The sequence below is a fragment of the Schistocerca americana genome, chromosome 2, assembly GCF_021461395.2.
Source record: "Schistocerca americana isolate TAMUIC-IGC-003095 chromosome 2, iqSchAmer2.1, whole genome shotgun sequence".
NCBI classification, from domain to species: Eukaryota; Metazoa; Arthropoda; class Insecta; order Orthoptera; family Acrididae; genus Schistocerca; species Schistocerca americana.
The window spans coordinates 283,264,383-283,408,561 of NC_060120.1; positions in this window are offsets into that span (position 1 = coordinate 283,264,383).

The window sequence follows — 144,179 nt, forward strand, 5'->3', positions numbered from 1 at the left end:
TGGCTCTGAGCACTATGGGACTCAACTGCTGAGGTCATTAGTCCCCTAGAACTTAGAACTAGTTAAACCTAACTAACCTAAGGACATCACACACATCCATGCCCGAGGCAGGATTCGAACCTGCGACCGTAGCGGTCTCGTGGTTCCAGACGGCAGCGCCAGACCCGCGCGGCCACTTCGGCCGGCAGCAGGACAAGGCAACCGAGAACAGAGCGTAATTAACGATGGATATCTTCAACTATTTGACGACGGTTACCACCCATTTTGGTATCTAAGGAAATGAATACCTAGCCTGTGGGAAGCATCTAGAGACGTCACGGAAGCTTCTGTAATGGTTACCTGGCGAGTGTAATCCGACTACATGAAAAAAATTGCTCACCACGCAAAGGGATTTTAGTGATCAATTTAGTTAATTAGTTAGTTTGATATCAACGACGTGGTGCCGGGAAGGTGGAAGCGAGGGGGAGTGTACCACGGACATAATAAACGTGAACATGGTCCGTAGTAGGCCGTAATGCGATGTCTATTTTTAAAAAAATGGCTCTGAGCACTATGGGACTTAACATTTGAGGTCATCAATCCCCTAGAACTTAGAACTACTTAAACCTAACTAACCTAAGGACATCACACACATCCATGCCGGAGGCAGGATTCGAACCTGCGACCGTAGCTGTCGCGCGGTTCCGGATTTAAGCGCCTAGAACCGTTTGCCCACGGCGGCAGGCTGTTTTAATCAGTTGATTAGCTAATTTCCACTAAGGGTCCTTGTCAAGGACATTTACAACTACTGTATTTCATGTCATTTTCAAATCACTCTTAAATAATAGTAAAAAGTAGCCATATTCTGTAATTTTACGAAAAGATGCACACTATTTACCATGTTGTTGTACATAGAGAGAAGTTCAAAATACGATCTTAAAAGGTGTTACTGTAGTGTGGATCCTTTCAAAATCACGGAAAATGACTATTCTTTATTTGCAGTTTCAAAGTGATTTGAAAATGACATGGAATACAGATGATAAAAATGTACTTGGCAATGGTGCTTAGCCGAAATTAGCTAATCGCACGATTAAACAAACAACGCATTACACCCTACTGTGGACCATGTTTGTGTTTATTAAGCATATGGAGGCTGTGGATCCCCACAAATACAAAATTTTACCACCGTTATGATTCTTGAGTTAGAGTGCTAATCAGGCGTGTTTTCGTTGTGGCTTGACCTTTTAATGGAATATCAATCTCCCACTTACACAGGGAGAGGTGACCATCGAAATAAAACTAGCTACGCGCACAGCTACAGCGACAGTTTGCTGACCTATTATTACCCATCGTTCTCACATAGGGCTATCGGCTTGCCTAGCTGGAGCAAGTTTGAATTTTCGCACTGCTTTTTCGGTGTCCAGCCAATTTTTGAATTTCCCACCAATAGGAGGAGGGAAATTGGACGGACTGTACCAGTATTCTGAGTCAGCCATCCTGGATTGTTTATCACTTCATAAACTGAATCAGTATTCCAAAGATGATGAAATCAAGAGAGAACCCTACATACTTCCACATCTGCAGTATGCAAAGTGAATTTCTATAAATAGAGGATGTATTATTATTATTAATTGTTATCATTGTTATTCTGCAACTCGATGTAATTAGCATTTAAATTTACCGTGAAAATTGGAATTTACCAGGAAAAATCGGCTACATGGTTTCCACTACTTTTTCAGGTCACCTAACTACCCATTGCTTCCCCAGAATACCTTTCCCTTGCCAAAAAGCTGTACATAAGTCTCCTATTGCATTGTTATAGTGCGAAGCAGCAAAAAGTGGGTAGTTGGATGACCTGGAAAAGCAGCTAAAACTAGGTATCAGAATCTAAAGCGCCAACCTTTTCTCACCTATATGATCGACAAACACTGAAATTTTGAAATTTTCTACAGAATAGTGATTCTTTGCGGCAAAAGTACCTAAACTTTAAACACCCGTTCGGTCAAATAGGTAAGAAACTAGGGTTAATATACTGATGGCTACCTACTTTTCCAGGTTCACCTACTTTGCAATTTTTTTTTTTGGTCATCAATCTACTGACTTGTTTGATGCGGCCCGCCACGAATTCCTTTCCTGTGCTAACCTCTTCATCTCAGAGTAGCACTTGCAACCTACGTCCTCAATTATTTGCTTGACGTATTCCAATCTCTGTCTTCCTCTACAGTTTTTGCCCTCTACCGCTCCCTCTAGTACCATGGAAGTCATTCCCTCATGTCTTAGCAGATGTCCTATCATCCTGTCCCTTCTCCTTATCAGTGTTTTCCACATATTCCTTTCCTCTCCGATTCTGCGTAGAACCTCCTCATTCCTTACCTTATCAGTCCACCTAATTTTCAACATTCGTCTATAGCACCACACCTCAAATGCTTCGATTCTGTTCTGTTCCGGTTTTCCCACAGCCCACGTTTCACTACCATACAATGCTGTACTCCAGACGTACATCCTCAGAAATTTCTTCCTCAAATTATGGCCGGTATTGATATTAGTAGACTTCTCTTGGCCAGAAATGCCTTTTTTGCCATAGCGAGTCTGCTTTTGATGTCCTCCCTGCTCCGTCCGTCATTGGTTATTTTACTGCCTAGGTAGCAGAATTCCTTAACTTCATTGACTTCGTGACCATCAATCCTGATGTTAAGTTTCTCGCTGTTCTCATTTCTACTACTCCTCATTACCTTCGTCTTTCTCCGACTTACTCTCAAACCATACTGTGTACTCATTAGACTGTTCATTCCGTTCAGCAGATCATTTAATTCTTCTTCACTTTCACTCAGGATAGCAATGTCATCAGCGAATCGTATCATTGGTATCCTTTCACCTTGTATTTTAATTCCACTCCTGAACCTTTCTTTTATTTCCATCATTGCTTCCTCGATGTACAGATTGAAGAGTAGGGGCGAAAGGCTACAGCCTTGTCTTACACCCTTCTTAGTACGAGCACTTCGTTCTTGATCGTCCACTCTTATTATTCCCTCTTGGTTGTTGTATATATCGTATATGACCCGTCTCTCCCTATAGCTTACCCCTACTTTTTTCAGAATCTCGAACAGCTTGCACCATTTTATATTGTCGAACACTTTTTCCAGGTCGACAAATCCTATGAAAGTGTCTTGATTTTTCTTTAGCCTTGCTTCCGTTATTAGCCGTAACATCAGAATTGCCTCTCTCGTCCCTTTACTTTTCCTAAAGCCAAACTGATCGTCACCTAGCGCATTCTCAATTTTCTTTTCCATTCTTCTGTATATTATTCTTGTAAGCAGCTTCGATGCATGAGCTGTTAAGCTGATTGTGCGATAATTCTCGCACTTTTCAGCTCTTGCCGTCTTCGGAATTGTGTGGATGATGCTTTTCCGAACGTCAGATGGTATGTCGCCAGACTCATATATTCTACACACCAACGTGAATAGTCGTTTTGTTGCCACTTCCCCCAATGATTTAAAAATTCTGATGGAATGTTATCTATCCCTTCTGCCTTATTTGACCGTAAGTCCTCCAAAGCTCTTTTACATTCCGATTCTAATACTGGATCCCCTATCTCTTCTAAATCGACTCTTGTTTCTTCTTTTATCACATCAGACAAATATTCACCCTCATAGAGGCTTTCAATGTATTCTTTCCACCTATCTGCTCTCTCTTCTGCATTTAACAGTGGAATTCCCGTTGCACTCTTAATGTTACCACCGTTGCTTTTAATGTCACCAAAGGTTGTTTTGACTTTTCTGTATGCTGAGTCTGTCCTTCCGACAATCATATCTTTTTCGATGTCTGCACATTTTTCCTGCAGCCATTTCGTCTTAGCTTCCCTGCGCTTCCTATTTATTTCATTCCTCAGCGACTTGTATTTCTGTATTCCTGATTCTCCCGGAACATATTTGTACTTCCTCCTTTCACCAATCAACTGAAGTATTTCTTCTGTTACCCATGGTTTCTTCGCAGCTACCTTCTTTGTACCTATGTTTTCCTTCCCAACTTCTGTGATGGCCCTGTTTAGAGATGTCCATTCCTCTTCAACTGTACTGCCTACTGCGCTATTCCATATTGCTGTATCTATAGCGTTAGAGAACTTCAAACGTATCTCGTCATTCCTTAGTACTTCCGTATCCCACTTCTTTGCGTATTGATTCTTCCTGACTAATGTCTTGAACTTCAGCCTACTCTTCATCACTACCATATTGTGATCTGAGTCTATATCTGCTCCTGGGTACGCCTTACAATCCAGTATCTGATTTCGGAATCTCTGTCTGACCATGATGTAATCTAATTGAAATCTTCCCGTATCTCCCTGCCTTTTCCAAGTATACCTCCTCCTCTTGTGATTCTTGAACAGGGTATTCGCTATTACTAGCTGAAACTTGTTACAGAACTCAATTAGTCTTTCTCGTCTTTCATTCCTTGTCCCAAGCCCATGTTCTCCTGTAACCTTTTCTTCTACTCCTTCACCTACAACTGCATTCCAGTCGCCCATGACTATTAGATTTTCGTCCCCCTTTACATACTGCGTTACCCTTTCAATATCCTCATACACTTTCTCTATCTGTTCATCTTCAGCTTGCGACGTCGGCATGTATACCTGAACTATCGTTGTCGGTGTTGGTCTGCTGTCGATTCTGATTAGAACAACCCGGTCACTGAACTGTTCACAGTAACACACCCTCTGCCCTACCTTCCTATTCATAACGAATCCTACACCTGTTATACCATTTTCTGCTGCTGTTGATATTACCCGATACTCATCTGACCAGAAGTCCTTGTCTTCCTTCCACTTGACTTCACTGACCCCTACTATATCTAGATTGAGCCTTTGCATTTCCCTTTTCAGATTTTCTAGTTTCCCTACCACTTTCAAGCTTCTGACATTCTACGCCCCGACTCGAACGTTATCCTTTCGTTGATTATTCAATCTTTTTCTCATGGTAACCTCCCCATTGGCACTCCCCTCCCGGAGATCCGAATGGGGGACTATTCCGGAATCTTTTGCCAATAGAGAGATCATCATGATACTTCTTCAATTACAGGCCACATGTCCTGTGGATACACGTTACGTGTCTTTAATGCAGTGGTTTCCATTGCCTTCTGCATCCTCATGTCGTTGATCATTGCTGATTCTTCCGCCTTTAGGGGCAATTTCCCACCCCTAGGACAAGAGAGTGCCCTGAACCTCTATCCGCTCCTCCGCCCTCTTTGACAAGGCCGGTGGCAGAATGAGGCTGACTTCTTATGCCGGAAGTCTTCGGCCGCCTATGCTGATTATTTATCAAAATTTAGGCAATGGCGGGGACCGAACACGGAACCGAAGACGTTTTGATTATGAATCAAAGACGCTACCCCTAGACCACGGGTCTTCCGTCTTTGGACTGTAACTATGCAAAAGATGCATATGGATTATGATAAATGTGAGACGCCGGCCGATGTGGCCGAGCGGTTCTAGGCGCTTCAGTCCGGAACCGCGCTGATGCTACGGGCGGAGGTTCGAATTCTGCCTTGGGCATGGATGTGTGTGATGTCCTTAGGTTAGTTAGGTTTAAGTAGTTCTAAGTTCTAGGGGACTGATGACCTCAGATGTCAAGTCCCATAGTGCTTAGAGCCATCTGAACCATTTTAAATTGAGACTGTTAATGTATTTTTGGCAGGGCAAGGTGTCCTTGGATTTTCCGTTGTTGACGATCATTTTAGGACTGATGAAAGCATGCAGAATTTTCTGACCGTAATCAGACGTGAACAATGGACGCTATACACCCCTGGAAAACTATGTAGTGCATGTATCACGTAGAATCTGTGTTTTCTTTCCTTTGGTGTAGAAAGTAGTAGTTTTATCATCTTAAAAAATTTCTCAGCATAGTGAGTGGGATAGGAAACTCGTAAGGTGAATGTAAGTTAGATGTTCGAAAAATATTTCCTGCATTGGAGTATAAACAGCGTTGCATTCCACGTGAATAATATGTCGGAAACCACACTGCTTTAACGTTATAGCACATGTAAGTGCAGAAATGTGTATCCTTAGGAGTGTGTGTTTGTGTTCTATGATCATTTCTCTCAAATACTTTTTTGGTATGGAATCCAAACACTACAACAATACCACAGAATTGATAGCACAAGTGATTTACGTAAAATGTTTCAAACTCCTTCCGTCTGGAGCTCTGTCATGCATCAACCATATTTTTCTTCTTCTTCTTCTTCTTCTTAACCGCCTGTTATATCACCACAGTACTCTCAAAGGTATCAGGTTCATACATGTTATAAAGCAATAAAAAATGCTAACCTCCTCAGCATGCATGCATCTAGGGAGGTAGTGTGTAATTGGATGGGTGACATGAGTAAGATTGGAACAGAATAGTCTTTGCGAAACGGTTGTTACGGTATTAAAGCGAGAATACTGGTCTGCATCACCAGCATCGGTCAGTTGTGCAAGTTTGGAACATTTGTTATACTCTTTGCAAAAGCTAAATATCGTAGTATATTGAATACATGGAACTCAGCTTGATCTGTTCCTTCACGAGACTCCAAATATAGTGGGTATAATGCCCTCCTAGTTCTCATCCGTCCAAAATTAAATCGGAGACAGTGTTGCTGGGAGCGGTGGTTGAATAAAGACAGAGGAACAGTTACAGATGCATAAAGAGACAATCTAGAGATTTGCACAGGATCCTTAGCCGATAGATTCAATGAAGGGTAGCTCGTTTCTAAATAAAGGGCACAGTGCTGCTATGGATATGATTCTTTTGTTGGGGTGGTGGTCATCAAAGCTGTTGGTGAGATTTTTCAATCTCCCTATGTTATCCTACAAATGTGAGACTACTTTGTGACTCGCACCCACATAGGGAGAGATGGCCACTTGTAATGAAATCTTACCGATTTTATGAAGTGTTTCAGATAAAGGAGGTACTTATGCACATCCTCTCTTCTGATGGCCATTTTCTACTCTAAGAAACAGTATTTGCGTCATCTGATGTAGACAATTTAACAGCGTTCATGATATTTCTGCTTGTATAGAGCACTCGCAAAGTAACGGAGGGGGTGGTTTAGCAATGATACAGAAATTGAGAACCATGCTACAACACGAGATTGATGCGATGGAACGTTTTGTTGATGTGACAAGTCGTCAAGAGTGGTGGTCTGGAATCCGAGTAAATGGGTAAAATGCTTTGAAATTACAGAAAACTGGTAAAATTACGAACGTCATGGAAAATACGTAAAACTGAGGAAAATACCACAAAATGTGGAAGAATAAGGGTGCTTACATGCTCATTTGGATGTATGAAAATCGTTCCATTCCTCCATCAGTGGGACTGACAACTGATGGTGCATCCTATCTGTGCTGCTCTGGTTTAAGCCCTTCAGAATACTCCCTTGTTCCACATGTGGTTATGCATTGTAAGCCACGAAAATGAATGGCACAGTGGTCAAAGATTTGGAGATCAGAATGAACACTATGTATCACACTGAAACTGTGACCACATACCTGGTTGTAATATACGCTACCGATATGAGGAATCAATGCTCTTGGTCTCTTTTAAAATGCATCACCGAGACATCTGCTACCTCGCGTTGTGGAAGATGAGGTTAAAAGTAGAGGTCATCACGTCTGGACAGCTGTTGAAAACGCTCCACAACGCTGCAAACTCTATGTTGTGATGTCTTCCGCATTTTTGTTAATAAGAGACATAACGCCTCTCTTGTATTTCAACCATCCTGTTTGTTATGGTAGCAGCTTACCTTACACCATGTGATGTACAGCTCTCCGTGAGATCCGATGGATAGAAACGTGTTAATGTCAGTTTAGCACTTGACGCAGACCTCGGATTCATGGTAGAAAAACAAAATGTCTGGCGATTAGATTAGATTAGATTAGTTTTCGTTCCACAGATCCGTGCTGAGGAGATCCTCATGGATGTGGAACATATCAATTTTTTTAAAGCTGAAATAACAATACAAATAGTATGAATATATACAATACATCATTTGTTTATATTAAAAAATTCGTCAATGGAGTAGAAGGAGTGGGCCACTAGTAAGTCTTTCAGGCTCCTTTTAAACTGATCTTTATTTGTAACTAAATTTTTTATGTTTGCTGGCAGATTATTGAAGATGTGTGTTCCTGAGTAGTGGACCCCTTTTTGAACTAAAGATCATTTTTGTTCCTGGTATTGTATGTATGAACTGAGCTGTTTGTTGGAAAAAGTGATATATTATTTAGGACAAATTTCATTAAGGAGTAAATACACTCCTGGAAATGGAAAAAAGAACACATTGACACCGGTGTGTCAGACCCACCATACTTGCTCCGGACACTGCGAGAGGGCTGTACAAGCAATGATCACACGCACGGCACAGCGGACACACCAGGAACCGCGGTGTTGGCCGTCGAATGGTGCTAGCTGCGCAGCATTTGTGCACCGCCGCCGTCAGTGTCAGCCAGTTTGCCGTGGCATACGGAGCTCCATCGCAGTCTTTAACACTGGTAGCATGCCGCGACAGCGTGGACGTGAACCGTATGTGCAGTTGACGGACTTTGAGCGAGGGCGTATAGTGGGCATGCGGGAGGCCGGGTGGACGTACCGCCGAATTGCTCAAGACGTGGGGCGTGAGGTCTCCACAGTACATCGATGTTGTCGCCAGTGGTCGGCGGAAGGTGCACGTGCCCGTCGACCTGGGACCGGACCGCAGCGACGCACGGATGCACGCCAAGCCCGTAGGATCCTACGCAGTGCCGTAGGGGACCGCACCGCCACTTCCCAGCAAAGTAGGGACACTGTTGCTCCTGGGGTATCGGCGAGGACCATTCGCAACCGTCTCCATGAAGCTGGGCTACGGTCCCGCACACCGTTAGGCCGTCTTCCGCTCACGCCCCCACATCGTGCAGCCCGCCTCCAGTGGTGTCGCGACAGGCGTGAATGGAGGGACGAATGGAGACGTGTCGTCTTCAGCGATGAGAGTCGCTTCTGCCTTGGTGCCAATGATGGTCGTATGCGTGTTTGGCGCCGTGCAGGTGAGCGCCACAATCAGGACTGCATACGACCGAGGCACACAGGGCCAACACCAGGCATCATGGTGTGGGGAGCGATCTCCTACACTGGCCGTACGCCACTGGTGATCGTCGAGGGGACACTGAATAGTGCACGGTACATCCAAACCGTCATCGAACCCATCGTTCTACCATTCCTAGACCGGCAAGGGAACTTGCTGTTCCAACAGGACAATGCACGTCCGCATGTATCCCGTGCCACCCAACGTGCTCTAGAAGGTGTAAGTCAACTACCCTGGCCAGCAAGATCTCCGGATCTGTCCCCCATTGAGCATGTTTGGGACTGGATGAAGCGTCGTCTCACGCGGTCTGCACGTCCAGCACGAACGCTGGTCCAACTGAGGCGCCAGGTGGAAATGGCATGGCAAGCCGTTCCACAGGACTACATCCAGCATCTCTACGATCGTCTCCATGGGAGAATAGCAGCCTGCATTGCTGCGAAAGGTGGATATACACTGTACTAGTGCCGACATTGTGCATGCTCTATTGCCTGTGTCTATGTGCCTGTGGTTCTGTCAGTGTGATCATGTGATGTATCTGACCCCAGGAATGTGTCAATAAAGTTTCCCCTTCCTGGGACAATGAATTCACGGTGTTCTTATTTCAATTTCCAGGAGTGTATACTGAGAGGCAGTAGTTAGTACACCCAGTTCTTTGAAGAGGTTTCTACAGGACGTCCGTGAATTTACTCCACAAATAATATGTATTACACGCTTTTGGACTCTGAAAACTTTTGTTTGATTTGAAGAGTTACCCCAAAATATTATACTATATGACATTATGGAATGAAAGTAGGCAAAGTACGCAAGCTTTATCATTTTCATGTCGCCTATGTCTGCTAACACTCGAATTGCAAATACAAATTTGTTAAGGCGTTTCTGCAGTTCTGTGGTATGCTCCTCCCAACTGAATTTATTATCAAGTTGTAATCCCAGGAATTTAAGACTGTCAACCTCTTCTATCTCCCCTTCTTCATGATTTATGCATATGCTGGGTGGAAACCTCTTACACGTTCTGAATTGCATATAGTGAGTCTTTTCGAAGTTTAATGTCAGTGAGTTGTCTTTAAACCATTTATTAATATCCATGAAAATATCATTAGCAGATCTTTGTAGAACTACACTCGACATACTATTTATTGCAATGCTTGTGTCATCTGCAAACAAAACGAACTCCGCTTCTGGCAGTGTAACTGTTGAGAGATCATTAATGTACACAAGAAAAAGCAATGGCCCTAAGATGGATCCTTGTGGGACACCACATGTTCCCATTCTGATGACGACTGATGACTTAATTCACTAGTCCCTTGCACTGACACTCTTTGTTTCCTGTTAGCGAGGTATGACTTGAACCATTTTGCAGCACTGCCCGTGACGCCATAGAATTCTAATTTATTTAAAAGGATGTTGTGGTTCACACAATCGAATGCCTTTGACAAATCACAGAAAATATCTGCTGCTTGTAACTTGTTATTTAATGAATTAAGTACATTTTCACTATAGGTGTAAATAGCCTTCTCGATATCAGAACCCTTCAAAAATCCAAACTGTGTTCTTGATAATATGTTATTTGTTTTCAGATGGTTGAGCAGCTGCCTGTACATTACTTTTTCTAAAATTTTTGAGAATGCTGGCAAAAGTGAAATCGGTCTGTAGTTTGATGGTATCTCTTCATCCCCTTTCTTGAATAGGGGCTTAATATCTGCATATTTTAGCCAGACAGGAAATGTCCTAGTTATAATTGACTGGTTACACAAGTAACTTAGAATTGTACTAAACTCACAAGAACATGCCTTAATTAACTTTGTTGATATTTCATTGCAACCACTAGAATGCTTTGTTTTTAAAGATTTTATTATGGAAGATATTTCTTTTGGTGAAGTGAGTGACATATTCATGTACCTGAAGCTATTTGTAAAGGCTAGTTTCAGATATTCAGGGGCATTATTTACTGATCCTGACAGTCCCATTCTATCAGTAACGAATATAAAGCACTTGTTAAATAGATTTGCCACACTATGGCTATCGGTTAGTAATGTGTCATCTACCCTAAGTGCTATTTGCTCCTGTTCCTTTCTGTTTGTACCAGTCTCCTCTTTCACTATATCCCATATTGTTTTTATTTTGTTCCCTGACATTGCTATCTTCTTCTCGTAGTGCATTTGTTTAGATGTCTGAATTACCTTTTTTAATATTTTATAGTATTCCTTGTATTTAGCTAAATCATCAGCGTTGGAGCTATTCTTGGTCGACAGGTACATTTTCCTGTTTGTTTTACAGGCAATCTTTATTCCTTGTGTAATCCATGGTTTTATTATAGACTTCTGTTTAATTTGAGTAACTTTTAGAGGAAAACAGTTTTCAAACATGGTACTGACATTGTTCATGAATGTGTTATATTTTTCATTCATGTCATGAGCACTATAAACATCTTTCCAGTTTATATCTTTGAGCAGTTTTCTAAAACACTCAATTTTTTGTTGATTGACTACTCTCCTGTACTCAGATTTAGCAGTCTTCATAACCTGCTTAGAATTTACATCTAAAACAAGGAGCTGCATGTCATGATCTGATAGTCCATTTATAACAGGTTTTATGATATGATCTTGTTCCTTTGGTTTGTCTATAAAAATGTTATCAATGGCTGTCCTTGAGGATTTAGTGATGCTAGTTGGACAGTTTACAGTGTGAGTTAGATTGAAAGACAACATTACAAACTGCAGTAAATGTTTACTGGAAGATTGCATTAGAAAATCTATATTAAAGTCACCAGAAATCAAAATTTCTTTTTTTCTTCCTGTTAAATAACGCAATAGAGCTTCTAGATGATTTATGAAGAGATTATAATTTCCTGCAGGTGCTCGGTAAGTAGTTACTATTATATAGGATCTGTTATGGAACTCTGCTTCTGTTGCACATGGTTCTAGATGCTGCTCTAAACAGAATTTATTAATGTCAATGTTCTTGAATTTATGGCAGTTTTTAATCAATGTGGCAACTCCTCCTCCATCCATATCTACTCTGCAGAAGTAGGAAGCTAGCTTAAATCCTGAAATGTCTAACATATCTATACCAGTGGTCACTTGATGTTCAGAGAGGCAGATAATGTCAATTTGGTTAGATGAATTCATTTCATCGATACAAATGAGTAGTTCATCAACTTTATTTCTGAGTCCCAGAATGTACTGGTGTAATAAAGATAACTGATACTGCATACTAATGGGATTATAACTGCTTTGGCGAAGTTGAACTGGCAGTTTCTGATTACTTTCTGTTAAACATTGTTTAAATGGAGGCTGTATGCTAAAATCTGACTCCTGTTCATCTGTTTCCTCAAACAGAGTGTGTCTGCCAATCTCTCTTAAAACTCATTTTCTTTCCCCCTTCCCTATCCTAAAAAAGGCATCCCTCTGACACCTGTGACCACTGGTATTATACCACTTGTGACAATGTCCCCCCTTAAGTTTTCTGCAATCAACCCTGACAGTTTTCCCTTCCCTTTCCTATTGAGGTGAAGGCCATCCCTAGTGTAGTCCCACCTATCGATAGCATCCACAGGAATCAAACCAATATGGAACCCTATATCCGTCCTAAGCAGCCACTCCAACTCCAAGTTCACCCTCCCTACGGAAGAGTTCAAATGAGGCCGATCATGGCGTCTCAACACAGACACAAATACCACACTCGTATGCTTCGTTGCTGATGCTATCTTCACCAGATCACTCTCTGTGGAATATTCAGAGTCTCTGTCAATGCTATTTCCCGGACCACCCACTATAACCACGGCATCCTCCTTCGTGAAATCCTTGCATAAAGAACCTACATCCTCTGGTACCTGACCCAGATCTGCACTAGGCTTGAAAAAGTTTGTGACCTGGTACTCTCTGGACCTAGATTTTCCTGCAGTAGTTGCCCAACACCTATACCATGGGAACTACCTAACAACAGAACTTTCTTTCTCTTCACAAATTTCCCTACCTTTTTCAAGTCCTTGAAAGCTTGTTGTGCCCTTTATACAGCTTCAGCTACATGAGGCTCATCCGATTCTGACTGAGGAAACAGGTCAAATCTATTTTCAAGATTTATGACAAAGCTGTCTGATGCTCTCCTTTGTCTGTTCCCCCTATTACCTGTTGCCACTTCCCGCCTCTGTTCACCCTTTTCCCTCTTTATCCTGTCCAGATCCTCCCTTGCCTTGTCTAGGTCAGCTTGAAGAGCTGCAACTTTCCGTTCCTGTTCCGGTAGTTTCCTATCTCTTATGCAGATCCTACAATACCACTGGCGAGCCTCACTTATATCCCCATTTCCCACGCCACTACATTCGCCCCAATGAAAGAAACTACAGCACCAATCACACCATACCCCGGAACTAACGATCCTACGGCATGTCACACACTTCTCACTCATGGTAAAAACAGAAATCGTATAAACCGATTTAAGTACTGACTAAAATGTAAACAAAGGACCCTAAAACTATTCAGGCAGATATAAATAAATTGAAAGAGTACTGAATAAAAAAACTGGTGATTACATATAAGTTTAAGTCACTGTTTGTTTACTTACGATACGCGCGCGTTGAATTGAGCCTAAAATCCGTGCTATAGGCGCGAGAAGGAAAATAAACTTCTTACCCCGTTTAATCTTCTTTAACACTTCACTAACACTTTCACTAATGTAACAACACTTATATTATATTTATACCAACTGTAAACGTTGACCTATAAGTTTAATTCACTGCTTATTCAAGATTCGGGCGCGTGAAATTAGGCCTAGGATTCGTGCTACAGGCACGAGAAGAAAAATACGCTTCTTACCCCGTTTAATCTTATTTTATACTTCACTAATACTTCCACTAATTTAAAAACACTTATATTATATTTATAACACCCGAACATGTTTAAAAATAGCTTAATAACAACGCTTTTTATAATTATTTAATGCAGCAAATACTCGAAGAGTTCGCGTCGGCGCAGTGTTGCCACCTTTCTCATGTACAAGTCTGTAGCCATACACTACTCAGATGTGTTACAGCAAAAAACCAATGTATCATACTGCTTACGAAACAACAACACAAGAACCCTGTCTTGTGATCGATTGTTTGTAAGACATGGACTTCCTCCAGTACAGGCGACAAAATTTTATATATGTCTGTGGAAGCGACTTCCATCACTGGCCATCTTATCCATTGGACCAATGCATGTGTATGTAATGGGGTCACTATATATGCTCGATTTCAACGCACAGACGGAATTTGTTTTTGATGTATCGGAAGAGAGAGATGCAGTGATCATAGCGAAGTTTTTATAGTTCGCAGTTTTACTCCGTTGGATGTTATAAAAATAACCAGAAGAGAGATAGATAGATAGAGAGAGAGAGAGAGAGAGAGAGAGAGAGAGAGAGAGACTGTGTTGTCAATGAAGACTCTGACACCACAACACTGTCATATTTCTAGTGTAGGAATCACAGCAATACGGTAAAGGAGATGAGTAAATTTACAGGGGGATGTTTATACACAGTCATTCGACATCGATGAATTGTAGGCATTATACTTCTGAATTTCTTTGTGCATTCGACATATACTCTGCATGGTTGTGAATTTCCTCCTGTATGCTACTGCGCTATTTTTCTCATTGCGATAGCTCTCTACCTAGTCAGTGACAGGTGGAGGACTAGACAGCCTTCTAACCGATGAAACAGTGCTGTGGGAATGTCATGGGATTTCGAGACAATTAGCAGAGGTCTGTGACTTTGCGGGAGACATCTCTTACTCGTCGAAATAAGATGGATTTAAGTGCTGTGCATCGAAGACCTGAAATTCGTCTGAATACGGCACGTAAGTGATACTCTGATCAGGGACGAGTTGAGAAGTGAGCTTTGTACCATTTATTATAATTATTGTGAGCAAACATATTACAACTTCTGACATGGGTCTTACGAAGTGACTGCATTCGAAAAATTAAGGCCTAAGACGAAGGTTTCTGCCGAAAGGCAATCAACAATAGAAGTTCCATCTTTTGTTTTCTCGATAAGTAAGAGCCGCGCGGGATTGGCACAGCGGTCTCAGGCGCTGAAGTCTTGGACTGTGTGGCTGATCCCGGCGGGGTTCGAATCCTCCCTCGGGCATGGATGTGTGTGTTTGTCCTTAGGTTGAGTAGTGTGTATGCTTAGGGACTGATGACCTTAGCAGTTAAGTCCCTTAAGATTTCACACACATTTTAACATTTCGGTAAGTAAGAGGGAACATTCTTCCATAAGTTTTGTGGACCTACAAATGTATGGACAGAGGTCTTGATAGGTAGACGTAATTTACCTCTATATGCATACCCTGCAAGCCATCGTATGGTGCGTTGCGGAGGGTGCCATGTACCACTACGAGTCATTTCCTTTTCTGTTCTTCTCGCAAATAGAGTGAGGGAGAAGAAGACAGTCTGTATGCAACCATATGAGCTCTAATTTCTCTTAACTTATCTTCGTGGGCCTTAGGCAAAATGTTTGTTTGCGGCAGTAGAATACGTCTACAGTCAGCTTCAAATGTTGGTTCTCAATAGTGTTCCTCTAAAAGAATATCGCCTTCCCTCCAGGGATTCCCATTTGAGTTTCGAAGCATCCTCCCACTGATTAGGTGGAAGCCAATAGGCACGACTGTACAGGGCTGTAACCTGAGGGAAACCCAGATCTTCTGGCTCCTACACGTTGTGGGATGAGGTGGTCAGCAGACAGGTATTTTGCTATTCCTCACTGGGTCAACATATCCTGGATATTTCGAAAAGACGTCTCAGAACGTTTCGTTTTTTAGAAAAGATAAGAGGAAGCAACATCCTGGTATTTACCTCAGCGACATTTAAGCGCCCAGTGTTTCTGAGAAGGATAGGACAACTTTTGCGAGTCTGGAATCATTAACAACTGTCCGGCATGGCGAGCGGAGCCTTGTCGGTCGGCAGCAGTGTAGCTTTGATGTTCGGGGGGAGGTTAGAGACTCTGTGGTGGCGGTGACAACTGTACACATGCGACCTGCTGGTGGAGGCGGTGATGGGCGCGGAGGCGTCACAGGGGTGGAGATGAGAGGCTGCCCCATAGTCCGACAGGTCTCAGCAGGATTAGTGTGGTAGCAGTATATCCAAATTCTAAGTGATCTACTTCCACCAGCATGACAAGGCAATTGAGAACAGAACGTAATTAGGGTTGGATGTCTTCGGCTATTTGACAACGGTTACCACCCTTTTTGGTATCCGAGGAAGTGACTACATAACCTGTGGGGAGCCCTCACAGACTGTCACTGTTACCTGGCGAATGTAATTTGACTGCAAGAAAAAATTACTCATCATGGAAAGGGACTCTTATGATCAATTTAATTAATGAGTCAATCAATTTGATATCAATGAACATACCAGCAGACGGGTGGAAGCGATGGCGAGAGTACCACGTATATGATTCACGTGTTGCAGTGCCAATCAGGCGTTTTTTCGTAGCAGCTTGATCTTTTAAGAGAATATCAATCTCCCATATACACAGGGAGAGATGGCCATCGTAATAAAATCAGCTATATTACCGAATTTATAAAGTGATACTTAATGTTAACCTGATATTTACATACGTCTCAGTGCTGCTGTTTGGCTTCGTAGGTGAGGGAGCATCTGATTAGCATCAGAGATCGAAAGTGAGGAGGCGCGCTGTAGACTGATCTTGCTGCTAGTACTCCATAATGAGCCAAAAATGAGTTTAATATTCTAGTCCTGTGATGCAGGACATGGCAGACATGAATTGACAAAACGGATTTTTCTACCTAATGAGAGAATAAGTGGAAATACAGCCTGTGCTACAACAAGTAACGACGCTTTAGCGATGTGAAAAGCGTGTATGGTCAGATTTCTTCTGTCTTCGAAAACAACTCGTATAAAAAGGAGGGCTCTACATTTTACATTAGAAATTTGAGGTGTATGGACAAAACAACATCTCCATTTCGGATTTGGTGCAGTGAGTTTTTTAAACTGAGTAGTCTATGGCTCAAATGGCTCTGAGCACTATGGGACTCAACATCTGAGGTCACCAGTCCCCTAGAACTTAGAAATACTTAAACCTAACTAACCTAAGGACACCACACACATCCATGCCCGAGGCAGGATTCGAACCTGCGACCGTAGTGGTCGCGCGGTTCCAGACTGAAGCGCCTAGAACCGCTCGGCCACACAGGCCGGCCAGTAGTCTATGTCAGCGGTGGAACTGTAGTTAGTCCAAATCACACCTGCTTGTCTCGCAATTTGCCATGGCCAGCGGCGGGAGTGGTCACAAGGAGTCGGTGACCTGAAGCCACAGGTTAAGCCAGTCGCGAGTGGCACTTATAAGGAACAGTTCATGCTGACTGGATCTTCAGGTTCACAATACACTCAGCTGACGGTGCTGTAGTAGACTGGGGATGACTGGTCAGCTTTACTCATGCGATGCCGTGTTCAACTAAGATAATGAGCGTAGGCTCGTAAAAATATCGTACAATGTACGCTATGTGATCAAAAGTACCCGGACACCTGACTAAAATGACATTCAAGTTCGGGGCGCCCTCCATCGGTAATGCTGGAATTCAGTATGGTGTTGGCCCACCCTTAGCCTTGCTGACAGCTTCGACTCTTGCAGGTATACGTTCAATCAGGTGCTGGAAGGTTTCTTGGGAAATGGGAGCCCATTCTTCACGGAGTGCTGCACTGAAGTGAGGTATCGATGTCAGTCGGCACACCTGGCACAAAGTCGGCTTTCCAAATCATCCCAAAGGTGTTCCATAGGATTCAGGTCAGGACTCTGTGCAGGCCAGTCCATTACGGGGATGTTATTGTCGTGTAAGCACTCCGCCACAGGCCGTGCATTATGTACAGGTGCTCGATCGTGTTGAAAGATGCAGTCGCCATTCCCGAATTGTTCTTTCACAGTGGGAAGCAAGAAAGTGCTTAAAACATTAGAGTAGGCCTGTGCTGTGATAGTGCCATTCAAAACAACAAGGGGTGCAAGCCCCCTCCATGAGAAACACGACCGCAACATAACACCACCGCCTGCGAATTTTACTGTTGACACTACACACACTGGCAGAAGACGTTCATGGGCATTCGCCATACCTACAACCTGCTATCGGATTGCCACATTGTGTACCGTGACTCGTCACTCCACACAATGTTTTTCCACTGGTCACTCGTCCAATGTTTACGCTCCTTAGACCAAGCGAGGCGTCGTTTGGCATTTGCCGTCGTGATGTGTGGCTTATGAGCAGCCGCTCGACCATGAAATCCACGTTTTCTCACCTCCCGCGTAACTGTCATAGTACTTGTAGTGTATCCTGATGCAGTTTGGAATTCGTGTGTGATGGTCTGGATAGATGTCTGTCTATTCCACATTACGACCCTCTTCAACTGACGGCGGTCTCTGTCAGTCAACAGACAAGGTCAGCCTGTACGCTTTTGTGCTGTACGTGTCCCTTCACGTTTCCACTTCACTATCGCATCGGATACAGTGGACCTAGGGATGTTTAAGATGTGGAAATCTCGCGTACAGGCGTGTGACACAATCACCTGACCAAATTCGAAGTCCGTGAGTACCGCGGAGCGCCCCATTCTGCTTTCGTACGATGTCTAATGACTACTGAGGTCGCCGATGTGGAGTATCTGGCAGTAGGTGGAAGCACAATGTACCTAATATGCAAAACGTATGTTTCTGGGAGTGTCCGGATACTTTTGATCACATAGTGTATTTCCCATGTTTTTGCTGGCTAGGATGCGACTTGTGACTTGTAAATAGGTGTAAGTGTGGTTCATGCTTCAGTGCTGTTGCTACAGAAATTATGTATAAACGGGCAGGGATTTAAAGCCACACTGGGACAGTGGGTTGCGGTATTATTTCCCATCCTTATGTTCCTCCCAGGAGCTATTCACCTGTAGTCTGGCGGGAGGGTACTCCTCTGCATTTCGGTGATAGTTTAATGTTCTGTTATTGTAACCATCCTTCCAGTATAGGGCTATTGTCTAGACTTTTGCAGGAACTCTCTAGTGCTACGCTAATAGAGAAAATACTGACAAGACGGCAGAGTTACACTGTAGTGCTCGATCAACGACAGTTACCCTTCTGCAGCTCCTACTCTTTATAGCAGAGGAGAAAATTTGAAGTTTTCCGCTGATCTTTTAGTGTCCCGTCAATTTTTGAATTTCACGCCAACAGGAGGAGGGGAATAGAATGTGGCAGTACTCTCGGTCGGCCATCTCGCATTGTGACGTCGTAGTTAGACAGTGCCTGTATTCCAAAGACGATGAAGTAAAGAGAGTTCCCTACATACTTTCACACCAGCATATGCAAATTGAATTTTTATAAGTAAACACACCAATATATGCAAATTGAATATATATAAATAAAGAATATATTATATTATTATTGTTAGTATTATGTCCTCTGGAATGTAATGTGATTAGCTTTTGAATTTACCGCAGAAATTCTAATTTACCACGAAAATTTGAATTCCCACTGATTTTTGCATTGCCGGCCAATTAGGGCGTGGGGAGGGACCGTCCAATGGATGGTGATTTCCCAGAGAGGGAGGGGTAAGTAATTGATCAGTTTAATTATTAGTCAATTAATCTGGTGTCAGTTTGATATCAAAAGTGACGTCTTATCAGCTTTGCCCCACTATTTGATATTACTGAATGTTTCGTGTTTTCATTTACACATATTGTACACACAGGATGTCACATATGTATTATGCATTGCCACATGCTTCGTCATACCTGCAGTAATGTAAACTGTCCACTGTCAAGTAGAGCAGTCGCAATGAAGTACTTGTAGACAATACCTGCGCACACATCACACATTGATCTGAAACTGATGACAGTGCTTAGCCTGAACTGAACCATGAGGATTTTAATCCATTCACAGATATGTGAGTGAGTGCGTCTATACAATCAAGTGGAAGACGTCCTGACCATTTCGTGCGATTTTCTGAATCGAGAACTTTGTGGAGCAGTTGTAACACGACTGTCACTTATCGTTTTGTGATTTTTTCTCATCTCTCTTAAAGTTACGTGATAATTAATTAACTGTGTGAGCTTGGCACATTTGACTGGGAGTAGAAAGTATACAAGTTTTTCAGAGAGTGTCAAAAGCAGGAAGCGAGCGCCCCTTGGGTGGCAATAAGTTTTAGCCGTCTGTTTCCCAAACTGACTGGCGCCCTTTCACTGTTCTTGAAGAATGTTAGTTTCACTCAACATAGTGTAATCCGTTTTCTGACTAGCCCACATTAGCAGTGGGGCAACGGGGCTACGAGCACATTTTGTTAGTGTGGTTTGCATACATTATGGGGCACGCCTCCACCTCACTGATGATGTCATCGGTTTTCCCCAGTCAGCATGTGGGCCCCTTCCCCCACCACCCCTCCCTCCCCTCCTATCCACCTCCATCCCTCCCCTCCTATTGAAAAGGCGCAAAATAGAAATTTTGGCGGGAAAGTCAAAATAGTGGGAAATTCAGATTTATTGGTGGGAATAGCAAGTTTTGTTTGTTCATCTTGAGGTCCAGAGACCAACTGACTGTTCACAGCACCACCACCAGAGGGCACAGTTGGCACCCAGGCCCCTCTCCTCTCCCCACTGCTCCCCCATCTGGAAATCTGCAGGAAAAAAAGTCAGTCGGTGCTTAGCAGGTCAGACAGAACTGAAGTAAGTCTGTACTGTGTGTTCAATGGACAAGATTTCTATATCGTTCAAGAAGGAAGTTATCAGTTATATTAACTGTAATCACTTAGTTGTAAATAACGAAGATACAGCAGGATTGGTTTAAGTTACACTTCACAACCCATAGGCACAAATGTCTGTGCTGGACCTGTAGATCATTTGAGAAAGGCACGGACACTCATCTAACACGCTAGAGGCAAGACATTCACCCATTCTGGCGCAAGCACCCATCGGTGAGCAATGTGTGCAATTGAGGAGATGTTGGTTATGAGCAGAGAGGAAAGGTAGAGGCACTAGAGAGGCAATTTTGACTTCGTAGTTGATAATGGAAGCAACAGTGAAGAAAAATCAAGACACGTTCATGGGATTTGACGGCTTGGAAAACCGTTCGACAATGTAAAGTGTTCCACATTCTCAGAAAAATAGGGGTAAGCTATAGGCAATGACGGGTAATATACAGTATGTGAAAGAACCACACAGTAATAATAAGAGTGGGAGGCCAAGAACGAAGTACTCAGATTAAAAAGGTGTAAGACAGGGATGTAGTCTTTTGCCACTACAGTTCAATTTACACATCAAAGAATCAATTACGAAAATAAAAGAAAGGTTCAAGAGTCGAATTAAAATGCAAGGTGAAAGGAAATCTATGATAAGATTTGCTGATGACATTGCTCTCCTCAGTGGAAGAGAGGAAGAATTACAGGATTTGCTGAATGGAATGAACAGTCTCATGAGTACAGAATATGGATTCAGAGTACATTGAAGAAAGACAAAAAGAATTAGCAGTAACAGAAACGAGAACAGAGAGAAACTTAATATCAGGATTGGTGATCATGGAGTAGATGAACTTAAAGAATTCTCCTACCTAAGCAGCAAAATAATCCATGATGGTTGGAGCAAGGAAGACATCAAAAGCAGACAAGCACTGGCAAAAATGCCATTCCTGGACCAGAGGTCTGTTGCTGTCAAACACAGGACCTAATCTGAGTAAAAAAATTTTGAGAATGTACTTCTGGAGCACGGTAGTATAGTAGTGAAACATATCTTGTGGGGAAACTGGAGCTGAAGACAATCGCAGCATTTGGCGTGTGGTGCGACGGACAAATGTTGAAAAGTAGAAGCACTGATAAGGCAAGGAATGAGGAGGTTCTCTGGAAAATTAGTGAGGAAAGGAATATATGGAAAACACTAACAAGAAGAAGGGATAGGATGGAAGGACTTAAGACATCGGGGAATAACTTCATGGTACTGGAGGAAGCTGTAGAAGTTAAAATGTCTGGAGGGAAGCAGAGACTGGAATATGTTCAGGAAATAATTGGGGATATGGACTGCAACTGCTACTCTGAGATGAAAAGGTTGACACAGGAGAGGAACTGGTGGTGGGTCACACTGAACCAGTCAGAAGACTGATGACTCAAAAAACAAGAAGTTCGCTTTTGATATCCTTCTTGCTCAGTCTTTCATGGTTATTTTGCTCCCTAGGTAGCAGAATTCCTTAACTTCATCTAATTTGTGATCACCAATCCTGATATTAAGTTTCTCGCTGTTTTAATTTCTTCTCATTACTTTCGTCTTTCTTCGATTTACTCTCATTCGGTATTCTATACTCATTAGACTCTTCATGCCATTCAGCAGATCCTGTAACTCTTCCTCACTTCACTGAGGATAGCAATGTTATTAGCGAATCTTGACGTTAATGTCCTCTCATCTTGAATTTTAATTCCACTCTTGGACCTTTCTTTTATTTCCTTAATTGCTTCTTCGATGTATAGATTGAGCAATAGGGAGGAAAGACTACATCCCTGTCTTATCCCGTTTTTAACCCGAGCACTTCGTTCTTGGTCATCCACTCTCATTATTCTCTCTTGGCCCTTGTGCACATTATATTTTACCTGCCATTCCCAACAGCTTACCCCTACTTTTCTGAGAATTTCCAATATTTTGTACCATTTGACATTATCGAACGCTTTTTCCTAGTTGACAAAATCTATGAATGTGTCTAGATTTTTCTTTAGTCTTGCTTCCATTATCAATCGCAACGTCAGAACTGCCTTTCTGGTGCCTATACCTTTCCCAAAGCCAAACTGATCGTCATCTAACACATCCCCAATTTTCTTTTCCATTCTTCTGTATGTTATTCTTGTCAGAAACTTGGATGCATGAGCTGTTAAGCTGATTGTGCGACAATTCTCGCACTTTTCGGCTCTTGAAATCTTCGGAACTGTGCGGATGATGTTTTCCCGAAAGTCAGATGGTATCGCCAAACTCATACATACTACACACTGCGAAATAACATCCCAAAGATGTTGGGGCTCACATGCGTTTCCTCTTCGTCGAAATGTCTTGACTCAAACTCGTCTAGGTGTTGGACCGCACGTGTCGCATTACACTCCCTAAGTTAGACACTTGTGACCTTTTGGTTAAATCCTCTGGCTGATGGCAAGCTTGCGAAATTGTATAAACATACAGCGTTAATATAACATATAAGAACATTAATAATAATATCGGGAGCTACATTAACGACCCATAAATGAAGTAGGCCACACAGTTGCGATTTGGTTAGAATAATGTTTAATCAGAAAGCAAACTAACAGCGAAAGTTGTCCTATTTAGAATTAGTATTACACTCGAGCGCATATCCACTTGCCACAGTTCGATCATTAACAATCTCATCGCGAATTTCAAGTCCAATACTCTACCTCGTTAACTAACACGAAAAGTTAATGGTTCACACCAAGCACGCGGCTGCTCACCGCTCATAGACTAAGTCCAGCGATATCACATAACGCGAAATTTTCTACGTCGTTTTTACTTCCTAGCTACCTAAAGACCGACCGTCCGCTTTCGCTTCTCCACCAGCACTGTTCCTCTGCCCGTCCCCGGCCGCGTTTCCTGAGAGCCGAACATCCTCGCTCAACTGACTAGTGCAGTTCCCTTTCCTGAAGCCGTCCATATGATTGGCTACAGCTCATTCTACATTATTTTACGTTTTAACATATTTAAATAATCAAAGCTTGGCCATTTTCACGTTTTAAATAAAGTAACAGTAATATCCATTACATAATAAACGTTAAATTTTTTTACATAAAACCAATACAATTTCCTTCTTAACATTGAATGTCACAGCCAGTAGCCTTGCACCAATGTGCTATCCGATAAATAAATAAAGAACAAAAGTAACTATTATGCACTAAACTGTACAACAAATATTCTGTTATCTAATGATTCAATACAGTGTCATGCTGTCATCAAATGGTTTGTAAGCAGGCTGTTTAGGTTTTTATGTTGGTAACGCCACGTAGCGCTCTATATGAAAATCACTGACTGTGCTGTGTGCAGTCTGTGGCTGGTTTGCATTGTTGGAATATTTGCTATTGTAGCGTTGGGCAGTTGGAGGTGAACAGCATGCAGCGTTGCACAGGTGGAGGTGAGCCGCCAGCAGTGGTGGATGTGGGGAGAGAGATGGCAGAATTTTGAGAGCAGACGATCTGGATGTGTGTCCATCAGAAAGAGTAAATTTGTAATACTGGATATCATTAACTGATATATATATGACGACTTTTGAACATTATTAAGGTAAATACATTGTTTGTTCTCTATCAAAATCTTTCATTTTGCTAAGTATGCCTATCAGTAGTTAGTGCCTTCAGTAGTTAGAATCTTTTATTTAGCTGGCAGTATTGGCGCTCGCTCGTTGTATTGCAGTAGTTCAAGTAACGAAGATTTTTGTGAGGTAAGTGATTCATGAAAGGTATAGGTTATTATTAGTCAGGGCCATTCTTTTGTAGGAATTATTCAAAGTCTAATTGCGTTGCGCTAAAAATATTGTGTGTCAGTTTAGTGTTGATCAGAATAAGTAAAGAGAGAAACGTCTTAGTACGTTCAGTTCTACTCAGCTGTTTGAAAATCAAATAACGTAGGAAGTTTACCAGCACAGTAATTCATAAATTTTTCTTAGGGGAGGTTTCTTGTAGTTTGTGTAATTCGTGTAGCTATTGTTTATTGCTAGCGCGTAATTGCAGAGAGAATCTTCTTTGCAGTTGTAGTTTTTCATTGTTGTACAGTAAAACGGATGTGGCATGCATGTAGATTTGCACCAAGTATTTCGCAGCTGTGCTTGCAATTAATTAGATATTATTTTCAGAGCTATTGTAATGTGTTTTCTTAATTTACTCTTCAAATTGTTCTTTTCTGTGTTACGGTGTGAAATACGTGATACTTATGGCGTGTGAAAAACGTAACACTAGGCTCCAAAGTAAACTGAGAAATGATAGTGACGACGAGCGTAGCTTATCAGAACCACCATGCAATGAATTAACGGGCATTCAAAGTAGTAATTTGGTAATTGTGCATAGGGAAATGGAGCGGGTGGCAAATAATGTTGTAGACAGTGAAACAATTAGTGAACAGGGAAGCATTATCGATAGATCGGTCGGCAACAGCTCGCAGCAGGATTCCGAAATGACAGGACACAATCTTGCAAATATTGAAGATTCAGGTTTTGCGTCCTCACCGTTTTCTCAAATAAGTCAAGACACATTTTCTGCTCTTCAAAATGCGAGTATTGCCGGTTCAAATGCACTGCCGAATAGCACTGAGGAACATGTTTCAGACACCAGTGCATTGTTATTACAATTAATGCAACAAATGGGACAAAAGCTTCAAAAGCTAGACACAATGGAACAACACCAGAGACAAACACAGCAACAGCTTCAAAAGTTGGACACCACGCTTGAACAAACACGTGAAGGTTTAACTGCTGAGTTACTTGAAATCCAATCGAAATTTCAAAAAGTCTGTAATGACGTAAAAATACAAATTTGTGAGCATTTCCAACCTATTTTTTCGCGTCATGAAAATGCATTATAGAATCACGAAGCAGTCATAAAGGAACTGCAAACTATTGTTCATGAAAATCACGACACCTTGCAAGCTAAAACTGACTTAGTTGCATCTACCGATTCGGTTACGCAACTTGCAAAAACTCAGGAAAACTTAAAGGACTTGGTAGATACGTTTTCAACACAAATGGACACTCTGAAACTTGGTTCAGAAGAACACACTGAGCAAATCAGTTCATTATCGGAGAAAGTAGCCGAACTTTCGGATCAGTTCACTAACTTATCTACAAAGGTAGATGATGATCTGAATGACACAAGACCCGTAGCTTTTACTGACACAGAAGAGTATGAACAAATTAAGAAATTTAAACAGAATCAAAATCAAATCAATATGCAACACTAAAGAGAAATCCAGGAAGTACAAGATCAGTTGGCACAAGTAATACAAGAATCACATATTTCAGAGGACACACGCGCACCAACACGGGAAGAGGGACTTAGAAATTCGGAAAAGCCACAAAATAATAACGCAGGGCATTTCGGAAATTATGAAAGAAATTGGCAAGGAGCACCGAATTTTGAGATGGAACCGCCGACACGACGTAACAATGACCGATATGCGACTCGCCGACACGATGACTTTGACTATAAGCTGTTCATTACTACACGTAAATTCAAAACATTTAAGAACTCTGGCAACGACGTTCATCCACAAGCGTGGCTCCATCAATTCTCTCATTGTTTTCCTCCCAACTGGTCATTGGAGCACAGGTTAGAATTTGTGTGTGGCTACTTAGAGGATGAACCAGCTTTAGGAATGCAATCGGTCATTCACGATTGTCACAGTGAAGGAGACTTTTATCATGCCTTCCTCTCAGCATATTGGTCTCAAGCTACACAAGTCCGAGCAAAACATAGCATCATAATGATGATACATTTCGAACAATCTGAATTTTCCAGTCTTGTGAAATCTTTTGAAGATATGTTGCATAAGAATCTGTACCTGTCAAACCCATACAGCCCCTCAGAACTCATCCGCATTTGCTTAATCAAATTGCCTGAACATTTACGACATACTATTTTGGCAGGACGTTGCAAAGACGACATTGAAGCTTGTCAGTGACTGTTACAAGAATTGTAAATTGACACTGACAATCGCGGAACGCGAAAACAGAAACACAACAACTACAGGTCACATCCGTCACAATTCCACGATGAAAGAAATAATAACTGGACACGACAAGGCTATTCTTACAACGCAAATCGTGACCAAAACAGACACCACCCGTGTGACAACCGTTGTCACAATAATTGGTACAGAGAAATATCGCATTTCTGTAGTAATGAATATGACAGAGATAACCATAGAAACAGACAATATGGGATCCAAAACAATTATTATCAAGGGAGACAGAATAACTTCAGACGCAACAGTTCCGCTCAGTTACGATTCAGGGAGAAATTCTCCACTACGTAACCGACAAGAAAGAAACTATGGAATCTACCGTCATGACGACAGACGATATAATCGTCGGAAGGACGACGGTTCAATCCCACGTCCGGCCATCCTGATTTAGGTTTTCCGTGATTTCCCTATATCACTTCAGGCAAATGCCGGGATGGTTCCTTTGAAAGGGCACGGCCGATTTCCTTCCCCATCCTTCCCTAACCCGAGCTTGTGCTCCGTCTCTAATGACCTCGTTGTCGATGGGACGTTAAACACTAATCTCCTCCTCCTCCTCCGATATAATCGTAACGACAGACCTGAATTTCATCAGAACTGGCGGGATTCGAACAGTGCAGGGCCCTCTCCACAAGGTGAATTTGTGGAAGTTAGACCTCCTAATCCTAATAACGACGCGCGCCAGCAAAGAGACAATAGGCAATGACTCGCAACGCAGGCAGCCAATTGCGTCGGCTGGCTCAGAGAAAAATAACATAGACGCTAACCTTGAGAAAAATTTTAGCATTCCTTACCGACGTATACAACATGATAATTGCTTTGAACCTGAAACTCTGCGTACTAGGAAGAGTAAAGGATTGCACCACATTTCACATATAAAACCGGTTATTGAGAGATCATCTGCTTTTTAACTTAGTCTTTGCTATAACATTTTTCACTTCACATTACTAGTACGCTTTGTCACACTTAGAAACTGTTAACGTGCAACAATTTTTTGAAGTTAACTATACAGTCTAGAACCTAGGGAACATATTTAGACAGTAACTACGAATGCATGGTGAACAGACGACACAGTGTTATTGTGTGTGTACATTCTTGCTTGTTAGTTGCACGATTACATAATGACTATAAGGCTCACATACTTAGAACATATACCAGTACTGCTAATGAGATTTTAATGCAACATTTTGGTTTACTTGAAAATACATTCTGGATTTAAAGTACTTTCTGAGAGATACCAGATGACACAGTGGTTAGTTTATTTGACAGCTACATCATTATATCACGACGCTATTAATGTGTGACACAATTTATATTATTGCTTTTGCGCCGTATCTGTTTCATATCTGCACAGTTTTTCTGAATACTTCTGGAAAGTAAAACATGTTTTAGTAGTAACTTTTGTGGTATAGTTACAGTGAGACAGCCTTTTTCGTAGCACAACAATACATTACAGTAAAGTAATTTCTTGATCACGGTTATGTACATAATAACCACGATATCTATACGCATAGCATTCCTCGTTTATTTGTTACGAGGTAAGTACATTGACGTCTACAGAACTTTGCTTATGGACGACGATAATTACGACACTTGGCACATTTTTTACCCTTGAGTAATGACAGAGATTATCTTAAAACAAGACGCACAGTTTAGTGCTACAGTACACGAATTTGAGTGATTAATATTGTACTTAAACATTTATTTTTAAAGATTTTTAAATTACAAAGATACAAAGGTTTTCCGTGATACATTTCATTCCATTGCTGTAATCTGTAACACTTGAGGGTATACTTACATTAATGCTCAGGGGGTACACACCTACTTGGTGCACTAAGCGTGGCAAGCGCTAGGAGCCCTAGCCAATATGGTATTTGCTTATACAACTTTACACATCAGTACCATATTTCTGTAACACAGAATTACACAGCTATCTGATCATTTAACTGAAAGAGATAAACATTTTTTTACTACATCAGTGACACATGTTTATGCAATTACACAGCTGGATAACTTCACACTTATGAAATTGTGTTTTGTCTGTACTTTTTGAACTGTTCATTCTTTTTCGGAACCATTGTGATACTATGAGAGCTTTGAATGCTGTATTTGGTATGGGATCATGAGTTTTTAAAGAACATTTGAGGTAGATAAAACTATTGAAATGAGCAGAGAATTTTTTTAGGTTTTGAAATTATTGCTGAAAGCTACGACGTTTTTGAGATTTGACTGAGGTGTTATTATGTTATTATTACGACGACGATGTGTATTATGCTGTTGAGGTATGTTTATTATCAATAAGCTGTTGCTATATGAGGAATTTGATTATGCTACGTATTTATTATGATGAAATATTGATGAAGTGTCGACGAATATGTATATGTGTAATAAGGTAAGGAATGATGAGTAGTGGTTAGGGACTCTGATTTGTGGAAAAGGATGTTGGAAACCAAGAATCGTACTATAAGAGTTATGACATGTGTGTCCATGCGTGAATGTATCACAACACTGTTATTCATAAGATTTCGTTTCTAAGCATTTCTACTGTAATTTTTCGACCTGTGAAATTTTGTATATGAGACTGTCACTGTAACGGAACCTGCTGTCGTAAATATTTCGGTAAGAAAGCTAAGTGACCTTGATGTAATGCATTGTGGGTGCCCAGCTGCTCCAGCCGCCTGGAGAATAAGCCATTAGGTGGAGAAAAAAAGAGGCCATTAACCTCGCTATTGACATTCCTTTGTAGAAAGCATCGCAAATAGGACACGCTCATTACTTGGAAACATATGATTACACTTTGCAGCTCGTACCTTGTGCTACTTACTGAAATGCTTATGAATTGATGGGAAATATTCTTACACCTGCACACCTGATTATGACAAGTGTCTTTCTACGAGAGTTGAGAGAATTTCTACTGACTTATGAAATGCCACATTGCTATTGAATGATGTTTTTATACTTTGCTTTGTACATAGTTACTTATTTCATTTAATATCTGGTTTCCAGCTGTGTTGCAGCATTGGTTTTATAAAATAAAATTAAATGTATTTGCTATTGTGAACACTTTCTGTCAACAGATCTATTAAATAATAATTTTATGATCCACATTCTTCGAAAAAGGAGCACTTGGAAAGGAAAGAACAATAAGAAGGCACTAATAACAGTAACTGCATACATAACTTTCTTTTCAAGTACTTGGTACTTTTTTTGTAGAATAAGTTGTTGTGGAGCACCACTTTAATGACATAGACATTAAGATGTGAATAGACATTTCCCTTACCTGCATTGTTGTCTTTAGTGTACTATTTTTTCTGCTTATGGATTTGTCATGTTTAAATATAAATTATCACATTTGCTGCTGCTGTTTATCAGGCATAGTGCTACTGAATTTCACTTTGTGTTACTCTGTTAAGCCAGTTTCACTTCTGATTCATTTTTCTTGATGGCTGCACATTACCTTATATTAGTTGTAACATTGGATTTCCTTTGCTAATTTAGATATACTGCTGCTTGCTTTGCCAATTTGCATTTCTTTGTCATTGCTGTTTGTGTTAATTTTTTTTGCTGCTGCATTGCGTTGTCCCTTAGTATATATATCTGAGCTCAGTAGATTTAAGTTAAGTTAAGATGGGGTAGGCTATATAAGAGAATGAGTTATGAAGAATAGGAAAAGAATGCATTGAGAAGTTATGTGAAAAAGATTTGGGCCAAAATGAGTACTGTACAATGAGAAATAATTATTTTGAAGGAGGGTATGTACAAAAAAGTAGGGTTTAGGGACAACAGGTTTAGGTAGAATTTTCTTGGAAACAAATGATGGGGTAAGATAATGGAAAATAAATAATGAGGTAAGAAATGTGTGAACATATAAATACGGACAGCATGCTTGGACAGGATTTTTTTCTGGGAATGAATGTTGAAATAAGAGGAAAGATCTATGGAATTAAGTTTTGTGTTGGATTGTAATACCAAATGTTACACTGAAAACAAACCCTGTCCTTTCCTTTTGTGTTATTCTGCTATGTGTCCGTGTACCCTTGTGTATTTGTGTTCTTCCTGTTTTTATGTGTTTATCTGATAAGAGTTATGTTGTGCAATTTTTCTAATAATATGTTATTTACTTTGAAAAGATGTTTAGAGATTATTGATTCTGTTTTGTTTTTATGCTCATGTGTGAAATTAATGTTTCGAAAACTATTCTCATTATTTTATTTATTTACTTATGTCATAATTCCTGTAACACTGATTTATATGTTTATTTCTATTCTTTTGTAAAACCTGTATTACTACAAATGTTATCTGTATTATTATGTTTTTAATGATGTTTTCTGTACCTTTGTAATTGTATTTTCATGTTATAACATTGTAATTGACACCAGTTCATCAAATTAAGTAACTTGCAAGCATTCATTTCATTGCACAAATTTCTGTTGGTCGTAGTATATGCACGATATGTGAGAAGTTGGAACTGTTACTGATTGCACGTGTGTTAATAATTCAGCAAGGGACTGGTTAACAGCATTGCTGGTTCTAAGGACAATTCCAAAAACTTTGTGAGTGCACAAGTGCTGGTTTATGGACTTGCTATATTGTCCGCAAGACTCTTTGATGGTGATTGTGCACCTGCACAGTCGCAAAAGATGGCTGCTGGCCGTCTCTACAAGGACTGTGGTGGGTCTGCACCTTTGATGGCCCACCAATACCATACACTCTACCAGGATTACAGTGGGTCTGCTCAGTGATGACCTACCTATTCTTCAAAACTTCGACTGACTCTGTTGTGGGTTTGCTCTGTTGTGGGTTTGCTCTGTTGTGGCCCATTACCTGTCTGCATGTCAAGAGACAGCACTGTCTTTCCGTTGGAAAGACAACACTATTTCTTCAAGACTGCATGGAAATCCACTACTTCCGTGTGCATTTTCTTTTACTACTCAGATTTTGAGAAAAAAAAAGAAAACTGTAATTACTATTGTGATGAATGATCAGGACTGTCTTTATGACAACAATTTTTGCTTTTGACCAACATTGCATAAATAAGTGTGTGCATTTGATATCTTTGTTATTATAATTATGAAAACTTTTATCAAATCGTTATTGGCCACTGCCTGAAACAATTTGTAAAATTTTTTGTGGGGGTGCATGGGGGATATATAAGTAGGTTTTTATGTTGTTAACGCCATATAGCGCTCTATATGAAAATCACTGACTGTGCTGTGTGCAGTCTGTGGCTGGTTTGCATTGTTGGAATATTTGCTATTGTAGTGTTGGGCAGTTGGAGGTGAACAGCACGTAGCGTTGCACAGGTGGAGGTGAGCCGCCAGCAGTGGTGGATGTGGGGAGAGACATGGCAGAATTTTGAGAGCAGACGATCTGGACGTGTGTCCATCAGAAAGAGTAAATTTGTAATACTGGATATCATTAACTGATATATATATGATGACTTTTGAGCATTATTAACGTAAATACATTGTTTGTTCTCTATCAAAATCTTTCATTTTGCTAAGTATGCCTATCAGTAGTTAGCGCCTTCAGTAGTTAGAATCTTTTATTTAGCTGGCAGTATTGGCGCTCGCTGTATTGCAGTAGTTCAAGTAACGAAGATTTTTGTGAGGTAAGTGATTCATGAAAGGTATAGGTTATTATTAGTCAGGGCCATTCTTTTGTAGGGATTATTGAAAGTCAGATTGCTTTGCGCTAAAAATATTGTGTGTCAGTTTAGTGTTGATCAGAATAAGTAAAGAGAGAAACGTCTTAGTACGTTCAGTTCTACTCAGCTGTTTGAAAATCAAATAACGTAGGAAGTTTACCAGCACAGTAATTCACAAATTTTTCTAAGGGGAGGTTTCAGGTTGAAATGGCTCTAAGCGCTATGGGACTTAACATCTGAGGTCATCAGTCCCCTAGAACTTAGAACTGCTTAAACCTAACTAACCTAAGGACATCACACATGCCCGAGGCAGGGTTGGAACCTCCGCCTGTAGCAGCAACGCGGTTCCGGACTAAAGCGCCTAGAACCGCTCGGCCACAGCGGCCAGCCATGCTGTCATCGTTCAATGTGTTTTGTGTGGAGGAAATAATGATCTGATGCTTAACTGAAAATACTGATAATTTAAATTGCCGGCCGTTGTGGTCGAGCGGTTCTAGGTGCTTCAGTCTGGAACCGCGCTGCTGCTACGATCGCAGGTTCGAATCCTGCCTCGAGCATGGATGTGTGTGATGTCCTTAGGTTAGTTAGGTTTAAGTAGTTCTAAGTCTAGGGGACTGATGACCTCAGATGTTACGTCCCATAGTGCTCAGAGCCATTAATTTAAATTCACCATATCTTTTAAACAAATAATGTTACACAGTTGATATTTACAACACTTGTCATTTTAATGATGCCCTTCTATATGAAATGTCGATCGTTAAGATGGACCAAAGTGTTCAGGTTTTAGCATTCAGGTTTTGTTACAAAACTTGTTAATTTCCCCTTTAACAGTAAATCCTAAACTATTATAAATATGATCTATATTCAAGTTTTATTGGAATACCCATGAATATTTATGAAGGTTGATACATTAAAATTACCATGTCTTCATTCCCTGAATTACTACAGAATTAAATAGTTTTCAGAAATGTTTCCCTTTATGGCCAGTCTTTGGTTCAAATGGCTCTGAGCACTATGGGACTCAACATCTTAGGTCATTAGTCCCCTAGAACTTAGAACTAATTAAACCTAACTAACCTAAGGACATCACACACACCCATGCCCGAGGCAGGATTCGAACCTGCGACCGTAGCAGTTCCGCGGTTCCGGACTGCAGCGCCAGAACCGCACCCAGTCTTTTGTCCTCCATATGTTAAATATGGAGGACCAAAGACTGGGTGCGGTTCTGGCGCTGCAGTCCGGAACCGCGGGACTGCTACGGTCGCAGGTTCGAATCCTGCCTCGGGCATGGGTGTGTGTGATGTCCTTAGGTTAGTTAGGTTTAGCGCTTAGGCATCATACTGTGAATTTCCCCATCTCTTGGCGAATCTACGTTCTTTGTGGCACACGGTCCTGGACGACAGGGATCGTTTCACAGTTCCTGAAGGCTGATTCTTTCGAAATCCCCATCTCTTGGCGAATCTACGTTCTTTGTGGCACACGGGCCTGGACGACAGGGATCGTTTCACAGTTCCTGAAGGCTGATTCTTTCGACCATATATTTAAATGAGAGCGAAATGCTCGTTAACTCACAATACCAACATGAATCGTCGTTTTGTTGGCACTTTTAGAAATTCTGATGGAATGCTAACCGTCCCTTCTGCCTTTTTCGATCCGAAGTATTTCAAAGCTGATCATGTTTCCAAGTTACTGGTACGTTTGTGAAAATTTGTGAACAGTGAGCCGCAGAAATGGAAACTCCTCAGCTCATCAAAACGAGACAGTCACGCCATAAGAGCAAAGTGAATGACCGTTACAAAACATTTTCATGCAGAGATCAGTCCAGCTTACAAAGTGACATCTCCTCCCACTAGGTTTTCTCTTCTTCCACAGGATAACCACAGCATTTAAGAAAAGTCTGTTTATTTTCTGTGTGATCTGATTGTGAAATTGTTTTTGTAATGCCATATAGCCGGATTATGAGGTATTCCCTCGAAACATGTCGCAGAATAAATAAATAATACATTAGTTAACAAATTTTGTGATTGGTAGTGGTAGTTAAAACGTTTACATACTTCTTGAAACAGTCACGGTCGAAAAATAGTCAAAATGGCTTCACATCCCTTTGAAACAGAGCCGTGCATAGCCCAGTTACCTAGGTATATCCATTCGGTGGTTAAGTCGTAACCCTTTCCCTTATTTTCTTAATTACTTCTTCAAAATACAGGTCACTCTTTCGGAGCACTTATCTGTTGCTCTTCCTTTCTCATTGTTCCCTCCTGGTGATTGTATATACCGTGTACTACTCGTCTTCTTCAGTTCAAATGGCTCAAATGGCTCTGAGCACTATGGGACTTAACTTCTGAGGTCATTAGTCCCCTAGAACTTAGAACTACTTAAACCTAACTAACCTAAGGACATCACACACATCCATGCCCGAGGCAGAATTCGAACCTGCGACCGCGCGGTTCCAGACTGTAGCGCCTAGAACCGCTTGGCCACCCCGGCCGGCTCTTCTTCATTAGTGTGTACCTATTAATCTGAGGGTTTCAAACATCTTGGGCAACTTTACAGTGTCTAACATTTTTTCTAGTTCGATCATTCATATGAATGTGTTCTGGAGCTTGTTAAGTCTCGCATTAATTATCATCAGATCTGCCCCTCTGACACCTTTACCTTTCCCAAAGCCAAAGCGAACGAAGTGTAACAGACCTTCATGTTCCCCCTCTTTTGTATACTAGTATTATTCTGGCCAGTAATTTTCGAAGCTGACTGTTCGATAATCTCGCATTAACCTGCCGTTACTGTCTTCGGGATTCTGTGAATGAAGTTCTTAAGGAACATAGCAGTAAAGAAAGCAAATTTGTATCTGACAATAAAATGGTTTTATGTTAGTCGAGGCACCGTATGTGGTTCAGTGAAATCTCTATGTCACACACCGACTGGACCACTGTTCAGTTCTAATGATCACATGGAATGCAGGAAAATTCCAACACACATGCGTTGCCTCGTGGAAGGACGCTGTCCGTCGTACGCTGCCCTTGTGCCTGACAAGTTCTATTTGCGTTACCCGCGGCAGCGAATGTGTCAGCGCCGCCGTGGTACGGTATGCAAGGTCCGATGGTCTACCAGGGAGTTACCACTCTTCTCGCGTGTGAGCGTAGTTCATATTCTCAGTGCAGCACTCATGTTAATGCCGTCCCAGTGGCGTGACGTGGCCAGCACAGTGCTTTGAGCTAGCTACCTGTCGTGGCAGGCGCGCCTCATGAGCACTAGGTAGACTGTCAAAACTGACAGTTCTGGCTCTTGGCAAACTCTGCGTAGAAAACCCAATCCTTTTCATTCTGTCGAGCGCTGTTTTACTCTTCCTGATTACCGGTTTCAGGCACTGTCACCCATCTTCAGAGTATATCCATAGTTAAAAAGTTAACTGCCTTACACTGAGGTGACAAAGTCATTGGATACGATAGCATGTATACAGATAGCGATAGTATCGCGTGCACAAGATACAAGATGGCAGTGTGTTGACGAAGCTGTCACTTGTACTCATATGATTCACGTCAAAAGATTTCCGACGTGGTTAAGGCCGCTCGACGGAAAATACCTGACTAAGAATGCGAAATCGTAGTTGAAACTAGCCACATGCCATTTCGCAAGTCGTTAGGGAATTCAGTATTTCGAGCACCACAATATCAGGAGTATGTTGAGAATACAGAAATTCAGGCGTTACTGTAACCACGAATAACGCAGTGGCCGACGGTCTTCCCTTCACGACCGAGACCAACAACGTTTGCGTCTAGTTGTCAATGCTAACAGACAAGCAACTTTGAGTCAAATGACCGCAGCAATCAGTTGGGACTTAGACACTCTTTCGGTGTGAGCTCATTTTTTTTCTTAGTTCAGTACAACGAACATTTCTCCCTGTGTAGGTGGGTGCCAAGAAAATACGTTCGCGTTCGAAGTAGATCGTTGACCATTGAAATTTCGTAAAAAAAATCTCACGGCAATGAACAGCGTCTTATTTTAATGATTGCCACCCAACTCTGGTATCACCCCCGTGACACTCTCTATCCCATTTCGCGATAATGCAAAACCAGCTGCACTTCAAACTTTTTTGATGTCCTCCGTCATTCCTAAATTCCTTTGTTCTATAAAGAGCTTCTTCCCCTAATGGCAGAGAAAATGAGGGCCTTGTTGGATATGTGTAATCTCGATGTACAATTCAGGGAACTTTGTGTGAACTTACCTTCTGACTGAACAGTTTTTTATTTTTCCTGTGTTTAACTTTTTCTTTGTTATTATCCCTTGTCCCGGAGAGAACCAGTTTTCTTTTTAGTTTCGAGGTTAATTATATAAATACATTGTATTATTTCAGTATGTCAGACAGTATGTTCTGTTAAAAATTTCCATTATTTTTGCTACTGTAAGAGAAAATCTTAATTTTTCACATACAACTCTGTTCCACAACGTACTCTTACAAGATATGCAACGTTCTTTCATGGAAAGCTACATAAAAATTAAGATAACATTCTGAATAAATATTGCAAAATATTCTAAATAAATTTTGTTATTCTGTAATACATTCTGTATCACTTGATCATCCACAATAAAAAGTATAAGTAAATAGTAACAAAGGAAAACAACAATATTAGTTGGCCAAACTGTTTAGGTACAAATTGTGTTCTCTAGAAATGTAGGAACGCTGTTCCTGCTTCCTCACAATGAGAAACCTAAGTCTTTCCCCTTTTAGAAATCGGGAGTATATAGAATTAAGTGCCTTGGTTGTGACACACACCATGTCGGTCAAACGGGGAGATTCTTCATACCCCGTTTCAATGAACATCTTTTAAGAAAAAAGGGCAACTTAAAAAATACTCTCCCTTCGTGCAACATTTGAAAACTTCTCGTAGTCTCCCACCATCCATACCTGATCTCGATGTTCTGCATTTTGTACAAAAAAGACGAGAAGATGAACATCGTTGAAGAATTTGAAATTTCGAAAAGGGTCTGTTTTAAGAGCCCATGCCTGCTCAACGAACAACTGATCTTCGATAACCAGGGCTACTTCGAGGCTATGATGTTACTTTTTAAATAAATGTCTATGCGCACGTGACTTTGTTTTATACACTGATATTTATTACTTGTGCGTCCTTGTTTTGATCTTATATACTGGATCTACGTTTATCATTTCTCTGGAAATACATTCTCTGTTTTCCCGTCTGGCGGCGCGCCCTAGTACGAGTCTGTCACTTTGATTCATAGCTCTGTATTAGGAGCCGTAAAAGTGTACCATATAGACGTTTTATACACCTGGACTATGTTGTAAACATAGGGATGCGTTGTGTTACGAGCGATTACGCGTAACCACAGGTAACGTGTGACTCTTTTATTCCTTAGATTACTCTGTGGGCCGAGGTCTCTCAGTCCTCAATATTTGTTCCTCTATCTCCGTCCTTATTTATGTGGTTTCTTAGCTTTCTTCGCCTGGAATCATATTCTTATTTATTTCCGTAAGTGGATGTGACCTGTACATTTTATTGGCTGAAGTGCCATTTTTGGTGACGCCGGGTCGCAGTGGTCTTCGAGTGTTTTATCTAGTGAGTTTGTCATTGATTACACTCTTTTCACAATTCGGGTCATGATTTCCCAGATGCTTTATTTAACTGACAATGTAGCTTTGTAGTTGATTCCTGTCTCATAAATTTGTACTGACGAAATTTTTCCCGCAGATGTCTGACGACGGTCCTCTGAGAGTAAAACGCATCACAAATAAAATACACAAAAAACCGTTTTGCAGCCGAGACTGCCTATTCTGTCTTGAAAATCTCAAGAGGTTGCTGTACCTGTAGCCGGAAGATGGACTGGTGTGATAATGAACATTTCGCATGAGTTTCTGAAACGAGAACTTTCTGGAATGATTGTAACGTGACTGTCACTTATCGCTTTGCGATTTTGTCTCATCTCTCTTACAATTACGTGACGATTAACTGTGTGAGTTTGGTACAGTTTACTGGGAGTAGCAAGTATTCAATTCCTCTGCAGGAGGGAGTGGGTGTGGAGGGCTCCCCAGTCCCGTAGGGTCGGCAGGAGTCTTTCCACAGTGTCAAAAATGGGCACTGAGTACCCCGTGGGAGGCATCCAGTTTTCGCGAAAAGCTTGCTGAGGACAGTTCCTGGTGCCAGTGTACTTGATACAGCCATCGCCTCACCGGTCACCATAGACAGCTTTTCCTTGGCGGCGTTTGAGGGTGAAATTTGCCGTTCTGCCCCGCACATCAAAGAGGAGCCGCCCCCTGGCGCTGCCTTGGCATAGGAAGATCGTTGCTTCTCTGCAGAATTACGGACTGTTCTATCCAAAGTAACACACTAGCCACCAGAGGCGGTGCAGTCGGTGCTGACCGCTGGTGACGGACTGTTTGAAACCAGTACCAACCTCACAAATCATAAAATATTTTTGCAATGTCTTAGTGAGACGATTCTGCTGGTCTCCCCTATTTTTACCTAGAAAAGGAAACATTTTCTTTCTTCAGATTGTCAGCAGCATCCAGTATCGCCCCCAAATGGAGATTACGAATTGAAATAATTCAGGAGAGAACTTGGATTGGAGAGGATTCGTTTCCCAGCTCATCTGCTGCTGACTGGCGCCCTCTCGCTGTTCTTGAAGAATGTCAGTTTCTCTCAGGCAGTAGCTAATCCGTCATCTGTGCAGCTCACATTTAACTCACTTGGTTAAGAATCTCGAATGCTCAGATGTCTGTATTAAGTATTTGTCACATTTGTCTTGCTTTTGCGAACTGCCAACATGTGGAAGTCTTTTTCATTTTTATTTCCTGCTGTCTTCCAATTGAACCTGAGTACCATGGAGTTTACAGCCATTTTGTTTTAGTTTGCTCTGTATCATTCATTGTCAGTTGTTCACCTGATCAAATTAATTAAAAGTTTTATATTCTTGATCTGACTTTCATTTCGAGATCCTTAATATCCTATAACTTTCGTACAGTCAGGTGACCCTTAAATTATAAATAGAACCAGCTGCATTTCTAGGATGTCTGCTTCATACTGACGAGTTCCGTTGCGTGGATCGGCCAAGGACAATTATATAGATATAAGAGATGCAGAGATGATAACGAATGTCAAACGCTGACATTTTGCTGCGGCTGGATTAGCTGGTTACTGAGCCTTATTTCCACCCTTTACAGGTCTGTCAGTTGTGTCTCTATTCATATTAATTGTTTCATATGTGCCATGTAGTAACATTCTGCAGATTTGACATTTTATTTCCGGAGGTACTAAACCGGAACATCGCGGTAATCTGCAGCGCACCCGGAAGATATACGATCACCTAAAATTTGCCAAGAATACTCGCAAACCTCCGAAAAAATTTGAAGGATTCCGCGTAGTTGTGTGGATGTGTCCGTGGGTTCTGCAAAATGAACGGTCGAAAAACGACTAGAAGAGCACAAGGGAAATTGCATAAGAGGGGAGATCGACAGATCAGCTGTGCGGAACACGTTTTGCAGCCAGGAGACCACCACATCCATTCTGGTACGACTCAAGTAATGGCAGCCACAAGCGGATACATGAGACTCTATGCGCAGAGGCCATAGAGATTGTTAGACACCCCAGGAATTTCAGCAGGAAGGAGGAGGGCGTGGAATTGAATGGCATTTGGATCCAGTCGCTGAATAAAATGTGTATCAGTCTTCCACCATGGGGTGAGAGCAAAAACGGAGGCGGCAATCGACAACGGTCACTTGCGCTGGGGTATTCAAAGCAAGTGACGTCACGCCACTGCGCGAAGGCACGCGTAAAAGGAATTTTGCTGCAGTCAGTAGCGAGCCAGGGCGTGAATCGGACACTCAGAAAAGCTGCGATTCCTCTTGAAAATGTCCTTCGCAGATGGGGACGACACGTTCGGTTTAAATGTCAAATACACCAAGGCATAATAGCCCGGAACATTTTATTAACCGTGTTATTTCAGGCCGTGAATGTTTACATTTTACAATCAGCTAATTACATGCCGAAATGTGTCTTCCTAACATGAGGCAGGTAATTTTCATAATGTTTCATTAATAGCTCAAAGATTTCAGGACTTATTCATATGCGCTTTTTTTTGTTTTCGCATGAAGAATCGATCCCCAATATCTGTTAAGATATTTCTAATAACCATTATCCACCGCCTGCGTAAGAGGATGCAGTTTAGCAGTATTGAATGAGAATATTTTGACAACTCCCTTATTTGGTTAATTCATTGTTGCCGGCCGGAGTGGCCGAGCGGTTCTAGGCACTACAGTCTGCAACCGCGCGACCGCTACGGTCGCAGGTTCGAATCCTGCCTCGGGCATGGATGTGTGTGGTGTCCTTAGGTTAGTTATGTTTAAGTAGTTCTAAGTTCTAGGGGACTGATGACCTCAGAAGTTAAGTCCCATAGTGCTCAGAGCTATTTCAACCATTTTTTTTAAAATTCATTGTTCCTTATGTCGGATGTGACAAAACAGGAACCTCTATAATATTACTTATACCAGAAATGACGATAATTGTATAAAAAATTGGTGATAAAGCAATTGATCTTTAAAATTGTAGCGGGATTTAACCGAAACAAAATACTGAAAATAGAGAAAATATGTTACGTCTCTAACGAAGTGTGTTCATAAACTAAAACCATCAAACTGTAACTATTTTCAGAATTCACTGAATAACACCGATACTGACTGAACTGTTTACTAATATGCATGAAACAAGCAAGCAAGTCCCCACAATAGCTCTGGAAATGCGTAGTACGACGAATACTAATATGTAATCAAATGCCAGACAAGAAGCATCTATCAGATTCGAAGTTTTCACACGGTCTAAGTACTTCACCGATGACTTAATGGCGGACACTAAACGAAGTGCACATTTGACTGGGACATTGCGTTGAACAACGTATAAGTCAAGATATAATTACTATGAACATGTAAATTGCAAGAGTAACAAATGGCTCAAATGGCTCTGAGCACGATGGGACTAAACATCTGAGGTCATCAGTCCCCTAGAACTTAGAACTACTTAAACCTAACTAACCTAAGGACATCACACACATTCAAGCCCGAGGCAGGATTCGAACCTGCTACCGTAGCGGTCGCGCGGTTCCAGACTGAATCGCCTAGAACCGCTCGGTCACAACGGCCGGCTCAAGAGTAACACGCAGAAACACAGCAGATATACATTTGTATGTAGTAAAAGCGGCGTAAAACATAAAGATTGCACGAGGGTCGGAACTTCAGTAGTGCCAATATTTATTCACAGCTCGTACAAAACAGATACGTGTTTCAAAGTTTTACTGAACTTAAAAATAGTCACCAGCATTGTGTATAACCCGTTTCCAGCGTTGTGGAAGTCGCAGGACACTCTTAGCACTGCCAGTTGTGTTGACAGTCCGAGCGGCGCGGTATATTGCCCGACGAATTTGTAGCAGTTCTGAAGCTAATGCCGTGAAGTGTTTCCTTCAGTTTAGAAATGTAGTTGAGCACACGAGGGCTTAAGTCATGGGAGTGCAGTAGGTGGTACAGCACTTAGCAGCCCCATGACTCAAACAACTCAGCAATAGCTTGCACTGTACGTGCTTGAGCATTGTCCTACAAAATGATGGTCAAGTCCTGCAGAAAGTGTCACCACTTCTGTCTCTATGCTGTTCATTTTTGGAACACAACCTACGAGCAGCTTAGAGACATCGCTGGCAACGGGTTATACACAGCTGGTGGCTACTTTAAAGGTCAGTAAAACTTTGAAACAATTATCTATTTTGTACTAGCTGTAAGTAAGTAGTTGCCACTATTAATGTTCCAACCCTCGTATCACTGTAAATGGAACAATGTAGGCGATGAGAAAAGAGAAAACATTCGAAAAGCAAAGAAATGAGCGTTTAATGAGACAAATTAAAATCAGTTTAACCCTTCTAAACTAGTGAAAGCGTGATCTAGAGTGCCTGGGATTTAGAACAAGTGAGTATGTAGCAATCATAAGATGTCATAAACAACTTCAGCACAAGTGAAATCTTTAATGCAAAATTATTTCTGATATTTCTCCGCGAGACGAGAGCTTTCTGCCTTTTATATAGTCCGGTGAATAATTTGAAGCACTGTATTATGTTCAGTTTATAGCTTCATCGTCCGCGGTTCGTTATCGAAAGCGCACGCGTTACACCAGCAAGACTCCAGTCGGTGGCCAGAAACTCACAATTCCTGCGCTAGCGCGCCACACGGCTGTCAGTCACACACTGCCTTCCAGACATCGTTGCTACAGTTTCGTTACATTTTTAAAGCTCGATTCTCTCGCAGAATGTTTTACATTTTAGACAAAATCACGATTTTACACTTACGAGGCCAGCTGAAAAGTAATGCCTCCGAATTTTTTATGTGAAAACTTTTAAGGCTTTTTCAATAAAACAAACGTTATTAACATTATACTTTCTTATTCTTTATGCTTGCACATTTGCAGCCCTCTGCCGCTAGACAGCTCCAAGTTGTACCATGGCGTTGTGTAACGCGACTGTGCCCGTGTGAGGGAAACACCGTTTTGTAATCGAGTTGCCAATTCGAAGAGTTCATCCACGTGTGGAGCACCCTCTTCTTTGGCAGACCACACAGAAGCGCTGCGACATCTGCAACAATCGGACGCCTTGGGTTCTGTCATCGACCATCCTGCGTACAGTCCGACTTGGCTCCATCCGATTTCCATTTGTTTCCAATACGTAAGGAACTCCTTCAAGACCTTCACTTTGATAGCAATGAACCATTGTGAATGAGGATGAGGTTGAGGCTCCATATGCAAAGTCGAATTTTCTACAGCGACGTTATCAACAAACCAGTCTTTCATTGGGAGAAATGTGTCCGTCGCCAGGGTGACTATGTTGAGAAATAAGTATGTAGACGTGAGGAATGAAGACGTAGACTGTTAATAAAGTTTACTTCATTTAAAATGCTTTAAGAGTTTTCACATAAAAAATTCGGAGGCATTACTTTCCAGCACGCCCTCGTATATACAGTTTTATGTATACAGGAACGTTTTGAGTGGATTTAACATGGCGATGCTGTGCTGGTACTGCGAACGACTGAAATCGATGCACGCAGTTGTACCGTACGCTTCAATGATGTCGGAATCCTCTTGGGTAAAAAACTATGGAGGTAAAATAGTCCTCCATTCGGATCTCCGGGCAAGAACTACGCAGTATCATGTCGTCATCAGAAAAAATAGAACAGGCACTCTACGGGTCGGAGCATGGAATGCTAAATCCCTTATTCGACCAGGTAGGCTGGAAAATTTAAAAAAAGTAAATGGATAGGTTGAAGTTGTAAGTAGGCTGTTTAGGTTTTCATATTGGTAACGCCACGTAGCCCTCTTTATGAAAATCACTGACTGTGATGTGTGCAGTCTGTGGCTGGTTTACATTGTTGGAATTTGCTATTGTAGTGTTGCGCAGTTGGCTGTTAACAGCGCGTAGCGTTGCGCAGTTGAAGGTGAGCCGCCAGCAGTGGTGGATGTGGGGAGAGAGATGGCAGAATTTTAAGAGCAGACGATCTGGACGTGTGTCCGCCAGAAAGAGTAAATTTGTAATACTGGATGTCATGAACTGATATATATATTATAACCTATCAGGTTAGTGCATTCAGTAGTTTGAATCTTTTATTTAGCTGGCGTCAGTGGCGCTCGATGTATTGCAGTGGTTCGAGTAACGAAGATTTTTGTGAGGTAAGTGATTTGTGAAAGGTATAGGTTAATGTTAGTCAGCGACATTCTTTTGTAGGGATTATTGAAAGTCAGATTGCGTTGCGCTAAAAATATTGTGTGTCAGTTTAGTGTTGATCAGAATAGGTAAAGATCGAAATGCCTGAGTACGTTCAGTTTTGCTCAGCTGTTTGAAAATCAAGTAGCGTAAGAGTTTTATCAACACAGTAATTCATAAATTCTAAGGGGACGTTTCATATCTTGGGTAAAAAACTATGAAGGTAAAATAGTCCTCCATTCGGATCTCCAGGCGAGAACTACACAGTATCATGTCGTCATCAGAAAAAATAGAACAGGCACTCTTCGGGTCGGAACGTGGAATGCTAAATCTCTTATTCCACCAGGTAGGCTGGAAAAATTAAAAAAGTAAATGGATAGGTTGAAGTGAGACACAGTGGGAATTAGTGAAGTTTGGTGGCAGGAGGAACATGACTTCTGCTCATGTGAGTGCAGGACTATGAATACAAAATGCAGTAGGGGTAATGCAGGAGTATATCCAATAATGAATAAGAAAATAGGAATGCGAGTAAGCTACTATGAAAAGGATAATGATCTCATTATCATAGTCGAGATAGAAAAGAAGCCAACAAGCACTACAGTACTGCAAGTTTATATTCCAACTAGCTGCACAGATGATGAAGAGACTGAAATAGTGTTTGATGAGATAAAAGAAATTATTCAGAGAATTAAGGGAAAGGACAGTTTAATCGTGATGGGGGCTGGAATTCGATAGTAGGAAAAGAAAGAGAAGGAAAAATAGTAGGTGAGTATGAACTGGGAGAAAGGAAAGAAAGAGGAAGCTGCCTGGTACAATTTTGCTCAGAGTATAATTTAATCGTCACCAACACTTGGTTTAAAACCATGAAAGGAGGATGTATAAATGGAAGGGACCTGAACACACCGCATGGTTTCAGATTGATTATACAGGGTGGTCCATTGATCGTGACCGGGCCAAATATCTCACGAAATAAGCGTCAAACGAAAAAACTACAACGAACGAAACTTGTATAGCTTGAAGGGGGAAACCAGATGGCGCTATGGTTGGCCCGTTAGATAGCGCTACCATACGTCAAACGGATATCAATTGCGTTTTTTTAAAAATACGAACACCCATTTTTTATTACATATTCGTGTAGTACGTAAAGAAATATGAATGCTTTAGGTTGGACCACATTTTTCGCTTTGTAATAGGTGGCGCTGTAATAGTCACAAACATATGGCTCACAGTTTTAGACGAACATTTGGTAACAGGTAGGTTTTTTAAATTAAAATACAGAACGTAGGTACGTCTGAACATTTTATTTCGGTTGTTCCAATGTGATACATGATACATGTACTTGTGTGAACCTATCATTTCTGAGAACGCATGCTGTTACAGTGTGATTACCTGTAAATACCACATTAATGCAATAAATGCTCAAAATGATGTCCGTCAACCTCAATGCATTTGGCAATACGTGCAACGACATTCCTCTCAACAGCGAGTAGTTCGCCTTCCGTAATGTTCGCACATGCATTGACAATGCACTAACGCATGTTGTCAGGCTTTGTCGGTGGATCACGATAGCAAATATCCTTCAACTTTCCCCACAGAAAGAAACCCGGGGACGTCAGATCCGGTGAACGTGTGGGCCATAGTATGGTGCTTCGACGACCAATCCACCTGTCATGAAATATGCTATTCCATACCGCTTCAACCGCACACGAACTATGTGCCGGACATCCATCATGTTGGAAGTACATCGCCATTCAGTCATGCAGTGAAACATCTTGTAGTAACATCGGTAGAATATTACGTAGGAAATCAGCATACAATGCACCATTTAGATTGCCATCGATAAAATGGGGGCTAATTATTCTTCCTCCCATAATGCTGCACCATACATTAACCCGCCAAAGTCGCTGATGTTCCACTTGTCGCATCCATCGTGGATTTTCCGTTGCCCAATAGTGCATATTATGTCGGTTTACGTTACCGCTGTTGGTGAATGACGCTTCGTCGCTAAATAGAACACGTGAAAAAAATCTGTCATCGTCCCGTAATTTCTCTTGTGCCCAGTGACAGAACTGTACACGACGTTCAAAGTCGTCGCCATGCAATTCCTGGTGCATAGGCCAACGTTTATGAGATTCCCAGTTCTCGCGTGGTTTGTCTGCTACTGATGTGCGGATTAGCCGCGACAGCAGCTAAAACACCTACTTGGGCATTATCATTTGTTGCAGGTCGCGGTTGACATTTCACATGTGGCTGAAGACTTCCTGTTTCCTTAAACAACTTAACTATCCGGCGAACGGTCCGGACACTTGGATGATGTCGTCCAGGATACCGAGCAGCATACATAGCACAAGCCCGTTGGGCATTTTGATCACAATAGCCATACATCAACACGATATCGACCTTTTCCGCAATTGGTAAACGGTCCATTTTAACACGGGTAATGTATCACGAAGCAAATACCGTCCGCGTTGGCGGAATGTTACGTGATACCACGCACTTATACGTTTGCGACTATTACAGCGCCACCTATCACAAAGCTGAAAAAGTGGTTCAACTAAAACATTCATATTTCTTTACGTACTACACGAATATGTAATAAAAATGGGGGTTCCTATTTTAAAAAACGCAGTTGATATCCGTTTGACCTATGGCAGCGCCATCTAGCGGGCAAACCATAGCACCATATTGTTTCCTCCTTCAAGCTAGACGAGTTTCGTTCTTTGTAGTTTTTTCGTTTGATGCTTATTTCGTGAGATATTTGGCCCGGTCACTATCAATGGACCACCCTGTATAATGGTAAGAGAGAGATTTCGGAACCAGATTTTAAACTATAAGAGATTTCTAGGGGCACATATACACTGAAGGACCCAAGAAACTAGTATTAAGCATTCTCATTCGAATACAGAGATACATAAATCAGCAAAAAACGCCGCTGCTGTTAGCAACACCTATAAAGGAGTTGTTAGATCGGTTACTGCTGCTACAATGGCAGGTTATCAAAATTTAAGTGAGTTTGAACGTGATGTTATAGTCGGTGCACGAACGATGAGACACAGCATAAATAAAATGGTTCAAATGGCTCAGAGCACTATGGGACTGGATTCGAACCTGCGACCGTAGCGGTCTTGCGGTTCCAGACTGCAGCGCCTAGAACTGCTCGATCACCCCGGCCGGCGACACAGCATCTTCGACGTCGCGATGAAGTGGCGGTTTTCCCGTACGATCATTTCGCGAGTGTACCGTGAATATCAGTTATCCGGGAAAACATAAAATATCCGAAATCGCTGCGACCTGAAAAATATCGTACACGAGTAGTACCAACGACGGCTGAAGAGAATCGTTCAAGGTGACAGAAGTGCAAGTCTTCCTCAGATTGCCGGGGATTTCAGTGCTGGGCCATAACCAAGCGTCAACGACACATCATCGATATGTGCTTTCGGAGTCGAACGCCCAGTCGTGTACCCTTGATGACTGCACGATACAAAGCCTTACGCCTTGCCTGGGCCCGTCAACACAGACATTGGACTGTTGAGGCCGGCCACTGTGACCGAGCGGTTCTAGGCACTTCAGTCCGGAACCGTGATGCTGCTACGGTCGCAGGTTCGAATCCTGCCTCGGGCATGGATGTGTGTGATGTTCTTAGGTTAGTTAGGTTTAAGTAGTTCTAAGTCTAGGGGACTGATGACCTCAGATGTTAAGTCCCATAGTGTTTAGAGCCATTTTTGATTTGGACTGTTGATGACTGGAAACATGTTGCGTGGTCGGAGGAGTCTCGTTTCATATTATACCGAGTGGATGGACGTGTTCTGGTATGGAGACTACCTCATGAATGTATGGACCTTTTGTGCCAGCAAGGGACTGTTCAAACTGGTGCAGGTTCTGTAATGGTGTGGGTCGTGTGCAGTTGGAGTGATATGAGACTCCTGATACGTTTAGATACGATTCTGACAGGTGACACGTATGTAAGCATCCTGTCTCATTACATGTGTCCATTCATGTCCATTGTGCATTGGGAAATTCCAGCAGGAAAATGCGATACCCCAGACGTTCAAAACTGCTACAGAGTGGCTCCAGGAACACTCTTCTGAGTTGAAAACATCCACTGGCCACCAAACTCCCCAGACATGAACATTATTGAGCATATCTGGGATGCCTTGCAACGCGCTGTTCGGAAGAAATCTCCACCCCCTCGTACTCTTACGGATTTATGGACAGCCCTGCAGGATTCGTGGTGTCAATTCCCTCCAGCAGTGCTTCAGACATTAGTCGATTCCACGAGGGCCCTATACGACATTGGCAGCTGTACCAGTTTCTTTGGCTCTTCAGTCTAGTGTCTGACGACAATTTATTGGTTATGAATTACAGATTAAAACAGAAGAAGCTGCAAAAAGATACGAGGTTAAGGAGATGAGACCTGGGTAATTTAGAAGTACCAGAGGGTTTTCAAAATTTCAGGGGGAGCATTAGTAACGGTTAACTGAAACAAGGGAAAGGAAAACAATAAAAAACTAATGGCTAGCTTTGAGATAAGAAGCAATGAAAACAGCGCCGGACCAAATAGGTAAAAAGACTAACAAGGGGAGGCCGCCAATTGTGAAATTCAGATTCGATTCATACTGCGCATAATAAGAGCTCATGGCCAGAGGTGTAATGTGGCAAAGCACCAAGATGCACTTCTCAGCCGTTGTCGATAAAATCGACAGTTAAAAGAAACCGTTGCGGTGAAATACTGTCTACGATTAATGATATTCTACAGCGTCGTGGCGCAGCGGTAAGCGCACGGGTTCGTAATCCGAAGGTCGCCGGATCGAATCTCGCGCCATGCAACACTTTTTTATTATTAGCTTTTTGTAATTCAAATATATATATATATATATATATATATATATATATATATATATATATACAATTCCCGGCAATCAGTTGCAACAATTACGCATATAATAAGTTGTTGAAAGTTGTTTGTCGTGGAAAAACTGGCGACTTCGAACATCATTATGTTTTCCGCAAACAAAGTTGTATTTCACGAATGTTATTAATTGTCTTCATAATGTTAACCACGTATAGTTAACGGAAGACGTAGAAACGGTATTCCGAAACGAATACATATAGCGTAAGTCAAACGTTCGCATTAGAATAGAGATCCCACGAACACAAATTTGCTGTGGCAGGTATGAAACATAGACTCCGTTACTCGCTCTTTACAGTTGAAGGACAGATGTTGAATGGGCCGAAACGAGCCGCCGCAGAACAGTGTAGTTGACTGCTAACTTCGAAAGAAGGTAGATGCGGTCCCTAGCGCAACTTATAACATCGTCGAAAGTTAGTGCGGACGGGAGAGCTTTGGTACACCCTGTTAAAAAAAACGGAAAAATGGAGGCGGTACAATTGGAGAGCGATCCGCTTTCACCAACATGCATAAGCAATTCATTAATAGTTTTTATATATATATATATATATATATATATATATATATATATATATATATATATATATATTTGAATTACAAAAAACTAATAATTAAGAAAATTGCAATGCGCGAGATTCGATCCGGCGACCTTCGGATTACAAATCCGAGCGCTTACCGCTGCGCCACGACGCTGTAGAAAATTATTAATCGTAGAGAGTATTTCACCGCAACGGTTTCATTTAATTCGATTTTCTCGACAACGGCTGAGAAGTGCATCTTGGTGCTTTGCCACATTACACCTCTGGCCATGAGTTCTTATTATGCGCAGTATGAATCGAATCTGAATTTCACAATTGGCGGCCTCCCCTTGTAAGTCTAGTAGAAAATCTTGGATATCACAGGAGGTATTGAATTTAATTGATGAAAGGAGAAAATATAAAAATCCAGTAAATAAAGCAGGCGAAAGGGAATACATACGTCTAAAAAACGAGAGTGACGTAAGTGCAAAATGGATACGCAAGAATCGATAGAGGATAAATGTATGGGTATAGAAGCCTGTATCAGTTGGAGGAAGACAGATACCGCCTACTGAAAAATTAAATTAAGAGAACGAGGACCAAGCAAAGAAGGGAAAGCTGAAAGTTGAAAGGTGTATGTGGGAGGCCTATACAAGAGAAATGTATCTGAAGGCAATTTTATAGAAAGGGAGCAGGACGTACAGAGTGGGGCAAATAAAAGTGGCCCACAGAACAGAGTTTCAGGGTACAAAGAAATACAACAAAGGAAAGGAAATTCAGTGCTAACCTGACTATAGCAGATGTTGAAAGTGACCACCATTCATCTCTTGGCTCATATGCGCCCTGGTCAGCAAGCTGCCCAAGGCGGATCTAAGTTGGACTGCTGAAATTGCTGCAGTCTCGTCCGAAATGTTCTGCTGCAGTTCTTGATGACTATGAGGGTTGCTGCGATACATCTAGACCCGGGGGCTCCCCACACAAAATAAGCGCGCTGTGACCTGGGTGGCTAGGCAAGGCAGCGACCAGACTGGCCTCTGCTAACAACTCTGTCAGGAGTGACGGTTTTGTAAGTGTGCTCCAACATTCGGCCAGCTGTATGGGCAGTTGCTACGTCCTGTTGGAAGTACACTGCATGATCAAAAGTATCCGGACACCTGCCTGAAAATGACTTACAAGTTCGGGGCGCCCTCCATCGGTAATGCTGGAATTCAGTATGGTGTTAGCCCACCATTAGCCGTGATTACAGCTTCCACTCCCGCAGGTACATATTCAATCAGGTGCTGGAAGGTTTCTTGGGGAATGGCAGCCCATTCTTCAAGGAATGCTGCATTGATGAGAGGTATCGATGTCGGTCGGTGAGACGACGACGGCGTTCCAAAACATCCCAAAGGTGTTCTATAGGATTCAGGTCAGGACTCTGTGCAGGCCAGTCCATTACAGGGATGTTATTGTCGTGTAACCACTCCGCCACAGGCCGAGCATTATGAACAGGTGCTCGATAGTGTTGAAAGATGCAGTCGCCATCACCGAATTGCTCTACAACAGTGGAAAGCAATAAGGTGCTTAAAACATCGGTTTTGGCCTGTGCTGTGACAGTGCCACGCAAAACAACAAGGGTAGCAAGCCCCTACATGAAAAACACGACCACACCGTAACATCACCCCCTTCGAATTTTACTTTTGCCACTACACCTGCTGGCAGATGACGTTCACCGGGCATTCGCCATAGATACACTCCGCTATCGGATCGCCACATTGTGTACCGTGATTCGTCACTCCACACAACGTTTTCCACTGCGCAATCGTCCAACGCTTACGCTCCTTGCGCCAAGCGAGGCGTCTTTTGACATTTACCGCCTTGATGTGTGGCTTATGAGCAGCCCCTCGACCATGAAATCCAAGTTTTCTCACCCCCCGCCTAACTGTCATGGTATTTGCAGTGGATCCTGATACAATTTGGAATTCGTGTGTGTCTGGATAGATGTCTGCCTATTACACATTACGACCCTCTTCACCTGTCGGCGCTCCCTGTTTGTCGCCGCGCGTTGCAGCCGCATAGTCTGAGGCGCCTTGTCACGGTCCGTGCGGCTCCCCCCGTCGGAGGTTCGCGTCCTACCTCGGACATGCGTGTGTGTGTTATCCATAGCGTAAGTTAGTTTAAGTTAGATTAAGTAGTATGTAGGCTTAGGGACAGATGATCTCAACAATTTGGTCCGATAAGACCTTGCCACAAATTTCCAATTTTTCTCTGTTAGTCAACAGATGAGGTCGGCCTATACGCTTTTGTGCTGTACGTGTCCCTTCACGTTTCCACTTCACTGTCACTTCGGAAACAGTGGACCTAGGAATGTTTAGGAGTGCGGAAATCTCGCGTACAGACGTATAACGCAAGTGATACCCAATCACCTGACCACGTTCGAAGTCCGTGAGTTCCGTGGAGCGCCCCATTCTGCTCCCTCACGATGTCTAATGACTACTGAGGCTGCTGGCAGTAGGTCGCAGCACAATGCACCTCAAATTAAAAATGTATGTCTTTGGGGGTGTCCGGATACTTTTGATCACATTGTGTAACTGTACGTTTATTCCTCCTCCGTTAATGCTGCCACAAATGGTTTCAAATTGTTGCCAATGTAACGCGCCGAAGTCAGCGTCCAATGAAAGAAGATGGGACCCATAATGCTGCGTGCAGACACTCACACAAACCCTAATCTCCTGATCATGCAATGGTGTTTCGTGGAAGTTATGTGGTTTCTCCCCTTCCCAAAACCTGTTATTCTGTGAGTTGACATAACCACTCAGTTGAAATCAGGCTTCGTCAGACAGATCCATGTCCAAGTCATTCATTGTTATCTCAGTAAACAGTCACTCACAAAACTGGAGGTGGTGAGGAGCATCTGCTGGTTTTAATGCATGAACAACAGACACTCGGTAGCGATGCATGTGCAGGTGCATATCTGGTGAACTGCATCCACATTTTCTGGTGAGCGGGCACGTTTCGGATTGTTTTTGGACTAGTTCCAAACAGTTCCTGTCTGACGTCATTTTCGGACTAAGCGTTGCATGGCACTTCTCAACGAACAACTAAGAACAACGTTTCCACGATTTTGTTGTCACGCAAGTTTCCATAACGAACACTGTGAGTACCATCGTCCCCTTTCCACTGCTCCACTCACACTGACAAACCGCACTATGCTCTGAACCTGTGTGGATCACATGGCGGGCGTACACGTAGTGTGCGAGGCGCGGGTTGTAGTTATACGTTCACGTCCAGTCATAGCCGCTCGTCAAGGCCACTTTTATTTGACCTGTAGATAAAGATGAGATATGATACTGCTTGAAGAATTTGACAGAGTAATGAAAGATCTAAATCGAGACAAGTACCCTGACAACTGCTTATACTCTTGGGGCCGGCCGAAGTGGCCGTGCGGTTAAAGGCGCTGCAGTCTGGAACCGCAAGACCGCTACGGTCGCAGGATCGAATCCTGCCTCGGGCATGGGTGTTTGTGATGTCCTTAGGTTGGTTAGGTTTAACTAGTTCTAAGTTCTAGGGGACTAATGACCTCAGCAGTTGAGTCCCATAGTGCTCAGATCCATTTTTTTTATACTCTTGGGAGAGCCAGCCATTAGCAAAACTATTCCACCTGGTACGCAAGGTTTATAAGACAGGGGAAAATACCCTCAGAATTCAAAAAGAATGTAATAATTCCAATTCCTAAGAAAGAAGGTGCTGACACGTTTTAATATTGTCGAACTCTCAGTATAATAAGCCTTCGTTGCCAAATACTAACTCGAATTACTCACAGAGAATGGAAAAAGTGATGGATGTCGACCTCGGGGAAGATCAGTTTGGATTCCGGAGAAATGTAGGAACACGTGAGGCAGTACTGACCCTACGACTTCTCTTAGAGCATGGGTCAAGGAAGGGCAGACGTACGATTACAGCATTTGTAGAGTTGGAGAAAGCTTTTGACAGTGTTGACTGGAATATTCTGTTTGAAATTCTGAAGGAGCGGAGGTGAAATACAGGGAGCGAAAGGCTATTTACAACTTGTACAGAAACCAGACGGCAATTACAAGAGCCGAGGGGCATGAAAGGGAAGCAGTGGTTGAGAAGGGAGTCAGACACGGTTGTAGCCTATCCCCGATGTTAATCAATCTGTACATTGAACAAGCAGTAAGGGAAACCAAAGAAAAATCTGAAGAAGGAATTAAAGATCAGGGAGAAGAAATAAAAACATGCCGATGACATTGTAATTCTGTGAGAGAGAGCAAAGCACCTGGAAGAGCAGTTGAACAGAATGGACAGTTTCTTGGAAGGGGGATATTAGATGAACATCAACAAATGCAAAACGAGCATAATGAAATGTAATTACAGAAGGCGAGGCTCAGTGAATTAGATTAGGAAACGAGACACTAAAGTAGATGATTTTTGCTGTTTGGGCGGTAAAATAGTTGATGAAGACCAAAGTAAAGAGAATGTAAAAAGTAGAGCGGCAATGGCAAGAAAACCGTTTCTGAAGAAGAGAAATTTGTGAACAATGGCCGCCCGTGGTGGCCGTGCGGTTATAGGCGCTTCAGTCCGGAACCGCGTGACTGCTACGGTCGCAGGTTCGAATCCTGCCTCGGGCATGGATGTGTGTGATGTGCTTAGGTTAGTTAGGTTTAAGTAGTTCTAAGTTCTAGGGGACTGATGACCTAAGATGTTAAGTCCCATAGTGCTCAGAGCCATTTGAACCATTTATTTTGTTAACAATGAATATAGATTTTAGGTTTACGAAGTTTTTTCTGAAGGTATTTGCCTGGAATGTGGCCGTGTATGGAAGTAAAAAATGGACAATAAACAGTTGAGGTAAGAAGGGAATAGAAGCTTTTGAAATGTGGTGTTACAGAAGAATGCTGAAGATTAGATGGGCAGTTCTTGTAACCAGTGAGGAGGTACTGAATAGTATTGGTGAGAACGAAATTTGTGGCACAACCTGACTGAAAGAAGGGATCGGTTGATAGGATATATTCTGAGACAACAAGGAATCACCAAGTTAGTATTAGGGGAAGTGTGGGGGTAAAATTTCTCGGGGAGCTCTAGGGATGAATACAGTAAGTACGTTCAAAAGTATGTAGGTTGCAATACTTAAAAGGAGATTAAGAGCCTTGCACAGGATAGAGTAGAGTTGGGAGCTGGATCAGACCGTCTTCGGAGTGAAGACACAACAAGAAGAACAACAAGAGCAAAAGAGAAAACGACTAACAGCAATCCACCTGTGCTACTGCAACTCACTACAGTGTAAAAGTGAAAGAAAACAAAACAAAGACCAAGAAAAAGAAGAGAGAATATTTATGGAGTACCATAGTAGTATCTTCACACGTCAGAATGCTGTATTCTTTTCGTTTCTATCTCCTGTGTTGTAATTCCTTGATTTCTCTGTTTCTTTCATCGCTGCATAAAACAGAAATAATGTAGCGTAGCTGAATATTGTCACTGACCTCATTTTAGTTAAACAATTTATAAAAAGTCCTCCACCCGCCGCAGTATGTAAAGCCGTCATTAGAACGCCTAGGTGGGCATTACTCCTGTAGTCCCTTCCCTGTCTATTTCCGCCCTCCTATTTGAGATGGACCCGCAACTGCTTCCTGTTGTGCGGTACAAATTAGGGTGGTAACCCTTTAATCAAAAACCGAAAAGGGTGACACGGTGTTGGAATTGGTGCGGGAGGGGAGGACTTAATATACATGTCTCGGGAGCTATCAGGTGCAGCTGAAGCAATTTCTGAGCCCTGAAGCAATTTCTGAGCCCTTTATCTCACGGAACCTTATCGAGGAATTTAAATGGCAGTTCATTTCCAGTCTGGATGGCGACAGTTACGGCGAGGCAGCAGATGTGATGACAGAAGGTGCCTCGAAGGAACTGATTAGCATCTCCACTAATTTACTTGCGCAGCTGGAATGTTTCCCCCAACATATCACTCCCCACATGCATAATGAGAGTGGCAGTTTCCAGCTGAAAGGAGAAGCATGGCTACAAGATTTTTGAAGTCGTAATGAAAAGCGCATTTTGTCAGTAAGTAGCGTTCGCGTGCCGCATACCGCGTGGTAGTGGTGTCAGGGCCGTGCACACACGTCAGCCCTAGCCACGCTATGTTCCTGCCTAGTAACTCGCGAGGGCCAGCTAGTTATGAACTGGGAAGCCAGTGCATGTTGGTTTGTAACTGAGAAAGTGTTCACGTAGCGGTGCATTTACAGTAAGTCATGGTGGCAGAAGCAACAGCAGAAAATCGGAAATACTTTAGTAAGAGCGACTGAATTTGACTATTCGAAACTCGATTTTCATATGTACTGTCGCGGTGATGACGTCGACTGCTCAACTGTGTTGAAATCTTATGGGACTTAACTGCTAAGGCCATCAGTCCCTAAGCTTACACACTACTTAACCTAAATTATCCTAAGGACAAACACACACATCCATGCCCTAGGGAGGACTCGAACCTCCGCCGGGATCAACCGCACAGTCCATGACTGCAGCGCCTAGACCGCTCGGCTAATCCCGCACGGCGATGACGTCGTGTAGGAGTGTATCAGAAGTGACGTAACATCCTCGTGTCATTGTTGACTGTCATGACTACCTTGTTCTGATGCTAGACATAATAAACAGGAAGAACTGTCAATGTGTTGTTGACAAAGAGTCGTAAATTAAATACGTCCCATTAAATTATCTGCAGAAGTAAAACAACGCCATCCTCATACTGCACCGTGCTGTTCCTTTGAATACCTTATGCACACAGGAGGCGCACCGCAACGGTATCCCCGGATCGACAGTAGAATAGAACGCGTGAAAACCATTGGTGCAACAAAACTGTAATGATAGGCGGGAAACTAAAAAAAAAAAAAATACCTTTTGATTTATGTCCACTTTTCTGTATGGACATCTCAGATAAAAATATAAAAACTACACTAAGCTTGAGAATTGTGAGTGATATTGTGTGTGATGTTCTACCGCAGTTTTACTACTCATGACTGATAAACATGTCCGAGTTACGTGAATAACTTCGTGATGGGTGAAATAAAGTTGCATTCTTACTGATCACATTTGTTTGAACACATTGGTTAGCGCACTATACCAACATATTACCTTCATGCTCGCCAAGTAATTTGTTCTGCCGGTGCCTTCCACCAGACACACTGCGTGACGTCACATCCACCTACTTAAAATCTATCTATTGAATGGACATTTAACTACTTGTTATGTTTAAATGGAGGATATGACTCGTCTTAATATGCTTGCTGACTACGAATTACAAAACAGATTCGGGAGGAATGCTGAAACTATCGTTTCACTTTGTTAATAACCATGTGAACTAGATCTGCCCCAGAGGACATGGAGCTCACTCAACAGGATCCGGACCAACCATGGGAGATACGGTGACGTTCTACACAGATGGTGAAAGACTACCACTGCCGAATGCACCTGTGGCTTCCCAGGACAGCCGGTCAGTCATATTAATGAAGAGTGCTCTCAGAATTCGTATCCTGGAAAAGCCTCTGACTTCTTGGACGCTACAGCAGATGTGATATATTATAAAAGTTATGTGTGTCTAAATTGGTAAATTGTGTACATATTTTATTTGTATTTCGAAAGTGATGTGTAACTGCCATACAATTAGTATAATATATACTTTGTTAATACAGGCAGCAACATGACAACGCTATTCTGTACCGCAGAGGACAGAATCCTGACTTGCAGAAGGTGTACGGAACGAAAATCAACGCAAAGGAAGCTAACGTAATTGAGTACGTGGCTAAGAAGATATGAAAGTGAAAACAACACAAGGCCATATTGAATAGGTTGCACACTACAGATCTGAGGAATACGCTAAATGATAACTGGGTGAGTGAAGAGGAAAGAAGATTAAGAATTGCAGTGGACATTCCAGAACTAGCAACTCTTTTTATGCAGCAAAATTTGGGTTGAAGTTAGAAAAAATTTTGGTTAAATGTTTCTTTTTTATTCGGCTGTGAACGCAGCCTATTAAAAAGCGGGAAAGCGGCAAAATTGAAGCACTCCAGATGTGGGTTTGGAGAGGACTGGAGAAAATAAAATGAATTGATAAAGTGAAGAACAGTGAAAGAATGGAAAGGATAAAGGAACAAAGAATTCTCCTACCAGTGTTTGAAAAAAGGAAAGCAAAGTGGGTGGGGAATATACTATAAAGAAAAGGAATTCTACCAGCAACTGCATCTACACCTACATGGATAATCTGCAAATCACATTTAAGTGCCTGCCAGAGGGTTCATCGAACCACTTTCACAATTCTCTATTATTCCAATCTCGTACAGCGCGCGGAAAAAACGAACATCGATATCTTTCCGCGCGAGCTCTGATTTCCCTTATTTTATATTATTTGATCGTTTCTCCCCAAGTATGTTGGCGTTATTTCGTCGCATTCGGAGGAGACAGTTGGTGACTGAAATTTCGTGAGAAGATTCCGCCGCAATGAAAAACGCTCTTGTTTTAATGATGTCCACCCCAAATCCTGTATAATTTCAGTGACACTCTCTCCCCTATTTCGCAATAATACAAAACGTGCTGCCCTTCTTTGAACTTTCTCGATGTAATCTGTCAATCCTATCTAGTAAGGATCCCACACGACGTAGCAGTATTCCAAAAGAGGACGGGCAAGCCTGGCGTAGGCAGTCTCCGTAGTAGATTTGTTACATTTTCTAAATGACCTGTCAATAAAACGCAGTCTTCGGTTAGCCTTCCCTAGAACATTTTCTATGTGTTCTTTCCAACTGAAATTGTTCGTAATTGTAATTACTAGCTATTTAGGTCTAGCGGTTCTAGGCGCTCAGCCCGGAACCGCGTGACTGCTACGGTCGCAGGTTCGAATCCTGCCTCGGGCATGGATGTGTGTGATGTCCTTAGGTTAGTTAGGTTTAAGTAGTTGTAAGTTCTAGGGGACTGATGACCACAGATGTTAAGTCCCATAGTGCTCAGAGCCATTTGAACTAGCTATTTAGCTGAATTTACGGCCTTTAGATTTGGCCGATTTATCGTGTAACCGAAGTTCAACGGAATCCTTTTAGCACCCATGTGGATGACCTCACACTTTTCGTTATTTAGGGTCAATTGTCGATTTTCGCACCATTCAGATATCTTTTCCACATCGTTTTGCAATTTTTTTGATTTCTGATGACTTTGCTTGTCGATAAACGACAGTGTCATCTGCAAACGACTTAAGACGGCTGCTCAGATTGTCTCCCAAATCGTTTATATAGATAAGGAACAGCAAAGGACCTGTAATACTATCTTGGGGAACGCCAGAAGTAATTTCTGTTTTACTCGATAACTTCAGTTACTGTGAGCCACTTGTGTGGTACAGTGTCAAAAGCCTTCTGGAGACTCATAAATACGGAATCAATTTGAAATCCCTTGTCAATAGCACTCAACACTTCGTGCGAATATAGAGCTATCGAAGTTACAGGAGAAGGACACAAGAAAATAGGAAGGAGAACAATAAAAAAAGCTGGATGAAGAGAAAAGCGAAAGATACCAGACAACGAAGTGGTTGGCCTGGAACAGCTTCAGGTGCAGACAGCATTTGTGTTAGGGATCTGCCAATGGGCACAACAAGTGATGATGACGATGACTATGATGTTGACTGTATCGAAAAAGAGGAATTTCAGTTTCTGAACCGGTTGTGGCACATCAATATACGGTTAGAATGGGACTTGGAATTCAGTTATCTTGCGCACCTGGGTGCGACAACACTAAGGAGACACCAGCGTTGAATGCACGTTTGTGATGCGGGTCTCATTTTATTGTGGAACCTTCTTGTTTCACCTTACCCAGTTGTCCCTCTGCTCCACGCAGATCTGCTTAGTCGGATGCTCTTGTATGTAAGATATACGCCATCGACTAACAACCTGTTTAAGACCTACTGAGAGGTAGAAACCACTCGTACAGAAACCGGGAGGGAGTAGCTGAGACTCCCATGCAAGATGGAGCCTTGCGGAATAGTAGCTGCAACCAAGTGCAAAACCTTGTCTGCTCACTGTCACAGTGAATGGAAGATTAATATTCACCGATAGTCAGCAGGCGGCCTTTGCTTATCCGCATGCGCTTTCGTTTTATCGCGGCGGCGTTCAAAGGAGACGTCGTACAAAAGAAACCGTTTACGGTCGGCCAGACGGCAGCGCTGGTCGCGGTGCCCTGCCTGGACACCAAATTCGTTAGCGGCTCTTAATGAACTTCTGCTAGAAGGGCGGCGGAGCTGTGCACAAGGATACACCGGCTGTTCTCTCGCTGTCGCTGCGAAATCACTCCAGAGAGCTGCCTGACAAGCGCATTTTGTAAAACTCATTCTGGAAATAATTTTCGCGTTAGCAAAATGCTGCAAAGTGAGTATTTCGTTTAGATTTAGACATAAAATACCTGTAGCATAGAACGGATAAAATACTTAACACAGAATGTGGCTTTAACGCAAACAAAACAAAGATGAAAGTGAAAAGAATTGCAGAAACGAGAATAACGGTTTGGTAAAAAACAATGCTGTGAGCGATATGATACGGGAATAAGTGAAAGAACTATTTTGAAAGCGAGATGGTACAGGATAGACGAAGAAAAGAAGGTATCAGAATTAGATTAGCGTGGGTGAAGAGAGTTTCCTTCAGTGAAAGGGCTCTGCTGATTTCAGTTATTAACATGGGAATGAAAAGTTTCTGAAAGTGTGTGTCTGAAACGATGACCATAGGAAATTCTGGCCGAGCGGTTCTAGGCCCTCAGTCCGGAACCGTGCGACTGCTACGGTCGCAGGTTCGAATCCTGCTTCGGGTATGGATGTGTGTGGTGTCCTTAGGTTAGTTAGGTTTATGTAGTTCTAAGTTCTAGGGCACTGATGACCACAGAAGTCAAGTCCCATAGTGCTCAGAGCCATTTGAACCATAGGAAATTCGGAGAGGAGGATGTTGAAGAAGCTGGAAGTATGTAACATGTGGTGTTGTTGAAGAAAATTGGTTGGACAACTTCGATACGCAGAACTAAAACAAACAGACGAGGAGATAAGTGTATGGAAAATAGAAGAAGGGAGAAGTTAGTGAGGCATCTGCTACGGTATCCAAAAGTAGTTGGAGCAAACGAGACATAGAAAATGCAAGCCAGATTGTCGGGTGTAATACAACGTAGAGATGAAAAACAGCACGAGAGAAAAAGGAAAATGGAGAAAGGTATCGAACTACTTGCAAGACATATGGCTTAGGATAAGTAAATAAAAATTTCACATACGGCGCATTTGTACCGAAAGATTAATCTTTTAATGTATACTGACTGGCGAATATCTTTCAGAAGTAATGGAGGTGAAAGCTCCATCCGGCAATCTTATTTTGGAATTTTCAGCTTGCTGCAGTTACTTGAGTGTGCAACTTCTGTTAATCAACAGAACGAAAAACCGGTACAGGCTGTAAATATTTTATTTTTCATTCGATGTCTAGTTTAGATTCGACACCCATTTTCAAATAAACATAACGAAGTCGAAAATGACGTTTCCAGAGGTATTATCTGTATGCAGTGTGAATGTACAGTACACATTTTGTTGACATCTCCGGAAATGCCATTTTCGACTTTGTTATGTTGATTTGAAACTGCATCTCAGCCCGAAACTAGTCATCGGATAAAAAAGAAAATATTTGAAAGTTGGACTGGTTTTCCGTTCTGTTAATCTTATTTCGGCTTTTCAGTGGTTTCCCAGATCATAGTAGGCGCATGTCACGATAAAGAGGGGGACGGTTCTAGTTGTAGAAGTGGTAATGGGAAACGATGAACACACTTCGCGCGCCGTGAGCGCAGTGTATACACTTTTATTATTCCAACAATAAAACTACGAAGTGTGTTCTTCATTGCCATCCACACAGATCGCCCCACAGCACAGCATGTGTACCTTACAAAGAAGTAGCAGTAGTAGTAGAGACAGCAGTAATTTTGTTCATCCTGTCTTTTTAAAACAGTGCACCGTCATTCAGTTTACCTCTAATATACAATACTGTTTTGCAGACAAGTTATCTGAGAACATAGAAAGCTAGTGTTACAGTGTCGATTCATTTCTCACTAGCGTTTTACTGGCGGATCCAGATTCATTCTCCACACTGCTACTGTATTGAAACCAGTCTTAAGTGAAGATCGGCAGCCTCGCTTGGACGCTCAAGACTGATTCCAAGCCAGTGATGAATGTCCTGTAGCTGTCTTACCGCGTTCAGAAATATTCAGAGATTTAACTACTGTCAGGACTTCATCTCCAACTGCTGTCTTGCAAGTCCCGTCAGTAACCTCCACAAAGACAAAACAATAACCAGTTCCAAGTCATTGTGTCATGTAAGACATAAACATCGCACCTTATGTTTCCACGAAAGCAAAAGTAATTTATTGGCTTCATACAGAACTCGCTAAATACCTCTCTGTCTTTACCCACCACCTTAACGCTTCTATGTTTGCTACGAAACTCAGTCCTTTCTTCAACAACACCACATGTTACGTACTAAGTCACAATAGACGAATATAAACTCGTAAATAACTAACCGGTATTTTACGGCCCCAAAACAGGACCAGATCTATGAATTAGTTAAGGCTTTTCCTGTTGAAGAAATTCTTTTGTGAATCACCAAGTTTTAGCTGGACGTTGACTGATTTGTACAACGCTCTTAAAACGTCACCTCCACTGCGCAGGACCCGCGTCATGGCTGAAACACCAAGGGATGCCCACCGATTCCATTATCTTGCAGTCTGATTTAAAATTTCAGACTATCGCCCAGTCAGCCACAGGTACAGACAGCAGGCATTTCCATTGGTCAGTTCCTGCGCCACAAAACAACTAACTCTTTTCCAGTGCAAATCGATTCTGTATTAAAACATTGGCATTCCTACCAAGTTGCGCTGCCATACGATAATTACAGCCCACACTGGGTGTCTGTGAGCAGCTGTATTTTAATCGTAACCATGTGGTACCTGACGGAAACAAAAATCTGAAAAACCGGAATGGAGATAGTGGACAGACCTTTATTCGCCAAATCTGAAAGTTATGATCTCACAAGGAGACCACATGGGATTCGGATTTTTGTGTTTCTTAAAATATATATTTATACTACGTGAAGTTCAGAATTCAAATGTCAGTCATCCCCGAAGGAGTTAGGTGCAAGCCACAAAAATTCGCGAGATAGTCGATTCTGAAATTTTGCGAGTGTCGTTAATTTAGCAGCTGACGGGTAGTTTTTGATCACAGGCTACGTGGCGCTTTGGCAGAATGCTTGTCTGCGCCGTGGGCGGCCCGTGTTTGATTCTCAACTAATCCAAACATTTTAACAATGATGCATGTTCTAAGAGCATTTTTATAAGGGGTAAAAAGGTAAAGATGAAAATAAAAAAAAAAGTTTGAAGCGCTCAACTTTGGAAATCACTGTTCGAGTCTTATTTCGGTCGATATTTTTGCGTGTTTTCCGATCGGATCTAATACCTACCCCGCCCGAACAGGCCATGAATGCCCGACGGTACCGACCGGCCGCCTTGTCATCCTCAGTCCTTAGGTGTCACCGGATGCGGATACGGAGAGGCATGTTGTCAGCACACCGCTCTCCAAGCCGTTGTCAGTTTTCGTGACCGGAGCCGCTACTTCTCAATGAAGTAGCTCCTCAATTGGCCTCACAAGGGCTGAGTGCACCCCGCTTGCTCGACAGACCGTATGGTCACCATCCAAGTGACAGGCAAGCCCAACGTCACGTAGCTTCGACGATCTGACGGGACCCGTTGTTACCACTGAGGCAAGGCCGTTGGCACATATCTAATAGCTACGTCAATCAAATATAAAATTCACTAAGTATCTACTGATTAATACATATTTGCCTTTTTGTAAGAATAATGCGCATTTTCTTATTGATAATTACATATCGCACACAAAATACAAATTCTTAATTACCAATCTTTCGTAAAAAATTGTTAACTGAGATTGTTTAAATAAAAGAGTACAAATTATTTTTTTCATCTTCAAGTGTGTTACGCTTCACGGATACGCTAGTAGAATATGCACTATTCTTAAAAATTTGTATGGGCTCGGAATCGAACCTGCACGCACCCATGTGCAGGTGAGCGTTCTGCCAAAGAGCCGCGGGGCCGGTGGACAAAAACCGGCCGTGAGTTACTTAACTATAGACACTCGAAAAATTTCAAAGTGGATTTTCTCCAGAAATTTTGAGAGTTGCACCGAACAGCTTTGCTGATTAATACATCAATTCTGTACTTCACGTACCACAAATATTTAAAAAATTGAGAATTGGGACTGCTGTGAGGTATCCTCGTCATCCTTAGAATTTGTTAGCCGTAGTATCACGAGAAACCACAAAGCTAGGTTATAAATCAAAAGAAAATCGAAACCACTCTTGCTAGTCAATAATATGGAAGAGTGCACAGAGGAAACTTAATAGTATTCCTCATCTGGGCAGTTGGCAAATTCAAAGTTAACGGGGCAAAAGGAGCCGACAAGTTACAACCAACCAAGCAACGGAAGTTGCGTGGCAAAGTAAGCGAGTAGCGAGCTGCTCAGAATATGGATCCCACTACGACAGTTGCAGCACTTAACATTTCCCCAAAAATCAGTTAGCGTGCCCCGATCTGCAGCAGACGGCGACCGGGAGTGAATCCCCCAGAATCTTAGATCAAGACCCTCAACTGCTCACTTTGAAAACAACTATCCGCGGAGAGGACGGCTCAGTTTTTTCGCCCATGTGGCGAATGAGAATATCGCTTATTTTGCGAAAAACAAAAACTGAGGAAATGCGGTAGAAACTTCCCACTTTTGGCCTACAAAGTGCACATTAACAAACACGAGATTGGTACTTCTCTGGAGAAGTGTTCCCTCGGTTGGTCAGCCTCTTTGTGCCCAGAGGAGTCTCTTTCGACTGGATACACCAAAAGTCTGGAGTGAAAGCAACCGGCTGTCCCGCACTGGTGCAGTGGTGCCACCGTATCCCGTCCTTTGATGTACGTACAGAAAAGGCAAAAGTGTCGTGCTCAGTTATTCTGTGGGGATGGCAGCAGTGGCACAGGGATCTCCTCCCTGAGTGACGGCAGCTGTTGTCTTTGCCAAGAAAAGCACACTTCAGGCTGCAGCCGTATTTCCGCGGAAACTGCCCAGCTGCTCTGGGATGGTCGCCCTCCTACTGAGACTCACTGGTTGCCTCCTACCGACAGACCGGAAACTTAGACCACGCTGGGCGTGCACCCTTCTAACAAGAAAAAGCATAACTTTCCCTCACAGCACACATATCCAGTACACTCAGTACAGTAAGCTCGAAATAGTGGCAGAAAATGAAACAATATTCCATAGCGCTACCTGACAGTCATGTCACAATGTTACCATGGAAGTAGAAAAAGACAAGAAACTGCCATTTCTAGATGTGCCGGTCACAAGGGACGGCGAAAACCTGGGACACAGCGTGTATCGAAAACCGACACACACGGACCGATACCTGCACAAACTGTCAAACCACCACCCGAGCCAGAAAAGAGGCATGATTAGTACGCTCGTAACGAGAGCAGGACGAATATGTGAGCCGCAACACCTCAAACGAGAAATGCAGCACCTGGAAACTGTTCTGAGGAGCAATGGGTACTCCACAAATTACATTAGAAGTGTAACAGAGCCAAACACTCGGCGAAGTAAGGAACCAGAAAAAGAAATGTCGGCCTTTCTGCCATACATTCCCAGAGTGACGGACAGAATCGGCCGTATATTGCGCAAACATGGCGTAAAGACGATTTTCAAACCGACAAGGAAGATCAAAGAGTGTCTTAGATCGGCGAAGGAGAAAAGAGACCCACTTGCAATGTCGGGAATATACCGTATACCATGCACATGCGGAAAAGTTTATGTCGGAATGACTGGATGATCAGTTAACACCAGGATCAAAGAGCATAAGCGACATTGCAGGTTGGGGCAGGTGGAGAAATCGGGCCGTGGCAGAGCACGCACTGAATGAGACCGACCACGAAATAAAATTCGCCGACACGGAAGTTCTGGCTGTAGAGAAGCACTATCACACGCGCTTGTTTAGAGAACCTGTAGAAATACAAAAACACGCGAAAAGTTTCAACAAGAAAGAGGAAAGCCTTAAGGTAAACGGATCCTGGCTTCCCGTACTGCAGCGAACGACCGTCGCGGGTAGCAAGAGGAGAACCGCACCGGAAATGACCGCGGAGAGGCCCTCGGACGTTGGCGCGCCAGGTACATATACTCGTAGTCTGCGGCCGCGAGTTCGGCTCCAGTTCACCACCGGCAATGGAGGGTGAAGCTTTGACAATGCCAGCCACTCGTGCTGGCGAAACGTCAGAAAAATCATTAGATGAACGTCGGCCGAAGAACCCGAGACAGAAGCCAATAGGCAGTTTGTCAAAATACTGAAATGTGATGGGGTATTTCGTATTTGACTATTTCGTAGAAACAATCTTAAACTGTGAATTACGTGTTTTATGCCCACAATAAGATCTTTCCCTGCTAACTGCACGTATTAACATTAAAAATCGAAAATGAAATTAAAATAATTTGAAAGCCTGCAAAAAAGCTTCCCTCGAGTCACATGATGCCTGTGACTCTCTGTTAAGTACTAAGCTGTGTTACTGCAAAGGTGCAATATATTATCACGCACGGAACTGGGTGCTTATGTTTACATTTGCGAAGTAGCACTTTCTGACGTGCAGCGCCAACGATTTTTGTGAAAGAAATGGCTTTTTCGACTGCACTTAATGAATATAAAAGCTCATATTGTGTTAGTTCCACGCGGGTGTAATGAGGTGAGACGGCGCTACGGACCTTCGATGTGCTTCGCCTTGAATGCGGTGTGCCCGTATTAGATACTCCACAGCATTAGCACACTACACTTCACGGTAGCTTTTCTTCTTACTTACTGTTGTTTGGACGCAGCAGTTGCTTTAAATAATGTTTTTATGGTGCTTACGTGAATATCACCGCGTCACTAAAGCAATTTCTGATTTTAAATGTGTTCCCTGAGCCCAGTAGTTAAACGTTATTGAAAATGAAAAAAAATCGTACTTGCTCTTAAGCGTCTGTTTATATAAATGAATAAACGCCTCGCACAACAGAAAGTGTTATTACCACATATTTTTGATTATAATAAATTTTTTTTACGTAAAACAGTATAACGCCACCCGGGAGAATAGATAACCTAAAATTTCTTTCTGCCTATCCAACCATCATAGGTAGCCTACTAGAAACAAACGTATCCAAATCCAACACACATACCACACAGGTTGTTTTACACTTAACTAAAATGATCTTACTGGGTCGAAAAAAATTGTCAATCGGAGAAGTCAGCTTTTAATTATTTCTTCTTCCTCCAGTTTTCTTTTTTTATTTTAAGCATCTGATAGTTTCTTTATACCATCAGATAATTCGGACATCTACCAATCACAAGCACACACAGCACGATAAAGTATCTCATACAGACAACAAATAAAATGCACAGTTATTATCATGGGTTATCATATTGCACGGTGCCACTGACTGAGCAATATAATAGAATAAAATATGTTTTATTTCTACATCTAATTGATACCGTAACACTTAATCTTTAAAATTATGACCGACTTACCTTGACAATCCAGAGTGAATTTGCACGAAAAAGCAATTTTACACAAACTCCTTGCACGAAACTACACGAATTCAATAACTTTCTTTGAATATAAAGTAACTAGATACAATCAAACTATACAGAAAGTAAATTTCAATAAGTGATGTACAATGTGCCAACAGTCTTTCCACAGTGATAACACTAGTTCCTGTCAGATCACTGAAGTTAAGCACTGTCGGGCTTGGCTAACACTTGGATGGCAGACCATCCAAATGTCTGCTGAGCGCTGCCAGCAAGCGGGGTGCGCTCAGCCTTTGTGAGGCAATCTGAGGAGCTACGTGACTAAGAAACAGCGACACCCGTGACGAACATTGACAACGACCAGCTTAAGCTGTCGCCAGCACTCCGATCGGCAAAGGAGCTGAGAGGAGAGCCACCGCAGCAAGCGAGTCTATCAGGAGAGAGGTCAGAGACAAACTCGCAATAAACGCGCTGCCAACGCCCTCTCGACCACTAGTATTTAGATCCCCACCGCGGACAAGAGGTCCCAGTCAGTCATCCAGTGAGTCACCGAGTCGAGACTTCAGTCGCAGCCCAGTCACTTGCAGTCGCAGACTGAGCCGCAGTCCCGGGCAGCACATAGCGACCAGAGTAGTGCACATAGCGGGACTTGTACTTCAACAGCTGTGAGGCTAACGTGGACTATTACAGAAGAACTTGTACCACAACGGTACAAGTTAAGTAGCCCTCTGTTTATGTTAATAAAGTACCCTGTTAATATATGCGTACAGTTATGTTACAGAAAGATGATACCAGTCACCAAACAACATCCTCTCCTTGCTTCCCATGGTGCAGGCCTACAGTGACAACAAGACGACACAAAAACTGGCGACGAGTATAATTCAGTGCAGACTCTACTTGCTCCTCTAGTGTTTTAGCTTGCAGCTGTGCTCATTTCTCATTGCTAATTTTTGTTGTGCTTTTACATATATTCCAGGGCGGGAGCCCCAGAACTAATCAAATATCTCTTTTCAGAGGATTTGCGTGCTCTTTTGCTATAAAGCATTTGTGTAAACCATGGCTACCCGCCCCCTCCACCCCTTGCCCCCGCGCCTCACTCACAGACGGCCAGTGTGATTGATCTAACACAAGCTTTTCAATTTCAGAACCAACAAATTGTTGCCCTGCTAACGACAGTACAACTGCTGGCTGCACAAGCTGCGTCTGCCGCCCAGCAGACAAACCGAGCCGCCCAACAAGTGTCACTCACCAGCATATCAACGTTCCGGCAGTTTAACGACACCGAAGAGGAATTGCTCGAACACCTGACACAGTTACAAGCACATTGTGAAGTTCATCGAGTTCAAGTTACTGTAAAGCTACAATACTTTCTTTCGATTGTGGAGTCCCCAATGTTCAGGTTAATACAAAAATTATTCCCAACCGCGTCTCCCGACGAACTCAGTTACGACGAAGTAATCGTTGCATTAACTCAGTACTGTGACCAGCAAGTCGAAGTAGCCGCAGCCATATATCAGTTCTTTTGCTTGCAGGAAACGCCGGAACAGACATACCATCAGTGGTACACAGAATCACCGGGAATGACTAGGAAGTGCAAATTTAAGTCTAGTGTGGCAACTTTTATTGTGATTTAATGCCTAGGGATGCAATAACTTTGAATGTCCCAGATTTTAGAATATGGGAACAGATTTTAAAGTACTCTGATCCATCACTTCCTCAAGTGTTGCAAATCTTAGAGCAATATGATTCGGGTGCCAGACCCTAGCCAGCCGGCGTGGCCGAGCGGTTCTAGGCGCTTCAGTCTGGAACCGCGCTACCGCTACGGTCGCAGGTTCGAATCCTGCCTCGAGCATGGATGTGTGTGATGTCCTTATGTTAGTTAGGTTTAAGTAGTTCTAAGTTCTAGGGGACTGATGACCTCAGATGTAAGTCGCGTAGTGCTCAGAGCCATTTGAACCATTTTGAACCTTTACTTGAAACCTCGGAAAAAATAGATGAAGCTGATACTTCCACTCGCAAATACACATGTCTGTGATATAACAGATCCCAAATCATCCCTATAATTTACAAAGTCAACTAAGGTCTTTCTCATTTCTAGAGAACCGGCAAACGTGTCTTCCATCCGTCTTTCACCTGCTAGATGCACACACCACGATGTTCTCTCAACTAAATAAAGGCACGAAATGTGCAGAAGCAGTCAACCGGACAATTTACATGGGAGAGAATAATGCTCCAGCGCAAACACGCGTCTGTATTGAATCTTCTCAAATTTCCATAGATCACGAAAGCTGTCTAACACATACTAAGTATTAGTTCGCTACTCGGCCGTCTAGAGGACGACACGGTTAAGTCAGCTACATTACTGCACCCCAATATGCCTATCCATTCGGCCGGCTCCTGCGTTATTTGATCACTATACTTATAACTAACTATTACGATCGCGGTCTCAATTTGACGACATTTGACAATGAGCAAAGTATCGGAAATACACACTGCTGACTGCTGTGGCCCTGGAAATAGAAATATCTGTACCATTCTTATGACTTGACATACTCTCCCTTTTGCTATCACAGTATTCCACGTCAAATCCATTCCTTACTTACGACTGGACATAGTCATTTCCTTTGCACATGTCAGAACACAAACACATACTTTATAAGCCTGATGCTCAAGGCGAACCTATCACGCACCCCCTATTATTAAGTATAATACTTCACCAATAAATGATTGCCGGCGATACGAAATAATACTGAGCGAGAATCAACGATTGGTGGATATGTCTAATAAGTTTTCTTGCGAGTGGTACCACTGAGTCTTATAAAGAGAGTCGTAATCGTCTTACAAACCGCCAGATGTTAAAAAACACAACCATATTACCATCACAAGCGGTCTTGGTTCTACAGGTGCATACAAGTATCCATGTTAAAAGTTATAATGGTTTTATAAATCGAGGTATGGCATTACCTCCGAATTAAGTGGTTTTACCAGACAAATAGCGCGACACTGAATATAGACGGTGATCGTCGGAGAGTATATTAACAGACCAACAGTGCAGTTACATGTCGCTGACGATGCAACCTCATGATAAAATCACTGAATTTAGAAAGTGATTTGGCTAAGGAACGTGGTATGAAACCAGTATTTGCAACGCCCTTATGCTGCTGCTAGGTATTTCTCCAGTATTTGTAACACATACTGTCTCGATGCCATGTCAGACGTTCTTTGGTATATCCATAGGTAAAGGTTGATCGAGAAGGATCACAAACAGTAGATGGTGTGCTGATTGAGGTCGTAAGAAATGTACACAGGCTTTTCAGATCTGTCACGCTCTCCGGTAGAAATGTTGTCTTTGATTTGGAACGAAGTCTTTCCAGTCAACCACATACCTGGGTTCTATCCGATGGAGAAGTCTTTTAATGACTACAGCCACTAGTGAATTTCTGGCACTCTCATATCTCGAAACGTGTCACCTTTTTTGAACCTATCTGCTACAGTAAAATTCCAATGTGGCTTTTTAGGCGGTCACTATGCCTCTTGCAACTGCTGCCATTTCTGTAGCTTTGTGCATGTGATAGTTCCAATTTAAGTTGGGACTGAGCATAAGTCGGAGAGAGCTACATCTACCACCTTCTGCAACCCGTGTAGAAACAGAGTGACCTGAGCTAGTGCAACAGGACGTGTTTTGACCATTCGGTGGAAATAGGAATATGTTGTCATAGCTCCGCGAACAGTGTACTAAGTGTAAGGTCAGGGCCAAACGAAGCCTGCTCCTGCCACAAGAGGTAGTATAAAAGTCAGTACGAGAAATGGGGGAAGGACGAGGATTTTGCTACTGCATTGTGGTGTGACCCCAAACTGCTGTCAAAGTAGATCCGTGTCCCTCTGGGCCCATTCATGTCTATCATCTCAACATGCTATCATTGTTAACCTGCACCATCCAATAGAGAAAAATTACGAACTATAAATGCTCCACTAACTTCATCCGATAGAGAACTAGATAAGATTTTTATCGCATCTGTCTCCTTCCATATATTGAAAAGAAATACCGTCTGCATGCTGGCATTGAGCACGTGTGACGATCCAGTTAAATACACAGGTATTGATCCAGTGCACGTACCAGTGTAAAACTGTATCACCTGTGCTGTAGGACGATGACCATATCCCACAAACTATACTACAAGTCGCAAGAGATGCCCCCTGTGACCCTGTGTCATTGTTTGAAATGTAGAGTTCCCATCGCCTAGGTACTTCGTATATCTAACGTTATAAATGGGCACCGATCTCTGAAATATTTGTAGAGTTCCATCACACTCCACCCCTCCACTGTAACCATAATTCTTAGAACACTGATGTTCAAAACGTCCTTCAGTGTTACCATGGCAGGTGTGGCAGTACTTAGGTAAGCACTCAACATCAACAACTTTTCCATTCTCCAGAGAAGTAGAACTTTCAATATCATTCAAGGAACGATGTCCTCGATTTTGCCATGTCCCATTAAGTACAACAGCAGTGTCCCTGGTTCCACTAATATTTACAGTTTCTTCTACAGCACGTTTCACCGATGCTTTAGACACAACCGTCAAGGCATCTAATAGTATTTTTATTTTTTCTGAACTTACTGGGAGGAGGAGAAAGGTCCATCAAGCGGCAAAATGTTTGAGCAGCGTTTTTCCTTTTCCTGTTGCATGCATTGCACACACTAACTTCAAATTCACATCATATGAATTATGCACAGTGTTCGGAGTCATTTTCGAGGTAGATTTATTGCAGGATCTACACAGAACGTCTGATTTTGATGCTAAACCCTTCCTGCTTCTTTGTTGTTCAACTATTTCCAGATAGCCTACACCATCACATTGTTTACATTTCGCCATTTCCTTTATGCACTAGAAACAGCTTCATTGTTAAGCCAAAAATTTGAATCACAGGAGGCGTGCCGTGTGGGAGTTTCTTCTCTGAAGAACTGATACATAAGTAACTTTCAACAATATGGCTTGCTTTGTTTGCGAACTAGTTACCACAGAATTTCCTTTTATTGAATTTCTTGATACATGGCATAGTTCGCATATATTGCACACTAAAGGATATGTACTTCCACAAATATACATAGCACTCAGGCAACAAACATTCAGTAGCACGTGAACAAACTGCATCAGCGAAACAAAAGTAAATAGTACCAAAGATAATCATTTACAGGCACAAGAAACCTGCACTGTTATTAACATATACAATGTATCATACTTATAATCGCTGGAAACAGAACTTTCACAGTTCTTTTAGAAATAATACTGCCTTCTGTAACAGAAATAAAGGAGGCACGGTGACATATATGAAAGTAACTTTAAAATTATATATATATATATATATATATATATATATATATATATATATATATATATATGTCATTTTTCATTTGAAACCCTATAATGTATATATATATGTAATCAGAAAAGACTATAGAATTTAATAAAGTCATAAAAAATTCCGATTTTTCCACCATTTAGAAGTACCCTGCATCCTTAAACAATATTCCATACACTGCAATCAATTTCCTGACAAATTCTTTAACATATAAATAAACTATATTCCATACACTGCTATAAATAATTAAACAATTTTCCATGCATAGTCTAAATTGTTTAAACAATATTCCATACACTGCAATCGAATTCCCGTAAATGACTGATCAACTGAATTTTTTTCCCATCAATTTGCAAGAGTGGGAGTTAGCCAGATGGGGAGGGGATAATTAATTGATCAATTTAATTAAGTAGTCAATCAAACTGATAAGAGAGGGAGGGTGCTATTCCAATAATTCAAACCTGAAAGTATGCCTGCAGCAGTGAGGGGGAGAGGGTGGGTTTGTAGTTTCCTGAGTGGTGGGGAATAGGGGGTGGGGGAACAATAGGTTAAGTACCTGTCAATAAAAAGGAAGGATCCTTTTGCAGAACAATAGGTTAATGACCTGTCAATCAAAGGAGAACAATAGGCTAGGTACCTGTCAATCAAAGGAGAACAACAGGTTTGCCCCTGAATGCATACCTGCCCCCGATGTAGGCAACCTGCACTAACCAAATGTGCTGATGCCCCTGTTGCCCCACTATTATTATGGTGCAGCTGCAGCCTCACTGGCAGCATCTATTACAATGGTTACGAGACCACCAATTCTCCAGAGGTCAATGACAAACCCGCCCGTGGTGATGGATATCGATGCGAGTGCGATGCCTACCTCTGCTTTTCTTCTGATGGTCACGATCTCGCGCATTGAACGTCCACATTTTGACACAGAACAGTACCTCTGAGAGCAGTTGTCACCCCAAAAACAGAAGAAGAAAAGTCAAACGCCATCCAACCACACACTTCTTCATGTGGCAGCGCAGGCTGTGGACTGGATGCAGGACAATGATCTCAGCTTCGAGCGCCCTGACGACAGGACTGGCGCGATTCCCACCTGACTGTCCCTGATTGCAGACGGACCGTTCAGGATGTGTGGGCCCTCTGTCGTCAACATCGCCCAGCTTACACATCCACCTTATTCTGGCGGCTATCCTGCCCGAAACCAGCTCTACGCGGGGCACTTGGGATATGGCAAAGACTTCAAAGCTTGGCAAGCGAGCACCATGGACTTTTATTATGTGGTGCTATGCGACTGCACTTCGATGACCATCAGTGCATCGTGCTGAAGCGCATATCACTTCACTCATGCAATGACACTTGGAAGGGACCTTTGTTAGAGCCTGCACCCGTGACCATATGCCTCACGAAACGCCATCGATGAACCACCTCCTCACAGAACGCCGACGACGTCGTCGAGTTCTCATCCACGACCTCACCGATGCGGAAGGACGACGATACACTACGCAATGAGCTCTGGTCACACTTTCTACTCTCATTTAAGCTGGCTGTACAGTGCTGTCCCACATCCCCCGACCTTAATCGAGGAGGTAGCGGTATTGACTGTCAACACCATGCCACAGGATGTGGCTCAAGAACTTTAGGAAAATGTGACCCCCGATGAAGTCCTAAATATTACCAAGGTGGGAGCTGCCAACAAGTCCCCTGGGCCTGATGGCTTCTCTGTCGAATTTTATAAGTATTTTTGCTATCTTTTGGTATCTACTTGGACGTCCATCTGTCGTGAACTTATGTCATCGACAACGATTATAGCAGCAACCTTCCTTGATGGGGGTCATCATCCTGGTCCCTAAGCTACATGTGCGATCATGGGTCTGTGATTACCAGCCCATCACTCTACTCAACAATGACATGAAAATTTTCACCTATTTGTTGGTCTCACGACTCAAGAAGACAGCAAGATACGTCACCTCTCTTGATCAGACTTCGCTGGGCGGTGACAACAACATCCATACCGACCTTCGCCGTTGCAGGAACATGATCGCACTCGTGAGGTCGCAACATTTGCTTGATGCATTGGCGTCGCTTGTATTCGACCGTGTCGACCATACCTTTCTGAAATCGGCCATCCAACATATGGGTTTTTCGGCTCATGTAGTAACAGTGGTAATCCACCTCCTGAGCGGCGCGACTTCAAGAATACTCTGTAATGGTCACCACACCGCACCTCTAGCGATCGAGCGCTCTGTCCGACGGGATTGCCTACTTTCCACGACACTGTATGCTTTGGCATTAGAGCCCCTACTCCAGGGTCTTCGCCAACGCCTGGTGGGCCTGACATTGCATGGGCACCGCTTCTGTTGTACAGCCTATGCTGACGACCTAGTCCTCTACCTCCGCAGTGCAGACGATGTTCACGCGGTTCTGATTTGGGTGGCGACATACGGCGAGGCAGCGAGCACTTCTCTTAACATTTCCAAATCGAAGGTTCTGCCCATTGGCGGGGGTCTACCTGAGAGATATGTCGCTCCTCTAAGGGTGGCCACCAGCGTCCGCTGTTGAGGATTCATTTTATGAATGACCTCCGACGTTCTGCGGCAACAAATGATAGATGTCTTCTCCAAACGATCAGGGCTGGCCTTGTGGAGGACCGGCTTAGATCCCTCGACATTGTACAAAGTGCACAATACGTGAATATTTACGACACCTCACGCATTCCCCATCTGGTACAAGTATTTCCAGTTTCGATTACCTTTGCACGTCTTACGTTGATGGCAATGGGATCCTTTGTCTGTACTGGAATGTTATTTAAAGTTCAATATTCCTCCCTTGCCCTCCCATGGGAGCGTGATGGAGTGGGCTTATTCCATGTGCCAGACAGAGCTACGGCACTTTCTGTTGGCTCCCAACTGCAAGTCTGGCGCCGCTGTCAGGCAAGCCTGACCAGCCTGCCTTAGCATGAATGTGCGCCAATCTCCATGTCAGCCCCAGTCATGTTATCAGGCATTCCACCCCCCTTTTATCACTTTCGGCACTTCTTTCTTGAATTAAGTTACATCCTCTACTCCTTACCGCTTCCACCCACACTCCAGATAAAGACTGCACGACACACTACAAATATGTCGAACCCCCAACCCCATAACACCAGTTTCCCCAAATCATATGGTGTCGTGTATGGAAAGCGGTTGACGCAGTTTATCTCGACACCAGCGTCCAGTCCACCTGGTATATCACCGTCAATGACAAACAGGTCAACCAGTTCGTTTGCACCGCATCCTCATCGCTGACACACCCCTCTGTGTTCGCTGTGGTGTAGGTGACACAGATGCTCTTCGATTCTCATGTGGTCCGTCGTCCGACGTCTGGAGGCTCGCGCAGCGTATCTCGGCTTTCGTTACCCAACAGACACCTACTCAGATCACTTTCCCGACGCTTTTATTCTCGGATGTGATTCATTATCCCGCAACAAAAACTAACGCTGTGAATTGGATATGCGGTCATACGGTCCGCTACATTTTTGGCCCCGACGAGAAATCATAACTAGGTTTTTGTACGTACCTTAACGATCGACACTGTGCACTTGCTCGCAACCCCAGATACAAGCAGTTCTTTTCCAGTTTTCTATGGAGCACCTTTCATGACCCGCCTTCCAGCTGGAACGTTCAAGCCATGAGATGCTGTTGATTATTTTGCCGACATGATGTTCTGAACGCACTACAAATGGAATCTTCATTAAAATTTCGAGAAGACACGTTTGGATGTTCCACCAATCGGAAGGGGCTAGCGACTCCATGGATTTCTGGTGTACAGAATAATTTAAGAAAATAATAAAATAAGGTAAAATAAAAGAAAATAAAAATATACATACAAAAAGCAAAACACAAAAAATAAACAAAAAACGCCCTTACACAACTACTTCCATTTCCATCGCTACTCTATATTTTCTTCCCCCCTACTTTCTTCCTTTCCTACACTCTCCTACACCCTTGTAGTAATAGATTAGTTGTTTTGGGATAGGCGTAGATAGGCGCCAATCCCTAAAGAGATGCATTTTCTTTTTTTTTAGCACGCATGTGGCGGTGGCAAGTAGATTTTTTTTTTTGTAGTTTCCCTTTCCTGTCCAGGGGTGGAAAAAAAGGGTCCGAGTTCGAGTCTCGGTCCGTCACACAGTTTTAATCTGTAAGGAAGTTTCGTATCAGCGCACACTCCACTGCAGAGTGAAAATCTCATTTTGGAAACATCCACCAGGCTGTGGCTGAGCCATGTCTGCGCAATATCCTTTCTTCCAGGAGTGCTAGTTCTGCAAGGTTCACAGAAGAGCTTCTGTGAAGTTTGGAGGTAGGAGACGAGGTATTGGCAAAACTGAAGCCGTGAGGACGGGGCGTGAGTCGTTCGCGGGTAGCTCAGTGGTAGAGCACTTGCCGACGAAAGGCAACGGTCCCGATTTCGAGTCTCGGTCCGGCACACAGGAAGTTTCACTATGAAACAAGACCAATCTGACCAGACCAATTTTTTTCCTATGCTCCACAGTCCAGGTTTGACGGCTTCGGCAATACGTTTCCTGTTATGGGAATTTTATTCAGTGATGTGTGAATCTGAAATTCCAACTTGCCCTGAGATTCGCTGACAGTGGAACTGCCTTCACGTTGTTTTGTTGTTAACAGGGTTCGCCAGTGCGACATTCAGTTCTGCAGTTAGCTTTGGAGCTGTCGTTCTTTTATTTTTCGTCACAGTCCTCTTGAATGACCGCTTGCCACCATCATTCAACACACACTTTCGTCCTCTTTGTGACTTAGCGCATGATATTTTTCCACTTTCTCTGTATGCGGTATAAATCTGCGATACGATGCTTCTTGACACAGGAAACACTCCGGCTCTGTTCGTAACGGAAGCACCACCATAGAGCACCAGCAATTTGCCCACGTCCGAGTTCCCTTGGCTCCGACATAATGCACTCAGATCTACGAGGAAGACTATTCTGAAACGACTGATACTTCGTAGTGAGAGCATTCCACAGGTACCGTCCGTGGTCAAATACAACCTTGGCTACATCGGAATTTGTATTCAAGCATGCATTTCTGTGGTGTGTTCAAATTTTTATCCTGCCCCTGTATGTCGTAAATGTTCGTCAAGAATAACAATCAATTAAGAATAAGTTATCTGTGATAACTACATGATTTATCAATCATCAGTTGTTAAACACACTACATTTAGTAACAGCTGCGAGTTGTAAAATTTTAAATTATCATCAGTAACACTTTGTCTTTCATACAACACACATCGTCTCCAGAGCAGATGCCCAATGCGACCTCTCTGCTTTTCCAAGCATTTAGTATTACGTTTGATCACGCTTCCCTGAGCTTTGCAGCATAGTTGCATCCCCAGTTACAAGAGCAACATGGAAGCAACTGTCACTTTCTCTGCATTCATCCGTGAAGTAAAGTAAACATGCATTTTCACGTGTCCCCAGAGGAAGAAATCCAGCAGATTCAGGTCAGGCAAACGTGGTAGCCGTAGAAAAAACCTTTCACGACCGATCCGTTTCCTAGGAAGGACTCTGTTTAAATGCCGCCACATATATCTTCCGTGCCACAACCTCCGTCGAGCATGAATTGGAGGATCATCTTGTGCTTTAGCCAAAATGTCTATGACTAGTTGAAAGGAGACTGTTTCATCTCCGTTTCATGTAAATGTCATTTATTATGCTTTGTTTGCTTTGCAATCCAACTAGCAGCTTAGTTTTCTTCTGTCCTATATCATACTCCTATCCTGTGCGTGGAGAAAGACTTTGTAGGGACTGGTTTCTTTTATTTGCGCCTCACATCCCAACCTCTTTCCTTTCTTTAATCCGCATCATGAGTAAGCTCTGTACTGTGTGGATGTGTGAGTAATTAAGTGTGCATATGTACCAATAAAAATCAGAGTAGCCCAGCATCCATCGGCTCTTTTAGAATTTTCCGCATTGTTCCAGCACTCCTCCATCTGGTAGAAAAAAGGCAGGGCCCGGCAGGCAATGACCGGCGGTTAAAAAGTTTTCTAGACTCTCTGCCCGGGTCCACCGCCGTGAGCATTCGTGTTGTTCGGAGCACGCCATATCGTAAGTTTCATGTTGAAGGAAGACATCGAAGCGATAGAGAGGCGGGCTGCTACATTTGTTACCGATCGGTTCGAACAACAAGCAAGTGTTACGGAGATGCTTCGAGAACTCAAATGGGAATCACTGGAGAGAAGGCGACGTTCTTTCTGAAATATACCATTGGGAAAATTCAGAGAACCGGCATTTAAAGCTGACTGCTACACGATTCTACTGCAGCCAACATATACTGCTCGCAAGGACCATAAAGATAAGATACGAGAGAAAAGGGCTCATACGGAGGCATACAGACAGACGTTTTTCCCTCGCTTTATTTGCGAGTCGAACAGAAAAGGAAACGACAAGTAGTGGTACAGGGTATCCTTCGCCACCCACCCAACGGTGCCTTGCGGAGTAACTATGTAGATGTAGATATAGATGCTCAGAATTAGTTACTTGAATTAGTTGCTCACGAATTAATAATCAAAAGACCCGAAAGATCGAATTGTTATTCTGAAAGTTTTTCAGTATAATGGGGACTTTGGTGTTAGCATTTTGTCGATGTCTAACGCTGAAGATATCTCCTCAGCACGTCCACGGTTAAATTCAGAGCTTGAATCCGATTTCGTTAATTAACTGACTCCCATTTGTGTTGTGTGGAGTGAATATTGGGTAAAATTTTCTTGAAACTTCCTGGCAGATTAAAACTGTGTGCCCGACCGAGACTCGAACTCGGGACCTTTGCCTTTCGCGGGCAAGTGCTCTACCATCTGAGCTACCGAAGCACGACTCACGCCCGGTACTCACAACTTTACTTCTGCCAGTATCTCGTCTCCTACCTTCCAAACACTTCGCTGCAGAGTGAAAATCTCATTCTGGAAAATTTTCTTGTTTTCGTGGACCATGATGCAGTCTCCGTATTGACTTATCGTTGTCTGAAACTCTCGAGACTTTCAATTTAGTGATTGCCTTCAGTGAATTATCTGTACTTTGATTTTCAATTTTAACTATTCTAATCTTGATTCAGGTTTATACGTGGGGCTACTCAGGTTAAACTTGTATTTCTGAGGGCTACCGAGCACCACGAGAACTTGAGTAGGGAATTTCCAAAAGACGGTTGGTTAAACGTAGGGTTCCTAACTCAGTGAGCAGAACCAAACCCAAAGGGAGTGTATGTTCAGATTTAAGAGTATTGAACTTTATCGGTTTTACTGCATTTTTTTTTCTTGGCTTGGGGTTTATTGTCTACCAACGATAGACCCACATATTTGCATCACGCTCAACCTCCTGAGCAGAACGAATATCTGTGTCGCTAGGAGTGCCTCGATAAACTATCATTTATTAAAATTATTGAGTTTTGCGAAATGTAGCAGATTACCTTCTTGTCCCGTGAAACTCGCCCCTGTGATCGTAATGTATCCTGATATCAGCGCATGTTGGAGTTCCTTATATATGCGCACTCGTCATTTCTTTCCACAAAGTTCATGTGCTGACATTAAAGCTACACTGTTACTAGTAATCCCCCTTTCCTCTTAAAGAACCATATAATATTTTTTTCTTTTTTGAGGCACGATGTGTGCTTTGATAGTAAAGTGTTTTTCTGGTAACAAATGTCCATTTTATAGAATATGAGCCACTTTTGCTTCCAGCGACACTCATAGTTCCGACGTATTTCTATTTTCCCTGTGAAATCACTAATGGAAAAAGTGCACCGCTTAGGTCATGTGTGGGAAATATATAACGATATATCATCCATGTATCGTTGTACAAAGTCTCTGAATTAATTCCACTGAGCATCTGATTAATCTAAAGAGTCATTAAATAAATTTCAGCATGACTTCACATCACATAGTACACACTGTAACTGAAGCACTAGCATGCCATTTCCTTTAGTTTCCAAGAATCACGTTGCTCTTCAAAGGTCCGAGATATATCGGGAAAGTGTCTGGGAGAGTAATAGTTAAATACGAAAAGGAATCACGAGCACAGATAACTAAATAACGAGTATCGGGACGTCTTTTATAAAGTGCAGGATACCTTCGCTCAGTCAAGCATTCAGGCAACAAGTTGTCAGTAGGCTGTTTAGGTTTTTAGCTCTATATGAAAATCACTGACTGTGCTGTGTGAAGTCTGTGGCTGGTTTGCATTGTTGGAATATTTGCTATTGTAGTGTTGAGCAGTTGGATGCGAACAGCGCGCAGCGTTGCGCAGTAGAGTTGGGCAACACGATTCTTTTTCCCGATTCGATTCCTACGATTCAATCTCACATTGCGAATCGATTCCTACGATTCGTTCACGATTCTTTCTAGTCTGCGATGGCACGATTCTTACGGTATGCAAAAAGTTCTACCTCTTACTCACAGATGGTAGGACATGTCTGAAATTTTCAATAGGGTTAGAATCGAACTGTGTCATGATAAGATATGCCAGAAATAGTTTATTTATGAGTAAACATGCATATAACTTTACAAGTGTGATTCTCGATTTATACGTGCAATGCCTTAATTGATGAAAGGTCATGTTTGATTTGATTGTATCTATAGTTTTATTTCAATATGCCAGGAAAGAGGAGTCGATTTGTGCGAAAGGTGGTGCAAAATTGGTTCCTTTGTTCACACGCATCCTCCACTTGACTGCCATCTGGCGGTCGTAATCATTCGGCACGACTCGGCATGATTCGGAAGTTGCCTTCGAAGCATAGCGTACTAAGAATCGATGAATCGTTGGAACTTGGAAACGTCACGACTCGGAAACACGCAATCGTTCTTACGATTCTTTTGAACGACGATTCGTCCGTATCACGATTCGCTTCTTACGATTCTTTATTTAGAGTCGTTCAAATGAACGACTCATTCACGAATCGCCACAACCCTATTGCGCAGTTGGAGGTGAGCCGCCAGCAGTGGTGGATGTGGGGAGAGAGATGGCAGAATTTTGAGAGCGGACGATCTGGACGTGTGTCCATCAGAAAGAGTAAATTTGTAATACTGGATATCATGAGCTAATATACATATGATGACTTTTGAACATTATTAAGGTAAATATGTTGTTTGTTCTCTATCAAAATCTTTCATTTGCTAACTATGCCTATCAGTAGTTAGTGCCTTCAGTAGTCAGCATTTTTTATTTAGCTGGCAGTATTGGCGCTCGCTGTATTGCAGTAGTTCGAGTAACGAAGATTTTTGTGAGGTAAGTGATTTGTGAAAGGTATAGGTTATTGTTAGTCAGGTCCATTCTTTTGTAGGGATTGTTGAACGTCAGATTGCGTTGCGCTAAAAATATTGTGTGTCAGTTTAGTGTTGATCAGAATAAGTAAAGTGAGAAATGTCTGAGTACGTTCAGTTCTGCTCAGCTGTTAGAAAATCAAATAACGTAAGAGGTTTATCAGCACAGTAATTCATTAATTTTGCTAAGGGGACGTTTCAAAGTTGAAACCCAAGACAGCATTACATGTGAACGCAGCTCCATCATATGTCTTTAAAATTCAAACTATAGCGGTGACTGTACTCTAAGTTCTGTGTTAGCATTAAATAATTGCGCGTTTTTTGTATAAGGCATCGTGTAATTGCTGTTCAACGATTAAGAAGCCAGTTTCTGTGTCACGCAGTTTAACATTAGAAAATTAAAAAAAATTACATCTAGACCAGCCATCGAACTCTCGAACACAAGTACTCTAACCCCACTGCACTAAAGGGGCCACACGCCTGAAGAGTATAGAATGAAGATGCTTCTCACACATATGATTGCATTGTTGGCAAACTGCCTACATTTGATGTCAATTTTTCTGCCCAAAATATGCAAGGGAGGAAATTTTGTTACAGACACTTTTGTGCTGCAGTTTGGTTGCCTCTACTAGTTTGTTGTAGATGGTCTCATCGCACATGATGCGTTGGTCGAGAGAGTGCCGGCATCTGCATAGCGACAGAGGTGGACCGGTTCCTTCCTCTGGTAACGCCACATTCTGAATCTCACTAAGTCAGCGTCATTTCGCTACAGGGCAGGCCGACGTTCTCTTTCCTGCAATTTTTTCAAGTCATCAGTCCTTCGACCGGTTTGGTGCTGTCTTCCATCCTTTCCTGTTTTTTGCTAATCTTTTCATCTCATTGTGACAGCTGCCAGTGCCAGTGTTATACACCATCAGTTTTCGTGTTATTTTTTTCTGTCCCTTCCATCGCCAAACTGACTGTGCCTAGATGTCACAGCACTTGCCACACTGACCTAGTGAGGCGCCTAACACAAACTTATTCTCTCTGCTATTCTTTTTCGTACTCCTCCATTTCCTGTCTCAAATGACCATTTCGTTAGTGGCGTTGTTGGACAGCATTACTTATCTGTAACAACAGAGCTCTTTCATTGGAGAAAGCTTCCTTCTGGTGCTCCAGTCTGCTTGTGATACCTGTCTATCTTCGACGCTGCTGCGTAGCCTTGATTCCTAGATACGAGAATCCTTTCACATGTTCCAGTACTCAATAGTTCTCAGTTCTGATGTTAGCAAAGTCGTTATTCTCCTTTTCAGTTGTGAGTGTGTGAGTTTTATTCTGTCAAGTTGCGCAATGGACTGATCCAACAAGTACCCTTTGGCTCCTGTAGGAAACAATTTCCCCCCACACTACTACAGAAGTCAGACAGACGCTCCTAATGTACCAACAAGAACTGCTTGAAAAACATTCAGCAACAAATATCCTCTGGAGTCGTCTGCTGTATGGAAAAGACACAAAAATATTCTATATATTCTTACGTAACTTGTGGGATACTTGGGTATGGGAGTATTGCTAGTTAGTGTAAGAAAAACATTAAACGAAAGAAAAATATTATTTATTACAAAAAATTCTGAGAAATCAAGTGAAACTTTTTCTTATATAGTAATAATAAATTTTCAGGTTCTTTTCGGAACAGTAGATTGCCTGTTATAGATAGGAATGCTATTATTATACAAAGTATGGAAAGGTTCTTTTCTCCCTTTTCTTTAAGAATGTTATTTACTCGGCAGAATGGCAGAGAGCCGCGCCGACACAACTTGAATAACTTTTCTAGGTACGGTCAAGGCTGTCACGTGAGAAATGTAGTGGAGTGTGCTGTTTGGGAGGACAGATGGGGCTCGCATACGCTGTAGCGTACAATACCGTCAGCTGCGACAACTGCTGCCTGCGTCGCTCACTGCTGACAAATAACACAACTATCTCTTTCTATCTGGATTGACCTTCGCCAATCAAACTCTCCCTACGCCTTGACGAAGTCAAGGACTCCTATCCGCCCCTAGTCTAACTATTGGCATGGTACACCGGTCAGATAACCAGTCCACCGCGATGCCACTCAATACTCGCTCGCAGGTGGTTAACTAGTACTCTGTCTGTGTTCACACCGCACAACAAGTGTGACAGCCAACACAGTGAACAACGTTTAATCACGAGTGACTCAATATAGAGTGTCACTCCAATTCGCTAACGACAGAGGTGCTCTCCCAGTGAAGTACTGAGGAGAGACTTTGTTCTTCGCTCTTTGCCTACATGTATGAGCGCACTCACTCTCGTTACGTGTTCCCGCTCCAAGAGCGACAACGGAACGGCCCCTTTTTCTGGAAAAAGTTGCTAGGGTATATCATTCGCTGACTTCCCTCACTCCTCAAACTCTTTGCATCAGAAATATTCCGCCAATCAGCGTTGCTCTTTTAAACGGGAGAATGACGTTTCGTTTAAGTCAGGAAATGCGGAAATCTGTAGCATCTCCATTAGGCATATACTGTCTTCCTGTGAGAACTCCGTAACTACGCAGTTGGTCCTTGAAAAAATGCATCTTCTGGGCGCACCCACACAATGTAGCGGAATTCGTTTTTAAGTCGAACACAGGGGTCATTATACCTTTGCTCTGGAAAAAGCTCTCTTCTCTCTGGGCTGTCGCTTTGGCCGTAGTAGGTATGTTGTTGACCCAGCGCTCTGGAGGGACAGTCTTCCCAGCGGGCTGGCTTCCTCTTGAGAACGAAAATTCCTGTGGCCGTCATGTTGTGTACGCCAGCCTCGACTTCTTTCAACCTCGGTGCGCACTTGCAGTTTATTTATTAGATTTGCATATCGCTTACATGAATTCACACAAAATTGACTCTACCTTATCGAGTTTGGGTTCGAATGAAGCGTCTTGATGTGCAGAGTACGATCGTGAGTACGGAATATGTAAGAAATGAAGGTCAGGAGACCACGCTACCTTACACAGTACACATCACCTTCAACCTTTGCATTGTTTATCTTAGACTCTATCCTATACTACTTATTCTCTCCATTCCTTTCAACAGGTGTGGCACAGATCCCTAATGTCTGGTCATAAGGGCTGGGGATCTCAGCATTGTTTCCAGAACTAATATTTCACTCTGCAGCGGCTTGTATCCTACTCTGCAGCTTCCTGGTGGAAGCATTCATTGCTCTTCCCAGCACGACGAATACAATTGATAGGTCCACTCCGTCAAGACTTTACGTCTGTTAGTGGCCACTGGTCAGTGTCTAGCTGGCTACAGTGGGTTTTTGGAGTCTATGGTGGTTGCAGTTTTGCATATAGTCTGTAACACTTGCGGTACCTTAGGGACGTTCTGACTGAAGCTCCCGACGCCGCGACACCTCGCACTGCAGTTAGGCGGACTGGACTGAGCTATTTTAATAGAATACGGACGAAACACCTCACACGTCCCAGGCGACAGTAACATAGTAACCCACAGAGTGACATTCACTACACCCCTGCCGTACAGGCTTCAAAGCGCCCTGTGAAGCAATTCTAACACTTTTTCACGCCGACCGACGGAGTTCTTGTCACGAGCGGCAACATAAATTACCGGCAATGTCCACAAAGAACGGCGCGGGAAAATCGGAGGGCAGTCTTTGCGTGGGAGGGGGCGGTGCCGCGCTCGGAAATAGCAGCGTCGCTTCCCGGGAACGAACGGAGCTCTGCAATTACTCTGTGGTGAAATCTTTGAGGGAGCTCGTCGCCCTTCGCGCAGAAGAAGGGAAAGGCCACGGGCCTGAATAATGCAGTCCACTTCAAACGGCCGGTGTCGGCGCTGGCGCTCAGCGGCCGACGGCGTCTGCTGGCTGGCCGGCCGTCGCTCAGCGCCGCGCTGCCCGCGGCTTCTCGCCGCCGATCACCTCACGTTGCAGGCCAGGATGTCCCGCTCTTAAAAGTGCTTCTGAGACGCACCTGGCCGAAAACGGAGAACCGTGAAGCATCAGTCCACTACATGACGGGTATTGAATTATCAAACTATGATTCTCTTCGGAAGTGATGTCCATGATCAGCTTCAGAATGAGATGTGAATCAAACGGACACTAGTGCACTTTTGCAGTTGGCACGGCATCAACAGCCTCTGATTGTTGTGTTGAAGAATTTGTTGCCATGTGTAAAACACATGCTATGCAGTTTGGCGAAAACTGCTGGCTGGTATAAAGTGTACCCCTTCCGAGCTCGTCGCAGACTTGCACTGTGGAAGGCAAACCATGAGAATGAGCAGGCCAGTCAAAGACCCGCACATTCCTCTACACGTCCGTGGTGGGAACTGCAGTGTGGGGTTGTAATCTCCCTCCCCCCTTCCTTTCTTCTTCCATCTATTGTCCACATCAAACAATGCCCAGTCCAAATGATTAATAAGCAAAGTCTTTTACGAAGATTTGAGAGGAGCGAAGATTACAATAAACTTTCAAGTTTACTTAACTTGTCATGTTGAGGTGGCTCCAGTTCGTCTTGTCTAGGGGCGCCTCATAAATAAAAATCACTAAGTCTGGGGGACCTTTGAGGCCAGAGACCTCTACTGACAAGTCTTTCTTCAGGGAACACAGTGCTGATGTGGGCCATACTTTGGTACGGTGTCTGAGCAGTTGCTCCATCCTGTTGCAATACTGCATACAACTTCTCCTCACCTATTAATTCTGCATAGAAAGAGTCAAAGATCTATAGATACGTGACAGTATTTAAAATATAATTCAAAAGTATGGGGCCAATAATGCGCATGCCATACAACACACACAAAACTCTGTTTTCTCTGGGTGAAGAAGTCCTTCATGCAGAATATGTGGGTTGTCAGTATCACTGACGGAAAGCCGAAATTAAAGAGCACGTCTTCGTTCTGTTGTTTCAACTTTGTATCTGGTTCATGAGTTCTTTCTTCCATCCATTCACCTTTGACTTCTCTCCGTTTACGAATACTTTCATAACTTTCATAACTTGCTGCCCACTATCAACATTTTTCCATTTTCGTCATTCTCTTGCGAACTCTCGCATTCATTTGTTTCTCTGGCTGTCTCTTTTTCTCCCTTTTTAATCTAGGACGTTTCCTGTTGCTTTTACTACATATGTTTAAGGTTATTTCTTCATATTTTCATACTTCAACTTGCCTAGGTTAGCACGTTACGCGTGTCTTCTCTTTAATTTATTGAAGTTCAACTAGCATTTCATTAGTTTTAAGTTACGGTCATTATCAATGTCAGCGCCCAGATTGCTATTGTAATCCTTAACTTCGCTTCACAATCTCTGTTTTACCTAAATAAAGTAAAGATGATATCGTCTTTGAACACCTGATATCTGCCAGCTGTACTGCCGTGACAATGACGTGAGGTGGTCATGTCATTTTGATTTTTCTGTGTTGGCGAGAGAGAGAGAGCAAGCTGTGTTGCTGTTAAGTAATCTTTGGCCCTGTCGAGGCACACGCTTTGCCTCCGGGCAGTCTGATACATTCCTGTTGAAGCGTGGCAGGTGACAGACGTATTCAGCAGTACTGTGTTGACTTAAGATGGTATCTGTTAGATGAAGAGAGGTTTATTGCAAGGACAGCAAGGATGAATAGGGTGCATGTACTGAAAGGCGAAAGGATATAAATTTTGAATAATGTTATTATTTTTGAAGGGAAGAAGTCTGAGGTAAGACTGCAGCACTGCACAGCTAGGAGTGATTATTGTCAGGTAGTTAACTTGCTCAGAACTGAGAGAAAGACCACCCCACTCCCTGAGTCACGCATTAACTTATCAACAGATGAAGCTGTTTGGTTTTTATACACATTCTCTGTTAACATTGTACCCTTTTAAAATCATTGTTCCCTTTGTTAAGCATAGTATTGTTCAGACCAATGTTATGTGTGAAGCTCGCTCGAAATTTTACCCTGTCTTGAATACTACTTCATTCTAAAATCGTTGTCTTGGAATATTATTTCATAAGAATAGTTACTCTTCCCACCCCACGGTTTATCGTTACGCATTACAAAATGTAACAGTTTGAAGATGTATTTAGAAAAAAAATCTAGTTTAGCCGCTGCCTGCTTGCGGGTTTGCTGTTGTGTTTTCGAGAAATCTGCAACAATGTTGTCAAGATGCTAGGTAAGTGGAAATTTTGGTTAGGGCCAGATAACTGTTTTACTTCGGTTGCACATTTAATATAAAGACAAGTTGCATTCAGATCAGTTGCAGTTCACTTTAGATTAGGTTCTTAGGTCAAGCTTATCCATTACCAATATTTTAGAACCCGTGACTGTTAATTGAATGTAAATATATAAAACTGCAACCAGCTTTGGTAATAAGTAGACTTTTATAGAGTAGGAGGTAAAGTTGGGCTAAATTTCATAAAGAAAGAAGTATAGTGGGGAGGTTAAATGAATTTTGTCTCCATTCTCGTTTCCCACATAATTGCTGACCACATCTATTCCCTGCTTTCAACGACGACTTCGTTTCAGTCCCTCATCGCGATTGAATTCCCATCCCCTTTGATATATTTTACGAGTTCATCAATATCACTGCAGACGTGTTTAGTTTCAGTGCCACCTGCATCACGATTGGCATGTATACTTGTATGATTACAACATTAAACTTTTATGACTACAATATGGTGTCCAATATTTCACAAGTTGAGAGTATTTTTAACAGTCGCTTTCTAAATGGAGTAGGAAAGCTACGATAAATTTTTCAGTTGAAGAAACACGAGGAAAATGTCATTCCATAATATATCGAGTCACTAGAAGAAGCATCAACATACTTCACTGACGTTAGCAGAATTATAAAAATTACGGAAAACAAATGCTCCTACGGCCGAAATTGAGTTTCAGACAGAAACTGAAGAGTTGTTCTAAGTTAATAATTAATGTCTTTAATGATATGTGTGAAGTACCACTGCCACGGTGAACTTTCTGTAAACATATTAAAATATGCAATTTCCTGACTTATGTCTTTTTCTAAAATATCCGAAATAGTAATATACTCAAGATTAGTCTCATATTTAAGTAGAAACAGTTTACTTAGGAATCAGGGTTGGGATTCCAGAAAAGATGGTCAACTGAGAAAGCTGTTTACACGTTCATGCACCAAATATTACAAGCCTTAAATTTAAAAAAAAATCGCCAGTTGGTATTTTTTGTGAATGCGTTTCATTATGTAAATCATATTATTCTCTCAGAAAAACTGAAGTTTTGTGGAACTGATAGCTTTACAAATAACTAGTCTGAAGCATACTTAGCAAACGCAATGCAAAAAGTTGTGCTGCATAATTCTAACAATACTGGAAGGAGATAAAATTTTATTGACTAGGAAGAATTCACGAAGCGAATCCAACTGGGTTAAATTTTGGGTCCATCCCTTTACTTGTATATGTGAATGACATTTAACGTAACACTAATAAAGCAGAATTGGTAGATTTTGCAGCTGGAATTCGTTTTATAGAGAAGCCCATTAAAAATCAACAGAAGAAATTGATAATGAATTTTTGAAAGAATTATTAAAGAATTATTAAGTGGTGCTCTGTAAAGGGACTCACCATAAAGTTTGAGAAAACACATTACATTTAGTCCTGCACAACAAACAGAATCCTACAACAACTGATGTAGCACATGAACAAGAGTCAGTAAACAGGATAGAATTTTCAAATGTTCAAGTGTGTGTAAATTCCTAAGGTACCAAACTGCTGAGGTCATCGGCCCCTAGACCTACACACTACTTAAACTAACTAATGCTAAGAGCAACACACACACCCATGTCCGAGGGAGAACTGGAACCTCCGGCGGCAGGGGCCGCGCGTTCCTTGGCATGGCGCCTTAAACCAGGCGGTCACTCCGCGCAGCAGGAGTTTTGGGAGTACATATTGATGAAAATTTATTCTGGAAGAAGCATATTTCTGAGGTGCTTGAATAATTAAGTTCAGCTGCTTTTGCTTGCCTTGGAAACAAAGTGATCGACATGCTAAAGTACTATGTATGTATCCATTTATTTATTTATTTACATATTTTACGCCCACATAGGAGCACTTTACTCAACCCATATACATTGAAATCTTAATACTAGTTGTAGATTTGGCTTTCCTCTTCTGCTCCCAAAACTTCTTCATCCTTTCCGACCTCGCTGCCCTTTCTTCATCCGTTATGGTGTATTTTTTTGCGTGTAAATGTCTTTAGTTTAAATCTCGTGTCACTGTGTTTCAGGATCTTCTTCTCTTCTCTGTCTTTAATTTGTTGCATTGTCAAGCCTAACTCGTCCAAATCTTCTTGAACTTTTTTGAACCAGTTGTTCTTGGTCTTACTTTTCCAAAAATAGGTGAACAGTTGTTTCAGTAGCCTGGTTTCTGGTAGTCTGGAAATGTGGCACAAAAAAGCAACCCTCCTTTTTCGCGTTGTGTTAATTATTGACTCAGTTTCTTGATATACAACTTCGTTTGGTAATAGTACCCACTGTCCCTCTACTTGGTATATTTTGTTTATAAATGTCCTGTCTTCTGTAGTTTGTATGTGGTTCATTTGGTGTTCGTCCTGAACAGTGTCTCACTAGCACAGGTTGCTTCAGATTTAATAGCAGACTGGTAGTGCCTGAGTTTTGCATTTATCGAGAGACATTTCTTCTTGGATATTGGCCAGGTGATGCGTTGCGGTTGTTTCAGTTTAGTTGTTCTGCTTTCTACTGACATTTTCTCGCTTGAATTCCAACTTATAACATCCCCAAGATATTTGAATTTATTTACAATTTTAATTCATTGTAATGATAACAACCTTGAAGGACGGCATCATTTCTGTCCTTTCAAACGAGATCCGTAGTCCTTCTTTTGCTGCTATTTTTTTCGAGTTCTTCAATTTGGTTTTTAGCCTCTTCCACGCCATTTGCGAGCAGCGCTAGATCATCAGCAAAGGCCAGGCAATTGAGTTTGATATTTCTGTAATCTTGGTGTTTGGTTGGCATTTCTTGTTCCACTCTCACATGATTTCCTCAAGTGCGCAGTTAAATAATAGTGGTGAGAGACCATCCCCCTGCCGAAGTCCCGTCCGGATTTCAAATGTTTCAGATAGTTCCCCCCTGAATTTAACTTTTTATTTAGTATTCTTAAGGGTGAGTCTAGTCAGATTAACGAGTTTCAGGTGCAATACAAATTCCGCGAGGATTTTAAGTGATGACTCACGATGGATACTGTCATATGCTTTCTTGAAGGCAACAAAAGTGGTTCCCAAAAAAAAAAAAAAAAAAAAAAAAAAAAAAAAAAAAAAAAAAAAAAAAAAAATGTGTCAACTCTTATAGGACTTATCTGCTAAGGTCATCAGTACCTAAGGTTACACACTACTTAACCTGACTTATCCTAAGGACAAACACACACCCATGCCCGAGGGAGGACTCGAACCTCCGCCGGGATCAGTCGCACTGTCCATGACTGCAGCGCCTAAGACCGCTCGGCTAATCCCGCGCTGCAACAAACGTGGTGACCAACTTCTTGTTTCTCACTCTTCGATGTTTCATGATCCACTTAAGGCTGATAATCTGATCTGAACAGCTTCTTCCAGGACGAAATCCTCCTTGATATTCTCCAACTTCTTGGTCAAGTTGTTCCTGAATTCTTGTAAAGATAATTCTAGACAACATTTTATATGTGACATCAAGCACCAGGATCCCCCGATAGTTGTTTGGATCACATCTATCACCCTTTCTGTGTATTTGGTGGATTATAGCTGTCTTCCACTCTTCTGGCACTTTTTCGGAACTTCAGATGTCTTCTATGTGCTTAGGAAGTTCTGAAGTGTTTGTTTATTTCCATTCTTCCACAGCTCTGCGACCGGTTCATTCTCCCCAGCTGCTTCGTAGTTCTTGAGCCTCTAGTTGCTTCGATCACTTCACTGAGATCTGATGGTGGAACCTTTTCTGGATGTGTTTTGTTTTATGTCTGTGGTTCGAAATCTAGATATTCCTTTGGTTCCTCGGCATTTAGTAATTCTTTGAAGTGATCAGCTAGAATGTTGGTATTGTCTTGGTTATTGTGCGCTAGTTTCCCATTTTTATTTTTCATCATGGGTGTGGGTGGGGTATGCTCTGATTGACACTTTCTGAATGTTCTATAATGGTCCCGTGTTTTATGTTGTTTGAATGATTCCTCTATGAAGTTTAGGGTTTCTTTTTGGTGGTCTCTTTTGATTCTTCTGATTTCCTATGCCGTATGTCTTCTGGCAATGGTTAGCTCTTCTCAAGATTTTTCAGTTTTCTTTTGCTAGTCATTCAGCCATGCCTTTTTGTATTGCTTTATCACATTTTTCATTCCACAAAGCATGTTTCTTTCGTCTTCTGACAGAGGCAATCTCTTCGGCAATGTTTTTTAATTTATCTGTATTCGTTCCCAGTTCGTCGCTTGGAAGTGTTTTGGATCTCTCTGAATACAACACATTATTTATTAAATAGCTGGGGTCATATTTTCTCCTCTTAGTTGATTTTGATGGTTTGTTTTTCTTTCATGGGGTTAACTTAATTTTTATCTTTGAAATTTAATGATCTGAATCGATGTCGACCCTATGAAGGACTTTGACGTTATAGACTTCCTTATGGTACTTGTTATCCATTGCGACATGATCTATTTGACACTCCACCATTTTAACATTAGGGAATTTCCAGGTCATTAACTTGTGCGGTCTTCTCTTAAATCTTGTAGTTTCGAGAATAAGTCCATGATCTATAAAAGTTCAATTAGTCTTTGACCATTCTTGTTTGTCAGTTTATGAGCTGGCCATTTACCAACAACAGTGCGATATGTTCTTTCTTTCCCAATTTTTCGATTGAAATCTCCAAGCAAGATTTTAATATGGGTGTCAGGCCTGTTTGATATCAGTTGGTCCTTTTCTTCCCAAAATATTTCCGTTCCTTCCTTATCTTTCATGATCTTGTCATTTGTTGGGGCATTGACATTAATCAATGTATATATGATTGTCAAGGTGTCGTTGTTGGGGAGTTCGACGAGAAGTCCTCCACTGAGTCTAATGTGCTGTTGTGAACCAGAAATCCCATTCCAAATAACGGAACACTTTTATTGGTCTTTTTCCTGGAGCTCCTTTGTTGAGACGGTATCTAACAGATTCGGATGGGTCCTGATTTACGTTTCGAAGCTCCTGAAGGGCTGTTATTGCAATTTTGTGCTGATTCATTACGTCTGTTAATTGTTTCTGTTTACCAGTTTTCATTATTGAATTTATATTTAATGTCGCAAAGAAAGAGAATTTTCCGAGCTTGCTGATTTTAAGTCTCTGTCTACCTTTTGTCTGTTGGGCTGCCAGGTGCCCTGACTCACCACAAGCTTCTAAGTGACACCCCACCGTATCCGAGTGGTGTCTTTTCTTGGACCCACAATGCTGTGTATGTAAGACGGTGGATTCTTTCGTTAGGAGACTCTCCATGTTGGGTTGATTGTCTGATCAATGATTAGTGTCCTGACCGTTTACGATTCTAGATGTGATCTGGAAAAGTGATAAATGAAATATGGTGGGATGATGAATGAATAATATTTAATAATAATGGGCTAGTTTTTGAAATAACTCATGACTTAGAAAGAAAGCACTGATTGAACAAAAGGCAGAAGTAACAATAATTGCGGTGTTAACACCCAATCATCTTGCCGGTACCTCTTCAAGGACATTGGCATTTTAACTCCACCTTCACAATGTGAAACGTCCCCTTTTGAAAAAATTGTACATGACTGTGCTTAAACTGACACACAATATTTTTAGCGCAACGCAATCTGACTTTTAATAATCCCTGCAAAAGAGTGGCCCTGACTAACACTAACCTATACCTTTCACAAATCACTTACCTCACAAAAATCTTCGTTACTCGAACTACTGCAATACAGCGAGCGCCACTACTGCCAGCTAAATAAAAGATTCAAACTACGGAAGGTACTAACTACTGATAGGCATAGTTAGCAAATGATAGATTTTGATAGAGAACAAATGATGTATTTACCTTAATAGTCATAATATATATAGCAGTTCATGACATCCAGTCTTACAAATTTCAAAACCCCGCCATCTCTCTCCCCACATCCACCACTGCTGGCGGCTCACCTCCAAGTGCCGAACGCTAAGCGCTGTTGACATCCAGCTGCCCAACACTACAATGGCAGAAAACAATGCAAACTAGCCACAGACTGTACACAGCACAGCCAGTGCTTTTCATACAGAGCGCTACGTGGCGTTACCAATAAGAAAACCTAAGCAGCCTATTTACATAGCCCCCATGCTTCCCACAAAAAATTTTACAATTTTTTTTTGGGCACTGGCCAATACATATTTGTTAAAATTTTTTTTCACAATTACAATAACAAAGAAGTAAAATGCACACACTTATTGATACAATGTTGGTCAAAAGCTAAAATTTTCTCACTGTCCGTAAAGACAGTCCTGATCATCCATCACAGTAAAATTGCAGTGTTTTTTTTTCTCAAAGTCTGAGCAGTAAAAGAAAATGCACACGGAAGTAGTGGATTTCCATGCAATCTTGATGAAGTAGTGTTGTCCTTCCAACGGAAAGACAGTGCTGACTCTTGACATGCAGACAGGTATTGGTCCACAACAGAGCAAACCCACAGCAGAGTCAGTCGAAATTTTGAAGAGTATTGGTAGGTAGGTCATCACAGAGCAGACCCACTGTAGTCCTGGTAGAGATTACGGTATTGGTGGGCCACCAGAGGTGCAGACCCACTGCAGTCCTTGTAGAAATAATGGTACTGGTGAGTCAGCAAAGGTGTAGACCCACTGTAGTCCTTGTAGAAATAATGGTATTGGTGGGTCATCAAAGATGCATACCCACTGTAGTCCTTGTAGAGATGGCCAGCAGCCATCTGTTGTGACTGTGCAGGTGCACAATCACCATTGAAGAGTCTTGCGGATAATATAGCAAGTCTATAAGCACCACTTGTGCACTCACAAAGTTTTTGGAATTGTCCTTAGAACGAGCAATGCTGTTATCCAGTCCCTTGCTGAATTAGTAACACACGTGCAAACACTAACAGTCCCTACTTCTCACATATTGTACATTACTATGACCAACAGAATAGTGTGCAGTGAAATGTAACTTAATTTGAAGAACTGGTGTCTATACAATTACAGCATAAGAATACAATTACAAAGGTACAAAATACATCATTAAAGAACATAACAGTACAGATAACATTTGTGGTAACACAGACTTTACAAAAGAATAGAAATAAACATATACATCAGTGTTACAGGAATTATGACATAAGTAAATAAATAAAATAACGAGAATAGTTTTCGAAACATTAATTTCACACATGATAATTGAAACAGAACAGAATTAATAATGTCTAAACATCTTTACAATGAAAATAACATATTATAAATGCAAATTATATTTGAGGATAACAGTATTCCTCATCAGAGTGAATGTAGCTGAGTATTAGAGAAATGCTACAACATAAATCTTATTAGCTAAACACATAAAGACAGGAAGAACACAAATACACAAGGGTACACAAAAACATAGCGAAATAATACAAAAGGAAAGACAGGGTTCGTTTTCAGTGTGACATTTGGTACTGCAGTCCAACCCAAAATTTCGTTCTGTAGATCTTTCCTCTTATTTCAACATTTGTTTCCACCAAAAAAATCCTATCCAAGCATGCTTTCTATATTCTGCTCACATCCTCTTTCAAAATTCTTTTTTGGCCAAACGATTTTCTTATAGCTTCTCAATGCATTTTTTCCAATTTATCACAACTCGTTCTCACATATAGCCTATCCCATCTTAAGCTAACTTAAATCTACTGAGCTCAGATGCTAAACTAAGGGACGAGGCAATGTAGCAGCACAAAACAATTAACACAAATACCAATGACAATAAAATGCAGAGTGCAAAGCAAGCAGCAGTAAATCTAAATTAACAGATAAAATGCAAAATTACAACTAATATGAGCCAATGTGCAGCAACAAGAAAAATAAATAATTAGTATAACTGGCTTAACAGAGTAATGTAAAAGTGAAATTTAGTAGCACTATGCCTGGAAAACAGCAGCAGCAAATGCAATAACTTATATCTAAACATGACATAGCTCAAGCAAAAAAAAAAAAATTAAAAAATAGTACACTAAAGACAACAATTCAGATAAGGGAAATGTATATTCACATCTTAATGTCTACATAATTAAAGTGGTGCACCACAAAATCTAATTCTACAAAAAAATTACCAAGTACTTGAAAAGAAAATTATATATGCAGTTACTGTTATTAGTCCCTTCTTACTGTTCTTTCCATTCCACGAGCTCCTTTTTTGAAGAATGTGGATCAGAAAATAATCATTTAATAGGTCTGTTGACAGAAAGTGTTCACATTAGCAGATGCATTTAAGTTTATTTTATAAAACCCATGCTGCAACACAGCTGGAGACCAGATATTAAACAAAATGAGCAATCTCTCAACTAGAAAGACAATAGATGTAAAATGTAGCTCATCATTTCATTAGGCATTTTAGTAAATATCATAAATTAAGAGCGCCATGGTGTTATCATGTGTTTTCAAGTTTGAGCGTGTCGTATTTGCGATGCTTTCGACAAAGAAATGTCAATAGCTAGGATAATGGCCTCTTTTTTTTTGCACCTAATGGCTTTCTTTTGTCAGACGACTACCTCTCAGCTGGGCGCCCAAAACGCATTATGTCAAGGTCACTTACCTTTCTTACTGAAATATTTACGACAGCAGTTTCCGCTACAGTGGCAGTCTCATATAAAAAAATTCACAGGTTGAGAATTTGCATTACAAATGTGTAGAAACAAAATCCTATAAATATAACAGTGTCCAAAAAATATTCATCGGCATTGTGAGACATTCACGCATTTAGACACATTTCATAACTCTCAAAGTACGATTCTTGGTTTCCAACAACCTTTTCCACAAATCAGAGTCCCTAACCACTACTCATTATTCCTTACCTTATTATACATATACATATCATCGACACTTCTACAATATTTCATCATAACCGATATGTAGCATAATCAAATTCCTCATATAGCATGAGCTTATTGATCATAAACATACCTCAACAGCGTAATACGCATCGTCGTCGTAATAATGTCATAACACCCCAGTCAAATCTCAAAAACGTCGTAGCTTTCTGCAATAATTTCAAAACTTAAAAAAAATTCCCTGCTCATTTCAATAGTGTCATCTACCTCAAAAGTACTTTAAATCATGCTCCCTTACCAAATACATCATTCAAAGCTCTCATAGTATCACAATGGTTCCGAAAAAATATGAACAGTTCACAAAGTACAGACAAAATACAATTTCATAATTGTGAAGTTACCCAACTGTGTAACTGCGTAAACATGTGTCACTGATGTAGTAAAAAAATGTTTATCTCTCAGTTAAATGATCAGATAGCTGTGTAATTTGTGTGTTAGAGAAATATGGTGCTGATGTGTAAAGTTGTATAAGCAAATACCATATTAACTAGGGCTCCTTGTGCTTGCCAAACACATGGTACACAAAGTAAGCTTATACCCCCCTGAGGATTAATGTAATTATACCCTCAGGTGTTACAGATTACAGCAATGGAATGAAATGTATCATGGAAAACTTTCTTTGTAATTCAAAAATCTTTAAAAATAAATGTTTTAAGTACAAATTTAGTCACTCAAATACGTGTACTGTAGCGCTGGTAAAAAATGTGCTTAGTGTCGTAATTATCGTCGTCCGTAAGCAAAGTTCTGTGGAAGTCAATGTACTTACCTTGTAATAAACAAAAGCGAAATGCTATGAGCATAGATATCGTAGTTATCACGTACATTACCGTGATCAAGAAAGTACTATACTGTAACGTATTGTTGTGCTATGAAAAAGGCTGTCTCATTGTAGCTACACCGCAAAAGGTACTACTAAAACATGTTTTACTTTCCAGAAGAATTCAGAAAAACTGTGCAGATATAAAACAGATACACCGCAAAAACAACATTGTAAATTGTCACTCATTAGTCACGTTGTGATATAATTGTGTAGCTGTCAAAGAAACCAAGTGCTAAGTCATCTTTAATCCCACAGAAAGTACTTCAAATAAAGAATGTCTTTTCAAGTAAACCAAAATGTTGCATGAAAATCTCAGTACCAGTGCCGGTATATGTTCTAAGTATGTGAGCCTTATAGTTGTTACATGATCGTGCAACTAACAAGCAAGAATGTACACACACAATAACACTGTGTCGTCTGTTCACAATAACAATGCATTCGTAATTTCTGTTTAAATAAGGTCTCTTGGTTCTTGACTGGATATTTAACTTCAAACATTGTCGCATGTTAACAGATTCTAAGTCTGACAAAGCATACTAGAAATGTGAAGTGAGAAATTTTATGGCAAAGACTAAGTTATAAAGCAGATTATCTTTCAATAAACGGTTTTACATGTGAAATGTGGTGCAATTCTTTACTCTTCCTAGTACACAGAGGATCAACTTGAACGGAATTATCATGCGGTATAATGCTAAAATTTTTCTCAAGGTTAGCGTCTATGTTATTTTTCTCTGAGCCAGCCGGCGCACGCGGCTGCCTGCGGTGCGAGTCATTGTCTGTTCCTTTGTTGGCGCGCGTCGTTATTGGAATTAGGAGACCTAACTTCTACGAATTCACCTTGTCGAGAGTGCCCTGCCCTGTTTGAAGCTCGCCAGTTCTGATGGAATTCAGGTCTGTCGTTTTGTCGGTAGTTTACACAGTTTCTTTTTTGTCGGTCATGTGGTGGAGAATTTCTCCCAGAGTCGTAACTGAGCGGTGGACCGTTGTGTCTGAAGTTATTCTGTCTCCCTTGATAATAATTGTTCTGGTTGCCATATTGTCTGTTTCTATGATTGTCTCTGTCATATTCATTACTATGGAAATGCGATCTTTCTCTGTAACTATTACTCTGCCAGTGGTTGTCATACGGGTGATGTCTGTTTTGGTCACGATTTACGTTGTAAGAATAGCCTTGTCGCGTCCAGTTATTATTTCTGTCGTCACGGAATTGTGACGCATGTGACCTGTAATGATTGTTTTCCTGTTTTCGCATCCCGCGATTGTCAGCGTCAATTTCCAGTTCTTGTAAGAGCCCCTGAAAAGCTTCAATGTCGTCTTTGCAACGTCCTGCCAAAATAATATGTCGCAAATGTTCAGGTAATTTGATTAAGCAAATGCGGATGAGTTCTGAGGGGCTGTATGGGTTCGACAGGTACTGATTCTTGTGCAACATGTCTTCAGAATATTTGACAAGACTGGAAAATTCAGATTGTTCAAAGTGTTTCATCATCATGATGCTATGTTTTACTCGGTCTTGTGTAGCTTGAGACCAATATACTGAGAGGAACGCATGGTAAAATTCTCCTTCACTGTGACAATCGTGAATGACCGATCGCATTCTTTCAGCTGGTTCATTCTCTAAGTAGCCACACATAAATTCTAATCTGTGCTCTAACGACCAGTTGGGAGGAAAACAATGAGACAATTGATGGAGCCATGCTTGTGGATGAATGTCGTTGCCAGAATTCTTAAATGTTTTGAATTTACGTGTAGTAATGAACAGCTTATAGTCAAAATCATCATGTCGGCGAGTCACATGTCGGTCATTATTACGTCGTTTCGGCGGTTCCATCTCAAAATTCGGTGTGCCTTGCCAATTTCTTTCATAATTTCCGAAGTGTCGTGTGTTATTATTTTGTGGTTGTTCCGTATTTCTATGTCCCTCTTCCCGTGTTGGAGCGCGAGTGTCCTCTGAAATATGTAATTTTTGTATTACTTGTCCCAACTGATCTTGTACTTCGCGGATTTCTCTTTTGTGTTGCGTATTAATTTGATTCTGATTTTGTTTGAATTTCTTAATTTGTTCATACTCTTCTGTGTCAGTGATGGCTACAGGTCTTGTGTCATTCAGATCATCATCTACCTTTGTAGATAAGTTAGTGAACTGATCTGAAAGTTCGGCTACTTTATCCGTTAGTGAAATTATTTCCTCTGTGTGTTTTTCTGAACCAAGTTTCAGAGTGTCCATTTGTGTTGAAAACGTATCTACTGTGTCCTTTAAGTTTTCCTGAGTTTTTGCAAGTTGCATAACTGAATCGGTAGATGCAACTGAGTCAATTTTAGCTTGCAAGGTGTCGTGATTTTCATGAACAATAGTTTGCAGTTCTTTTATGGCTGCTTCGTGATTCTGTAATGCATTTTCATGACGCGAAAAAATAGGTTGGAAATGCTCACAAATTTATGTTTTTACGTCATGTAAGTAAGCTGTTTATGTTTTCTCTATGTAAGTAAGCTGTTTATGTTTTCTCTATGTAAGTAGGCTGTTTATGTTTTCTTATTGGCAACGTTACGTAGCGCTCAATATGAAAATCACTGGCTGTGCTGTGTGCAGTCTGTGGCTGCTTTGCATTGTTGTAATACTCGCCATTGTAGTGTTAGGCAGCTGGCTGTGAACAGCGCGTAGCGTTGCGCAGTTGGAGGTGAGCCGCCAGCAGTGGTGGATGTGGGGAGAGAGATGGCGGAGATTTGTAATTTGTCATGAACTGATATATATATTATGACTTGTGATGATATTAAGGTAAATACATTGTTTGTTCTCTATTAATATCTTTCATTTGCTAACTATCCCTATCAGTAGTTAGTGCCTTTAGTAGTTTGAATCTTTTATTTAGCTGGCAGTAGTGGCGCTTGCTGTATTGCAGTAGCTTGAGCAGCGAAGATTTTTGTGAGGTAAGTGATTTGTGAAAGGTATAGTTTAATGTTGGTCAGGGCCATTCTTTTGTAGGGAATTTTGAAAGTCAGATTGCGTTGCGCTAACAAAATATTGTGTGTCAGTATAAGCACAGTCTCATATATAAATTGTTCAAAGGGGACGTTTCATATGTCGACCCTTAGCCTAGGATACCTCACTGGAATCTTCTGATTTTTTCTTGTAGTTTGTGTAATTAGTGTAGATTTTGTTTATTGCTAGCGCGTAATTGTAGAGAAAATCTCCTTTGTAGTTGCAGTCTTTCATTGTTGTACAGTAAAACAGTTGTGGCATGCATATAGATTTGCACCAAGTATTTCGCAGCTGTAATTAACTAGATATTATTTTCAGTGTTATGTTAATGTGTTCTCTTATTTTTGCTCTTCAAATTGTGTTTTTCTGTGTTGTCGTGTGAAATACTGTGACAATAATGGCGTGTGAAAAACGTAATACTAGGCTCCAAAGTAAACTGAGAAATGACAGTGAAAATGAAAGTAGTGTGTTAGCGCCACCGAGTAATGAATTTACTAATGTTCAAAGTAGTAATTTGGTAACTGTGCACAGGGAAATGGAGCGGGCGTCAAACAATGGCGTGGACAGTGAAACAATTAGTGAAGAGGGAAGCATTATCGATCGATCGGTCGGCAATAGCTCGCCTCAGAAAGCCGAAATGACACGACACAATCTCGCAAATACTGTAGATTCAGGTTTTGGATCCTCACCGTTTTCTCAAATAAGTCAAGACACATTTTCTGCTTGTCAAAATGTGAATGTTTCCGGTGTAAATTCACTGCCGAAAAGCACTGAGGAACATGTTTCAGACACCAGTGCATTGTTATTACAATTAATGCAACAAATGGGACAAAAGCTTGAAAAGTTAGACACAATGGAACAAAATCTTAAAAAGTTAGACTCATTGGAGCAAACTCTTGAACGAACACGTGAGGATTTAACTGCTGAGTTACATCACATTGAATCGAAATGTCAAAAAGTCTGTAATGACGTAAAAACACAAATTTGTGAGCATTTCCAACCTATTTTTTCGCGTCATGAAAATGCACTACAGAATCACGAAGCAGCCATAAAAGAACTGCAAACTATTGTTCATGAAAATCATGAGACCTTGCAAGCAAAATTTGACTCAGTTGCATCTACCGATACGGTTATGCAACTTGCAAAAACTCAGGAAAACTTAAAGGTCACAGTAGACACGATTGCAACACAAATGGACACTCTGAAACTTGGATCAGAAAAACATAGAGAGGAAATGATTTCACTATCGGATAAAGTAGCCGAACTTTCGGATCAATTCACTAACTTATCTACAAAGGTAGATGATGATCTGAATGACACAACACCTGTAGCCTTCATGGACACTGAAGAGTATGAACAAATTAGAAAATTCAAACAAAATCAAAATCAAATCAATACACAGTACAAAAGAGAAATCCGCGAAGTGCAAGATCAGTTGGCACAAGTAGTACAAGAATTACGTATTTCAGAGGACACTCGCGCCCCAATACGGGAAGAGGGACATACAAATACGGAACAGACACAAAATAACAACACAGGGCACTTCAGAAATTGTGAAAGAAGTTGGCAAGGTACGCCGAATTTTGAGATGAAACCGCCGAAACGACGTAACAATGACCGACATGCGACTTGCCGACATGATGATTTTGACTATAAGCTGTTCATTACTACACGTAAATTCAAAACATTTAAGAATTCTGGCAACGACATTCATCCACAAGCATGGCTCCATCAATTCTCTCATTGTTTTCCTCCCAACTGGTCGTTAGAACACAGATTAGAATTCATGTGTGGCTATTTAGAGAATGAACCAGCTGTAAGAATGCGATCGGTCATTCACGATTGCCACAGTGAAGGAGAATTTTACCATGCCTTCCTCTCAGCATATTGGTCTCAAGCTACACAAGACCGTGTAAAACATAACATCATAATGATGAAACACTTCGAACAATCTGAATTTTCCAGTCTTGTGAAATATTTTGAAGACATGTTGCACAAGAATCAATACCTGTCAAACCCATACAGCCCCTCAGAACTCATCCGCATTTGCTTAATCAAAATGCCTAAACATTTACGACATATTATTTTAGCAGGACGTTGCAAAGACGACATTGAAGCTTTTCAGGGACTGTTACAAGAATTAGAAATTGACACTGACAATCGCGGAACGCGAAACCAGGAACACAACAATTACAGGTCACATCCGTCGCAAATCCGCGATGAAAGAAGTAATAACTGGACACGACAAGGCTATTCTCACAACACAAATCGTGACCAAAATAGACACCACCCGTATGACAACCGTTGGCAGAGTAGTAATAACTACAGGGAAAGATCACCTCTCCGTGGTAATGACTATCACAGAGACAATCAGAGAAACAGACAATATGGGAACCAAAATAAATATTATCAGGGGAGACAGAATAACTTTAGACGCAACGGTCCAGCGCGCAGTTTCGATTCAGGGAGAAATTCTCCACCACGTGACCGACAAGAAAGAAACTATGGCATCTACCGACATGACGACAGACGATATGATCGTAACGACAGACCTGAATTGCATCAGAACTGGCGGGATTTAAACAGGGCAGGGCCCTCTCGTCACGGTGAATTTGTAGAAGTTAGGTCTCCAAATCCCAATAACGACGCGCGCCAACAAAGAGACAATAGGCAATGACTCATACCGCAGGCAGCCACAAAACGCACGTATGAAACTAACGACGCAGCTGCCGTAGCTAGTAATTACGTAAAAATGGAAGACATTAGGGACATCTTACTCCAAGAACACGTTGTAAAACATAACAACATTGCATATCCTGTGATTCACATTACAGTAAATGACGTAAAATTTACGGCAGTACTTGACTCTGGCAGTCCCATTTCAGTAATCAGTGAAACAGCCTTTAGCAAATGCAACAAATCGAACGATTGCCCCACACTTCCGTTACGTAAGATTAAATTACAAGGTGCAATCTTTGGAAAAAGTGTAGATGTACGCCAACAAACCAATTTAGAATTCTTTTGTCAAAGCCACAGCTTCTCTATGAACTTTCTCATTGTTCCATTATTGTCGACGGAAATTATATTGGGAGTAGACTTTTTGAATGAATACAAAGCAATCTTAAACTTTCACGATGCTGAAAAAGGTTTAGAGAAAGAAGGTAAGTCAATAGCTTTGAAATTTGAAGACTGGCTCTCAAACCATGACGAGGAAATTAATCGGCTTTACCTTCTGTTAGACAACAGTTCGGACTTTTCTACGGAACTAGACACTAACAATCACTCTGCAAGTACTGACAGGGATGATATCGACGGCGCATTTGACATTAATAAGTTAATTCAGAATAAAATTCAAACAATTGAGAATTGTAATGACACTGATAGGCAGGACCTTTTTGAGATTTTACAAGCACATTCCACAGTTTTTACTCATAAAACAGGAACAATCAAGGGATTTCAATACCAATTTCGTGTTCGTGAGCATACTAAATTTTGTGTTAGACCATATGTAATTCCAGCACATTATAGGGACCGTGTTAGAACAGAAATACAATCTATGCTTGACGAGGGCATTATTGAGCCTGCAGTAAGCTCATACAACAATCCATTACATGTTGTTGAAAAGAAAAATGGATCGATCAGACTTGTCTTAGATTCGAGACAAATCAATACTATCATTATTCCTGAAACAGACAGGCCGCAGACGATGGAAGAACTTCTTCAAAATTTTAATGGTGTAAAAGTGTTGTCTTCCATTGATCTCAGATCCAGCTTTTATCAGATCGAACTTCATCCAGAATGCAGAAAATACACAGCTTTCCTTTGTTTCGGCGTTTGTTATCAGTTTCGGAAACTTCCCTTTGGTTTGAACATTTCTTCAGCAGCATTTATTCGCGGGCTAAATTCCATATTACCTGAGTTCTTAAAACGTCACATCACCTTATATGTGGACGATATTCTAATAGCGGAAGCTTCATGGGAACAACATAATCGCATCCTCAACAGTCTGTTACGTATTTTTGGAGAATCTGAAATTACAGTTAACTTGGAAAAGTCTGAATTCGGTAGGTCAAAGGTGAGGTTTTTGGGACATATTATTTCTTCTGAAGGCATTCAGCCGGATCCTGAAAAGTTAGAAGCAATCAGAGCCATTCCAGTTCCATCCACAAAAAGACAAGTCCGCAGTTTTCTAGGTCTCGTAAATTTTTACCGTCGTTTTCTGAATATGCAAATTCTAGTTACACCAAAACTTTGTTCTCTCACTGGAAAAAATACTATTTGGAACTGGGACGAACAAGCACAGTTGGAATTCAATTCTTTGAAAGAATCGCTACTTAACGCGCCAATACTAGCACATCCAGATCTGTCACAAGATTTCTGCCTTAGCACGGATTCTTCTAAAGTCGGTCTTGGTGCCCATTTATTTCAAGAAGCCATAGAAAATGACACTACCGTTCAGAAAACCATTGCTTTTGCTAGCCGAGTGCTAACAAAATCTGAAAAAAATTATTCCGTTACTGAATTAGAAGCTTTAGCTATCGTTTGGGCATTTAACAAATTCCGTTTCTTTCTTTCTGGTAAGCACGTAAAAGTATACAGTGATCATCGTGCATTACAATTTCTTATGTCTTCAAAATTAAATCATGACAGGTTAAAACGTTGGGCATTGTTTCTGCAAGAATTCCGCTTCACAATAGTCTACATTCCCGGCAAGGAGAACATTGTTGCGGACGCACTGTCACGCGCACCGGCTGGGCTTGAGAAAAGTACCACAGAAGGCAACCTCGAGAAAAATTTCAGTATTCTTTACATTCAGAAAGTCGCCTTTGAAAACTTCATCACCACATCTTTAAAGGACATTGCTCATGAACAAGATAAAGATCCGATTTGGAAAGACGTCAAGAGCAAATGGCATGAAAAGACACACACACAGATTCGGCATTATTACCTGGTTAGAAACAACATACTCTTCAAACGCTGCACTGTTGATGACAAGCTATGGGTACTTTGCATTCCAGACGATTTTGTTAATAAGCTCATTTGGTACATTCATTTCAGCTACGCACATTTTGGCCCACGAAAATGTTATCATATTCTTCGAACGACTTGTTATTTTAACAATATGGAAAAGCGAATTCGAAGAGTCTTGTCTATTTGTAAACTTTGTCAAAAGGCGAAACCATCTACTGTCTCACATCGTGCTCCGTTGTTTCCTATTATTCCTGCTAAATTAAAAGAATTTGCTGCTGTTGATCTCTTGGGACCGCTTGTCAGAACATCCAATGGATTTTCGTACGTTCTAGTCGCTGTTGAACTTACTTCAAAATTTGTTTCTTTCACTCCGTTACGTAAAGCCACTGGACGGTCTGTATCCAACGCCTTTGTTAAAAATTTCTTACGTGAAGTTGGACACGTTAGTAAAGTCATTTCAGATAACGGACCGCAATTCAGATCTGCTGTTTGGTCACGCATGCTTCGCAACCATAAAATCAAACCTGTTTTTATTTCATTGTACTCACCACATTGCAACCCGTCTGAACGGATTATGAAAGAAATCAATAAGCTTTGCAGACTTTATTGTCACAGAAAGCATCAGCATTGGGACAGATATTTACACTTATTTCAAAACGTGCTGAATGAAATGCCTCACGACTCCACTGCTTTACCACCTACTCTTGTACTGAAGAATGAAGAACCACCGAACAGAATCAGAGAGCTTGTACCTTTCCCGAATACACGTAAACTTCGACACAAAGACATAATTGGTTTGGCTCTTAAAAATATAAAATCTGCAGCAGACAAAAGGAGAAAACTACACGGTAAAGCAAATGCAAAGAAATTGTATATTGGTCAGAAAGTTCTCATTAAAGCTCATTCATTGTCACATAAGAAGAAACACTTGAGTCACAAATTCTTTCTAGTTTACAATGGACCTTACAGAATCCGACGTATACCACATGATAATTGCGTTGAAGTTGAAACTCTGCGTACTAGGAAGAGTAAAGGTTTACACCACATTTCTCATGTAAAACCATTTATTGACAGATAATCTGCCTTTTAACTTTGTCTTTGCCATAAAACGTTTCACTTCACGTTACTAGTATGCTTAAGAAACTGTTAACATACAACAATGTTTGAAGTACAATATCCAATCAAGAACCAAGAGAACTTATTTAAACAGAAATGACGAATGCATTGTTATAGTGAACAGACGTCACAGTGTTATTGTGTGTGTACATTCTTGCTTGTTTGTTGAACAATTACGTAACGACTATAAGGCTCACATACTTAGAACATTTACCAGTACTGCTAATGAGATTTTAATGCAACATTTTGGTTTATTTGAAAATACATTCTGAATTAATGTGCTTTCTGAGAGATACCAGATGACACAGAGGTTAGTTTATGTGACAGCTACATGGTTTTATCACGACGCTACTAATGAGTGACAATTTACAATGTTGCTTTTGCAGTGTATCTGTTTTATATCTGCACAGTTTTTCTGAATTCTTCTGGAAAGTAAAACATGTTTTAGTAGTAACTTTTGTGGTACAGCAACAATGAGATTGTCTTTTCCGTAGCACAACAATACGTTACAGCACAGTACTTTCTTCATCACGGCAATAAGCGTAATAACTAAGATATCTATACATAAAGCATTTCACTTTTGTTTATCATGAGGTAAGTACATTGACTTCTGCAGAACTTGGCTTTTGGAGGACGATAAGTACGACACTTCCACAGAATTATCTTACAGCAAGACGCACATTTAGCGCTACAGTACACGTATTTGAGTGATTAATTTTGTACTTAAAACATTAAAGATTTTTGAATTACAGAGAAAGTTTTCCGTGATACATTTCATTGCATTGCTGTAATCTGTAACACCTGAGGGTATAATTACATTAATCCTCAGGGGGGTACACGTCTACTTTGTGTACCATGTGTGTGGCAACCACAAGGAACCCTAGCTAATATGGTATTTGCTTATACAACTTTACACATCGGTACCATATTTCTCTAACACACAAATTACACAGCTATCTGATCATGTAACTGAGAGAGACAAACATTTATTTTACTATATCAGTGACAGATGTTTACGTAATTACACCGTTGGATAACTTCACACTTACGAAATTGTATTTTGTCTGTACTGTGTGAACTCTTCATATTTTTTCGGAACCATTGTGATACTATGAGAGCTTTGAATGATGCATTTGGTAAGGGAGCATGATTTTAAAGTACGTTTGAGGCAGATGACACTTTTGACATGAGCAGAGAATTTTTTTAATTATTGGAGGAAACTACGACGATTTTGAGATTTGACTGAGGTGTTATGATGTTATTTTTACGACGACGATGTGTATTATGCTGCTGAGGTATGTTTACGATTAATAGGCTGAGGCTATATGAGTTATTTGATTATGCTTCATATTTATAATGACGAAATATTGACGAGTGTCGATGGATACGTATATGTGTAATAAGGTAAGGAGTAATGAATAGTGGGTAGGGACTCTTGACTTGTGAAAAAGGATGTTGGAAACCAAGAATCGTACTTTAAGAGTTATGACATGTGTGAATCATGTGTGAATGTATTACAATGCAGACGAAAATTTTTTGGACACTGTTATATCAATAGCATTTTGTTTCTACAGATTTGCAACGCTAATTATTGACCTGTGAAATATTTCTATATGAGACTACCACGGTAGCAGAATCTCCTGTCGTAAATATTTCCGTACGAAAGTTAAGTGACCACCTGCACGTAATGCGTCGTGGGCACCCAGCTGTGTCAGACGCCTGGAGAAAAAGCCATTATTGCGAGCCCTTTTCAGCGGCACAGGTAGCACAAAAAAAAGGGGAGGCCATTATCCTTGGAAAAGTGTCTTTCTACGAGAATTGAAAGCTACTGACTTACGAAATGCCACATAGCTATTGAATGATATTTTTATGCTTTGGTTTGCGTAATTGCTTATTTCATTTGATACCTGTTGTTCAGCTGTGTTGCAGCATTGCTTTTATAAAATGAAATGCATTTGCTAATGTGAACACTTTCTGTCAACAGATCTATTAAATAATTATTTTATGATCCACATTCTTTAAAAAAGGAGCACTTGGAAAGGAAAGAACAATAAGAAGGAACTAGTAACTGCATTCATAATTTTCTTTTCAAGTAATTGATAACTTTTTGGTAGAATAACTTCTTGTGGTGCACCACTTTAATTACATAGACATTAAGATGTGAATATACATTTCCCTTATCTGCATTGTTGTTTAGTGTAATATTTTTTCTGCTTGAGCTATGTCATATTTAGGTATAAGTTGCTGCTGTTTGCCAGGCATAGTGTTATTGAATTTGACTTTTGCTCATTTATGCTGCTAGCTTTGCCAATTTGCATTTTTTGCATTGCTGTTTGTGTTGATTTGTTATGTGATGCTGCATTGCCTCGTCCCTTAGTTTAGCATCTGAGCTCAGTAGATTTAAGTTAGCTTAAGAGGGGGTAGCCTCTAAGAGAATGAGTTGCGATGAATTGGAAGAAATGCATTGAGAAAACAGGTTTAGGTAGGATTTTCTTGGAAATAAATGTTGAGGTACGAAATGTGTGAACATTTAAATACAGAAAGCATGCTTAGATAGAATTTTTTTGGTGGAAACAACGGATGAAATAAAAGGAAAGATATATGAAGTTTTAGGTTGGACTGCAGTACCAAATGTTACACTGAAAACGAACCCTGTCCTTTCCTTTTGTGTTATCCCAGTACGTGTTTGTGTACCCTTGCGTATTTGTTTTCTTCCTGTCTCTGTGTAGTTTCATAGAATTTTTTCTTCTTTTAATATTAAGCTACATTCACTATGATGAGGAATACTGGTATCCTCAAATATAATTGGCATTAATAATATGTTATTTACTTTGTAAAGATATTAGACATTATTCATTCTGTTTAAATGCTCATGTGTGAAGTTGATGTTTCGCAAGTTATTCTGATCTTCTATGTATGTACTCATGTCATAATTCCTGTAACACTGATGTATATGTCTATTTCTATTCTTTTGTAAAGCGTGTACTACAAATGTTATCTATATTGTTATGTTTTTAATGATGTATTTTGTACCTTTGTTATTGTATTCTTATGTTATAAAATTGTAATTGTCACCAGTTCATGATATTATTAACTTGTTAGTTACATTTCACTGCACACGTTTCTGTTGGTCATAGTATATGGACAATACGTGAGAAGTAGGGACTGATAGTGTTTGCACGTGTGTTTATAATTCAGCAAGGGACTGGATAACAGCATTGCTGGTTCTAAGGACAATTCCAGAAACTTTGTGAGTGCACAAGTGGTGGTTTATGGACTTGCTATATTCTCTGCAAGACTCTTCGATGGTGATTGTGCACCTGCACAGTCGCAACGGATGGCTGCTGGCCGTCTATACCAGGACTACAGTGGGTCTGCACCTCTGGTGGCCCACCAATACCATTATCTCTACAAGGACTACAGTGGGTCTGCATCTATGATGACCTACAAATACCATTATTTCTACAAGGACTGCAGTGGGTCTGCACCTCTGGTGGCCCACCAATACCGTAATCTCTACCAGGACTACAGTGGGTCTGTTCTGTGATGACCTACCTACCAATATTCTTCCAAACTACAACTGACTCTGCTGTGGGTTTGCTCTGTTGTGGCCCATTACCTGTATGCATGTCAAGAGTCAGCACTGTCTTTCCGTTGGGAGGACAGCACTGCTTCTTCAAGACTCCATGGAAATCCACTACTTCCGTGTGCATTTTCTTTTACTGCTCAGACTTTGAGAAAAACACTGCTATTCTCCTGTTATGTACGATTAGGACTGTCTTTATGGACTGTGAGACAATTTTAGCTTTTGACCAACATTGTATCAATAAGTGTGTGCATTTGATTTCTTTGTTATTGTAATTATGAAAAATTTTATCAAATCATTATTGGCCACTGCCCAAAAAAAAAAATTTGTAAAATTTTTTGTGGGGAGCATGGGGGCTATGTAAGTAAGCTGTTTATGTTTTCTCTATGTAAGTAAGCTGTTTATGTTTTCTCTATGTAAGTAGGCTGTTTATGTTTTCTTATTGGCAACGTTACGTAGCGCTCAATATGAAAATCACTGGCTGTGCTGTGTGCAGTCTGTGGCTGCTTTGCATTGTTGTAATACTCGCCATTGTAGTGTTAGGCAGCTGGCTGTGAACAGCGCGTAGCGTTGCGCAGTTGGAGGTGAGCCGCCAGCAGTGGTGGATGTGGGGAGAGAGATGGCGGAGATTTGTAATTTGTCATGAACTGATATATATATTATGACTTGTGATGATATTAAGGTAAATACATTGTTTGTTCTCTATTAATATCTTTCATTTGCTAACTATCCCTATCAGTAGTTAGTGCCTTTAGTAGTTTGAATCTTTTATTTAGCTGGCAGTAGTGGCGCTTGCTGTATTGCAGTAGCTTGAGCAGCGAAGATTTTTGTGAGGTAAGTGATTTGTGAAAGGTATAATTTAATGTCAGTCAGGGCCATTCTTTTGTAGGGAATTTTGAAAGTCAGATTGCGTTGCGCTAACAAAGTATTGTGTGTCAGGTTAAGCACAGTCGTGTAAGAATTGTTCAAAGGGGACATTTCAGTCATTACAGACTTTTTGACATTTCGATTCGATTTTATGTAACTCAGTAGTTAAATCTTCATGTGTTTGTTCAAGTGTGGTGTCTAACTTTTGAAGATTTTGTTCCATTGCGTCTAACTGTTGCTGTGTTTGTCTCTGGTGTTGTTCCATTGTGTCTAACTTTTGAAGATTTTGTTCCATTGTGTCTAACTTTTGAAGCTTTTGCTGTGTTTGTCTCTGATTTTGTTCCATTTGTTACATTAGTGTAATAACAATGCATTAGTGCCTGGAATCTGTTCCTCTACGCTTTTCGGCAGTGGATTTGCACCTGCAGCATTCACATTTTGACAAGCAGAAAATGTGTCTTGACTTATTTGAGAAAACGGTGAGGACGCAAAACTACAGTATTTGCAAAATTGTGTCCTGTCATTTCGGATTCCTAAGGCGAGCTGTTGCCGAGCGATCGATCGATAATGCTTCCCTGTTCACTAATTGTTTCACTATCTATGCCATTGTTTGCTGCCCGCTCCATTTCCCTATGCACAGTTACCAAATTACTATGCTGAACATTAGTTAATTCATTACACGGTGGCGCTAACACACTGCTTTCGTCTTCACTGTCATTTTCAGTTAACTTTGGAGCCTAGTATTACGTTTTTCACAAGTCATTATTGTCACAATATTTCACACGACAACACAGAAAAACACAATTTGAAGAGCAAAAATAAGAGAACACATTAACATAGCATTGAAAATAATATCTAGTTAATTGCAAGCGCAGCTGCGAAATACTTGCTGCAAATCTACATGCATGCCACAACTGTTTTACTGTACAACAATGAAAAACTACAACTACAAAGGAAATTCTCTCTATAATTACATGCTAGCAATAAACAAAAGCTACACTAATTACACAAACTACAAGAAAAAAACAGTAGATTCCAGTGAGGTATCCTGGCAGGGTCGCCATATGAAATGTCCCCTTTTGAAAAATTGTACATGACTGTGCTTAAACTGACACACAATATTTTTATCGCAACGCAATCTGACTTTTAATAATCCCTGCAAAAGAGTGGCCCTGACTAACATTAACCTACACCTTTCACAAATCACTTACCTCACAAAAATATTCGTTACTCGAACTACTGCAATACAGCGAGCGCCACTACTGCCAGCTAAATAAAAGATTCAAACTACGGAAGGCACTAACTACTGATAGGCATAGTTAGCAAATGATAGATTTTGATAGAGAACAAATGATGTATTTACCTTAATAGTCATAATATATATAGCAGTTCATGACATCCAGTCTTACAAATTTCAAAACTCCGCCATCTCTCTCCCCACATCCACCACTGCTGGCGGCTCACCTCCAACTGCCGAACGCTATGCGCTGTTAAGATCCAGCTGCCCAACACTACAATGGCAGACAACAATGCAAACTAGCCACAGACTGCATACAGAGCGCTACGTGGCGTTACCAATAAGAAAACCTAAACACCCTACTTACAAATGTATATATATATATATATATATATATATATATATATACACTCCTGGAAATTGAAATAAGAACACCGTGAATTCATTGTCCCAGGAAGGGGAAACTTTATTGACACATTCCTGGGGTCAGATACATCACATGATCACACTGACAGAACTACAGGCACATAGACACAGGCAACAGAGCATGCACAATGTCGGCACTAGTACAGTGTATATCCACCTTTCGCAGCAATGCAGGCTGCTATTCTCCCATGGAGACGATCGTAGAGATGCTGGATGTAGTCCTGTGGAACGGCTTGCCATGCCATTTCCACCTGGCGCCTCAGTTGGACCAGCGTTCGTGCTGGACGTGCAGACCGCGTGAGACGACGCTTCATCCAGTCCCAAACATGCTCAATGGGGGACAGATCCGGAGATCTTGCTGGCCAGGGTAGTTGACTTACACCTTCTAGAGCACGTTGGGTGGCACGGGATACATGCGGACGTGCATTGTCCTGTTGGAACAGCAAGTTCCCTTGCCGGTCTAGGAATGGTAGAACGATGGGTTCGATGACGGTTTGGATGTACCGTGCACTATTCAGTGTCCCCTCGACGATCACCAGTGGTGTACGGCCAGTGTAGGAGATCGCTCCCCACACCATGATGCCGGGTGTTAGCCCTGTGTGCCTCGGTCGTATGCAGTCCTGATTGTGGCGCTCACCTGCACGGCGCCAAACACGCATACGACCATCATTGGCACCAAGGCAGAAGCGACTCTCATCGCTGAAGACGACACGTCTCCATTCGTCCCTCCATTCACGCCTGTCGCGACACCACTGGAGGCGGGCTGCACGATGTTGGGGCGTGAGCGGAAGACGGCCTAACGGTGTGCGGGACCGTAGCCCAGCTTCATGGAGACGGTTGCGAATGGTCCTCGCCGATACCCCAGGAGCAACAGTGTCCCTAATTTGCTGGGAAGTGGCGGTGCGGTCCCCTACGGCACTGCGTAGGATCCTACGGTCTTGGCGTGCATCCGTGCGTCGCTGCGGTCCGGTCCCAGGTCGACGGGCACGTGCACCTTCCGCCGACCACTGGCGACAACATCGATGTACTGTGGAGACCTCACGCCCCACGTGTTGAGCAATTCGGCGGTACGTCCACCCGGCCTCCCGCATGCCCACTATACGCCCTCGCTCAAAGTCCGTCAACTGCACATACGGTTCACGTCCACGCTGTCGCGGCATGCTACCAGTGTTAAAGACTGCGATGGAGCTCCGTATGCCACGGCAAACTGGCTGACACTGACGGCGGCGGTGCACAAATGCTGCGCAGCTAGCGCCATTCGACGGCCAACACCGCGGTTCCTGGTGTGTCCGCTGTGCCGTGCGTGTGATCATTGCTTGTACAGCCCTCTCGCAGTGTCCGGAGCAAGTATGGTGGGTCTGACACACCGGTGTCAATGTGTTCTTTTTTCCATTTCCAGGAGTGTATATACAGGGTGAGTCACCTAACGTTACCGCTGGATATATTTCGTAAACCACATCAAATACTGACGAACCGATTCCACAGACCGAACGTGAGGAGAGGGGCTAGTGTAATTGTTTAATACAAACCATACAAAAATGCACGGAAGTATGTTTTTTAACACAAACCTACGTTTTTTTAAATGGAACCACGTTGGTTTTGTTAGTACTTCTGAACATATAAACAAATACGTAATCAGTGCCGTTTGTTGCACTGTAAAATGTTAATTACATCCGGAGATATTGTAACCTAAAGTTGACGCTAAAACCTCCGACGTTCAGTTGCGTGTTGTAACAAACACGGGCCACGGTCGGCGAGCAGCATCTGCAGGGACATGTTTACGATGACGACCGTGTTTACGAGTGTGGCTGTAGTGCACTGTTGTGGTTTGGTCTAGCTGTCGCAGTGTCCGCATGTAGCGCTTGCTGCTATTGTTATTCTGCATTCGTCTCCGCACGCAGACCAACTGTAGTACACCGTGTTACCAGACGTCTGTGATAGTGTAGTGTTGTAGGAACTGTGACCATGATGTATTCGAACTCTGAAAAGGCGGAGATGATACTCATCTATGGCGAGTGTCGACGAAATGCAGCTGAAGCCTGCAGGTTGTATGCAGAACGGTACTCGGACAGAGAGCATCCAACGTGCCGCACATTGCGAAACATCTACCACCGCCAACTGTATGCAACAGGTATGGTCGTAGCACGCAAACGGGTCCGTAACAGGCCCGTCACAGGAGAAGCGGGTGCAGTTGGTGTGTTAGCTGCTGTTGCCATGAACCCACACATGAGTACACGGGACATTGCGAGAGCCGGTGGACTGAGTCAAAGTAGTGTCATGCGCATACTGCATCGTCACCGCTTTCACCCGTTTCATGTGTCGCTACATCACCAATTACATGGTGATGACTTTAATCATCGAGTGCAATTCTGTCAATGGGCATTAACAGAGAATGCGTTGCAGTTCTACCTATTTACCGATGAAGCGGGTTTCACAAACCACGGGGCAGTGAATCTACGGAACATGCACTACTGGTCCGTGGACAATCCTCGCTGGCGACAGCGATAGCGACCGTGGACTGTAAATGTATGGTGCGGAATCATTGGCGGCCACCTCATTGGTCCTCACTTCATTGCAGGGGCCCAAACAGCTGCAACATACATCGCGTTTCTACAGAATGATCTGCCAACGTTGCTCGAAAATGTCCCACTGGAAACGCGTCGACGTATGTGGTGTCAGCATGATGGTGCACCTGCACATTCCGCAATTAACACTAGGCTGACCCTTGACAGGATGTTCGACGGGCGTTTCATAGGACGTGGAGGACGCATAAATTGGCCAGCTCGTTCTCCTGATCTTACACCTATGGACTTCTTTCTGTGGGGTACGTTAAAGGAGAATGTGTACCGTGATGTCCGCAGCTCGTGGTCGTGCTGTAGCGTTCTCGCTTCCCACGCCCGGGTTCCCGGGTTCGATTCCCGGCGGGGTCAGGGATTTTCTCTGCCTCGTGATGACTGGGTGTTGTGTGCTGTCCTTAGGTTAGTTAGGTTTAAGTAGTTTTTATGGTCTAGGGGACTGATGACCATAGATGTTTAAGTCCCATAATGCTCAGAGCCATTTGAACCATTTTTTTGGTACCGTGATGTGCCTACAACCCCAGAGGATATGAAACAACCTATTGTGGCAGCCTGCGGCGACATTACACCAGATGTACTGCGGCGTGTACGACATTCATTACGCCAGAGATTGCAATTGTGTGCAGCAAATGATGGCCACCATATTGAACATCCATTGGCCTGACATATCGGGACACACTCTATTCCACTCAGTAATTGAAAACGGAAACCACGTGTGTACGTGTACCTCACCCCTCATGGTAATGTGCATGTGCGTCAGTGAAAAAGACCAATAAAAAGGTGTTAGCATGTGGACGTAATGTGCTGTTCCAGTCTCTTCTGTACCTAAGGTCCATCACCGTTCCCTTTGGATCCCTACGTAATTCGGTGCTTTCCGATACACAAGATCGAACAGCGGATGAGTGATACTCAAGCGTCAACTTTAGGTTACAATATCTCCGGATGTAATTAACATTTTACAATGCAACAAAAAAATGGCTCTGAGCACTATGGGACTCAACTGGTGAGGTCATAAGTCCCCTAGAACTTAGAACTACTTAAACCTAAGGACAACACACACATCCATGCCCGAGGCAGGATTCGAACCTGCAACCGTAGGGGTCGCGCGGTTCCAGACTGTAACGCCAGAACCGCTCGGCCACCAGCGGCCGGCTTACAATGCAACAAATGGCACTGATTACGTACTTGTTTATATGTTCAGATGTGCTAACGAAACTAACGGGGTTCCATTTGAAAAAACGTAGGTTTGTGTTAAAAAACATACTTCCGTGCAAATTTTTAATGGTTTATATTAACTATTGCACTAGCCCCTCTCCTCACGTTCGGTCTGTGGAATATATATATATATATATATATATATATATATATATATATATATATATATATATATATATATACACTCCTGGAAATGGAAAAAAGAACACATTGACACCGGTGTGTCAGACCCACCATACTTGCTCCGGACACTGCGAGAGGGCTGTACAAGCAATGATCACACGCACGGCACAGCGGACACACCAGGAACCGCGGTGTTGGCCGTCGAATGGCGCTAGCTGCGCAGCATTTGTGCACCGCCGCCGTCAGTGTCAGCCAGTTTGCCGTGGCATACGGAGCTCCATCGCAGTCTTTAACACTGGTAGCATGCCGCGACAGCGTGGACGTGAACCGTATGTGCAGTTGACGGACTTTGAGCGAGGGCGTATAGTGGGCATGCGGGAGGCCGGGTGGACGTACCGCCGAATTGCTCAACACGTGGGGCGTGAGGTCTCCACAGTACATCGATGTTGTCGCCAGTGGTCGGCGGAAGGTGCACGTGCCCGTCGACCTGGGACCGGACCGCAGCGACGCACGGATGCACGCCAAGACCGTAGGATCCTACGCAGTGCCGTAGGGGACCGCACCGCCACTTCCCAGCAAATTAGGGACACTGTTGCTCCTGGGGTATCGGCGAGGACCATTCGCAACCGTCTCCATGAAGCTGGGCTACGGTCCCGCACACCGTTAGGCCGTCTTCCGCTCACGCCCCAACATCGTGCAGCCCGCCTCCAGTGGTGTCGCGACAGGCGTGAATGGAGGGACGAATGGAGACGTGTCGTCTTCAGCGATGAGAGTCGCTTCTGCCTTGGTGCCAATGATGGTCGTATGCGTGTTTGGCGCCGTGCAGGTGAACGCCACAATCAGGACTGCATACCACCGAGGCACACAGGGCCAACACCCGGCATCATGGTGTGGGGAGCGATCTCCTACACTGGCCGTACACCACTGGTGATCGTCGAGGGGACACTGAATAGTGCACGGTACATCCAAACCGTCATCGAACCCATCGTTCTACCATTCCTAGACCGGCAAGGGAACTTGCTGTTCCAACAGGACAATGCACGTCCGCATGTATCCCGTGCCACCCAACGTGCTCTAGAAGGTGTAAGTCAACTACCCTGGCCAGCAAGATCTCCGGATCTGTCCCCCATTGAGAATGTTTGGGACTGGATGAAGCGTCGTCTCACGCGGTCTGCACGTCCAGCACGAACGCTGGTCCAACTGAGGCGCCAGGTGGAAATGGCATGGCAAGCCGTTCCACAGGACTACATCCAGCATCTCTACGATCGTCTCCATGGGAGAATAGCAGCCTGCATTGCTGCGAAAGGTGGATATACACTGTACTAGTGCCGACATTGTGCATGCTCTGTTGCCTGTGTCTATGTGCCTGTGGTTCTGTCAGTGTGATCATGTGATGTATCTGACCCCAGGAATGTGTCAATAAAGTTTCCCCTTCCTGAGACAATGAATTCACGGTGTTCTTATTTCAATTTCCAGGAGTATATATATATATATATATATATATATATATATATATATATATATATATATATATATATAGAGAGAGAGAGAGAGAGAGAGAGAGAGAGAGAGAGAGAGGGAGAGAGAGAGAGACGGGAAAAAATCTCATCACCAAAAAGGAGTTGTGCGATATAAACGAAAGTTGGTAGGCGTGTTTCTACATCTGAAAAATAACGTCTATTGAAATTTTGTTGCCGGCCGATGTGGCCGAGTGGTTCTAGGCGCTTCAGTCTGGAACCACGCGACCGCCACGGTCGCAGGTTCGAATCGTGCCTCTGGCATGGATGTGTGTAATGTCCTTAGATTAGTTAGGTTTAAGTAGTTCTAAGGTCTAGGGGACTGATGACCATAGATGTTTAAGTCCCATGGTGCTCAGAGCCATTTGAACCATTTTTTTTTGAAAATTCGTTCCGAACATGGCTCGGCAAGTTCTTCGCCTCAAAACCACGTTATTTCTACGGTCGAGGAACCGAAACGTTACACCAGCTTTGGTAAACTGTTGTAAACGGTGACGAGAATATAATATTGATGACTGAAGTCTCCGCTATGTTTATCTGTTGTGTTTATTAAACCAGTATGCGTGTTTTGATATAAAATTGAGCCGTTGCACCTTCTCTTTGTCTCTGGCCCCAGCCTTGTGTCGGCTGTTCGCCTTAGCTTGCTTTGCCGAGGCGTGATTGGCCACGTGCAGTTTAAAAGGAGCAGCCTAAGACGGGCTGGCCCAAGACCCAGGCGAAGCAAAACCACCCCTTCCTTCCGTCTCCCCGACTTCTATCTCACCATTTATGGCCGTCCTATCGCCCTCACCCCCACCCTCAAGTACCTTGGCGTCACCCTTGTCCGTCGTCTCTCCTGGACCCACCATCTCCGGACTATCCAAGCCTCCGCCTCCCGCCTCCGTCTCCTCAAGCTCCTTTCTGGCCGCACATGGGGTCTGGATCCCTCCACCATCCTCCACACCTACAAATCCCTTATCTGCCCTATCCTCTGCTACGCTCTTCCCGCCTGGATCTCCGTCCCTCCTATCTTTTACAAATCCTCGAACGCCATGCTCTCCACGTCGCCTATAGTATCCGTCTCCCCTCCAACACGCAGATCCTTTATGACCTTATTCCGTTCCCGTACCTCCTCCTTTTCCTCGAATGGATACGGATCCTCCTCCCGCAAACTTGATCCCCCTCACCTGCTTGTCTCTCCCATCCTCTCCCACCCCCGTCCACTGCCGCACCTGCATTCCCACATCCCAACTGCTCTCCATTTCTCCACTCTTCATACTCTCGCCCAACGTGGGTTCCACCAACTCGCCCTCCCTGATGATACCCTCATCCCCTCCATCTACCCCTCCCACCAACTTTGATCCTCCTCTACCGCACCCTGTGTTTTTTCCCGAGGGCACCCTCTCCCCCTTCTGTCCATCCTCCCTTCCTCCCTCCCTCCTCCCCCGGGCTTCCCCTACCCCCCCCACCTTCTTTCCTCCTCCTCCCATCTCCTCTGCCACTGGCATCTACACCCTCCACTCTCCCTCCTCCCCCACCCCTTTTCCCCTTTTGGCAGGTCCCTGGGCTCGTACACGTCAAGTGAACTTTCGCGCGCCGGAGATCGTCGCCAGTGTTTTTGTGTGTGCCATAGTGTTAGTGTTTAAGTGTTCCGTCATTTGTGCTCCTTTGTTCACGTGTTCCGTTTCTGTCGTCTCTGTTAGTGCTCGAGAGCTGAACGTTTTTCTTTGGACGCTGCACTTGTGAACGACTTCATGTATTTTAAAATTTGTGTATCTGCTGTTGTCTATCCACCGTGTTGTTTCGTTCTTCGATGGCTCCACTTGTGATAAATGTATTATCTGTGGCCGAAGGGCGGCGTAGTATTGCCGCTGCCGGCCTACCTTTGTATAAGGGGTCAAAATAACAATAAAGGGAAAAAAACGGGCTGATAGGTCAGTTTCCAGCGAGGTTGGAGGGAGCCACGAGTTGTCCTGGAGAGGGCAGTACTCTCGTGTAGGGAGCGTGGTACGGCTTAACGGCGGCCGCAGCGGGCAGTCAGCCTTGGAGCAGTGCGGGGCCGTTGTCGGTTTGGCGTGACGCGGAGCGACACAGCTGGGTGGGTCTGCGCAGCGAGGCCGCGTTGGCGCAGCGGATCTGGGGCTAGCGGCGTCCGTGTTGGGAGCCGCTGCTGTCCGTGGACGATTTAGGCCTGGATGCGGCTGTGTCCTGTCCTGTGGCATCACCAAGTATCTTCAACCCCCGTGCTGCCCCTTTCTAGCGGGTCAGCTGTTTAATGTTCTGTGCTCCGAAATAGCAAGTTGTTGACTGTTATTTTTCTGTTGCAAACCGTTCCGTTTTTTGATCGCTCCACTTTAGTTTCTGGCTTAGCAGTGCCCGAGTCCCGCCCCTTCTATACTGCTATTCATATCTAAATGTTGAAGTCGCCTTTGTTAACGGTTGTGCCTTAAAAATGAGTCCCTATGGTTGTGCCAGCCGCCGAGGGTACAGCCATCCGCTCACAGAGCTAATCCACCTGGAATATAAGATGTTGTAACAGTGAGGTAGGTGCTCACAAAGGTCATTTTGCCTTACGTTTGTGCCAGTATCTCTGTGTCGCCGCATGTGATTGCTGTAAGGCGTTTTCTGTTGTATTATTGTTGCATTGACAGGACAGAAGAACAGACTTTAGAGGCAGACGAATTGTGATGGATTATTGCCACAGTTAAAGAATACAGCCTAACAAATTGTCTACCATGCACAATCACGTGAAATTTTCAACTCTTATTGGTACTTGTGTAAGAATACAGTTTATGCAGTGTGTCTATCAACAAGTATTACTGGATTTTTGCACAAAGGTCAGATTTACCGCGTTTTTCGAAATATCAGCACATGTTGCTACTTCGACCCGTACGCGTGGAGCTATTTCCGCACAGTCAAATTATTTGTTTAAATCTAGTTTTACTGCGAAATTCTAGAGAACACGTTTTATTGGTTTCTTTTCAAATGGTTCACATATTCAAAGAGAAAAAGGCAAGTGCTTCATGGTCCGAGGAAGATATCAAAAAAGCAGTAACGAGTGTTGTAGGCAGCTCTTCTTGGATAAAGTGTCAGCAGTGTGCTGCATGGTTTCACGAAGTGTGCATGGGTGCAAAACGTCTCAAAATGTTTACTTGTGATAAATGCTTATGATTTTGACATTAGAATACGCTGTGCGGAATAGCCTCTTGGCTGGGTAGAATAGCTTCACCATTGTTATATACCGTGATTTTGCCTTCTTGAGATGTTTGTTTAATACTTCGTCCACGTAAAGGAATTTCGACATTTCATATACCGGAATACATTCACAGTTAACGTACCGTAATTGCATCACATTGACAAATTTTTTAAAAGGTTTCATGTCATATCATGCAGGGCTTATAGCTGAAATGAGTAGCCCTACTGTAATCCACCATTTAAAATGTCTTAATGTGAAAAGCACTAACCACCTGTAGACAGTTTGCACTGTCGTTATCTAAAGAGGAAAGATAGAAACCGACTAGTCATAATTACTTGTCACCTCGTTGCCTAAAAGTTGGTCTATGTGAATCATAATACCATCTGTGTTGGTATTTAGCGAAATAGTTGATTCCTCTGATCGGTCAATTCAGTGTTTTCTATCTTAAATTAGTGCTGGGTAAAGGTCTCACGGCTTCACAAGTGTCACATCGCTTGGCTATGAATGTATTGGTTTTTCCGTATGTTGTTGAGTGCAAGCTGTTTGTGTGTATCCTGTCCGAGGCTGCCGCCGTTGGGTGCAGTCCGTGGGGCCTATGCTCTCTCAAGGGTACCCTAAGACGACACAATGTTCGTGGGAAACTACTTTCTTTAAAAAAAAATTTAGTTGTAAATCATGCTGTTTTAAGTAAGAGGTTGTAGAGGGTACTGATCTTTTTGGGAGCATCAGGCTAAAGAAAAGACAAATTAAAATTTCTGTGTGAAGGATTTTGTTTTTTTCTAATTTTCTCTCAAATAAGTTTGTTTAAATGCTGTAAAACTGTGTCTTGCTTAAAATTCCCTCGACAGGGGATAAGTTTTGTACTTGTGACGATTAATTTTTTTATGGAATTGCGATATTTGAATCTGAAGTTTAAGATCAGTTGAGATATAATTTCACTAGCCATGCATAAGAGTGATTTTGTTTTACATTGAGGCATTCATAGACAAACATTATGTTTTTCTTGAAAATTTACACTTTTAATTATTATGTGTTATACATCATGGGCTAATCGCCGGTGACTCCAGTCTATAAATTCAGTATATTGTCAGCTACAGTATTTCATTTTATTGTTGCATTTCACAAGATGCTACTCCAAGTGGCTGTAAAATGAATGTGCGCAACGGAAATACTGAACGCGAAGATGAAGATTTGGCCCTGTTTGACTACCCCCTGAAGCAGATCTTAGGATCTCTTAATGGTGATTATCTCCTTCTTCTTGCACTTTAACATATAAATTACAGCATAGACATAAATCAATGATAAAGCAACTAGTAACTACCAAATGATAAATGCTGTTTCCGCGTATACATTTAATGTAGGTTAAAAAACCCTTTATATTACAAATGTTTATATATCAATGTCCAACGGACATAAAGGGATACAAAAGAATTTCCTAACTAATACGATTGATCAACTGCCAAAATCTGCGCCTTTTATGGTCACGCGATCTAATATAAATAACGCGAGACGACTAACATCATCTACGTACCAAACACTAGAAGACACTACTTTCAAAGATGATCTACAGTGGTGTGCCACCTCAGTGGAAATAAAATTTACGTGATCACAGCTGTTTAGCTTTACAGGCCTAATAAGCCGAAGCAATTAGCAATATCACCGTATGTACTGCGTCCGGTGCGTCGGAGTGATGGTTCTTGTACGCGTCTGCGACGACGGAAGAACTCCCGCCACAAAATATATATACAAAAAACTCATTCAAGCACTAGGACGGCACAAGACGGTCCTCTGACTAGTATAATCTAATACTGTCTTCTCCTCTCTGTGTTCTACAGACAGCAAACGCGAACTCCCAGCCACAAGGACGGAGTTCATATAACGTCTCAATGTGATTGTAGGCAGAAGAAGTGCTGTGAATTCAACGACGACTCCTAACCCGGAGGCGAAGTCCAGAATCGTATACGTTCGCCACAGTACAGTGCCTAACCGCTCTAACTATAAAATCTCCTGAGACCAAAGACAGCAAGTCCGTCTGTACCAACAAAGCTGATACTGAGCGACCATCAAACCCGGGCGCTCGAAAACGGAAGACCTCTTCTCTCCACAGCTGGCTCCCCAGCAAAGCTCGGCTCCCCTCCCTCGTAAATTAGAAGGCGAATCGTATTCTCGAAACCACGGAATATTCTCCCTCTCTACAGATTCTTCCGAACGCCGACCAATCATATTTTAATCTTTTGTCGTCCAGCGCGGAAAGTTTGCGAGGAAATACCTATACTCATACAATGGTAAGTTTCTCAGAGTACAAATCCTCGGAAATAACCCAGCCTTTGATTTCCGAGGTAACGCTTCCTTGTTCCTCTCTGCTGCGTCCAAGATTTTCAGAGTTTCCGAAGTGTCATGTGGTTATCCTTCTGGCCCCACTACAAAACCGGTCGGCCGCCGCTGTATTGTGCTTCCGCGCTCAGGTGCCCAGACCGTTCGTCTTGACACTTCGTGTGTGAAGCAGGACCAACACACCTATGCGGGCTTTTCCTCTCAGGTGTTGAGTTACGCCTGCCGTTTCATTTCCACTGGCGTTCCAACCTCTACTAGTATAGGCAATCATTCATCACGCCGCTTTGATAATAAAGACACTCCGTTACCTTTCATGCAATAAGCGTTAACAATTATTTACAAGGTGTACGTGAAAATGTCAGTCTTCTTTAAATATTCATATATACGATGTACAACCTACCAAATGATACCTAATAATGGTTGTAAATGATGGAAAAGTATGTAGATGAATGCTTGTAGGGAGTGAGATTATAGCCACCTTACAATTTATTTAGATAAAGTTAATCGGCTAAGGACAGGTTGCTTTAGTCTTAGATAGCTATCGTGATACTTGTGGGCTGTGGTGTTACGCTATTACGTTGAGGTAAATAAAGGAAGTAAGAAGGGCATTGTTGTTTTGTAACCTTGAATGGCTCTGGTCCTCCTACTTCCGCAGCCATGTGCTCTGCGATCACCTATCTTAAATGTTTTACAGCAATAGTCCCATTACTGTATAGATATTTTCCTGGTCATTGTGTTTCCTACTTCTGCTTTACCATTATATGACGCAGTGTAAGTATTCCTCTGATCCCTACTTCAGAAATCTCACTATCCTTGCCATGGCTCCTCACTGACCCTTAAAATACGCATCTGCATCTTTTGCATTTCTACCTTCAGATTTCCTAGTTTTTCCACTGCCTTAGCGTCCCAACATTTAATGTGCCAAGACTAGTGGGCATTACTTTTTGACCGATAGTCGCTACAGCGAGCCTCTTTTGCTTCCGGAATATTTTACTCAGGAGGAAGTCACGTTGACATTTTAGCAGAGAGTTACATGTACTAGGGAAATCGAATGTGGTGGTTTCCCTTTGCCTTCGACATCACACTACTGCAGCCATGATAGTCACGCTGACCTCGCCTGCAGGTAGCACCACAGCTGCGTGCTAGACTCCTCGGATCCGCCACATGTGACTGCTGGATGGACTGCTGCCTTCCTCCGGTAAGAAGCTCTCCTGTGTACCAACACCGAGACAGAGGCTGTCGGCTCCTACTTGTGATCCATCTGTTGTTCGCCTGCACTCGTTCACCTTACTGACCGCTGCAGTCTTCATCGTGTTTTGTGGCAACAGGGCCCTTCCTAGATGACACCACCCGGACTAGTTGGACCACTGTTTTCTAAACGAGTGTTACTCCTTCGTGACTTCTATTTTATACTGGCTTGTGATAGTTGCAGGGGTTGGAAGTATATCGAATCATCACGAGAAATTCGTGTTTGAATATAAATGCAGGTGACAGCCAAGTCTGCAGGTTGCGCTGTTGCGTTCGATCACGAACGGCACCTGTGCAGTGGCATCAATACGTTGCAAGCGTCTGTTATTGCTAGAACAGTTTTCTGTGCAGTTGTGAGCGCATCTCGTTGGAGCTGGGTGAATTGGAACGTGAGAAAATTGTGGGTGCTCGTATCGTAGGTGCTCCCATAACGAAGACAGCCGATGTGTTTAGCGTTTGAAAACACACCATATGGAAGATTTATACGGCATACAGGGAAAATGGAGAAGCATCATCCGCTGAGTCAAGACAAGGACGAAAGTGTATGTTGAGTTATCGCTACGGACGCACATCGAAGAGAATCATGACGAAAAATAAGAAGTCGACTGCTGCAAAGGTCACTGTAGAACTGAACATCGCACGTGCAAACCATGTGAGCACCAACACTACAAGAATGGATCTCCATAAACTGGGAACTGCAGGGCGAGCTGTAATTCCAAAAGCCACTCGTCAGTGATACAAATGCCCCTAATATCAATCTGTATTACCGAAGTTGTGAGCCGCGTGATTTGAGGCGCCAAGTCACGGACTGCGCGGCCCTTCCCGCCGGAGGTTCGAGTCCTCAAATACAATGTAAACAGGCAGAATATGGCGCTGCGGTCGGTAACTCATATATAAGACGACACCTGTCTCGCGTAAAATGGCATCTTCGGCGGTACTCCGGAAGGATACCGCCCTTCGATTGGCCTTTCGGTTCTAATCGAAGCGTTAGGTGCATTGCAGGTGCCAGCCACCCTGAAGCGGTCCAGCCAGCCAGCCAGCCGAGCAGAGCTGCAGCGGTCCAGCAGCAGCAGCAGCAGCAGCGGTCCCGGTCCCGGTCCCGGTCTGCAGCGGCGCTCCAGCCGGCAGCAGCCAGCCAGTCCTCCTGCAGCAGCAGCAGCAGCAGCGGCCCAGCCAGCCAACCAGCCAGCCAGCAGCAGCAGCAGCAGCAGCAGCAGCAGCCCCGGCCCCGTCTGCGGCAGCAGCAGCAGCAGCAGCTGCGGCGTTCCTGCCACTCACCGTCGCCGTCGCCGTCGCCGTCCGACCCTGGTCTTCGTTCGTCTTCGTCTTCGTCTTTGTCTTCGTCTGTCTGTTTGTGTCCTTTCTTTTTCGTCCTGTGCGTTTTTGTTTCTCCCTGTCGTCATGTCCACCCCCACCACCACCGCCACCACTTCCACCACAGCCATAGTTTATACTTCCCCTTCCGCCGCCACCACCACTATAACATGGTGTGCCCAGTCACACCCCCCTTCTTCCATCCCACCTCTTCTCACTCTCCCTTCGCCCTCGCTGTTTGTCGCCCCCTCTCCAGCTTCTTCCTACCGCTCCTCTCGATCTGATCCTTTCCCCCCACTCCCCCAGCCTGTCACTGCAGCTCCAGCTAGGGTGGTGGCCCGTCGGGCCACTGTCCATGCCCAGCTCTCCCCATCGCCTTCGCCATCACCGCCCACCACCGCCACCGTCGCCGCCGCCGTCGCCGTCGCCGTCGCCGTCGCCGTCGCCTTCACCGTCACCATCTCCAGCGCCGACTGCTGTGTCCACGCCGGGACCTGTCCCTTCCCACCACCTCCCTATAGCTCCCGTCCCTCATATCACCACCCACCCTTCTGCCGCCATAAAACGCCCTAGTGGCACCACCACCTCCTCCGCTCCCAAAAAGGCCCCGCCCCGTCCTCCTTCCCCCCCCCCCAGGGTGCCATGGATGTCTCCCCACCTGACCCTGCTCCCTCCGCCTCCTCCTCCTCTTCCTCCTCCTCCCCCCTCTTTATACAAATACCTCCTCTCCCGTCCCGATCCTTCCCTTCTCGAGGCCCGGAATCTCTCCCTCCTCCTCCGCCAACACTTCCCTGGTGCCCCCATCTCTCTCCTCACTCCCAGACGGGATTCTGTTCTCATCTCCTCCCCCAGCCCAACCCTCCATACTGACATCCTCTCCCGCCTCCCCATCACCCGTTTTGGCCCCAACGCCTCCCTCACCCCTGCTCCTTCTCCATATCCTACCTGCCAACCCCAACCCCCGTGTCGCCTGCCGACCCTCACCGCCGTGATCACTCGGCTCAGTCCGTCGATCACGGAGGAGGAGGTGTTGGCAGAGCTCAAGGCGCATCCCACGCTGGAGGTGTGGACAGTCCGCCGCATTTTCAACTCCGCTGGGCCCACTCACCTTATGCAAGTTTTCTCCGAGGACGCCCTCTCCATTGACCGTCTCCTGAAGGAGAGTGCCCTCCTCTTCAACCAGCGCTACAAGGTCGACCCCTCCCGTTCCCCTCCTCAATCCCTGCGCTGCCAGAGGTGTCTGCACTATAACGCACACCCAACATCTGAGTGCCACGAGGCCCACACCTGCCCGCATTGTAGGCAAGCACACTTCCTCCGGCAGTGCCCTAACCTTCAATCCCCTCCCTCCTGCAATACCTGTAATCTCCCCCATCCCACCTACTCCCAAAAGTGTAAAGCCCGACCCCCTCCGACCACTCCTGAACTCACCATCCCTGTCCGTCCTCTGGACGCCCCCACCCCTCCTGGCAATTCCCTTCGTCCCCCCCCCCCCACCGCTGAGGACATCATCAGGTTCCTCACCATCGTCCTTCAGAATGTTCATCCCTTTCAGCGCCCCCACACCCTCCAACAGATTTCCCTCGCCGCCCGTTCCATTTTCCAACTCAAAATGTACGCCACCTACTCCAACAACCAGGCCCATTTCACCTTCTCCCGTCTTGACACCCTCCTCTAAATCCCTGTCATGGCGCGACAGCAACGTATCCTTTTCAACAATATCCGCTCCCTTCCCGCCAACAGGAACCTCTTCCTGCACACCCTTGCCACCCACCGCGTGGATGCCTTCCTCCTCAATGAAACCTTCCTCCAACTCCACCACTCCATCCACACCTCACCCTATCTCCTCCACTGCTCCGATAATCCCCTCCCAATTGCGCGTGGCGGAGTTGCCATTGGTCACCACCGCCAGATCCCCGTTCTGCTCCAACCTCTCCTTCCCGGCCCCACCGAACACCTGATCCTTAGTCTCTTCTTCCCCGGCCTTACCATTACCTGCGCCACCATCTATGTCCACCCCAATGCCCCTATTCCTTTCGACTTCCTCTCCCACATCGACCATGCCTTCTCCTTCTACATGATCGCCGCTGACCTCAAAATCCATAGTCGTACCGCTGCCCAGTTACAGCGGTGGCATCGGTTCCTCTCCTCCCTTCAAGGCGACCTCATCCCCATCCCCCAGCACACCCATCCCGAATCCAACTCCACTCCTGATGTTATCCTCTCCTCCCCCAACCTCCTTGGCCGCATAACGTTGGATGTCCTGGAGCCTAATGGTAGCGACCATCTCCCTGTCCTCCTCACCATTTCAGACGGTCGTCGCCCCCACCCCGACCCTCGTCATGACCCTCCCCCTAAGTATGTCCATGACTATTCCCATGCCAACTGGAATGCCTACCGGGATACCCTTTCCACCCAGGTCGATAGCCACCCCTTCACCTACCACCATCCTGACGATGTCACCCATGCCACCTCCTTTCTCCAGCAGACCTTGTCTGAGGCCATGGAGGCCCACGTCCCTACTGTCGCCGTCCACCCTCACCGTCCTACCTTACCCCCGCAGGCCGTCCTCCTCCTCCGTGAATCCCGTCGTCTCTACCGTGCCTTCCTCCGCACGCGTGACACACTACGACGCCACCGGCAACTCCAGCGACACATTCGTAATTTGCTCGCGGCTAAGAAACGCCGGGACTGGCGACACACCTGCACCCATTTAAATGCTACCCTACCAATCAACTCGTCCAAGTTCTGGTCGGCCTTCCGTCGCCTTACCGGAACTAAGCCCTCCCCCTATTAACCTCTTCTCCATGATGATCACCCTTTCCCTGACACCCTTAGTAATCACTTTGCCTCCTACCTCTCCGATGTATTTTCCATCCCTGATGATCCCCAGTTCGATTACTCCCTCTTCCCGGATATCCGTGATCGAACTGACACCTCTGTCCCTCCCCTCGCTCCTGGTTTCCAGTACTTGGACAACATTGCACACATGGAACTCAATGCCCCTATCACTACACAGGATCTCATTGATACACTCCGCACAAAACGCAACACCACTCCTGCTCACGATCGTGTCACCTACCATCACCTTCGTGAAGCTCCTGTCTCTTTCCTCTCCACCCTGGCCAGGCTCTACAATGTAGTCCTGTCCACCGGTTACTACCCAGACCTGTGGAAAACCTCCCGTATCCTCATGTTCCTTAAACCTGGCAAACCGCCGTCTCCTCCTACCGTCCCATCAGCCTTACCTCGGTCTTCAGCAAGGTCCTGGAATCTATCCTCACCCGACGCATCCACCAGCATCTCCGCCAGCACCGCCTCCTTCCCATTACCCAGTGTGGCTTTCGGCCGTCCTTCTCTTCCGACGACCTTCTCCTTCACCTCACTCATCTCCTTTCCGAACAGCTTAATTCCCGTCGCTCTGCAATCTTCCTCTCCCTGGACCTCGAACGTGCTTATGACCGCGTATGGCATTCCGGTCTCCTCTTCAAGCTCCAAACCTTCGCCCTTCCCATTAACTACGTTCGTCTGATTGGCTCCTTTCTCTCCCGCCGTCCTTCCTATGCCACCATCCATAACACAGATTCCTACACCTTTTTCCCCTCTGCCGGTGTGCCCCAAGGCTCCATCCTCTCCCCCCTTCTGTACCTTTTGTACACGGCGGACATGCCGCCGCCGTCAGCCCCCGTCCACCTTCTCCAGTGTTCCGATGACACCGCCTTCCTTGCCCTTGCCCCCACCCTACAGCGCTCCCAACACCTTCTCCAATCCCACCTTGACCGGTTCACCGTTTGGTGCAACCAGTGGTTGCTCAAGGTCAATCCCTCCAAAACCCAGGCGATCGTTGTAGGCAAAACCACCCCTTCCTTCCGCCTCCTTGATTTCTATATCACCATCTATGGCCGTCCTATTGCCTTCACTCCCACCCTTAAGTACCTTGGCGTCACCCTCGACCATCGCCTCTCCTGGACTCCCCACCTCTGGACAATCCAAGCCAAGGCACGCTCCCGACTCAGTCTCCTTAAGCTCCTCTCCGGCCGTACGTGGGGTCTGGACCCCTCCACCATTCTCCACACCTATAAATCCCTCACCCGCCCTATCCTTTGTTATGCCCATCCAGCTTGGATCTCCGCCCCCGCCTACTTTTTACAGATCCCTCCAAATCCTTGAACGCCATGCTCTCCACCTCGCCTATCGCATCCGTCTCCCCTCCCCTACGCCGATCCTGCACGATCTCATCCCCTTCCCCCACCTCCTCCTTTTCCTTGAAAGGGTACAGATCCTGTACACCTCTCGTAAACTCGATCCTCCTCACCCGCTCGTCTCCCTGATCCTCTCCCACCCCCGCCCGCTGCCGTGCGTGTATTCCCACGTCCCACCTGGTCTCCATCTCTCCACCCTCCTTACCCTCTCCCAAGGTGGCTCCCACCAGCTCCCCCTCCCTGATGATGTCCTCCTCCCCTCCATCTACCCCTCCTACCAACTTTGATCCTCCCTCCCTCTTCCTGTATCTGTGCCTTTGGGCACCCTCCATCCCTAATCCCCTTCTCCCCACTCCTCCCCCGGGCCTCCCCTCCACTGTCCTTCTCCTCAGCCATTGGCATCTATGTTCCCCCTCTCCACCCTCTCCACCCGCCCTCACCCTTCTTCCCCTCTTGGCAGGTCCCCGGACTCGCACACGCTATGTGGACTTTCGCGCGCCGGAGATCATCGCCATCTGTGTCTCGTGTGTGTGACGTCGTTTTGTGTTTTTAGTGTCCGCCATCCCGCTTCTATGTTCACTTGTGCCGTCGGATTCACCAGTGTTATGTGCGCCGTGTCAACGTGTTTTCAGTGTCGTTATCGTCGCGTGTGAACGACTCCGTGTTTTTTGCGTACTGTGACCACTATTTTTCGCCCATCACTCTATTCATTTTAATTCTCCGTTCTTGTACTGTTATTGTCACCACTATGGCTGAAGAGCGGCGTAGCATGCCGCTGCCAGCCTACCTGATTGTTCAGGTGTTAAAATAACAATAAAGTAAAAAAAAAATCGCGTAAAATGGTTCAAATGGCTCTGAGCACTACGGGACTTAACATCTGAGGTCATCAGTCCCCTAGAACTTAGAACTACTTAAACGTAACTAACCTAAGGACATCACACACATCCATGTCCGAGGCAGGATTCGAACCTGCGACCGTAGCAGTCGCGTGGTTCCGGTCTGAAGCGCCTAGAACCGCTCGGTGTCTGGTGTAATTGTTAGATCGGTTACTGCTGCTACAAATGTTCAAATGTGTGTGAAATCTTATGGACTTAACCGCTAAGGTCATCAGTCCCTAAGCTTACACACTACTTAACCTAAATTATCCTAAGGACAAACACACACACCCATGCCCGAGGGAGGACTCGAACCTCCGCCGGGACCAACTGCTGCTACAATGGCAGGTTAACAGGATTTAAGTGTGTCTGAACGAGATACGGGACACAGCATCTCCGAGGTAGCGATGAACTGGGAATTTTCCCGTACCAGCATTTCACGAGTGTACCGTGAATATCAGGAAACATGTAAAGCATCAAAACTCCGATATCGCTGCTCCTGGAAAAAGATCCTTCATGAACGGACCAATGACGACTGAACAGAATCGTTTAACTTGACAGAAGTTCAACCCTTCCGCAAATTGCTGCAGATTTCAGTTCTGGGCCACCAACAAGTGTCAGCGGGCGAAGCATTGAAGGAAACATCATCGAAACGGGCTTTCTGAACTTTGTACCCTTGATGACTGCACGAGAGAAAGGTTTACGCCTCACCTGGGCCCGTCAACACCAACATTGGACTGTTGATGGCTGGGAACATGTTGCCTGGTCGGAGGAGTCTCTTTTCAAATTGTTCGAGCGGATGGACGTCTACCGATATGGAGACAACCTCAAGAACCCTTGATGACTGCACGAGAGAAAGGTTTACGCCTCACCTGGGCCCGTCAACACCAACGTTGGGCTGTTGATGGCTGGGAACATGTTGCCTGGTCGGAGGAGTCTCTTTTCAAATTGTTCGAGCGGATGGACGTCTACCGATATGGAGACAACCTCAAGAACCCATGGACCCTGCATGTCAGTAAGGCACTTTCAAGCTGGTGGAGACTGTGTAATAGTGTGTGCCATGTGCAGCTGGAGTGATATGGTACCCCTGATACGTCTAGATACGACTCAGGCAGGTGACTCGTACGTAAGCGTCCTGTCTGATCACCTGCATCCATTCATGTCCATTGTGGATTCCACCTAACTTGGGCAATTCCAGCAGGACAATGCGACACCCCACACGTCCAGAATTGCTACAGAGTGGCTCCAGGAAAACTCTTCTGAGTTCAAACACTTCCGCCGTCTCGCCAGACATGAACATTATTGGGCATATCTGAGATACGTTGCAAAGTGCTCTTCAGAAGAGCCCTCCACCCTCTATGAGACCTGAGTTTCTCCTGGCGTATACAACTTTCAAATAACTTCCGGGAATTCAGCCAGGTAACACTTTCAGCGACCGCCGATATTTCGGCGGGAGAACACCCAGCCATTTTCAAGGCAAACTGCAACGGACAGGCGGCGTACATGCAAATTTAATACCTCGGTTCTCGGACCCAAGCAGGAAAGATAACACACACACACTGAACACTAGTGCCACCAAAGATGGCCAAAGTCAGAGCTATCGATAGTGAGACTATGAATTCGCAGGTGAGGTAGCATTGAGTCTGTCCCTCTGTTTCTTGACAAGGGAGAGAGCCGGATTCCAAACAGAGTTTAAACAGAAACCTCCATCCCTGTTAACAAGGTTGCTCGCTAATTTAATCTCAACTGCCTCCCGAATCACACTGTCCCAATAGCTGGACGTGCATGCCAATATCTAGGTGTTATTATATAACATGGGGTGACCAGTATCCAAGCAATGTTCGGCAATAGCAGATCTATTTGGCTGCTGTAATCGTGTGTGCCGTTTATGCTCAGTACATCTGTCCTCCACGGTCCTGATAGTTTGACCAATATATGCCATGCCGCAGCTACAAGGGACACGATATACACCCGCCTTACGCAGTCCAAGATCATCCTTAACGGAACTCAAAAGTGCTCTAATTTTAGATGGAGGTCGGAAAACACATTTCACATCGTATTTCCGTAAAATACGACCGATCTTATTGGACGTGTTTCCTACGTAAGGCAAGAAGGCAGTAGACTTAGGTGTTGACTCAGAATTATCATCAATCACCTGATGTACAGTTGGTCGATAGCGCAACGCACGTTCAATCTATCACTGTAACCATTTTGACGAAATGTAACTTCAAGATGGGACAGCTCAGCTGGCAAAGTCTCAGCGTCAGAAACGATATGTGCCCTGTGTACCAAGGTACGAAGTACCCCTTCACGCTGAGCCGAATGGTGACAACTATTAGCTTGTAAGTACAAGTCGGTGTGAGTACGTTTCCTGTAGACTTCCTCGAAGTCTTCCATAAACGTGCATTGGGGTCGGCGCCTTTAAAACCCGCCTGTTTCTATAGATACGTTGACGATACCTTCGTTGTTTGGCCTCACGGTAGGGAGAATTTGAACGTCTTTCTAGAACATCTGAACTCGATCCACCCGAACATTCGTTTTACGATGGAGATGGAAAAGGATGGTTGCCTTCCCTTTCTCGACGTGTTGGTTAGGAGGAAGGATGATGGATCATTGGGACATGCAGTCTACAGGAAACGTACTCACACCGACTTGTACTTACAAGCTAATAGTTGTCACCATTCGGCTCAGCGTGGAGGGGTACTTCGTACCTTGGTACACAGGGCACATATCGTTTCTGACGCTGAGACTTTGCCAGCTGAGCTGTCCCATCTTGAAGTTACATTTCGTCAAAATGGTTACAGTGATAGATTGAACGTGCGTTGCGCTATCGACCAACTGTACATCAGGTGATTGATGATAATTCTGAGTCAACACCTAAGTCTACTGCCTTCTTGCCTTACGTAGGAAACACGTCCAATAAGATCGGTCGTATTTTACGGAAATACGATGTGAAATGTGTTTTCCGACCTCCATCTAAAATTAGAGCACTTTTGAGTTCCGTTAAGGATGATCTTGGACTGCGTAAGGCGGGTGTATATCGTGTCCCTTGTAGCTGCGGCATGGCATATATTGGTCAAACTATCAGGACCGTGGAGGACAGATGTACTGAGCATAAACGGCACACACGATTACAGCAGCCAAATAGATCTGCTATTGCCGAACATTGCTTGGATACTGGTCACCCCATGTTATATAATAACACCTAGATATTGGCATGCACGTCCAGCTATTGGGACAGTGTGATTCGGGAGGCAGTTGAGATTAAATTAGCGAGCAGCCTTGTTAACAGGGATGGAGGTTTCTGTTTAAACTCTGTTTGGAATCCGGCTCTCTCCCTTGTCAAGAAACAGAGGGACAGACTCAATGCTACCTCACCTGCGAATTCATAGTCTCACTATCGATAGCTCTGACTTTGGCCATCTTTGGTGGCACTAGTGTTCAGTGTGTGTGTGTTATCTTTCCTGCTTGGGTCCGAGAACCGAGGTATTAAATTTGCATGTACGCCGCCTGTCCGTTGCAGTTTGCCTTGAAAATGGCTGGGTGTTCTCCCGCCGAAATATCGGCGGTCGCTGAAAGTGTTACCTGGCTGAATTCCCGGAAGTTATTTGAAACCTCCACCCTCTAGTACTCCAACGGATTTATGGCCAGCCCAGCAGGATTGATGGTGTCAATTCTGTCCAGCACTACTTCAGACAATAGTTGTGTCCATGCCACGTCGTGTTGCGGCATTTCTGCGTGCTCGAGGGGGCCCTACACGATGTTAGGAAGGTGTTCCAGTTTCTTTGGTTCTTCGGTATATATAGTACAGCGTCTCACAATAAAATGATCGAATGTGACAGTTGCGTCTCATTATCAGCCTTATCATTCTATACGGGATTAGATTTTGATAAGATGCGTAATATGTTATTCAAGCTGAGTGTTTAGCTGCTCTTCATGTTGCCACACTTCCGTGGTAACTTATGCGTATGTGGTACAGTCTGAGCCGAAAATAATGCAGGGCAACAAGGTATCTTGTAAAATGATGAGGAAATATGGCTATAGAGGCATGCACGCTATTTTAATTGCGGTACAACTCGTTACTCATATATCTGTATAACTGGAAGTTTAGATGAGAGAAACGAAAGAGCTATCCGTTATTTGAGAAACAGGCTGGAACACGCTCGTGCCAAAATGTGCTCTACGCGTTTTGCATGAGGAGGACCGGCACAATGCGTCATTAACAGTAATTGAAAAGTCCGAGGCGATCGCGTCCAGCGGCGTGGGACGCGGCTGTTTGGGATGCGATGCGGCGTGGCGTGGCGCGGCGGGGCGAAACGCCAGCCAGTCAGCCAGGTAGGCAGCCAGCGAGGGGAGCCGGCAGAGGCCAGGGGGCGCACCGCGGCCGCTGTGTATTCCGCGCGCGCAGCCGGAGGCGCCGGTCTGCCTGCCGGCCACCGTAATAGCGCGCTCTCCTAGCCTAGACTCCAGAGAGTCTAGGAGGCGCCACCGCTGGGCACCTCTTTTAGCTCACGTCGCGCGCTCAGCTGAGCATGGCCATTCGCTTATCACCGTAAAATATTTTATTTTTTAAAATATTTTTCCCCGCCCATCCGATGTGACACGAGCAAAGCCTCCTGCACCGGAGAACCAGGCAGAACAGTAGCAGCTGCGTCTGCCGGAAATTAGTATGCAGTCGGCGGCCGGCAAAGAAGCCATTAACGTCGAAGTGTTCCTGCTGGGATTTGTCAAGGTTTCTCTAAAGGAAATCGCCTGGCGGATCGCTGGGCAAACAAACAACTTTCTCCCGCAAAGGTGAACGCGGCTTCTTAAGACGCTAGTGTGCGACCGCGGGACGTAATTATAGAGCTAGCATCATCTTCACAACCGCAGGTAACAATGGCGGTCCTTATCTGATGTCTGCACAGCCGCTGCTCCTTGCTATATCGTCAACAGCTCTCTGAGGTTGTTCGGATGATACTGTCCCTTACAGGATACCGCGGACAATTATTTGGAAAGTGTGAAGAAGTGTAGTGCACAAGTCTAACGTAAACTGACCGTTAAAAAAAAAAAGAGGAGGGTCAAAGCATTGCCGAAACGTCTCCAGTGACATTCCTGATGTCGGCTAAAGGCATTCAGTGTTACGAGGCTGACGGCCCCATGGGAAATCAAAAGTCTATTTGCTGTTATCTGCTAAAATTATAAGCTGTGTAGCTTTATAGGCTTACAAACTGTAACACAAGAAAAAAAAGTTAAAAGAAACACGACAAACAGAAAAGAAATTGTCCGAATGGAACGGAAACCGGTAGATGTGATGTATGTGTAGAGTCAGACAAATGATAACAACTTCGGAAAAAGTGGATGATTTAATCAAGTGACACAGCTTCACAAATTTGGCAAGTCAATAACGCGTTGCTCCTCCTCTGGCCCTTATGCAAGCAGTCATTCGGCTAGGCATTGATTGAGAAAGTTATGGATGTCCTTCTAAGCGATACCGTGGCAAATTCTCTCCAACTGTCCAATTGGCGCGTTAGATCGTCGAGATCCCTTGCTAGTTTGAAAGTGCTGCCCATAATGCTCAAAACATTATCGATTAGGGAGAGATCCGGCGTCTCCGGACACATCTTGGGCCTGGAATTTCATTGACTGGAGTAGAGCAGTCTTCCGTGATGCGTCCGGCATGGAACTGGGCGACGATGACCAGCGTAGGCGTGTCTGGAGACGCCCCGGACAGCGGTGCGAAACCAGCCTGATTCTCGCCCGCCATGCGGCCCGACAGAAGGGAGTCATGGTCTTACCAGCCGTTTCTTTTCATTGCAGGACCCCTTTAGCTTTCACCGCGGCACCCTTACAGCAAAGCGGTACGTCAACGATATTCTACACCCCATTTTGTTGCTCTTCGCGGCAAGCCACCTTGGACTTACATTTCAGCAAGACAATGCCCGATTGCACACGGCGAGAGTTTCTACTGTTGCCTCCGGGCTCACCAAACCCTACCTTGGCCAGTAAGGTCGCCTAATCTCTGACCAATTTGAAACAGGAGAATTATGGGCAGGGCCCTGCGGGCAGCTAGCGATTTTGAGGATCTAACGCACCAATAGGACAGAATTTGGCACGATATCCCTTATGAGGACATCCAAGAACTCTATCAGTCAGTGCCAAGCTGAATAGCTGCTTCCATAAGGGCCAGAGTGCACGAACGCATTGTTGACTTCCTCAATTTCTGAAGCTCTTTCTCTTGAATAAATCATCCATTTTTTGTTAAACTGTAATCATTTATTTGTCAGCACATGTACGTCACATCGGCTCATTTCTGTCTCATTCGTACAATTCCCTCAAGGTGTGTCAACTATTTTTTTCTGTCTTAGAGTGTAATACACTCCTGGAAATTGAAATAAGAACACCGTGAATTCATTGTCCCAGGAAGGGGAAACTTTATTGACACATTCCTGGGGTCAGATACATCACATGATCACACTGACAACCACAGGCACATAGACACAGGCAACAGAGCATGCACAATGTCGGCACTAGTACAGTGTATATCCACCTTTCGCAGCAATGCAGGCTGCTATTCTCCCATGGAGACGATCGTAGAGATGCTGGATGTAGTCCTGTGGAACGGCTTGCCATGCCATTTCCACCTGGTGCCTCAGTTGGACCAGCGTTCGTGCTGGACGTGCAGACCGCGTGAGACGACGCTTCATTCAGTCCCAAACATGCTCAATGGGGGACAGATCCGGAGATCGTGCTGGCCAGGGTAGTTGACTTACACCTTCTAGAGCACGTTGGGTGGCACGGGATACATGCGGACGTGCATTGTCCTGTTGGAACAGCAAGTTCCCTTGCCGGTCTAGGAATGGTAGAACGATGGGTTCGATGACGGTTTGGATGTACCGTGCACTATTCAGTGTCCCCTCGACGATCACCAGTGGTGTACGGCCAGTGTAGGAGATCGCTCTCCACACCATGATGCCGGGTGTTGGCCCTGTGTGCCTCGGTCGTATGCAGTCCTGATTGTGGCGCTAACCTGCACGGCGCCAAACACGCATACGACCATCATTGGCACCAAGGCAGAAGCGACTCTCATCGCTGAAGACGACACGTCTCCATTCGTCCCTCCATTCACGCCTGTCGCGACACCACTGGAGGCGGGCTGCACGATGTTGGGGCGTGAGCGGAAGACGGCCTAACGGTGTGCGGGACCGTAGCCCAGCTTCATGGAGACGGTTGCGAATGGTCCTCGCCGATACCCCAGGAGCAACAGTGTCCCTAATTTGCTGGGAAGTGGCGGTGCGGTCCCCTACGGCACTGCGTAGGATCCTACGGTCTTGGCGTGCATCCGTGCGTCGCTGCGGTCCGGTCCCAGGTCGACGGGCACGTGCACCTTCCGCCGACCACTGGCGACAACATCGATGTACTGTGGAGGCCTCACGCCCCACGTGTTGAGCAATTCGGCGGTACGTCCACCCGGCCTCCCGCATGCCCACTATACGCCCTCGCTCAAAGTCCGTCAACTGCACATACGGTTCACGTCCTCGCTGTCGCGGCATGCTACCAGTGTTAAAGACTGCGATGGAGCTCCGTATGCCACGGCAAACTGGCTGACACTGACGGCGGCGGTGCACAAATGCTGCGCAGCTAGCGCCATTCGACGGCCAACACCGCGGTTCCTGGTGTGTCCGCTGTGCCGTGCGTGTGATCATTGCTTGTACAGCCCTCTCGCAGTGTCCGGAGCAAGTATGGTGGGTCTGACACACCGGTGTCAATGTGTTCTTTTTTCCATTTCCAGGAGTGTATAATCGCGCTCCATATCTGCGTTTCCATGTCGTATCCTGGGTTATAGTACTAACGTTGAGCAATGAGCGAGAAGGACAAATGTATCAGTGTGTGTGTGTGTGTGAGAGAGAGAGAACACAAGTCTGGAAAGATGGAAGCGAGAATGCGAAAATTTCAAGTTGGCAGTTGGTCTTCTGACCACTATGACAGTCCAAGGACCCGCATATGTATAATTACTGTTCTTACGTTCACATCTTGCACGAAGTGTTACATTCATAGCAGTTCTGTTGTGCCCTTTGGAGTAATCCTGGTGTTGTCGCAAGTTCACCATCAGCGGGACTTGCCAGAAAATCTGTCCTGTCTCGACGGGTGCCCCGCATGGGAAAAAAACCAAGTGCGGCCAGGTCAGGTGAACGAGTTAGATCCCAGACACGAGCTCTCACCGCTCACTTGGCGGACGTCCGATACAGGTGTTTCCGGATTAGATGTACCATCTATTAAAGTGCAGTCTTATAGATGCGCACAGATCAAAATAGGGTATCATCCAATAACGTAGCGAGTGTCTCTGCAATGTACTCCTGTGTACTTAAGCAGGGAGGCAGTATGTATGGGCATGTTAACCCCACAACACTAACGGGGGAGAAAGCGTTACGTTGTCACTAGACCATTATAAACTTTACTACCTCATATATTATTCAAAGGAAATGTTTTTTATAGTTTACGCTCTAATTAATTACAATTATACACTTTCCAATGGTATGTCACATACAGAAGAAGTACAAAGTGTCTTGTTTCATACACTATACTAACAATACCAGATTGGCGAGAACTGCAGATTGTTATCATTGGAGTTGTAAATTTTGCGAGGGTTTAGTAATCGAGGATTAAATACCCACTGTCTGTGCTCGCCATAAGTTGACCACAAATCTGCGTTTTTCACAACTGTTAGTGTTCTCAACGACACATAAATGTGTTTTTGACACTTGCACGGAGAGGGAATGCGTTGACATTTGCACGGAGCCCGGGACAGTGTGTTCCAGGGTGTTCCAGGAGTAGGATACACCGGCCCCTCCACCGCTACCCACGACGAATTTTGGGGAAGGACAAAGCCCGTTTCCCGCACAAAGTTCCCTGTCCCCACACCAGTTCGTATTGGCGTGGTTTACTCTCAGACTTAAGAACTGCAATGACCTCTGACTGGAAAGGAGGGTTCCGTGTTTTAGTGCTTAGATAATGAAGTTCACCGAGATCACCAAAGTGAAGTCTTTACTGATTTACAATGGGCGTCAGTGACTTATTGGTTTTGTGTAAACTCTAAAAAGAATAAATGCAAAGGAAGACTGTCGTCAAAAATTAACACAGTTTTAGGGGAAAGTAGCCATGTTTGTATTCCATATGAAGCAGCAGATGAAGTGCGAAAACATTTTGTCAGCACAAAGAAGCGGGCAAAAGAAACAGAGACTGCAATTTCATCAGTTTACGTTGAAGAAGTAGGGCCGCTCTTCAATCGAAGCTACGGCTTAGTAAGATCGCTGCCATAACACAGAAATGCGAAACGATCGTTACATCGCATTGGGCGAAACTACAAAGATCCCACCGATTCTGGAGGAATACTCTCCCAAGAAAATAATTCACTGATGAATGATCGTAGCAATTTTTCACTCGTAGATGATAACAGGATATCGAACGACCAAATACTAGTGTTTACCAACCAAAAGGGAAAAGTGTGTATCAAACTGCGGATCATTCTTTGTGGATGGAACGTTTCATTTGCTACCGAATAAAAAGAGAGAAGTATATGAACGACTTTTAAACCCATTAAAACTAACGTGCCTGGATGGAACTCTGTATCTATGATGACGGACTTCGAAATTGCCATTGTACAAGCAGGTAACAGTTTGTTTCCTGGAACAGAGTTACCGATGTTTTTGGAAACAAGTTCAGTGTCGCTGCCTCGTTTCAGCCCATCAGGAAGACGAGGATTTACGCTGTCACGTAAGAATGCGTTCTGCTCTAGCGTATCTTTCCCTGGAGGTGTTGGATGCTGGTTGGGTGTGTATTCACGTTGGAAAACGGAAAGTTTCAGTACTTTTATGACTTATTTTGTGGACCAGTTGGTTCGATAACGAATACATGCTAAGAGAGATGTGGAATCGCAGGTGAAGGCGCCATCGCATTAATAACGTCTCAGAAGGACGGAACCGAAGAATAAATACATCATCAGTGGAAAATCTTCGAGAAGACGCGGAGTACCAAGGCCACCAGTTTGACCGAATAATTTAAACTTTGATGGAAAAAGAAAAAAGAAGCCAGCAATGAACACTGACGAAACGGTTGCAGAGGCTTTAAGGAAACTCCAAACTGGTGGGAGTAACCGATCGTAGTTTTGCAACCTTTCAATACATGTCAAAACTATTTTATAGTAATACATGTCGATGACTATAGCAGGCGTGTTACGGATGCGGCTAGGCGAACTAGAGAGCTCACGCTCGCTCGCCGCCTGTTTGTGAGCGTTCGCGGTAAAATGGGACGATTAAGATGTCGTTACGCAGAACTGCAAACTATGTGTTGCCTTCAGAAGGATGGCCACAATTAGGTTCGGCGTAGCGTTAGATACGAACATACAGTACATATGGTGCTTGAGGGGGGGACTCCACCCAAACGTTTGAATTTTCTTCTACTTTGCAGGTAGCAACCAAACTTTAAAATCACGTACATTAGGTAAAAATGTAGCAGTACCAAGTATTGAAGGCCACAACTTCATTGGATTAGGAGTTTTGAATTTTTTATATGATTTTAGTACTCACATCACAATTTTCACATGCCAGATTTTGTAGATACAGTCCAAACACTTACCTGTAGTTCAATGGTTCTGTGCGTTCATTTTATGAGAAATATTAATAATTTGTTTTCAGTTTGGTTTCAACGTTCAGGCTTAAATTTTCTTTAATTATTGGCACATAAATGTCATGATAAAATAAACAAACTACAGTTTCGATAATATTAATTCATAGAAGTATGCAAACACAATGCGGCGGCTCGGTTTACTGTCGTCCTTTACCTGCACCTACTCGTTGCAGCAAATCGCCGGTAGGAAAGCCGAGCAGAAACCTATCATACTGCAACTCGCACCAGGGTGCATACCACGTAGCTATTCCAAGAATCGGGAAAAATCTTAATTTTGAATGAAGGGTGGAAATACTGGCAAAACTTCGGGATGTTCTGAACCCTGATAATGTACACGTTCACTGCCAAGCCCGTGCTAATCTTAACCCAGTCATGCACAAGCTCTCTCATTCACGTTAGCAAGTTTATGGTAACGTATTTCCCGAAATCTGAACAGCTACTAAGCACGGACTGTTCTTAAATGAAAATGCTCGCCATATTATTAAGTTTATCGGTGTCTAATGCACTCAAGTTTTAGTTACCGACCTGCTCAATATGCCACGCGGAATTATTGACTTTTCTCATACACAAAATTACTTAAAAAATCGTACTTTCTAAAAAAGACACAGTAATAAATATGCCTTCACTTTAAAATACATTTGATACATGTAGCACAACTAAGACCGGCAAATTATAACCTCCTTCGGAGCTCATACTACACATGACCGTACCATTGAAAGTGGGGGACTGATGACCTTCGCTGTTTAGTCCCCCTTGAACATCCCAACAACCACCAACCACCACCACCATTGAAAGGCTGGGCTCCGACTACTTAGACTGCTGTAAGCATTCTCTAGCTCCAAGAGAAAAGACGTGCGAAGAATACTCCGTTCTGATTGGTCAGTTTTCTTTAAGACCAACAGAAAAACATTATTCTCCCGCGTCCGTCGACGCTTTTCATCACTAACCAATCAAGAAATAAAAAACTTTCCAACTGTTCTTTTTCCCTAAATAAATATTGAACATACTGATATTTTGTTTATACTTTACGTTGTTAACTACTTTCGTTTGCAATAGAACTAGCTTTCCTTTTACCATAAACTTATTTAACATACCATGATTTAAAACTGCCCGTCGTACAACGTTCATCAGTGGAACAATGATCTACATATTTGCTTTAGACCAAATTTACGCATCATTCACGCTACTAAAAGCATATACAAAACTGCACAAAAATAAATAAACAAAAAATCCTTCAAGAAATTGAGAGGCACCCACATGCCTTGCTCATACTGTGGCATCAAGCAGTCAGGCCTGCAAGATGAGTGGTCTGCCAAGCGAGTGGATTCATACTTATTTATCGAGTAACATGAACTCTCGTACTCACAATTAAGTTACAAATTATCCTCCTGTATGAATATTACGCAACGGAAACGCACTTCTGACTATCAGTAATTTACAGAACTCTGACTGTTCACTACGCACTGCCAATACCACATTTCCTTTCTTATTTAACGGCTTTGATCAACACGTGGCCATCGCACTGAATATGAATGGCGCACACATTATAAATTCTGGATATCATGACAACATACAATTCGAAGGAAAAGGCCACCAATCTTTTCTTTCCACTATCTTATTTATTCCGATACATTCTATAACCTAAACACACAAATTCTATAACCTACAACAATAACACATGAAAAATTCCGCCCAATGGGCATGGCTTTGCATTGGTGATTCTCTATCTTATGGTCTCGTAATTATTTAATGCTACAGTACACTTTCTGGATAGGATGGTGGATCTTTTGCTGTATCTCACACTTTGAATCTCACAACCATCACCACGAAACTTTCCTCCAGACCGAGCGGTACAAAAGGAACATGCATAACCCACTACCTCTGAAACTACCTTTCTACTCTCCCATGCAAACCACACATACTTAAATTACATGACATACACCACACTTCAACATGGAATACAACATAAGGAATAGTCACAACATTATAATCACATCACATTTAGCTTTCCCACTTCAATTAGTATTCATCCCAGTTTCACACG